The sequence below is a fragment of the Dasypus novemcinctus genome, chromosome 6 (genome assembly GCF_030445035.2).
Source record: "Dasypus novemcinctus isolate mDasNov1 chromosome 6, mDasNov1.1.hap2, whole genome shotgun sequence".
NCBI lineage: Eukaryota > Metazoa > Chordata > Mammalia > Cingulata > Dasypodidae > Dasypus > Dasypus novemcinctus.
Window position 1 is genome coordinate 94,819,704 of NC_080678.1, and position 144,179 is coordinate 94,963,882.

The following is a 144,179-nucleotide window of genomic DNA, read 5'->3' on the forward strand; positions in this document are numbered from 1 at the left end:
TTTTGGTAACATATTCTTAAGTTTTTGTTTGTACGTGAAGACTTGAACTCACCCTCATTTTTGAAGGATAGCTTTGCCAGATACAGAATTATTGCCTGGCAGTTTTTCTCTTTCAGTCCCTTATTTACATCATACCACTTTCTTCTCACCTCGATGGTTTCTGATCAGAGGTTGCCACTTAGTAATATCAAGTTTCCCTTGTATGCGATGCTTTACTTTTCTCTTGATGCTTTCAGAATTCTCTCTTTATCTTTGATTCTTGTCATTCTAAATAGTAGGTGTCCCAGAGTTGATCTATTCAGATTTATTCTGTTTGGGGTATAATGTACTTCTTGGGTATTGATATCTATGTCCTTCATAAGAGTTGGGAAGTTCTCAGTCATTATTTCCTCAAATATTCTTTCTGTCACTTTTCCATTCTCTTCTCCTTTTGAGACACTAACAATGTGAATATTTGTGTGTTTTGCATTGTTATCCAATTCCCTGAGACTCTGTTTCATTTTTTCCATTCTCTTATCTTTCTATTCTCCTGTCTTTCCCAGTTCAGTAGCTTTGTCTTCAAAATCACTAATTTTGTCTTCAAGCATTTCAAATCAGCTGTTATGTGCCTCTAATATATTTTTCTTATTTTTAATAGATTAAAAAAATTTTAAAGATACATATATCATACAAAATGTTACCTTAAAAAATATAAGAGGATCCCATATACCCCCACTCCCCATACTCCCACTCCTTCCACATCACCAAGTTCTTTCAGCAGCATGGTATATTTGCATTTGATGAATACATTTTGGAGCACTGCTACACAGCATGGATCATAGTTTACCTTGTAGTTTACACTCTCTCCCATTCCATTCAGTGGGTTATGGCAGGATAGATGATACCCTGCATCTTTCCCTGCAATATCATTCAGGACAATTCCAAGTCCTGAAAATGTCCCCATATCACACCTCTTCTTCCCTTTCCCTGCCCTCAGCAACTCCTGTGGCCGCTGTCTCCACATCAGTGATTCAGTTTCTTCTATTGCTAAAGTCACAATAATTCTATAGTAGAATAATAGTAAGTCCACTCTAATGGGCTTACTGTAGATGCTCACTCCACCTCTAACTTGGGAGGGGATTAGATATCACATGGCTGATGGATGGAATTCTCCTGCTTGCAATTGTAGACTCTCTTGGTTCCCTGGTGTGGTGGTTGACCAACCCCACCTCCCTGTTATCCAACATAGGTAAGTCCAACAAAATGGAGAGTAGGTGCTGCAACTCTGCTGAGGCTCGGGGTCTAGCTGGCACACAGTCAGTTCAGAGATTCAACTCTCCCAAGCATACGCCAACCCCAGTGCCAACCACAGGTTCAATAAAAGTGACAGAAGAGGCATGTGTAGAGAGGTCACATCTGAGTCCAACTCCATCACACTCAGGAGCCCAAATTCCAAAGTAGGGCCCACTGGCAAGGCATGAACTCCAGAATCATCTATCATGACCATAGGATCTGGGTGTCTCCATAGTCCTCAGGAGCACCACCACTACTTGGGCTTGTACCTACTTGGTTATCTCTGAGATCCTGCTGAGATGTGCATAAGCACAACCCCTCTGATGACCTCCTGACTCACTTCAAGATCTCCAGCCATATAAACTCATTTGTCTTTACTGTTTCCCCCTTTCATTCAATGTCTTTTTCTAGTTGTATCACCAGCTGGTTTGTGGTAGAAATCCCTGGGTGCCAGGGAGGCTAATCCCCAGGAGTCATGTCCCATGCTGGGGGGAAAGTAATTCATTTACATGCTAAGTAAATGGTTTAGAAAGTGGCCACATTTGAGCAATGTGGAGGATCTCTGGAGGTAACTCATAGGCACCCTGCAGTTGAAGGCCTTGTTGAAATTTCAGACACACAGGCTCTTAAGCATAGTCATCAGTATCATGGGCCCATCACTGGAACATCCTTCTTCACTGGTCTTTGCTTTCCACTTGGGCGATTGTTGCTGCTCCATTGGGAAGTGCAACAGAGTTTCCTGGAATGGGAACTCAGCACTCCCTCAGTTATCATGTGAAACTCTACCCATTATGACAATATCCAATGAACATCTGAACATATCTATATACCCTATATACATGCCCTGGAGAATTCTCTCCCACCCATGCTTCCCCCATCAATGACACCCCACACCAGTGCTCCTCCCCTGCCATAGTTGAACCCCTCTGTGATCTAAAACTTCTTACAAAATGGAGTATAATATATTGCCAAACTCAATTGATAGGAAAATGAAATAGTAATGATAGGTTTAAAGATTAGAAATACAATGCATACTAAATTAGAAAAACTAAAATAAAGTAAAAAATAAATTGAGGTACTAAAAATACCATAATAAATTTTTTGATGTTTTGCCTTTCATCACTGTAATATGTTGCCCTGTATGTATAGGCAAGACCATCAATTGGCAAGACAATCTCTTCCATTTCTTTCTCAGTGTCACATTTCTTTATGTCTTCAAAAAAGTTTTAGATCACAGTAAAGTCACATATAGAATATAGGGGACTCTCATATACCCAACATCAAACCCTTTTCCCACTTCCCCAGCAATGATTTTTTCACATGTGGATGTTACATTTGCTGCAACTGATGTACAGATATTGAAACATAGCTATCAAACATGGTTCCATTATGGTTTACATTATGGTTTACATTTTAGACTACACACTATTATAAATTTTTGGTGAAGTTTAACATGGCCCATATCCATCATTGCAGGATCATGTAGAACACCTCCAATGACCCCCAGTTACCCCCTCTTCAAACTATTCTATTCCTCTCACCCCCTCCCCTCAGGGCACACAGTGAGGGCCATGCTTCACTGCTTGAAGAACAAGATATGATGGTGATGAATGGCAGAATTAAAAAATTTAAAAATGCACTCTTGCCTCTAATATATATTTTAATCTCATCCATCATGTCGTTCATTTCCATAAGATCTGTTGCTTTTCTTTGCAGACTTTCAAATTGTTCTTTATGCTCTCCTAATGTTTTCTTCATATCCATTATTTCTTTAGTAAGATTTTCTTTAAATTATTTGAGGTGATTTAAGGGAGTTGTGTGATTATCACTGATTAATTCTATTAAATCCTGTATCTTTTTAGGATATTTGGCTTGTTCTTTTGTCTGGGCCATCTCCTCCTGTTTCCTAGTATCGCTTGTAATTTTTTGCTGATGTTTAGGCATCTGAATATGTTGGTGTATTTACTCTGATGGCTTATTTTTCTCTCTTGCTTGTTCCCCCCGCCCCCCCCCCCCCCCCCACGCACACGCAGCTATTCTTTGAAATTTGGTTCAACTTATTCTCAGTCTTTAAATATTGCCCCTCTTAAATTTTCAAAATTGAGCCAGGGACCCCCTAGTGGGGTTCAGATATTCTCCCAGGGGTTGAATAGAGAAAGCATGAGCAGTTTTTGTCCATGCAATTTCCAGACCAGCCAGGAGATTGTGCCAGTCAGCACCCCTTTCCACAGAGGTGCCTCCGTCTGGGCTTTCCTGTGTTCCTGTGGTGAATCTCCAGATTGGAGATTCATAGTGGGCTCTGTTGCCCAAATTCACTTAAGAAAGCATGCTGATCTCCCTCTCTTTTCCCTTGAAACAGCTGATAGGGTGGATGATGTCTGTTCCACTTTCAGTCAGCTACAGTGAGACAGGGATTTTACTCCAACCTAATATCTTGGAGGTGGGGTGGGTAGGGGAGCCCTTCCCAGCTGCCACGAGGGCTTGGTAACTCACATTTGTTTTTTCAGTTTCTTCATCTCTCTGTCCCTTGTCCTCCTGGGGGTTGTGTAGCACTGACCTTGGACAGGTTTTTACTTTTTCACCATTGTTTTTTCTGAGAGCATTCAGCTCTGCCTGTCAGTCCATCACCATCTTCCTACCATCACCCTGTATGCAGAATTTTTAATAAGGTTTATTGTAAATATGTGGAAATGAATACAGCTGATGGTAATACATTTTTGTAATTTATAAATGTGATTATAGCTGACAGGGGTATTCTGTGAATGTAATATTTTAATTGAAAGGAAGCTAGATAATAATGTAGGGACTGTAAAGCATAGTGATTTTTGAGATGAATGAAGACAGTGGTTAATAGTATAAGAATGTTCTTCCTGTACAAAGTGTTAGGTATGTGGTGATACATGGGGAAATTACAACTAATGTAATTTATGGATTATAGTTAACAGTAATATTGTAATATTTTTGCAGCAATGGCAAAGAAGATATTATGTTGATTCTAAGGAATAACAATAGGGGAGTATAAGAGGGTATGGGGTTTTACCTTTTGGAGTAATGAAAATGTTCTAAAATTGATTTAGGTGATGACAGCACAACTCTATGATGAATATGAGAACCACTGAGTATACACTTTGAATTGATTGTACAAAGCATGGGACATGAATCCTATATTGGAAGATGGACTGTGGTTAACAAAACAAATATAAGAACATTCCCTCATGAACTATAACAAGTATATAATACTAATACAGGGTGTCATTAACCAGTGGTTTGGGAGAAAATGCACCAAATGTTAAGATATGGGCTATAGTTAGTAGTAATGTTTTGACAATGCTTTTTCATAGTTGTAACAATTATTTCACAACAATGCAAGGTGTTGGTAGTGGGGTAATGTATATATGTATAAATATATGTATATATATATGTGTATATATGTATATAATGTATAAAGTATACTTATACTATACACTTATTGTTTATGGATGTTCATGTATGAATGATAGACTTCAATATTTTAAAAAGTTAAAAGAATGTGTAAAGAAATCCTTGAACTTGAAAATAAAATATATGTAACAAAACTTAAAAATAGGCAACAGACTAGAATAGACATTCCACCAAAGAAAATATACAAATGGCCAAAAAGCACATGAAAAGATCCTCAGCATCATTATCCATTAGGAAAATGCAAATCAAAATCACAATGAGATACCAGAATGACTATTCTTACAAAAAAAGAGCAGAAAATAGAAAATTACAAGTGTTGGAGAGAATGTGGGGGGAAAGGAAGACTCATTAATTGCCAGTGGGAATGTAAAATGTTGCAGCCTCTGTGGAAACCAGTTTAGTGGTTTCTCAATAAGTTAAATATAGAATTACTGTATGTCCTAGCAATCTCTCTAGTAGGTATAAACACAAAAGTATTGAAAGCAGGGACTCAGGTATTTTCCCACTAATGTTCATAGCAGCATTATTCATAATTACCAAAAGATGGAAGCAACTCAACAGATGAATGGATAAACAAAATGTGGAATGAAGTTTTTTTTTTTAAAAGGATCTAAAATTTTTATTCAAATTGTTATGATCATTGAGATTATTTATACTGTACATGACTATAAAACGACCTTTTAATGTGAGAAAGGCTTTTTTTTATTTTGGTTTTGGGGTTTTTTTCTTTGTTTTGTTTTGTTCTTTCTTGACCCCCTACCTCTCCCCTGCCCCAACCTGCTGTTTTTGCTGTCTGTGTCCATTCGCTGTGTGATCTTCTGTATCTAGCTCTCACTTCTTCTCTAGGACTCACCAGGATTTGATCCCGGGGACCTTATGTGGAAAGAGGTTCCCTGTCAATTGCGCCACCTCAGCTCCTGGTCTGCTAAGCTTCACCTGACTCTCCCCTTTCTCTTTTGTTGCATCATTATCATCTTGCCTTTGTGACTCACTTTCACAAGCACTGACTCACTATGTGGGCACTCGGCTTGCCACACAGGCACTGGCTCACCACGCAGGCACCTGGCTTGCCACATGGGCACTGGCTCACCATGCAGGCACTCGGCATGCCGCAACAAGCACTGGCTCACCACGCGAGCACTCGGCTTGCCGCACGGGCACTGGCTCACCACGCGGGCACTCGGCTTGCCGCACGGGCACTGGCTCACCACGCGGGCACTCGGCTTGCCGCACGGGCACTGGCTCACCACGCGGGCACTCGGCTTGCCGCACGGGCACTGGCTCACCACGCGGGCACTCGGCTTGCCGCACGGGCACTGGCTCACCACGCGGGCACTCGGCTTGCCGCACGGGCACTGGCTCACCACGCGGGCACTCGGCTTGCCGCACGGGCACTCACGTGGGCACTTGGTTCACCATGCAGGCACTCTCATGGGCACTTGGCTTGCCATGCAGCACTTGCATGGGTGCTAGGCTCACCACATGGGCACTTGGCTCACTATCCAGGCACCCACATGGGCACTCAGCTCGCCGCACAGGCACTCTTTCTTCTTCTTTTTCACCAGGGTGCTCCAGGGAGCGAACCTGGGACCTCCCATACGGTAGGTGGAGGCTTTATCACTTGAGCCACATCCGCTTCCCTTGAAATGATAGCCCCCATTTCAGTCTTTTAGGAAAACAGATGGCATTACTTATTTTTAAAAGGTGAAGGTTTTCATAGAAGACTTTTCCAGGTTAGAAGATACACTGCCCGGCGCTGCGCCGCCGCCGGCCCCGGGCTCCGCGCGCGCGCTCAGCAGCGCCCGCCGCCTCGGCCGCCGCGCTCCTGCGGCCCCATCCCCACCTCGCCCAGGCACCTCCCGCCTCCCCCGCGCGGCGCTACCGCCGCCGGCCGCCCACGACCGTGGCCCGCTCGGCCGCCGCACCGACCGCGGAATGAAGTTTTGATACATGAACCTTGCCCACATCATTTTGAGTAAATAAGGCAAACAAAAAATGACAAAAATTGTATGAACTCACTGATATTAAAGAATAAGCAAACTCACAGACTCTAGAGTATATTTGCCAGGTGACTGGGCAGGCATGGGATTTAAGGCTTTAAATACATAGAGTTCCTATTTGAAATGAAGCAAATGTTTTGGTAATGGGTGGTGGTGATGTTAGTACATTGTGAACATAATTAGCAGTGAAATCTGAATGTGGTTAAAGGGGGAAATGTTAGGTTGTATATAACGTATTAGAATAAAAGTTTTAAAGATATCCATGGAAATGCACATCAAAACAGTGAACGTAAGTTAAACTATAGTTAATAGTGCAGTTATAAAAAGTGTACTTTCACCTATTTTATCTAATAAATCACACAATTCTATGTGTTAATAGTATAATGGCATATGGGAATCCAGTATTTTATGCATGATTTTTTTGTAAATCCACAACTTCTTTAATTAAAATAAAGTTTTGGTAATGGATGGTGGTGTTGGTGACATAATAATGTGAATGTAATTAGTCAGCACTGAATTGTACACATGATTGTAGTTAAAATGGGAAAATTAGTGTTGTGTACATGTATGCTACCACAATAAAATTTATTTATTTTTCCTTTTTATTTTTTATTTATTTTTGTCTTTATTTTTTTAATATTACATTAAAAAAATATGAGGTCCCCATATATCCCCCACCCACTCACCTCACTCCTCCCCCCATAGCAACAATCCCCTCCATCATCATGAGACATTCATTGCATTTGGTGAATACATTTCTGAGCACTGCTGCACATCATCATCAATGATCCACATTATAGCCACACTCTCCCACGTTCCACCCAGTGGGCCTTGGGAGGACATACAATGTCTGGTAACTGTCCCTGTAGCATCACCCAGGACAACTCCAAGTCCTGAAAATGCCTCCACATCTCATCTCTTCCTCCCATTCCCCTCACCCAGCAGCCACCATGGCCACTTTCTCCACACCAATGCCACATTTTCTTCGATTACTAATCACAACAGTTCATGAATGGAATATCAGTAAGTCCACTCTAGTCCATATTCTATTCCTCCATCCTGTGGACCTTGGAATGGTTGTGTCCACTCCACATCTATATCAAGAGGGGGCTTAGGTTCCACATGGATGCTGGATACCATCTTCCTGCTTTCAGTTGTAGGCACTCTTGGCTCCATGGTGTGGTGGTTGACCTTCTTAAACTCCATGTTAGCTGAGTGGGGTAAGTCCAATAGACCAGAGTGTAGGAGGTGAAGTCTGTTGAGGCTCAGGGCCTGGCTATCATATGGTCAGTCCAGAGATTCAAATCCCCTGGGTATATATTAAACTCCAGCACCAACTACCTCAATAAAATTTAGATACCTCTCCCCCAAAAAGTATCAGTGGCAAAAAACTTGAATAGACATTTCTACAAAGCAGATATACAGATGCCCAATAAGCTCATGGCAAGATGCTCAACTTCTTCAGTCATTAAGGGAATGCAAAGGAAAACTAAAATAAGATACTAGTTCACATTCAGTAAGATGGATATTATCAAAGAAATGGAAATTAACATTAGTTGACAAGAATATATAAACTTTGGAACTCTTGTGGATTGCTATTGGCAATTGAAAATACTGCAGCCAATGTGGAAAACAGTAGTGGTTCTTCAAAAAGTTAAACAGAATTACCATATAATCCAGAAATTCCATTCGTAGATATGTACCTCAAAGAATTTAAAGCAGGGCTTCAGATAATTGTACACCAATGTTAATAGCAGCAGTGTTTACAAGAACCAAAAGGTACAAACAATCCATATGTCTATCAATAGATGGATAAACAAAATGTGGCCTATACATACAATGGAATATTATTCAGTTCTAAAAAGGAATGAACTTCTGATGCATAAGACATGGATGAATCTCGAAAACATTATGTTGATTAAATAAACCTGATTGAAAATGAAAAATAATGTATGATTCTGCTTAAATGAGGTATCTAAAAATGGGTAAGTTCATGGAGACAAAATAGAAAATGAAAAATAATGTATGATTCTGCTTAAATGAGGTATCCAAAAATAGTTAAGTTCATGGAAACCAGGGGGTAGGGAGAGGAGGAATGGGAATTGTTGCTTATAGGGTAGAGAATTTCTTGTTGGGATGATGAAAATATTCCATAAATAGTAGTTATTATGCATTATGAATATACTTAGCACCACTGAATTGTAAACTTAAAAATGGTCAAAATGTTAAATTTTATTTTAGATATATTTTCCCACAATTTTAAAACATTTCCAAAAAAGTTAATGGGTTAAAAAACAATGACTTCTTAATCCTCTTGGGATAGACTGGGTGGTTCTGCTCCACCTGGCACCAGCTGGAGTCTCTCTTTCAGCTAGGTGCATTTTGTGGGACTGAGTTAGAAGATCTAGAAATCGTTATGCATATGTATGACATCATGGGTTTCACCATAGACAGTTTTAATTTCTTCACAACATGGTGGTCTCTGAAAGTATAACTTTTTTCATGATGGTTAGCTTCAAGAGGGAAAGTGGAAACTGTCATATTCAGAAAGGCTAGGCCTGAAACTTTTGCCATATTCTGCTGGCCAAAGCAAGTCTCAAGGCCAGCCTGAATCCAAAATGATGGGGAAAAGAATATACCTCTTGATGAAAAAAGTGCCAGGAGGTAAGTAATTTGATAGTATCCATCTTTGGCTGTCACACTAACCAGACAAGGGCTATATTTATAATTCAGTCTATCAAAGAGATGATATGAGGTTTTGGGAACTGGGGAGTTCACAGATTGGAAAGCTTTTTTTTTCACATAACAAATTTTAATTAATTAATTTTATTTTTTCTTATTTTCATTTAAATGTTACATTAAAAAAGAGGCCTCCATCTAACCCTCAACCCACTCACCTCACCCCTTCCACATCAACAACCTCTTCCATGATCATGGCACATCCACTGCACCTGGCAAATACATTCTGGAGCACCGCGGCACCATATGGACAGTGATCAACATTGTAGTCCACACTCTCCCCCAGTTCACCCAGTGGGCCACAGCAGGACACACAACATTCAGCATCCATCCCTGCAGCACCACCTAGGACAACTCCAAATCCTGAAAATGCCCCCACACCATATCTCTTCTTCCCTCTCCCTACCATCAGCAGCCACCGTGGCCAACCTTATTGGGAGAGTTTTTTTTCTTTTTTTCTTTATTTTTTTAGTATTACACTTAAAAAAATGAGGTCCCCATATACCCCCCACCCCCTCACCTCACTCCTCCCCCCATAACAACAATCTCCTCCATCATTATGAGACATTCATTTCATTTGCTGAATACATCTCTGAGCACTGCTGCACCTCATGGTCAATGGTCCACATCATAGCCCACACTCTCCTACGTTCCACCCAGTGGGCCATGGGAAGACATACAATGTCCGGTAACTGTCCCTGCAGCATCACCAAGGACAACTCCAAGTCCCGAAAACACCTCCACTTCTCATCACTTCCATTCCCTACCCCAGCAGCCACCATATGATAGCCAGGCCCTGAGCCTCAACAGACTTCAGCTCATTGGGAGACTTTTAAAAGCAGGAGTGTTGAGGGATTTTAGTCATAAAAGTGTGGTCATTGGAGTGAGGTTGTAGCTGATCAGAAACTGTTGACTGTTTTTCAGAAATGTGGAGCCATCAGATTGGCTGATCTTCAAAAGCATGCATGTAATATGTTTCTGATTGCTTTTGATATCTCTGATCAATCATTTCTGATTGTTACTAATTCACAGCTTGAGACTATGGCCAAGAAAGTTTTGGGATTTCTTAAATTTGGACGGTAGGAACATTTCATTCTCATCAGCTAGAATATTATTTTTAAAAATATTTTCATTAGTTTAGGTTTGTTGTTGTTTTTTTTTAATTCCCCTCCCCTCCCCTGGTTGTCTGTTTTCTGTGTCTTTTTGCTGCGTCTTGTTTCTTTGTCTGCTTCTGTTGTCGTCAGTGGCACGGGAAGTGTGGGCAGCGCCATTCCTCGGCAGGCTGCTCCCTCCTTCGCGCTGGGCGGCTCTCCTTACAGGTGCATTCCTTGCGCGTGGGGCTCCCCTATGCGGGGGACACCCCTGTGTGGCGGGGCACTCCTTGCGCGCATCAGCACTGCGCATGGGCCAGCTCCACACGGGTCAAGGAGGCCCGGGGCTTGAACCGCGGACCTCCCATGTGGTAGACAGCAGCCCTAACCACTGGGCCAAAGTCCGTTTTCCCAGTTTAGGTTTTATTCTTAATAGATTTTCCACAGTTATTGGACTGTCTCCAATAAGTACTAATTAACTTGGATATTTTATTGAGACATCTCAGGCACTTAGAAAATGTCTTTGCTTTCACAGCAGATTTAAATAAAGAGCAACCTTAAAAGCATATCTATATATGGACATAATCTCTTAAACCTCTAACAAGATGGCATGCTTACATCAGGATCGAATAGAATGAAATATTGATAATAATATTTACCATGGTGAATTGAAAAGTTACAGCATATAAATGCAAAATGTATCTTATAAAGATATGAACCATCATGAAATATCATTTTAGGTGTCCATCAGTGTTAAACATCAGACAAATCAGAATGAAGCACACTTAAAAGGCTGAACATCATGAAAACTGTTATTTGTTAGGAGGGGGAAGTAAAGTGGCAGGATTCAGACTACAGCATTAGACAATTATATGAATAGCAGACAATATAATGACTTTGCAGGTTACTGGTAATGTAATGGAAAGAATTGGGTATTGTAAAATTTTTGTTACTGGATTATGTTAGTTTGGTGTGACATAAAGACAGTGTTTTATCATGGGATAGAAACAATTATAAAATAATACAGGGAAAATTGGCCATTGTTTTGATAGAAAATAAAATAATAATCAAGAAACACATCAATAAATTTAGACAATGTTTATTTCACACATTTACTGCTATATTCCATCAAGAATTTTGTTTTTGTTACAATTCAGCAAGTATAAAAACAAGTTTCTTTGAAAAAATAACTTTTATTTCTAGTGCCTAGGTTTTTAATATGTAAATATACTGCACAAAAACCACATTGCTGTATGCATTATTTCTGAAACACATAATACTTATAGAAGTATATCTCTAAATTGGTTGCAAAGTTTTCATTCCTAAATTAACAGAAAACTTCAACTTAACTAGCTTATACAATTCTAACATCACAAGAAGTTTCTAAATATTGTAGTTTAAGGTTGGGAAATTATGACATTATCTATGCTCTTTGCATTTTTCTGTTCTTCTACCCTTGCAGTTATAAGACACAATGAAATGCCATACCAAACAAGGCAGTAGTAGCCTATGTTTCCATCATCAATAAGGCAACATTTTCCCTAAGTTCTTCAGAATAATTCCCAAAGATATCATTGGCAGATTCAGATTACATGTCCACCATAAGCCAATAACTGGTAAGAACAGGATTGCCATGATTGCTTACACAAAGTATTTTCAAAATTATTTTGTAAAAGGTCAGAGAGTAAATATGTTGGGCTTTGTGGGCCAAATGGTCTCTCTCATAATTACTTAAGTCTGCTGTTGTGGCAGGATGGCAAAAATTGTTTTTGTATTAGTGTTCTAATAAAACTTTATTTATGGACAAAAATTTGAATTTGATATAAATTTCATGTCACAAAATATTGTTATTATTTACTTTTTTCCAACTATTTTAGAGAAATCATTCTTAGTTTGAAGGCTACAAAAATGGGCAATGGCCTAGATCTGATCTGTGGGTTGTTTGTCAACCCCTGATTTAACTAATTAGAATTTGTCTGTGTATCATTGTAGGGAGAAATGGACAACCAAACCAAATCAAGGCACTACCAGCATCAAAGTAGGGGATGAATGCTGGATAGCTAACCATTATTTTGCAGCATAATTTAGAAATAGTAGAAATTATGATGATCCTAATAGCTAACATTAAGTTCTTGTATCCTAGACACTGTTCTAAGTACCTTAAAAATATGAACTCATTTATGCCTCAAAACAATTCTAAGATTTTGTTACTATAACTACTCTTTCATAGAAAAGGAAACTGAGGTACAGAGATATTAAGTGCTTCAAAAGTATTAACTTATTTGTGCTTCAAAACAATCCTAAGATTTTGTTACTATTATTATTCTTTTATCGAAGAGGAAATTGGTGCAAGAGAAGTTAAGTGGTATGCTGAAATTTGAGCCAGGCAGCAGGAGTTGAGAGTTCACTCTTGACCACATGCCATGTTGCCTCTACAGGAAGAAAAAGGCAGTGAAGCTATTTTTTTACACAGCACTGTTTGTTTTTATTGTGTAGAGGGCACTAAATACTACTGTTTTAGCTGCTTTTGCTATAAATAAATGTGTTCCTAATGCAAAGTTTTGATGATCAGTTGAATATTTCACTAAAACACAGGGTTAGTCAGGAACAATGCCCATATAAATTTACAAGTGCCAATAAATAGTAGAAAAAAGAGGCATTCTAATTTTAAAAGAATATTGCATATAAAATGCATACTATTTTAATAGGAGTCACTGCTGGAGGTTTAACATGAAACAAATTCATATACATAATGATAGTTACTAAAGTAAGGTTACATATTTCCTATATATAGAACTATGGATGGGTTCCACATGCATATGAAATATACACAATTTATGTTTTATAGTACACTCACATACAAACATTGGTCCAACACAGTAAAGGATTCTTCACTTGTATTTAAAACTGTTGTCTAATTATTCCATTTATATGTGCTTTTAAAAAAGCTTCATATACCTAGACATTGTGAGGTTTCTCTAAAAACAAAATTGGAGTCAATCTTCTGGCATAACTGTTTCCCTCAGTATAAATGATCTTGAAATTTTTATTAGAAAGCATTCACAAACTTAAGATTTCTACAAATGTTTTAGCCCAGTATCAATGATCTTAAAGTCAATGAAACATCATTCCTTGATAAAGGTTTCTATATTTGTCACAATCTCTGTATTTATCTCCTTGTGTCCTCTAATATATGAGCCTGCCTTGTCTATTAAGATTTCTGAATATATAGGATACTGAGAGGAGTGACTTGACCATGTGAGCTCTTGGAGGTTTAGTAATGACTGGCCTCACATGAAATTTTCTACCATTGGTTTTACTCACAAGATCTCTCTCCTGTGTAATTTCTCTGTCATATAATAAGGCTTGATTTCTGAAAGGGTTTCTCTTATAGCTTTACATTTGTAGTGTTTTTGCCATATGTGTTATCTGATGCTTAGCAAAGTCTGACATATAGTAACATTTCTCCTTCTTTAGAAAGTCACAGGATTTCTTGTTTGTTGATATACTATGAGGAAATATGCCTGAAAATTCCCCCAGATTGACTACATTCATAAGATTTCTCTCATGTAAATTATTTGATTATTCTGAAGTATGACTTCAGACAGAAGAATTTCTCAAGTCATACTATTTATAAGCCTTTTTCCACTCTGTGTGTCTTTTGATGTGCAGTAAGTTTTGACTTCTGGATGAAGGTTTTTTCACACTCCTGACATTCATAAGGTTTCTCCCCTGTGTGTTTTCTCTGATGTATGACAAAATGTGACTTCTGAGAGAAGGATTTCCCACATTCATTACATTCATAAGGCTTCTCTCCTGTGTGAGTCCTCTGATGTAATCTGAGGACTGAATTCACAGAGAAAGATTTACCACATTCATGACACACATAAGGCTTTTCTCCTGTGTGTTTTCTCTCATGTTTGGTGAGGTCTGATTTATAGTAAAAGTGCTTTCCACATTTATTGCATTCAAAGGGTTTCTCCCCTGTGTGAGTTCTCTGATGTACTGTGAGGGCTGATTTCTGGTAGAAGGATTTCCTACATTCCTTACATTCATAGGGTTTCTCTCCTGTATGAGTTCTCTGATGGGTTTTGAGGTGTGAATTTCTAGAAAAGAATTTACCACATTCCTTACATTTGTAGGGTTTCTCCCCAGTGTGTGTTCTCTGATGTACTGTGAGGTGTGACTTCTGGGAAAAGAATTTCCCACATTCTTTGCATTCATGGGGTTTCTCTCCTGTGTGTGTTTTCTGATGTACCATGAGGTATGCTTTCACATAGAAAAACTTCCCACATTCATTACATTCAAATGGTTTCTCCCCTGTGTGTGTTTTTTGATGTTCTATGAGGTGTGGTTTCTGGTAGAAGGCTTTCTCACACTGATTACATTCATAGGGTTTCTCACCTATATGAGTTCTCAGATGTCTACTGAGAGATGAAAGGTGGTAGAAGATTTTCTTACATTCCTTACATTCATAGGTTTTCTCTCTGGTGTGAGTTTTCTGATGTATTGTTAGGTCTTCATTCCTAGAGAAAGATTTTTCACATTCACTACATTTGTACTGCTTGTCCTTTGAATGTATATGATGATGTATTATGAGGGCAGACTTCTGGCAGAAGGACTTTCCACACTCATTGCATTCATAGGTTTTTTCTTTGGTATGACTTTTCTGTTGTTTTGTAACTTCTCCATTCCTAGAAAAAAAAAATGCCCAAACTTATTACATTTATAAGGTTTTCTTTTTCAATCTGCTGTGCATATTTTCTGAATAACTCTGAGGACTGATTTCTAGAGATTTCCCCATATTCATTAGGTTCATAGTGTTCCTCCATTGTGTATGTTCTCTGAAGTACACTGTGGTTAAACATTTGGGAGAATGAATCCTTGCTACATTATATTCAGAGTCTCTCAAATGCTTGAACACTACTTTGTGTAATAAAACCCTCCTTAATGTAGAATTTAGAAGAGTCAAAAGAAGCTTCCAAATTTGAATCTCCTGATACTAGGTAAGATCTACATTATGAAAAAGGGCTTTCACACTTGGATTACATTCTTTGGAATTTCCTCCATTATGAGTTTTTTCATATTTAGCATTAACTAATGCTTTCTCAATTCTGGTACCCTCATCAGAACTATTTCTTGCAAAACTTTAATCTTGAAAATGAATTCTTGAACTTGCCTTGGCTTTGTGGCTTGGTTTTCCTTGTACTTTACTCCTGGGTCATCAATATTCCACAGATCTTCTACAAAGGAATATAACATTTAATAAGGTATAAATCTTAATACATTATTACAGTTATAGTAAAATATCCCCAAATAAAGGAAACCAAAAGTACAAATTTCTTGAATCCCATTGGTTTGGAAAATATATTAAAAACATTTTTAAAAATGCTGTAGGAGACAAGGGAAGAAACCTGTTTATAAGTCCAAGTACCTTTGACATTTTACAAATCTGATCTTCAAAACTTTGAGGGAAAAATTAAGATAAAATACAAAAACCAGGGAGCAGAGAACAAAGGATATTCAAAGACTTGATGACCAGGAATGTGAGACTCATAGTGAATGTTATGAGCCCACTAAGGACAATGACTAGTAAACAGGGTAAAAAGAAAAAATTACTAGAAAAATGTGTGGATAAGAAATAACAGGGAAAGATTAAATTGGATATAGGAGCTAAGGTGTAGGTCTTTATCCCCTCAATCCTACATTACTATGCAAGGATTCCTAATAGTTACTAGACTATAAAATTCAACTTTACCCATAAAAAATCAACCTAAATGTCAACATGAAAGTGACTTTCTCTGACATAAACTTTCTCACATTTAAAGTAATAATTCTATAGTTTAGTCTTTTACTCTATTAGCATACCTTTCATTGCTCCTTGGCCCTGTTTTCACTGGGAAATCTGACTTGGAAAGTCTTCTCTGGGGTGACCCTCTTCCTAAAATTTTCCCTCCAGACAAGATCAGCTAGAGATAATGGAAGTGTGGTAAAAAACTAAAGAGGCAAACAAAAACAGAACCAATCAAGATTCCAGAATAAGGAACAGAGGAAAGGAAGCTTTCTCCTGAAGGTGAAACAATTCCATGTAAAGTGACATCTTAAAAACTGTACTGGCTATCTAGGGCAAGAAATAGATGAATATGAGTTGAAACTATCTGATCAAAATAAGCACAGTGTATTCTAAAAGTCTAGAATAAGTTGAATCAAGCATCAAAGGAGAGTCTTAAGACAAAGCCAATAAAAAATAATATTCTAGGAATAACCAGCAAGATGGTGGTAAAGAGCTCCCAGAGTCAGTTCCACTACAGGGAAGTTAGTAAACACCCAGAGCTATCTGAAGCACCTGTATGGGGGCTGCAGGAAACTGGAAGAGAATCCTGCAACACCCTTGAAGGAATGGAAGGAGGAGAATGCCCATCTGCAGAGAAGATTCATAACTAGAGCACTCCACACCATGAAGGCCAGTGCCCATCCTCCACTGGAGGCACAGGCTACCTTGGGAGCTTTTCCCTGGCTGGAATTGGAAGCTCTACTTCCCAAAAATGGGGGAGGAAGAGATGGTTGGGCACTAACTTCAGCTACTGATTAGTACATTTGCTGGGCTAAAGTATAATCCTGGGAAGAACTAAAGTTTGAACCTGTCAAGGTCAGAAAGAGGCCAATAGCCATGATTTTAACTCCATGCCTGGCAGGAGGGGAAGTGGGGCAGACAAAATCACAGTGCTGGTAGGGACCAGCTTCTTTCTATCCAGGCATCAGCCCCAACCCCACCTCTGGCATGGAGGAAGCTGGGGGGACCTGTGACAGCCTGTCCGGGAAATTACAGGCCACACTGCGGAGGCCAGAGATCATCCTACTTTGGCAGCACAAGCTGCCCCAGGAGGTATTCTGTGGCTGGAATTGGAAGCTCCATTTCCCACAAACAGGAGAAAGAGACAGTTGGCCACGATTTCAGCTACTAATTAGTAAATGCAGCTGGCAAAAGTATAACCATAAGAATAGTTAAAGTTTGAAACTGTCCAAGTCAGAAAGAGGGTATCCACCATTTTAACTCTACCCCCAGCATGAAGGGAAACTGGGTTGACCAAAAATCACAATGATGGTAGGGACCAATTCTTTCACCTAGATTGGCCTGTAGCCCTAGCCTAGACTTCAGCCCCAGCTCTAGTAGGGAGGAAGCTGGCAAGCCCTACACCAACCTATCCAGGTAACTGCAGGTACATGTGGCTGGCACAGACTGAATAATAGGAAGTCTACCAGGGCAACTGCATTTATCTTAGACCTACACTGCATAGACTGCTGCCCATACCTGCAGCTCCATCCACGCCCCAGGCAGGGGAGAAAGCGGCTTGAAAATTCATCAGTCTCTCTAGGGAACTACAGTCTAGACCTGCACAACTTGGATTATTCCAAACAGCTGTGACTTTGTCCCTATCCCTGGAAAAGCAGAAAGTTGGAAGAAGATTCATTGGTCCCTGAGGCATTGAGGGCAGCTGGAGCCTCCACAGCTTAAAGCAACAACTATCCTTGGCTCCTACTGCACAACCTGCAAGGGAGAAAGGGCAGGAAGCCCTAAATTAAGAGAAAAATTGCACCCAGGATAAATACTCTAGTAAACCAGGTGTCAAGACACCAACAAAAAATTACAATCCACACCAAGAAACAGGAAGCTATGGCCCAGTTAAAGGAACAAGATAAACCTCCAGATGACAAAGGAATTGAGACAACTAATTAGAGATGTTCAAACAAATCCCCCTAATACATTCACTGAAATGGCTAAATACATTAAGGATATTAAGAAGACATTGGACGAGTACAAAGAAGAGTTTGAAAGCAGACCTAGAAAAATAGCAGATCTTATGGGAATGAAAGGTGCAATAAATGAAATTAAAAATACATTGGAATCATAAAATAGCAGATTTGAGGAGGCAGAACAAAGTACTGGAGAGCTTGAAGAAATGACCTCTGAAAGTTAACATACAAAAGAAGAGATGAAGAAAAGAATGGAAAAAATTGAACAAGTTCTCAGGGAACTAAAGGAGAGCAAGAGATGTACAAACATGTGTCATGGGTGTCCCAGAAGGAGAAGAGAAGCAAAAAGGGGCATAAGGAATATTTGAAGAAAATTTCACAACCCTATTGAAGATGTAGATATTCATGTCCAAGAAGCACAATGTATTCCCATCCAAAAAAATCAGAAAAGACCAACTCCAAGACACATGCTAATCAGAATGTCAAATGCCAAAAGACAAAGAGAGAATTCTGAGAACAGCAAGAGAAAAGCAATGCATAACATATAAGGGATACCCAATAAGATCAAGTGCTGATTTCTCACCAGAAACCCTGGAGGCAAGAAGACAGTGGTATGATATACTTAAGATACTATAAGAGAAAAACTTTCAGCCAAGAATCTTATATTCAGCAAGAATGTCTTTCCAAAATGAGGGCAAGTTTAGAATACTCACAGATAAACAGAAACTGAGAGAATTTCTAACCAAGAGACCAGATTTTCAGGAAATACTAAAGTGTATGCTGGGGCCTGTAAAGACAGGAAAGAGAGGACTCAAGAGTCTATAAATGAAAATTATATCAATAAAAGTAACAGAGTGTCAAAAGAGTAGTGAAAATAAAATATGAGTGATAAAACTCAAATATTTAGGAATAAATTTAACCAATGATGCAAAGCACTTGTATTTAGAAAACTATAATTTGATGTTAAAAGAAATAAAAGAAGGCCTAAATAATTGGAAGAACATTCAATGCTCATGGATTGGAAGACTGAATGTCATTAAGATGTCAATTTTCAAATTTATATAAATTCAATGCAATCCCAATAGAAATTCCACCAACATTTAAAAAATAAATTGGAAACATGATTATCAAATTTATTTGGAAGGGTAAGGGGTCCTGCTGTCTTCTTTAGGAGGTACTGGGAACTGAACCACTTATTAAACCACCATGTGGTAGGTGGGAGCTCAATTGCTTCAGCCACATCCACTTCACTGAATATTGTAGTTTTAACCACAGACCTACAAATCCCCAGAGTTCTCCAGCTTCTTCACCCAACCCTTCCCCCAGTTCCATGGATAGCCCAAGCCAGCCCTCACCCTATTCCCTCTCACAGACCAGCACCACTGAACCCAATCACATCACTGCACCATTGTCATACTTATCTACTGCACAACTACAGCCTTCCACCTTATCATAGATTTTGCCCATATGGGCATCAGTCTAACACCCTCTACTCCCTTTCTGTCTCCTGTAAACCTATCTTCCAGACTCTAGCTCTATGAGTCTGCTCAATTTGCTTAATTCATATCAGTGAGATCATGTAATATTTGTCCTTCAGTGCCTGGTTTACTTCACTCAGTATAAGATCTCCTAGGTTCATTCATGTTAACCCATGTGTTAATACTGCATTCCTTCTTACAGCTGAGTAATATTCTATTCTGTGTATATACCACAGTTTGCTTATCCATTCATCTGTTCATATTCATTTGGGTTGCTTCCAACTTTTTGTAATAGTGAATAACACTGCTATGAACATTGTTGCACATCATCTGTTTGTGTCCCTGCTTTCAACCCAGCAGTGGGATTGCTGGATCACATGGCAGTTCTACACTTAGCTTTCTGAGGAATTATAAACACACTAGAGGCATATAAGAGATTTGGACAGGCAGAAGAATCAGCAAACTAGAAGAGAAGACAATTGAAATCTTACAGAAAAAAGATCAGATAGAGAAAAGAATGAAAAAAATTGAGCAATATCTCAGGGATTTGAATAACAGCATGAAGCACACAAACATACACATCATGGGTGTCCCAGAAGGAAAAGAGAAGAGCAACAGAAAGAGTACTTGAGGAAATAATGGCTGAAAAATTCCCAACTCTTATGAATGAAATAAATATACATGTCTAAGATGTGCAGTGCACTCCAAACAGAATAAATCAAAATAGAACTACTCCAAGACTAATTAGAATGTCAAATGCCAAAGATAAAGACAATTCTGCCATAATGTATACTATATTGCCTGGTGGTGAATATTTCCTACTGGTGGCTATTTCCTTTTGGTGGATCTTCCTTACTTATTACTTAAATCAAATCATTAAAAATGCAGATCATCTTCTCCTATCATTGCATAAAATTGTTTTCCCTAATAAACCCTATCACAATATTTTTTTTTTAAAAAGACAATTCTGAAAGCACCAAGAATAAGTGATTCATCACATACAAGGGCACCAAAATAAAACTTAATGCTGATTTTTCATCAATAACTATGAAGGTGAGAAGGCTGGAGAGTTTAAAATATTCAGAGATAAATAGAAAATGAGAGAGCTCATGAACAAGATACCTGCCCTCTAAGAAATATTAAAGGTTGTTCTGCAAGCTGAAAGCAAAAGGTAGGTGAGAATCACTTGGAGGCATGTGGAGAAATGGAGAGTATCAGTAAGGGTAATTTAAAGGGAAAAATAAGATATGACATAAAAACTAAAGACTAAAATGGCAGAACTAAGAGCTACCTATAAAATAATAACACTGAATGTTAACAGATTAAACTCCAATCAAATGACACAGATAGGCAGAATGGATTAAAAAAGCACAATCCAATGTTTGCTGTATAGAAGACACTTACCCTAGATCCAAAGACACAAATAGTTTGAAAGTGAAGGGTTGGAAAAAGACATTCCATGCAAATAGTACCAAAAAATAAAAAAAAAAAAAAGAGCTGGGCTAGCTATAATATCAGACAAAATATACTATAAATGCAAACTATTATAAGAGATAAAGAAGGACACTATATATTATTAAAAGGGGAAATCCACCTAGGAGATTATTCATAAATATTTATTTACCTAGCCAAAAACATGAAGCAAACACTGGCAAAACTAAAGGGAGACTTAGGCATCTCTACAATAATAGTTGGAGACTTCAGTCCACCACTGTCACCAATAAGTAGAACATCTAGACAAAGGATCAATAAGGAAACAGAGAACTTGAATAAAATTATAAATGAACTAGACCTAACAGACATATACAGTACACTGAACCCCAATACAGCAGGATATTCATTCTTCTTATAAGTCCAAGGATCTCATGTTGTGTCTCAAAACAAGTCTCTATAAACTTAAAAAGATTGAAATTATACAAAGCATTTTCTTGGACCAAATGGAATTGTAGGAGTTTGATACGGTTATGAATTCCAAAAATAGATACTGGATTATGTTTGTAATCTGATCTGTACCTGGGCCTGATTGGGTTATGATTAGGGCTTTAATTGGGCCATGTCATTAGGGCATTGAGTCCCCACCCACCAAGGCGTGGGGACTCACACATAAAAGGCATGAAAAAGGACAGAGTTGGGGATTCTGATGTTGGAGTTTTCATGCTGGAGTTTGATGCTGAAGACTTAAGCTGGAGCCCTGGGAAGTAAGCTCACAGGGGAAAGAGAAGCCAGCCCCAGGAAGATAGGAATCTTGAACCCCAAAAGAAGGAAGACCCTGGAAGAGAGGAATCCAGGAAGCCTGAACCCTCACAGCCATTAGCAGCCATCTTGCTCCAGCAAGTGAAAATAGAATACTACATTAGTAGTATTCATTTCACCTGACTGGCAAAGGGGTTCATGTAAAAATAAGGTTAAAAACCTTTGATCTATTAATAGAAGGATGTATAAACTCTGAAATATAATTGATGAGAGGCATAATTATTTCTAAACTGATTTTAGAGTTAAAAAGAGGAAGTTAAAACTGATGCTGAAAATAAGTGTGAGGTGTTTCATCATTGATGAGAGAAATGACATTTGAATATTTTTATAAGCCAGATTTATAAACACTTTAATATTACAGATGTAAACTCCAATGGAAAGATGTGAGTAACTATGAATTCTAGAGGAAAAAAAAAAGTCTAAGAGAAGTTTAGGCAGTGATTAGATTTTATATAAAGGAAAGAGAAGTAAATCTATTTTTAAAAGTTAAGCAAAAAGGGAATTTAGGTGGAATGAAAATTGAAGGTGTGATTTATGTTTCTCACATAAGCAGATTAATTTTCCTCAGCCATTCTCAGACATAGGGTATTTAAAAAGCGATTCTTGAAAAATACTTCAAAATACAGAAAGCATCAACCACCTCCCTACATCCTAACCATGAGATATAATTCTTTCTAACTCACCAGGATAGCTCCAATGTGGGAATTCTACCTCTAATATCCATGGCTCTTTTCCTTGCTTCAATTTGAAGACTGCATTTGGCTTATTCACACGATAGCCTATTAATAGAAAAGATTTTAAAATGTTACAAATAGTTTGAAATTTAGGAACTCTGAAGGATAAGGAAGTATAAAAAGCAGAAAATGAAGGTTCCACTTGGATTTGGCATATTCAGTCTTCAGTGGGAAGTGAGGACACAATTTTTCTGGTACCCAAAATAGATTCATCAACTTTGACCCCTGAAACACAACACTAATATCATATAATCTGAAAGGGGCAATATATGTTCTAGCAAGTGGGAAATGAAATGCAAACTGCTGGGAAATACATATGAGGAAATTTTTCTCACCCACTGAGATTAGGTGACTATAGTTTTCCAGCATCACATCCCTGTATAGGGTCCTTTGAGCATGGTCCAGTAATTGCCACTCCTCCTTGGTGAATTCCACAATAACATCCTTGAATGTCACTGGTCCCTGTAACAAGATGCTTCAATTTAATATCAAGTTATCAGAATAATGTTCCATTGAAAAGACCCATGTGAACTAGTTATTAATATGTCGTGGTAGAATTTACTCTGAAAAAGCAAGAGGGGATGCTATTCCATAATCCCCTATATATACTTTTCAATATATATTTACTTAGTTCATTCTCTATGACTGGAATTATGCTGGAGATTATAAGAGCCTGGCATAGCAGGTGCTATAACAGAGATTTGTACAAGACACATCATGGTCACAAATGGGGATAAAGTTACTTGCATTTTCCATATCAAGTTAGATTTTATTAGGTGGCCAATGTGACTAATGTAAACTTTAGGATTAAAGAAAGAGAATTGACAAAGACAAATAGCAAGTTTAGGAAATTGCAAAAAACATAATGATATGAGAATAGGGCATAGGCCCAAGATTAGTTAGAAGATTATAGAGTGAAGTCAAGTGACAGAACATGGAGAAATTCTGAATTTGTCTTTTGGACCAGAAAAACATATTTTTCACATACAACTAATAGATGTCTGCTTATTTATATATTACATACATTTACTTATATTAATTTGTTAATTAAAAACTAATGGATTCCCCCCAGTGTGGAACATGACTCCTGGGGATGAGCCTCCCTGGCACCGAGGGATCACTACCAAGCATGAGTTGATGATGTAACTAGAAAAGGACCTTGAATAAAATGGTCAACTCAGACCAGCAGAATATCTCAGACTACATGTAATATCAGGTATTAAAAACTGCTTTATGACCTTGAATAAAAGGGGGAAATGGAAAGAACAAATGAGTTTATATGGCTATGAGTCTCCAAAAACGATTTGGGAGGTCATCAGAGGGGTAACACGTATGCCTCAGCAGGGTACCAGAGACAGCCAAAGTAGATAGAAACCCAGGTTCTGGTTCTCCTGAGGGCTACAGAGACCCACACGTTCTATGGTCATGGCAGATGGCTCTGGAGTTCAGTGCCATGTCAATTGGCCCTACTTTGGAGTTTGTGTTCCTGAGTGTGATGGAGTTGGAATCAGATATGACCTTTCTACACATGCCTCTCCTGTTACTTTTACTGGACCTATGGTTGGCGTTGGGGTTGGTGTATACTCAGGAGACCTGAATTTCTGGACTGTCCATATGACAGCCAGGCCCAGAGCCTCAGCAGACTTGCAACTCCTGCACTGTGGTTTATTGGACTTACCCTGGCCAGTTAACAGGGAGGTGAAGAGGGCAAACCACCACACCAGGGAGCCAAGAGTGCCTACAACTGCAAGCAGGAGAATTGCATCCATCATCCATGTGGAATCTAAGCCCCCTTTGATGTAGAGCAGGACTGGAAGTAAGCATCCCAAGGTCCACAGACTGGAGGAATAGAGTATGGATTAGAGTAGACTTACTGGTGTTCTGCTGTGGAACTATTGTGATTAGTAATGGAAGAAGTTGTAGCATTGATGTGGAGAAAGTAGCCATGGTAGCTGCTGGTGGTAGGGAGAGGGAAGAAGAGATATGACGTGGGGTCATTTTCAGGATTTGGAGTTGTCCCAGGTGGTGCTGCAGGGACAGATGCTGGACATTGTGTGTCCTGCCATAGTCCACTGGGTGGACTGGGGGAGAGTGTAGACTAAAATGTAGACTACTGTCCATGTGGTGCAGCAGTACTCCAAAATGTATTTACCAGGTGCAGTGAATGTGCCACGATGATGGAAAAGGTTGTTGATGTGGAAGGAGTGGGGTGATGGGGGTGGGGGGATATGGGGACCTTTTTTTTTTTAATGTAACATTTAAAAGAAAATAAAGAATAAAAAAAAGATCTTAGAAACAATGACAAAAAAATAATGGAAAGTGACATCTAGCAAAGTGGAAGGGCAGGATTTTCCAGGGGTTGGCCCCACCACTGAATCAACCATTGAGTTGGAAAGAGAGATCGGAATCAACCATTTTGCAGCTCTGGAAACTGATACATCACAGGGGAGTGCTTAAGGGAGAGGCTGCTGATTTTCCCTAAGTGTACAGGGTATGGGAAAGAGAAAACATCCTCTATTTCTCAGTCCACTGAGGTTATGGGGTGAATGACTCATAATCTGGGAACAGGTAGCTGGTGCCATGGTGGCAGTGGTGATTTTGCCTTTCCAAAATTTGAGGTAGTGTGTTTGGTTTGGTTTGGCAGTGCCCTGAGTAGTACAGACATTTGCCTCAGTTTTGACCCTGGGACTGAAGCAGCACATCCCTGTGGAACCCAATAGAATATTTAAAGAAACAGTACCCTTTTTTTCTCTTTTTGGAGCCATACTGATAAGGAAACCTTTGTCATGTCCCTGGCTGACTGCAAAGATAACCAAAGAGAAATTTCAATAACCACACAAAACAAGGAATATACACTTTGCAAAAATAGTTTGGAAAAGTCACAAATGGATGGATCTAAAGCTCAACAAGCAAAATCCAGCAATCCCTGAGGGGCAGGAAAATACTATTTGTAGAGTTATCAATTTATAATTCTCAGAATGTACAGTTATTAACAAAAAATTACAAAACATACAAAGAAACAGGAAGGTATAGCCCATTCACAAGAAGAAAAGACTTTGACAAAAACCATTTCTGAGGAAGTCCAGGCATTATAATTACTAGACAAAGACATTAAATCAACTGCCATAAATATGCCCCATGAGCTAAAAGAAATCAGGGCCAAAGAACTAAAGGAAAGCAGGAAAACAATGATCAACAAAATGAGAGTATAGGTAAAGAGGTAAAAATTATACAAGGAACCAAGGAGAAATTCTGGAGATGAAGAGTACAATAACTGCAAGAAAAATTCCCTACAGGAGAGGGATTCAACAGCACATTTGAACTGGCAGAAGAAAGAATTAGTAAAATTGAAGATAAAACAATTGAAATCATTCAGTCTATAGAGAAGAAAGAAAAAGACAATGAAGAAAAATGAATAGAGCTGAGGGACCTGTGGGAAACCATCAAGTGTACCAATATATGCATCACAGGCATCCAAGAAGAGGAGTGGGAATGGGGCAGAAAAAAATATTCTTGGAACTAATGGGAGAGATCCAAGATGCTGAAGTAGGGAATGGCAGACTATAATATTCCTCTAGAAACTTAGGGAAGGTAGGCAGCCATGCAAGGAATAAGGGAAGCCACATTGTTTTGGGGCAATAGGAGGGGGAAGTTGGTGGGGGTGGGAGGTGGCAGCTGGGCACCAGGGAAAAACAGCCTCACAGAAGTGAGGAATAGACCAGCCAGTCCCCAGGGAGAGGAAAACCACCTAGCAGGCTCTGGGGGAGGGGGAAGCTGGTGAGGAGTGATCCTACATGCAGGCATGTGCCTAGCCTGCTTAGGGTAGGGAGGAGTGGGGCTAAATGCCAAGAGAGTTGAGGGAGCTTAGCCAAATGTTTATTTTTCTTTTTTCCCTATCCCCCCTTTTTTCCCTCTTCATCTAGGTACTGACATAGAGGTCAACTGTAGTGATTGATTGGTGGGTACAAGCAGCTGGAGAGGAGTAGACCAGTGGGCTACTGACGGCCTGAGAGAAAGGCCTGTTTGGTTTTTTCCTCTTTTTCCCTCTTTGCTGGGATATCTGCAGAGAGGGGGGACTGGAGGGTGAGTGATGGGCCAAAACAGGCAGCCTGAGAGGAAAAGTCTAGCCAATCCTGGTGGCCTGAGAGGGAGGCCAAGATGTTTGTCTTATTTTGATTTTTCATCCCCTCCTTCTTTTTCTTCTTTTCTTTCTTCTCTAACCTTTTCTCTTGTCTTTTTTGGTTTTTCTCCCTTTTTATCTTTTATCTTTTATTTTTTTTACCCTCTTTTTTCTTATACCTCCTTTCTACTTTTTATTCTCTTTCTTTCCTTATTTTTTTTTGCTCTTCTTTTCTTCCTGCCTTTCTGCCTGTCCCTGTATTTTGTCTTTCTTTTCTTTTCTTTTATATGGTCTTTTATTTTAGTTTTCTTGTTTCTTTTTTACACCTTTTAAAATGTTATTTCTGTTTACTATTTTTCCCTCTTATTTGTTTTTTTGTCTTTTTCCTTCTTTTTTGTAACATTTTTTTCTCTTTCTTCCTTTTTTTTACTTTTTTATGGCTCTAATTTTTTTTCTGTTGAACACAGGCAACTACAAAAATATAGAATAAGTGGGACCAAGGGATAAATGCACTCTAAACACAAAACCAAACAAAAATAAAATCCTAGACTAGAAAGAGAAACTAACCAACTAAATAAGACCATCAAGATAAACAGATGCATAGTTATTAGCAAAAAATTTTAAGTCATACTAAGAAACTGGAAGTCATGGCCCAGTCTAATGAACAAAGTGAAAATAAGACAAAATATGAAACAATTAATCAAGGATGTCAAAACAAATATACTTATCAACTCAATGAAATGAAGGAAGAGATAAAGAATATCAAGAAAACAGCAGGAGAACATACAGAAGAAATTGTAAACATACATAAAAATGTAACAGATCTCACAGTGATGAAAGGCACACTGCAAGAAATTAAAAATAGACTAGAAGCAACTAACAGCAGATCTGAATAGGCAGAGGGAAGAATAGGTGATACTGAAGACAGGACATCTAAAATCACACAGATAGGAACACGGAAAGCAAAAAAGAAAAAATGGACAAACTTCAGCAGGGTATAGGGGATTGAATAACAACATGAAACACATAAGCACATGCATTATGGGCATCCCAGAGGGAGCAGAGAAGGGAAAGGGGGCAGAGGAGTGTTTGAGTAAATAATGGTTGAAATTTCCCAACTCTCACGAGGGACATTGATGTACATGTCCAGGAAGTGCAGCATATTCCAAGCACAATAAATCCTAGCAGATTTATGCCTAGATACTTAACAGATTGCAAAAGCTCAAGAAAAAGAATCCTGAAAGTAAAAATAGAAAAGACATCTATCACTTGTAACAATGCTTGATACAATTAAACACTGATTTCTCATTTGAAACCATGGAGAAAGAAGAGAAGGCAGTGGTACATGTACAGGCATGTATTCAAACTTATCTAATTCTATATCCAAGTTTACCTGGTTTCTGGAAAGCCAATTAAATGATATAGACTCTTTAGGCTTTGAATATTCAGAAAGAATGTAGCAATGTGTATTCAAGCTTACATCCAGACAGAATGTGGGTGGTATGTTAATTCAAGCTTACCTGGTTTCCAAACAAACCTCTAAAGCCTAAGAAACTAACAAAGAAAGTTCTTTCCATGCCAAAAGCATCACTTGACCCATGCTTCTAATTCCTCTGTATAAAAGGGACCTGGAAATCCTGTTCAGGGCTTGATTTTTTGGACAGAAGTCCACCAGGCCTGGCTGGCTGTTAATAAACATTCCTTCTCAGAAGAATCTTGCATCCTGGCCCTCAATACTGTGATCACTGACTTCTCTCTGCTGACACAACAGTATGACATAGTTAAGGTGCTGACAGAAAAAAACTTCCAGTCAAGAATTCTATATGCAGCAAAGCTGTCATTCAAAAGGGAGGGAGACTTCAAAATATTCACAGATAAACAGAAACTGTGAGACTTTGTCAACAAGAATCCTGACTATCAAAAAATACTAAAGGGAATTATCCTGGTTGAAAGGAAAGAACAGGAGAGAGGGTTGAAGGGAGTGTAGAAAGAAGATTATTGGTAAAACTAAGAAGTTAAAAATAAAAATAACATATGACATATATAAGCCTAAAGAAAAAAATGACTAAAGCACTGCCTTTACAGTAATAACATTGAATGTTAATGGATAAACTCTCCAATCAAAAGGCACAGATTGGCAGAATGGATAAGAAAGTATGACCTGTCTACACGCTGTCTAAAAGAAACTCACCTTAGATTCAAGGCGATAAACAGATGCATAGACAAACAGTTTGCAAGTGAAAGATTGGATAATGGACTTACATGCAAACAGTAACCAAAAAAGGGCAGGAGTAGCTATACTAATATCAGAGAAAATAGACTTTAAATGCAAAACTGTTGTAATTGAAAAGGAGACTATCTATTAATAAAAGGGGTCATCCACCAAGAAGAAATAACAATTATAAATACGTATGTATCTAGACAGGGGACCCAAAATACATGAGGCAAATTCTGGCAAAAGTAAGGAGGGAAATGGACCTCAATACACATCACCATTAGACAGAACTCAACAGAAGAAATGGAGACATTGAATAATACATTAGAGGACCTAGATTTAATGGACTTGTATAGAACATTTCACCCAATATTCTTCTCGAGTGCTCATAGTTCATTCACTAGGATAGCCCATGTGCTAGGTCATAGAACAAGTCCCAATGAATACAGAAAGATGGACATTATACAAAGTAATTTCTCTGGCCAAAAGGGAATGGAATAGGGAATCAGTAAAGGTGAGAGAACTGAAATAGGCTCAAATATATTGAAGTTAAATAACATATTCTTAAACAATCAGTGGGTCAACGATGAAATTGCCAGAGAAATCATTATCTACCTTGAAACAAATGTAAAGGAGAACACACCATATCAGAATGTATGGAATGCAGAAAAACCAGTTCTGAGAGGAAAATTTATAGCCCTAAATGCCTACATTATAAAGAGCTAAAATCAAAGCCTTAACAGCACACCTGGAGGAACTAGAAAAAGAACAAAGTAATTCCAAAGTAAGCAGAAGGAAGGAAATAAAAAAGATAAGAGCAAAGTTAAATGAAATTGAGAAAAAAATATTAGAAAGAATTAACAAAACCAAAAGGTGGTTCTTTCAGAAGGTTAATAAAATTGACAAACCCTTAGCTATACTAAAAAAGAAAAAATGTGAGAATATGCAAATACTTAAAATAAAAAATGAGAGAGAATTATATCCACTGATCCCACAGAAACAAAGAGTATCATAAGAGGTATATTAGTTTGCCAAAGGGGTGCTGATGCAAAGTACCAGAAATATGTTGGCTTTTAAAAAGGGTATTTATTTGTGGTAAAAGCTTACAATCTCAAGCCTGTGAAAAGTACAACTCAAGGTATCTCTAAGAGTTACTTTCTCACCACTGTCAGTTGTCACATGTTGAAGCAAGATGGCAGGTGATCTTTGCTGGGTTTCAGTCTTCCCCTCTGGGCTTCCTCTTCCTCTTGAGGTTCTGGAGGCCCAGTTTCTTCCCAATTTCAGCTGCAGTCTGGCAAAGGGCTTGTCTCTCATGGCTTCCTATATCAGTCTCAGCTCTCATCCCAAGGTCAGCTTGTAAGCTATCAGGCAAATAGTCTCTCTCTCCCTGGGGCCTTAGCTGTTTGAGCTTTCTCCTTTCTGTCACATGGCAGTATCAAAAATGAAAAATTTCTATATTCTGTGTGTCTTCTTGAGTGTCTGTCTATATTAGATCCAGCAAAGGGATAAGGACTCAACCTGAGTCAAGTCCTCCAAGAAAGTCAAGTCAAAAGTCTAATAACAGGTAATCAAATCAAGGACATCTCAGCTGAATTTAATGCAATCAAAGGGTATCACATCCAGAGCAATAGATTAGTTTAAAAATATAATCTTTGCCTTTTTGGGGATTCATAAATAATCTCAAACTGCTATACTCTGTTCACTGAATCCCCAAAAGATATTATAATAGTCCAAAAAAACCTTAAAGTGATTTCAGTAGCAGTGTTAAGTATGAAATCCCATCACAATCGGTTATAGAAATGCATTTTGTATTGGGGTAAAGTTCCTTCTGGCTGGAAAAAGAAATAAAAGGCATCCAAATTGGAAGGGAAGAAGTAAAACATTCATTATTTGCAGATGACATAATCATATATATAGAAAGTCTGCAAAAGTCTACAATAAAGATTCTAGAGATAAGTTCAGTAAAGTGGGAGGATAGCAACTAACAAAATCAAATATCTAGGAATAAACTTAATTAAGGATGTAAAGGACTTGTACATAAAAAACTACACAACATTGCTAAAGGAAATCAAAGAAGACCTAAAAAAGGAAAGAATATTCCAGGTTCATGTATCAGAAGACTAAACATCATTAAGACACCTATTCTACCCAAATTGATTTAGGGATTCAATGCAATCCCAATAAAACTTACAACAGCATTATTTACTGGCATGGAAAAACCAATTATCAAATTATTTATAAGGGTAAGGGGCTTTGGACATCCAAAAACAATTTAAAAAAGAAAAATGAAATTGGAGGAATCACATTACCTGACTTTAAAGCATACCACAAAGGTACAGTGGTAAAAACTGCATGATACTGGCACAAGGATAAACATACTGACCAATGGAACCAAACTGAGATTTCAGATATAGACCCACACATATCCAGTCAACTGATATTGACAAGACCACCAACCCCACTGATCTGGGACAGAATAGTCTCTCCAACAAATGGTGCTTTGAAACTAGTATCTCTAACCAACAGAATCAAAGTGGGTCACCATCTCATGTGCTATACAAAAATTAACTCAAGATGGATCAAAGACCTAAATATAAGAGCCAGTGTCATAAAACTCCTAGAAGATAAGGTAGGGAAGCATGTATGAGATCTTGAAGTAGGAAATAATTTCATAAACTTTACACCCTGTATTAGTCAGCCAAAGGGGTGCTGATGGAAAATACCAGAAATCAGTCAGTTTTCATAAAGGGTATTTATTTGGAGTAGAAGCTTGCAGTTACCAGGCCATAAAGTATGTTACTTCCTTCACCAAAGTCTTTTGCCATGTGTTGGGAGTAAGATGGCTGCCAAAATCTGCCAGGGTTCAGGCTTCCTGGGTTCCTCTCTTTCTGGGGTTCATTTATCTCTGGACTTAGCTCCTCTGTTTTCTCCACAAGGTCAGCCCTAGACTATGAGGTTCTCTAGGCTTTGCCTCTCTACACAAGACCAACTGCAGACTATTAGGTGAATGGCTTGTTTCTCTTCCAGGTCCTTCTCTCTTTCCTCATAACCAAGCTCCTCTGTGTGCTTACTTCCCAGGGATCCAGCTCAAGACTCCAGCATCAAAACCCCAACTCAGTCCTTTGCCATGTCTTTTATCTGAGTGCAAACCCACCAAGGGGTGGGGACTCAATACTCTACTGACATGGCCCAATCAAAGCCCTAATCATAATTTAATCATGTTCAGGTATAGACCAGTTTACAAACATAATCCAATATGTATTTTTGGAATTCACGAACCATATAGAACTGCTAAACACCCAAAATACAAGCAATGAAACAAAAAACAGATATATGGATCCTCTGCAAAAAAAAAAAAAAAAAAAAAATTGTGTCTCGAAAGAGTTTGTCAAGTAAGTGAAAAGACAGCTTACTGAATGGGAGAAAATGTTTGGTAACCATTTATCTGATAGGAACTTAATATCCAGCATATATAAAGAAATAAAGATAACCCATTTGAAAAAATGGGCAAGAGATTTGAATAGACACTACTTCAAAGAGGAAATAGAAATGGCTAAAAAGCACATGAAAAGATGCACAACATCAATAGGGAAATGCAAATCAAAACTATAATGAGATATCATCTTACATCTATTAGACTGTGAAAATATGATGCTACTAAAGAAAAAGAAAACTACATGAGTTGGAGAGGATGTGGAGGAATAGAAACACTCATCCACTGCTGGTAGGAATGTAGAATGGTACAGACACTGGAGGACAGTTTGGTGGTTCCTCAGGAAGCTGAGTATAGAACTGCCACATGATCTAGCAATTCTGAAGTAGGAATATACCCAGAAGAATTGATTTTTTTTCCCCCTTCCTCCTCCAGCTTTATTGGATAGTTTAAAATTACATTTCTATTTTCTAGGACTTCAGTTGCTTTTTCCATCTCACTTTTAAAAACTGATTACAGCAAATGAAACACAGTTGTCTAAGTGATATAGTATACAAAAATAACATCTTGATTTCTGTGAAAATACATTTCTCTGCAATTCCTGAATAGCTCCAAATTATACTAACTCTGAACATCGATGTTTCCTCTGGGTTTTAGATTTAGTCTTTGAAAATAATGTGTTCTAAACCTTTGCCATCACCATCTATACATCCAGCATCAACGCTGTGATTAAGGTGTTTCTGTTTAGGCTTTTATCTCGATTTCTCTCTTGCACAGCCATTAGCACGCATGTTTGTCTTATTTTGTTTCTCCCACTCAACTGTATGCTCTATGGAGGGCCTGATAAAGATGTTACTTGATGTTATTTAATAGCTACTGAGGTCAGACAATCCAAGGTCATCATTATGCTAAAATTAAAGTTATTTATGGAAGTTCATAGGCACTTCCAGAATTGGTTTTACCTCCTACATGGGAACATATTCAAGAAACCCAGAATGGGCTTACTGGTCTGACTCAACTCTTCCCATTCATTAATCCCTATTCACCAGTGGCGCAGAAAGGGGGTTCTTTAACAAAGCATTATACATAACACCTCTACCAAACTAAACATAAACTTTTTTTTTGTAGTTAAATGCAGGAAGTCGATTTTTTTCCACCCCTTTCCTCCTTTTACACGGCAAGTAAAGCTCACTGGCCTGGGAGTAGCCTCTATCTGCCAACCTCTGGCCAGTGAAGAGGATTCAGAGAAAATAATACAGCCATCAATCAGAAAAAGGAGGGGCGACAAAGGAAAATAATTAAGCTGTAGCTTCAATTGTGCATTCCCGTGCAAGGTGCCCTGACTCTCCACAGCGGTAACAGTTGACTTCACTTGTCTTGCTGCAGTTGATGGCTACATGACCAGTTTCACCACACCTATAGCGCTTCACTTTGGTGCAGTCTTTTTGAATGTGTCCAAATTCTCCACAAGAATAGCACTTCTGCTCATCCGCGTGGTCACAATCACGCGCCAGATGGCCTGGCTTGCCACAGTTGTAGCAGCACTGCTCTCACTCTCTCTTGGGCTCCTTGCAGTCCTTGGCAATGTGGCCACCTCTACCGCAGTTATAGCAGGCATCCTCCTGAAGATCACAATCCTTAGCAAGATGACGAGACTCACCACAGTGATAACAGATGTCTGGAAGAGATGAGGAAACAAACTGGAAACCTCTATCCGAGGTAAAACCACCTCTGCCACGGCTTCTCATTCCACGGCCATGGCCTCCTCCAGTAGGGCATTCCCAGGCCCAGTGGCCAGATCGTCCACACTTGAAACACTCATTGCTGCTCATGGCTGCAGTTAGATCTTCGGCGTCTGAGAGCACCCGCAGCGGCTGAGACTCGGACTCAGCCGGCAGGAATGCGACTGGCAAGGAAGCGGCTGTTTATTTTCAGGGTCCTTGCCTGCACCACACGCGGGTCTGCACATGGCCCCACACACGCCACTGACACGGCTCCCAGAAGAATTGATTTTTTAAAAATGTATTTCTCTCCCCTTCCCTCCCCCACTCCAGTTGTCTGTTCTCTGTGTCTATTTGCTGTGTCTTCTTCTTTGTCCACTTCTGTTGTTGTCAGCATCATAGGAATCTGTATTTCTTTTTGTTGTGTCATCTTGTTGTGTCAGCTCTCCGTGTGTGCAGCACCATTCCTGGGCAGGCTGCACTTTCTTTTGCACTGGGCGGCTCTCCTTATGGGGTGCACTCCTTGCCCATGGAGCTCCCCTACACTGGGGATACCCCTGCATGGCACAGCACTCCTTGTGTGCATCAGCACTGCGCATGGGCCAGCTCCACACGGGTCAAGGAGGCCCGAGGTTTGAACTGTGGACGTACCATGTGGTAAACGGACACCCTATCCACTCTGCTCCATACCCAGAAGAACTGAAAGGAGGGATGCAAACAGATATACACACACCAATATTCATCATGGCATTATTCAAAAGCTGGAAGCAACCCAAGTCTCCATCAATGAATGAATGTATAAACAAAATGCTCAGCTCTAAGAAGGAATGAAGTATTGACTTATGGGACAACATAGATCAATCTCAAAAAATGAGTGAAATATGGATAAGGATATTGAACAGACTCACAGAGGCAGAGTCTGGAAGATGGGTTGCCAGAAGATAAAAAGGACATAGAGAGTGGTGAGCCATTGCTACATCTGGGCAGAATCTATGATAAGGTGGATGGGGTAGTCTGGCAGTTGATGAGAGTGGTGGTAGTCCAGCAATGTGATTGCAGGTGACAATGGTGGAGTAGGAGTGGGAGTGTGAATGTGGTTAGGGGCATGGGATGGGCTATGCATAAAACTGGTGGTAGGGCTGGGCAAATGTTGGGAGCGGTCAATATGAGTATACACTGAGTTCAGCAATGCCAGCAACATGGCCACCAGAGCAGAGCCCACTTCCTTGTTCTTCTCCTTCCCTGCTCCTTTGTTCTCCGTTTCCTGCCACTGCCCAGACTGATAAGATAGTGCGCAGGTGCAAGACATGAAACTGAAGTCCGCCTTCTACCTCAGCAACAGAAATAGCCAATCCCTAGCTTCCACCTCCACCTACCACCCTTCCCCTTCCCAAGAATATATATGCTCAGTCCCCTCAATAAAATGTTGCAGCTTGATCAGAACACTGTCTTGCTGTCGTTCTTCGTGTCTATTGTCCCACCATTCTTTCTCGGCAGGTTTCAGGTCTCCGTTGCCGTCCCGCGGGCCGGGGCAGTCTGGCGCCCAGCGTGGGGCTCGACAATTCCCTGTAATCGAGAAAAGAACGCCACTCCACCCATGAAGGGAGTACTCCCAGCACATCAGCCGATGAAAGGAACCCAGCGGCGGAAAGGGAACAGCTCTGCACCAACCTGTAAATCCTTCAATCATTGGCAGTGACCAAGCGGGTAAGCGAAATACTCTATTTCGCTTCACTTCTTTGTAATCATGGGACAAGCAGAATCCTCACACTCATTATTTCTTTGCCAAGTAAAGGAGGCACTCAAGACATGAGGAGTTAAGGTTAAAAGGAAAAGTTTAACTGAGTTCTTTAAGTTTGTTATCAAAACCTGTCCATGGTTTCCCGAGGAGGGCACAATAGATGAAAAATGTTGGAACAGGCAATTGTTTAACTGATTATTACAAAACTTTTGGACCTCAAAGGGTCCCCGTCACCACCTTTAGCTACTGGCGGCTAGTACAAGATGTACTAGGAATCACCCCCCCAACTAAATATAAAGAATTTAGTTACAGAAGGGGAGACTGCTTTAAAATTAAGTTCTCAACCCCCTTCGGGTTGCAGTAAGAGGTCTGAACATCACTTGCAACCCCATCACTCACGCCCAGACTCACCCTTTAGCTTAATTTCCTTTGACGATAAACCCCCTGATATTAAAGATATTATTATGGAAGGAAAAACTGTCCTGGAAGGAAAAACTGTCCTTAAATCACAATCACCTTCCCACCCTGCCTCATGTTGCAGCAGCTGAGACAAGGAATATAGAAACCAGGGTGGGGAAAGTACAAAAGAGAATAACCCTGAGCATTCCGATTCACTCGTTAGCCTCATCTCTTTCAAAAACGAGTCACTAATCCCTACTCCTCCTCCCTCACTAATATTAAGCAGGGGCAAAAATAACCCTTTTCAAAGTTTGTAGGCAAATTGTGCATGGCTGCAGAAAAACTGTTTGGCAATACCAACACAGAAACAGACTTTGTTAAGCAAATTGCCTTTGTAAATGCAAATGCGGCTTATCAGGCCGCAGTTAGATCTTATAGAAAGTAGGAGAATTTGTCTGGTTACTTCAGGCTTTGTTCTGAAAAGTACAAAATTTTTATCAAGGTCTAAAAGGAATTTTCAGTTTTAAATCAATAATTATCTCCAGAACTTCAAGTCTCAGTATAGTCTTACAGTAATTATCCAAAAATGTGTGCTAATGGTCTGCCTAACTGCTGCTCAAGTTATTTTAACTGATTGCTGATAACTAATAAAAATGTTTCCAAGCACAAGCTTTCATATTACAGGCAACATGAATTCCAGAAGAAATCTTGAAAGGTACAATCTAAGATGTGCTATATAACAGAGGATTTAAAAGCAGCTATACCAAGAAAGTAAAGAATTATGAGTCGATTGTAAATAAATTATATGTTTCTGTTAATGTGTTGTAATTGTTCTGTGTTTGTCTGTCTGTTCATTCAATGTCAATGTATATTGTGATACCTCCGGATGGTAAATATAAATTACTAGAAATTTTTAAAAGAGCTCTATTCAAATGGCCAAAAATTAAATAAGTGCTTATATTAATACTTAAGTTTATTATATCAATACATAAGCTTAAATGTTAATAGGATATCTACAACAATAAAAATTGTAAGTCTTGATTAACAAAATTAACTGTACGTCTTCATAAAAAGTTGTTCTTGCCCAGATTAAAATGAATAACATATTTTTCTTCACAGGATAATATAAAGAATGTAAAGCTTAAATGAATATTAAAAAGGTTAAAAGTTTGTGAAAATGCTAACTGAAATGTAATAAGTTTTGCAAAAAGGCGTATTTTGTCCTAAAGTAGAATGGCTAATTTTTCATAAACTCTTGAAACTTAATTTGCTTGTGGCAAGCTGTGGAGGGTATTGTGATAACTTTAAGTAGGGGAGTGTGTTCTGTAAAGATAAAATTTGTCTTCAATAGTCTATATGGTTATAAATAAAAGGTTTAATAAAGCATTGTTTACATTAAGGTATTAAATGGCTAATTCCAAAAGGTCATTCTTAAATATATATAAAACTGAACTGATGATAATAATAATAAGAGGTGGTTTTGTGACAGGAAGGATTGGCAGCGGCCAGCCTACCCTGCCAACTTGCTTCTGGGAGGCTGTTTCTGGTATTGCATGCTGCTAAGTATTTAGAGAGGAGTTCATTGTTTTGACAAGCTTGTTTAGTGTTCACAGTATTATAAGAAATTTGCTTGATGGCTTTGTGTGTAGACTGTGTGGAGTTTATTTTTATTATTAAAGGAACAGAAAGTGATTTTGTCCTGAGATAAAATAATTAAGTATTACAAAGAGTGGAGTATGGAACGAAGCCTGAGTGAATGCTGAAACTGCAGAAGGTTAGTAGAAAAGGAATTTTTACAGTTAAAGTTAAATAAAATTTAATGAGTCTATCTGTAAAATTTTACAGGCTTTGGTGTTGAGTAGTATGCTGATGCAAAGTTAAAAATGTTTGTTCTTAAGGCCTCTCACCATTGATCTGTTTTGGTGGAAGTTCTTGTCCTCAGTCAGTATACAAAGAAAGTCTGTCTTGTGTTTCTTGTGCTTATCGTTTCCTAGGTGTTCCAAGAAGGAAAGCTTTATCTCTTAGAGGAGCATAGCGTTCAAGGCTGCTTTCTCAGGGCCTGGTCCTGGGCAGTAGCCTTTTATTCCAAACTAATTATAAGAGATTTGTTCTTTTACCTTGAAAGAAAAATTAAAGTAATAATTAAGTTCATTTGATATGTTATAAGTCAAATAGAGGGTGTTTTAAAGTGTTATAAAATTAACAAGTTTTTTTCTTTCCTTTAACCCTCTGTTAATTAAAGTTGTCTGAGTGAAAGTTTTCTATGGATGCTTGAGAGTGTGTAAAGTTACCAATATTTCAGCATAATATCACTAAAAAAAAAAGGGGGGGTACAATGTGGTTGATTGTGGTTTTGATTATTGTGGAAGAGTATGTGTCACGGAAACAACCTCTTATCATAGATTAAAGTAACAACACTGGTGTGCAGCAATCCCAAATACTGCTAGTTTGTTGCAAAAAGTTAAAGTCCAGCTGTATGGCTATCACTTTGTTTTGAAACTTGCTGGGACTTTCTTTAGTGTCATCTTAGACAAATCAAGCCGGCTGCATTCCTCTATCTGTAAAAAACCCAACAATGAATTTTTGCGGTGCTTTTCAGGGCTGTGTGCATAGCCCAACCATCCTGTACAGTATTTACTGATAGTAATAGTAATAGAAGGGCAGCATACGTTACTTTTCAAAAAGAACAGGTTTAGCCAACTCCTTATTCATCTGCTCAATGCACAGAGCTTTGAGCCATCATTAGTTTTACAAATGTTTTAAGAGCCCTTGAGTGTTGTCTCTGATTCTGAATATATATGCCTTACTGTCAAGCATATTGAAACAGCTCATATCTTTGCTACTGATGAGTTATCTCAACTTTGCGCTGACTTGCAACATCTCATTAGGTTAAAATCTATTTACATTATTCATATATCTCTCATGCCTCTTTGCCTAGTCCTATGACATCAAATAATGCTCGAGCTGATTTACTGGTAAGGTGTTTACAAAGTGCTCATAATTGCCATGCTTTAACTCATATTAATGCTAAAGGCCTGTAAAATAAATATCAAAAGTTAACAAGACTACAGGCACAAGGAATTATCTGTACCTGTCCCACCTGTGGACCCTTAACTACAGTGTCTTTTCAGGCTGGAACTAATCCCAGAAGCCTGACTCCTAATCAATTAAGGTAGATGGATGTTACTCACATACCATCCCTAACTACAATCTGTTCACGTTTATATTGACACTTATTCTCATTTTATGTGGGCTACTGCTCAAAGTGGGGAACAGTTTCATCATGTTCACTCACACCTCTGTTCTGCTTTTGCTATAATGGAATGCCCTCTGAAAATTAAAACTAATAATAAACCTTCTTACATTAGTAAATCCATCGAATCTTTCTGTTTAAAATATGGTATTGAACATGTTACCGGCATTCCTTATAATCCTACAAGTCAAGCCATAGTTAAATGCAGCCATCATACTCTAAAAACTATGATTTTAAAACAAAAAGGGGGAGATAATGGTATTATTTATCACCAAAAGATTAATTAGGAAAAGCTTTATTTACTTTACATTCTCTTAATTTTTATAATTCATTAACACCTGTGGAATGTCACTTAGAAAATGTCAAACATCTACAGTAGGCACAGGAAATGAAGATCAACCAATATTCTAGAAAGATATTTTAAGCAATGAATGGGAAAAAAAAGGCAGGATTAAAGTAAGGGGGTGAGGCTATGCTCTTATCATTTCAGAAAATGGAGAACAAATTTAGTTATCTGTGAAAAGGATTAAGCTCCAGAATGAAGAGATGGAGTCTTCTACAACTTCTGATGATGGTGATCGTAAGTAATAAGGAAGCTGCCAGTAATTACACTTATTAGGCCTATGTACCTAACCCCCCATTACTTAGAGTGTTAACCTGGAAAAGTCCATTCTTTCATATATATCTGAAGAAAACCCATATATTCCCTATACCAATTGATAATCAATTGCCAATTAAACCGTATTAAGAAAAAGAATCGATAATCTCATATTACCATTTGATTATCAACGCTTATGCATTGGTAATCATCCTTCCTGTATTTATGTTAAAAATCGGGCCATAGCTATCTTCAAAAATAATAATACTCAGTTTATTGTGACTTTATTTCCCTCTTACGATTTAATCATGACTAAAAATCCTACTTATGATTGTCCACAAAAAGACAGTAAGGATAAAAAAAAAAAAAGATGGCAAGAATGCCATATAGGAAGAAAATCTGTCATTTTTAATGATTCCTATGGAATAGTGTGGGAAAGTGCCCCTATGGGGAGTCCCATTGAATATAATGACAGATTTATTTGGCACGGTCTAAATAGTAAAGGACAAAAAATAATTTTTACTAAAAATAATAGTGTTTGGAAACAGAAGGGGAAATGAATCCCTTCTCCATGGTGTAATATCACATCTATACACAAGCAGAAGTATCTGTGGAAAGTTTTTCTAGGAATAGCTCCTACTATAGAATGGATTGGGAATAATAGTAAGAATAGTCAATATCTGCATTTAAATCAAATTCATCTTCAGGCATGTGTAAGAAATCATTATGTGTTTGTGGTTGGAAAATTACTATAACCCAAAAATGTACTATTCTATAAAAATGAGGCCTTGCATCCTAGTAGCCATTACCCCACAACTAACATACTATGGAGAAGGCAAACTAAAAAATTTTACTATCCCCATCTGTGTCAAAGAGAGCCGCCTTCCTCCCTATATTGGTAAAAAATTAGCCTCACAGGTTCAGTCACTGCAGCTGCCACAGCACGTGGTGCTCTTGGTCATGGCCTCATCAGCTTGCAATACTTTGAACAACAACAACAAATTAGCCTAGAATCCAGTGCGCAGTCTCTTAAACTCTATGCAGCAGCAACTAACATCCCTCGCCCAAGTAGCTTTACAAAACCGCAAGGCCCTTAACTTACAGCTGAAAAAGGGGGAACCTGCCTTTTCTCCAGGAAGAATGTTGCTACTATATAAATAAATCTGGTATTGTTGAGCAAAATGTTAAAATACGAGAATTGCGGGAAGGGATATTGCCCTCCCAGTCATCCTCCTCCCCGATGTTAGTGTTATTAATGGACCTGAACCTGTACCTATCCCCAGCATGGACTACATTGCTGGCCACTCTAGAAGAGCTGTGCAACTTATCCCACTTTTTGTTACCTTAGGCATTTCTGGAGCCCTAGCCACTGGTACTGCGGGGTTAGGACTCGCTCTTACCCAATATACAAAATTATCTAAGCAATTAATTGATGATGTCCAGGCTTTGTCGAGCACTATACAAGATATTCAAGATCAAATAGACTCTCTAGCTGAGGTAGTGTTACAGAAGAGGGTTAAAGCTGCTTACAGCAGAACGTGGAGGAATATGTCTAGCTCTGCAGCAACAGTGCTGCCTTTATGCCAACAAGTCTGGCATTGTTCGAAATAAAGTTAAAAGGCTTCAAGTGCAACATTCTTAATACCCCATAATAATACAAAATGACTGTGTTCCTCCACCGGCCTCACCCCATGTCTTAGCATCCAAGCCCTCAACACCACCCGTGAAACCTGCATGCTTGCTATTATACTCCCCTGCATTTATTTTCATAATGATAACCAATTCTTTGACTCCTGGCAGCACCACTTTCGACCGGCCTATGTACAAAAAAGAGAAATCATTACCGCCATCACAATTGCTTCACTTTTAGGTCTCGCTGGAGCTGGTACTGGAGTAGCAGCCCTAACTACACAACAAACTTCTTTCTCCTCTATCAGGCGAGCGGTTGATGAAGATATAGCCCACATCGAAACCTCCATTTCCCATCTAGAAAAGTCCTTAAATTCATTATCTGAGGTTGTCCTCCAAAACCGCAGAGGGCTCCTCTTCCTTAAGGAGGGAGGGATTTATGCGGCATTAGGAGAGGAATGCTGCTTTTATGCTAATCATTCCGGCCTTATTAGAAATAACATAGCTCAGCTCAGAAATGGACTAGCAAAGCGTAATAAAGAGAAGCCCAAGGAAACTTCTCCTGGGGATTCAATGGAATCCTTCCTTACATCCTCCCTATACTAGGCCCATTAATAACCATACTTCTCATACTGTCTCTCGAACCTTGAGTCATAAAAAGAATTATCCAGTTAGTCAAGGACCACATTGACTCTGCTCTTGGCAGGCCTATCCAGGTGCATTACCACCGGCTCCACCTCGCTGACCAGGGTGTGTCTATGGACCATCCAGACTGCCTCCCCTCCTGGATGAACTCCCCGCCAATAAGCTGCTGAGTGCAAGGCACAGCACTGCAGAAGACAGAGGTAAGCACAACCTAAATGATCTCTGAGAAGTATGCCTCATTGTTACAGGGGTGCGCTCTGTTTGCCAAGGCCACGAGGCAGGGTGCTTCAACCACATTTGGCCTGCATAGACAGGCGGGATGCGTTGATAGCATTCTGACTGCTCAGGGAACTGGGCTGGCTAGCCAATGACAGGCAACTGAACCGACCTAACAGTCAACCTAAGACAGGGACATGGCCTTTTGCTGCCATGCCTCCCCATGACGGGTAAGACTGGTCACATGTGTGAGTGAGCTGAAACGGCTCACCGGGTATGGTTCCGACCTAAATCAGGCACAGCCCCCCCTCATTTCATCGGCCTCCACTGCACAATCTATAATACCCCTTCCCAAAAAAATCAGAGCCGTCTACATCAGGGAAATGAGGCCTCTACTTCCCTCAGCTAACCGTACGAAAAATACTGTGCTAATAAAAGGGAGGAGATGTTGGGAGCGGTCAATACGAGTATACACTGAGTTCAACAATGCCGGCAACATGGCCACCAGAGCAGAGCCCACTTCCTTGTTCTTCTCCTTCCCTGCTCCTTTGTTCTCCGTTTCCCGCCACTGCCCAGACTGATAAGATAGTGTGCAGGCGCAAGACGTGAAACTGAAGTCCGCCTTCTACCTCAGCAACAGAAATAGCCAATCCCTAGCTTCCACCTCCACCTACCGGCCCTTCCCCTTCCCAAGAATATATATGCTCAGTCCCCACAATAAAATGTTGCAGCTTGATCAGAACACTGTCTTGCTGTCATTCTTCGTGTCTCTTGTCCCATCATTCTTTCTCGGCAGGTTTCGAGCCCTCGTTGCCGTCCCGCGGGCCGGGGCAGGCAAAAGAACAGGTGAACTCTGGGGAGGTTGAGGACTGTGAGAATGCAACTGTGGGAGTGTTTTGTTTTTGTTTTTTTGTCTTTATTTTTTTAATATTACATTAAAAAAATATGAGGTCCCCATATACCCCCACCCTCCTCACCCCACTCCTCCCCCCATAACAACAATCTCCTCCATCATCATGAGACATTCACTGCACTGCTGCACTTCATGGTCAATGGTCCACATCGTAGCCCACACTTCTGGGAGTACTCTTTTGGCAATTATGGAAAGGAAGGGTCACTGGTATAGGATGTCAGTGATGGGGGGATGTGTAAAGAAAGGGGCACCTGGCACATGCCTCTTTGGAATATGAATGTGTTCATGTTGTTATAGGTATTATCTTAGCAGGTGGAGATCCACACAATACCTGACAAAATATTAAATTCCCATCATGGTGCAACTTTCTACATTTCAAGAAGAGTGGCACGGGAGGTGGGGCAAGATGGTGGCAGAGTAATAAGTTCCAGGAGTCAGTTTATGGGAAAATAGCTTGAATTTGAATGTGGGAACCTGGTTTGAAGTTGAAACATTTCCATTACGCAGATAAGAAGTGTGGGCTTAGGAACACTGGCCTTGACTAGATGGAACACTGGTGAACATGAAAGTTATTTGCTTGAAGAGGCATTTCAACTTTGTATGGCCTGTTCCCTAGTATTGCAGGTGCTGCAGCTTTAATAACAAGCAGCCTTGAAAGTAAACATAGATAACTATTGCTTTGTAATTTCTAATAAAATACACTGTGGAAACTAGGGTCGAGGCTCTCAGTTTCAGAAGCTGTTGAGTCCCCTGGTCCCATCTTTATTTCTTTCCTGTGTCTTTCGGTCCTTTTACTTCTTAAGTTCTGTGTTGCCTTCCCTTCATGCAAACCTATTGCTGAGCTGGTCTCAGCATCAGTTCATCCTACAGGACAGTAAAAAATCACCCAGAGTTACCTAAGTACCTGTCTGGGGGCCCCAGGAGATCAAAAGAACATCATGCAATATCCTTGAAAGTATGGAAGGAAGAGTCTGTCCATCTATAGAGAAGATTCTTGTGGAGAGCACTCCACAATGTGGAGGCCAGTGCTGGTTGGAGCTATTCTGTGGCTGGAGCAGGAAGTTCCATTTCCCAAAAATGGGGGAGGAAGGGACAGTTGGGCACCAACTTCATCTATTGATCAGTAAATTCAGCTGGCTAAAGTATAATCCTAAGAATAGCTAAAGTTTAATCCTGTCCAATCAGAAAGAAGCCATTACCTGCCATTTGAACTCTGCCCCCACCATGAGGGGAAGAGGTGCTGATTGAAAATCACGGTGAAATTAGGAATTACCTTCTTTCCACCAAGATCCAATTGTAGCCCTAGCCTAGTGTGGTGCCTAGATAAAGAATTTATAATTGCTACTAACATCAGTGAGCTGAAGACAGCCATGTATCCTTTTGTTTGTTATCACTTGTGCAAAAGTCCTTGAGCTGAAAACAACTCCATCCACTTTACCCCTTCCCTTAATCATAAATACCAGAAGTAAAAACAACAGAGAAGTGAGGATTTGTGTATCTTCTTTGTTTGGGCATCAACATTCAGCACTAACAGCTTATGCTGTCCTGCTCCCCTGCCTCTGGACATTGCCTCTAGACATTGTAATTAGAAATACAAAGTTTTAAAGTCTAGCCCAAAAAGTATATATGTTACTACCTCCCTCCACCCCTCCTCTCCGCTGTTGTTATCTTCCCCTTCCAGCCCTTGCTGTCTTCCCCGCCAGTCCCGACCACATTGCCCACACATAATCTGCCTCCTTCCTTAGCTACCGCTTACCTCATAACTACCCACCCACTTCCCCCTATCCACTACCGCCCCGTAGCTAACCCGCCCTAGCTCCTACCCCTCCCTTTACCCAACCCTATATAACCAAGTGTACTTCCGCAATAAAGCAGACCTGTTCTTGCGCTCAAGCGGTCTCCGTGGTTTTTCCCCAACCGCGCGTCCCCCACGCCTGGAGAACCGGTGCTCCCTCTTGGGGCACCCCCCGCCGGCTGATCGGCAGGAGCAAGCCCCCCCGACTCTTGGGCCTGAGCGAGGACGAAACCCCCATGCTCAGCTACAACTGGCGCCCAACGTGGCAGCTCCTCCCCCGGCCCCTCTCTGCTGCTGCTGCTGCTGTGATCGTCCTCCTCTCCAGGTAGGGACCCCTCACCCGGACGAGCCCCAAGGGACCCCTCGCCGTCATCCCGTCCCTATCCCATCATGGGTGCCTCTTTGTCATTGCGTCAGGCACCACAAGTCAGGGCCCTCGCTGCCCTGCTCGATGCCAATGGAGTCCGCGTCTCCTTGCGGCAGCTCCAAAAGTACTGGGATCTCTTGCTCCCCTTTAATCCGTGGCTCGCCACCTGCCAACTCTGGAGCCTGGACACATACTCACGACTCATTGATCAAGTCACCTCTGCCATGGAGCACGAGAAACACACCGCCCAACAGGCCTCTTACCCGTTCTCGTTGCCATTCGCGCTTGCCTCCTTGGCGCTCCTACCGAGGCCATTTATGAAGCTTCTTCCAAACGGCCTCTAGACTGTGATCCCGATGAGCCCGCCGACACTGACTCTCTGTCTAACCAACTTGCTGCCGCTCTCAAGCGCGAACCTCCCCGCCCGAGCTCCCCGCAGCAGACAGAAACCACTCCTGCCGCTCCCCAATATGGCGGACTTCCGCCTTCTTCCCCCACTTCTGCCCAAGATGGCGCGCATCCGGCTTCTTCTTCGCTGGTGTCCTCCTCCCACCTCTACCCGCCTCTTCCTGCCCAGTCAGCATCCGGTTCGGGCCCGGAAACTGCATGGTCACCATCTTCCGCTAAACCGGAAACGCCCCTCACGCCATTTTGTCCGCTGCCGGATGTGGCTGCTCCGCCATCTTGGCCGACGCCCGGAAGAGTCCCGCCACCATCTTGTTGTCGCCCGGAAGCCGCTAAGCCGCCATTTTCTTACCCATGTTCCGCTTATCCCTTGCCGCCATCGTACGGCAATAGCCCTTCACCTGCCTTGGCTGCTCCATCAGTCCCCGGTGCCACGTCTTCTCAAACCCCCCAGCTGTATCCGCTAAATCCACAGCCCACGCCGCAGTGACCCCAAACTTGGCTACCCTTTACAGCGGAAGAGGTCAGGACCCTCCGCAAAGCTGTGAAGGAAGACGGAATTGGCAGCCCTTATGCACAGCAACTACTTGAGGAGTTGGGGACCCAACTCGTTCTCCCATATGACTGGATTGCACTAGCCCATGCCATCCTGACGCCGGGTCAATTTATTGAATGGCGCGCCCATTACCAAGTGGCTGTTGACTGGCAAATCATGGAAAATGCCCAGGCCGGCGTCCTCGATCCCTCCGATGCATACACGGGCACCAACAATTATGCAGACCCTCGTTCTTACCTCCAAATTGACCCAGGGTTTTGGCACCAGGTAAAGGTCCTCATCCAGTGGTCTTTCTCTCTAGTCTCCACCAAGGAGCCCACCAAGCTCGCGCAACTGCTTCAAGACTCTAATGAGACTTTCTCCGCATTTGTCGCCCGCATCCTGGAAGCTTGCCAGCGAAAAATTTCTAGCGAGGACGCCCAGTTTGCGCTGGCCAAAGAACTTATCATAGACAGGTGCCTTGCGCCTTTCCGGGCCGTGGTCCTTCCCATACATGACAAAGCTCTGCACGAATGGGTCCTTGCTTGCCGTGACGTCGACCCACAAGTCAAAACACTCACCGCTGCCTTTGCCTCTGCCATGGCTGTTTCATCCGCCCCCACTTCTGTCTGCTTTCGGTGTGGCCAGCCCAGCCACTTCATCCGCGAGTGCTCCCAGCCAGGCCCAGCGCCTTGCTCAGACCCGCCAATGGGATGGCCAAGGGGCCCTTCTACGCCATGTCCGCGTTGTGGGAAAGGATATCACTGGGCCTGCGACTGCCGTTCCACCCAAGGTTCCCAGCAGCCTTTAAACTCCCAGCGGGGCAGGCCTCAGCCCCACCCCCAAGAGGCCCTCAGAAGAATTCCCAAGCCATAATGTGGACAATGCCCATCATGTGCCGCCAGAGACCCTCATTAGAGCTCAAAATCGATGGGCAATGGCTCGATGGGCTCCTGGATTCCGGCGCTGAAGTCTCCTGTGTTCCCTTCGAAGTCGCTGCGTTCAATCACTGGCCCCTGGAAACTGGCCCTCAAGTCATCAGCGCCACTGGGGCTGCCACCTCCTGGAAAACATCCCAGCCTCTGCATTGGAGTGACCGAGAAGGCCACGAAGGCCAAATTCGCCCACTCGTCCTTTCATCTGTCCAAACCATCTTATGGGGGAGAGATGTCCTCAGCCAGCTAAAAGCCCGAATCACCACAGAAGCCTTCTCAGCTGCGCTGCCCCCCCCCTTATAGGGGCCACTGCTCCCATCATAAAACCTGACCCCATCCCTCTGGAATGGGACACAGAGGAGCCCATCTGGGTCGAGCAGTGGCCCTTGCCAGCTCAAAAGCTACAAGCTCTCTCTGCCCTCGTCGAAGAGCAATTACAAGCAGGGCATATTGAGCCATCCACCAGTCCCTACAATTCGCCAATCTTTGTCATTAACAAGAGAAACACAGGCAAGTTCCGCCTTCTCCACGACTTCCGAGAAATCAACAAGCATATTAAGCCAATGGGATCACCTCAGCCAGGATGCCCGCATCCCACCGCAGTCCCCCAACATTTTCATGCAGCAACCATCGACATCAAAGACTGCTTTTTCTCTATCCCCCTCCATCCCCGGGACTGTCCAAGGTTTGCGTTCACAGTTCCGCGCATCAACAACCAAGGTGCAGCGCAGCGATTTCAGTGGAAAGTGTTACCTCAAGGCATGCGCAACAGTCCTACTATATGCCAATTGTATGTCAACCATGCCGTAGAGCCACTGCGCTCCAAGTTCAACCCGGAGCACACATACATCCTCCACTACATGGACGACCTCCTTTTGGCAGCAAGCTCCCATGCGCTCCTCAATGATCTACTCTCAACAACCATAACAAGCCTCTCCAACCTCGGGCTTGCAGTGCAATCAGACAAAATCAATCTCCAGCCTCCCTTTCAGTTCTTGGGCTTTCATTTTCACCAGTTCATTCAACCTGCAAGTCCAAAAATTCACGTCTCTTACAAAATGACACTCACTGAGCTCCAGCGGCTTTGCGGGCAAATCAATTGGCTTCGATCTGCCCTCCCCATCACAACAGCGCAAATGCAGCCCCTCTTTGAGCTCTTGCAAACCAAGGATAGCCCACCCACTGCAGTCACTCGCAACATCACCATCACCCCCGCCGCTAGAGAGGCCGTCCAACAGGTCAGTGCCGCTCTCCAACAATGCCGCCTAGAGCATTTCTCCCCTGACCTTCCAATTTTAGCTTTAGTCCTGCCAACGCCAATCACTCCCACAGGCCGTTGACGAAGACATCACCTATCTTCGCGAAGCTATAAAATATCTAAAAGACTCTCTTAATTCTCTCTCCGAAGTAGTCTTGCAAAACCGCCGCGGCCTCGACCTCCTCCTTCTCAAAGAAGGAGGTCTTTGTGCCGCTCTTGGAGAAGAATGCTGTGTATACGCCAACTCCACTGGCCTGGTCGAGGACAATCTGAGAAAAGTCCAGGAAGGACTAGAAAAATGCCGCAAAGAACGAGAGAACGCAAACTATTCTTCCAATTTTTTTCATGCCCTCCTCCCTTACCTCCTCCCATTCCTGGGCCCACTCATTGTCGTCATCTTAATTCTCACTGTGGGCCCCTGGGGCATCAAGAGGGTAATCAGTCTTGCCAAAGATCAAGCCAAGGCTGTATCCCATGCTGTGTTCAGCTCCTTCGTGCAAGTCCATTACCAACGCCTCGCCACCGATGAGCACCCCCCCAACGTCCTCTTCGCCCTCTCCGCCTGCGAGACCTACTCTAGGCGCTCCCTGTCATTTCCTTCCCCTCTGATGGGGGTTCTAGGGCATCGCAAAGCTGCTTTGCTGGCAAGGCTCGATGTGCATCTAGCGCCGGCGCGCACCGACCCTAAGGGCCAATGCATGCATCCTGGCCAGATGCTATGTCATTCGCCCATAGCCAGCCAGGTTCGCCCCCTTTTACCCCTCGCCTTCCCCAGCCTATTCTCCTTTCCCCTCATTGTTTCCCTCTTAAAAACAAAAAGAGAGCAATTGTTACTACCTCCCTCCACCCCTCCTCTCCGCTGTTGTTATCTTCCCCTTCCAGCCCTTGCTGTCTTCCCCGCCAGTCCCGACCACATTGCCCACACATAATCTGCCTCCTTCCTTAGCTACCGCTTACCTCATAACCACCCGCCCACTTCCCCCTATCCACTACCGCCCCGTAGCTAACCCGCCCTAGCTCCTACCCCTCCCTTTACCCAACCCTATATAACCAAGTGTACTTCTGCAATAAAGCAGACCTGTTCTTGCGCTCAAGCGGTCTCCGTGGTTTTTCCCCAACCGCGCGTCCCCCACGCCTGGAGAACCGGTGCTCCCTCTTGGGGCACCCCCCGCTGGCTGATCGGCAGGAGCAAGCCCCCCCGACTCTTGGGCCTGAGCGAGGACGAAACCCCCACGCTCAGCTACATATATATACTAGTACATCTCTGAATAAAGGAGGATTAATTAATTTAAAAAGCTCTGCCACTTAACTATGTTTAAGTGTAGTTTTTTCACACCATCTCTTGCTTGCTGGACAAGTTAGTAATCCAACCACTACCACAAGTCGTGCCCTGTGTGAGGAATGTCTGAGGAACCAGATGATGTAATCAACACGTGAAGGAGATTCAGTTCTAACCACATATTCATCCCAAGAGCAGTATCCCCTGGAGGAAATAACTGCCCATGTGTTTAGTATCAACAGAGCAATATGGGAAATATTCTTCCCCCAAAATGAAATTCTCTTTCCCAAAAGCAATTGGTATATCTGTGTACTTTGCAATAACTTTTTAAAGCTGCAGATTAAGGAAAGTCAACTAGTACAATTATTACAAACCATTTCTGTGTTCTGTCCTTATTTCCCAGAAGAGGGTATCCTAGATTTAGAACTACAGGAGCAGATAGGATGTCAGCTGAAGAGGAAATATGAGCAGGAGGACAAAGTACCAAGGTCCTCCCTGCTGACTCGGAGTTTGGCTCATACAGCCATGGATCCCCTCCATATCCCCTCCATATCCCCTCCTGTGAGGTAGAGAGGCTAGGCCCACCAGGGTACCCTTCCACTTCTCTGTGGCAGAGTCCGGAGCCTGGTCTAAAATCATCAATGCCACCGGCACATCTGGCACCTCCCTCAGAGGATCTGGGGAATAATAACATTCTGGATGATTTACCTCCTCCAGTCCCACCTTCATTAGATGTTATCCCTTCAAATATTCCAACTGAATTTCCATTACCACCCCCAGATATTCTCACTCACTCCTGCATGGAAGAATGTCTTAAAGAAGCAGTAAATGAGGGAAATATTAGTGCTTTTCCAGCAGTAGTAGTTGCCAGACAACAACGTTTTGAACCCATGCCTTATGAAATATATCGGGAGCTCCGTCATAGTGTATGTAAGAATGGACCATATAGTAATTTCATCATTGGTATCTTGGGCAACATAACCACAGGGTATCAGATGTGCCCAGGGGATTGGAAAGAGCTTATAAAAGCTATTGTTACCCCCGCTCAGTAAGTGGTATGTATGACTGAATTTCAGGACAGAAGCATGCAACTGGCAATGCAAAACCTCCAACATCAAGTCCTATTGGGTTAAAACAGTTGACAGGGACTGGTGTTTATACCACCCTGCAAGCTCAAGTGGCAATTCAAGACTCTAAGGTATATGAGCAAGTGACAATAGCTACTCAAAATGCTTGGACAAAAATGCCAGACTCTCACAGAGCTCAGAGCTCTTTTGCCTCCATTCAAAAGGAGCCTAATGAGCCAATCATGCGTGTAAGAAAACTATCTGTTAAAGTGTTAACTAAGATAAAAAACATTCCTGCAACAACTCTGTAAATTCCCTGCTGCCTACCTGATAATGTGGCAGTGAGTTAGGGGGGAGCTGATAAAATTAAACCTCTGAGAAAGTAAGAAAACTTAACAACATTAGTGTTCTCTTTTATTTACCACTGATTCTGGTTGGGCCTATATGGCTAAATTGATTAAATTAGTGCAGAATTTTTATCAAGGTGTTAAAAAGAAACTTTCAGTTTTGAATTAAAAGCTTACTCCTAAACTTCAAGTCTAAGCATAGTCTTAAAGAGTAGTAATCCAAAAAATATGTGTTAAATGTCTGTTTAAACTGCTAAATAAGAGCTTCATGGCATTTATGCCGCTCAAGTAATCCTATCTGGTTGCTCATTACTAATAAAAGTGTTCCAAGAACAAGCATGCATGTTACAGGCAACACGAATTCCAGAAGAAATCTTAAGAGCAATAAAATCAAAGATGTGAAATGATGGAGGGCTTGAAAACAGCCATATTGAAAGAGTAAGAATTGTGGGTCAAATTGTAAACTTTATGTTTCTGTTGGTGTGTTGTAATTGTTTTTGTGTTTGTTTGTTCAATGTCAGTGTATATTTTGTACCTTTGGTAGTGATATAAATTGATAAGTAAAACTTTCTAAAAGAGCTCTATTCAAATGGCCAAAAATTAAAGAAGTGCTTATATTAATACATAAGTATAAATGCTAATAAGATCTCTGCAATGATAAAAATTATAAGTCTTGATTAATGAAATTACTATAAGTTTCTTCATAAAAAATAGTTCTTGCCTAAATTGAAATGAATAGTTTATTTTTCTTCACAGGATAAAATGAAGGATGTAAAACAAATGAATATTTTAAAAAGGTTAAAAGTTTGTAAGAGTGCTGACTGAAATTTGATGTTTGTTCAAAAAAGTATGTTTTGTCCTAAAATAAGATGGCTAGTTTTCATAAAATCAAAATGGAAATATGCAGGATAAAACTTGAATGCATATAGCAAGTTGTAGAAGGTATTGTGGTAACATTAAGTAAGGGAATGTGTTCTGTGAAGGTGAAATTTGTCTTAAGATAAAATAATTATAGTCTATATGGTTATGAATAATTATAGGAAGTTATGGAAGCATTGTTTGAATTAAAGTGTTTAAATGGCTAATTCCAAGAAGTCATTATTAAACAGAAACTGAATTGATAATAACAAAAAGCAACTTTATAACAGGAGAACTTGTTGGCAGCCAGGCTCCCCTACCAACTTGTTTCTAAAAGACTGTTTCTAATATTGCATGCTACTAGCTATTTGAAATAAAGAAAAGTTATATTTGCATATAACCAAACTGAATCATTATTTTGACAAGTTTGTTTAGTGTTGATGGTAATTATATGTTGTAAAGAGATTTGCTTGGAGATAGTTTCCAAAATCATTTTGGTAACTTATGTAGGTAAGGTATATAGAATGTGTTTTTATTATTAAGGAAACAAAGTAATTTTGTCCTAAGATAAAATGAGTGGTTATTAAGAGTAAAATTTGAGACAAAACCTGAATACAGAAAATACAGAAAGTGTGTGGAAAAGGAATTTTTGTGGTTAAAGTTGAGTAAGATTTGATGGGTTTATCTATTAAGATTTAAGTAGCAAATAGTATACTAATACAAAGCTAAATTTTGTTCTTTCTCAAAGTCTCTTAAGTCATTCATCTGTTTTAGCAAAAGTTTATAAAGGGTTTTTCTCATGAATAACCAGAGTACAAAGAAAGCCTGCTTTATCAAAATTCTTCTTGTACATTAACCTTATCTTCTTATACTTTAACCTTATCATTTAAAAAGAAGTAAGTCTTATCACTTTTAAAGGAGTATAATGTTCAAATCTGCTTTCTCAAAGTCAAATCTTGAGAAGTATCTTTTCTTTCAGGCTGTTGCAAAGGATTTGTTCTTTTACCTTGAAAGAAATGAAGTAATAAAATCGTTAAGTTCATTTAATATGTTATAAGTTAAATGAACAATATTTATAAGTGTTATAAAATTAAAAGGGAGTCTTTAACCCTCTATTAAAGTTGTATGAGTAAAAGGTTCATATGCATACCTAAAGAGTATATAATATTCCTGAAAATTTAGTAATGTTTCACCATAATAGTAAAAATATAATGCTGAAAGTCATAGTTTTAATTATTATTAAAAATAGTGTATATCATAAAAACAACCTCTCTGCTTAGAAATCAAAAAGCAAATGTTTTAATTCATTCTTGTCTGATTTACACTAAAAGCTGCCACAGGACAAATGCTTTAACTCATACTTGTCCAATTCACATTAAAAGCTGCCACAGGGTGACATACAACAGTAAGCTATCATAAATTAAAATAACACCACTACTGCCATATGCAGCAACCCAAAACACTTAGTTCATTACAAAAATTAATATCCAATTATGTCACTATCACTTTATTTTAAAACTTGCTAAAGCTTTCTCTAATATCTCCTTAAGCAAGTCAAAATAGCCTGCAATCACATGTAAACAAGCCAACAGCAAATTCTGCAGTGTGTTCCCAAGTCTGTGTAAATAAACCAATCATCTATACTAGCTTAGTAACAAAAATCTAACTGTATTAAAAAACCTGTAGTTTTAACCCTATTTCATTATATTAATAATATTATGTTAACCAATAATTATTTTTACAGAATAATCTCACTCTACCTTAAAATTCATGTTATAAAAAACGAAAAAGGGAGAATATGGGTATACTCCCACCCACTACTAGGCCGTGAGAAGTGATAGCGATTGCTCTATATACTTTAAATTTTTAAAATCGTGGTTCTGACTATTGTACAGCAGCAGCAGGACACTTCAAAACAGGAATGGATCTAAACAATGCTCACCCTAGAATTCTCTATAGAGACCTTCAGAATTCCAAAGGATAGGATAGACCTGTAGACTAACATAAGGACAAAGATATGCTTGTGTTTTCTTGCCTACAGGACCCAAATGGCTGCCTGCACACCTAATAAAACCTTAACATGAGCTCAAAAGAGGGCAAACCAAACATCCCTTAAGAAATCTTGTCTGTTTTCTTCTCCTATACCTTAACTAAAAAGAGCGATGCCTCCTCATTCATCTCTTCTATCATAAGAACTGAGATTAGTGATTTATATTTAACCCCATTATCTATTGCAGTCTCTCCCAAGAGCTAACCAATAGCACAAACTAACTCAAAGAAAAATACTGTTTCCCACCAATTTTGGGAAAATGCAGCATTTATAGTTCTACTTTTGTGGCCCAGTATCCTCCCAGTAGGACTATGTATTTTCAAAATTCTAATCAAATTTATTTCTTCCAGAAATCAACATCTTGTTAGCCATATGGGAATGCCATCCAGCTTTTGCCCAACATGCCAGATCCATCTTCCTCCAACCAAGATAGAATAGCAGGAGGGTTTTACACCTTGTCAGGTAGGGCCTATTGTCCCTAACCAGCAGGAAGTAGCTACAGAAGAAATATCATCTCCCTTCAGCACTCCTTTAAGAATAAAGGTATAAACTCTCTGAGAGAAGAATTAAACAAGCTAGTAATATAAGGAATCAATAAGCGGATCTGTAACCTAGCAAAAGTCCATATGGACCCAAAAATGGCTGCTGGAAAACCCTCCCCAAAATTCTGCCATTAAAAACAAGACTCTCTCCGGAAGTCAGAAGAAGTCCTGGACATTCCCCAAGGACTTTATCATTGGGCCATCACGGGGGGATTGAGGGTGGGATAATCAATCAAAATAGCTTCTGCCCCAAGGCTCAGGGGAAAGCAAACTTGAGACATTCCTGTCTCCTGCTCTACTGTATTTGTGATTCCATAGTGACCCTGCTTTCTCTTGTGGTTCCAAATGTGGACTAAATTGCTGCTTGGTGAAATTCTTGGCCCTTGGGGTTGACCATCCACTCTTCCAGTCCAGTGGCCACTACAGTCTTGCTATCTCCAAGAACTAGAAAATGCAGGAGGCCTCCTACCTTGACTGTTGGGGTTCCTAAAAGTACCACTTCCTAAAAAGTGGTAATTCATGAGAGGAACAAATTTCCTTGAAGCCTCAATAGCCTCAATAATTATGTGTAGAATTAGTCTTGTTCAACCAAGGTCTGCCAAAGTCAAAGTAAAAATTAAAGTTCTAAAAACAAAAAATTTGCATTAAAGCATTAAACATTTTGGTTATAAATCATTAATTAAAGAACAAATTTCTTGTACAAATCTGTATGGTCACAGTACAAATTAATTGAAGTAGACTTAGCTACAAAACAAAGGTTATTATGTGATTGACCACTTATCAGCATTTGTGTGATGTCATTCCCTTGGAAATGCATCCAATCTGACAAGGATTTTATAAAAAACCCACTTACAAAGTGCATTTTCATCACATTTGCAATCGGATATCTCCACTCTTCAGAAGCAATCAGAGTGGCAATTACTTAATCTAAAAAACCAAACACAATAATCTGTCCTTGATGCCCTGGCTAAAAGGCTCCAGTAGCTAAACTCCTCTCAAAGGTTTTCAGGCCTCAATTTACATGCATGGATTACTACAATTATTAGCTTAATCTTTCTTATTATTTCTATTTCAGTCATCTGATTCATCTGAAATTCCCTCAGCAGCCTATGCTGAGCCAGTCAACATTTGGTGGCAGCCACCGCCACTGCATGTCCCTGGCTGGGGTCCCTGGGTGCTCTGTGCACCATGGGGCAATGGCAGGGGAAGGGGCCACTCAGCTGTTGTGTCCCCCCACCCAGCTGCCTTCCACTTCCACGTTCCAATTTCCAGTCAAAACTAAGAAGGGGGAAATGTGGTTGCCTGGATAAAGAATTTATAATTGCTACTAACATCAGTGAGCTGAAGACAGCCACAAATCCTTTTGTTTATTATCACTTGTGCAAAAGTTCTTTAACTGAAAACAACTCCCTCCATTTTAACCCTTCCCTTAATCATAAACAGCAGAAGTGAAAACTAACAAGTAGCAAGGAATTGTGTATCTTCTTTGTTCAGGCATCAACATTCAGCAGAAACAGTTTATGCTGTCCTGCTCCCCTGCCTCCGAACATTGCCTCTGGACATTGCAATAAGAAATACGAAGTTTTAAAGTCTAACCCCAAAATTCTTGGACATAAGCCCAGCCCCAAAGAGTATATATACTAGTGTATCTCTGATTAAAGGAGGAATTAAAAAAAGCTCTACAACTTAACTGTGTTTAAACCTAGTTTTCTTGCACTGTCTCTAACTTGTTGGACAAGTTAGTAATTCAACCACTACCACAGCCTAGGTTACAGTCATAATACTGGCAGGGAAGAAGCTGGGGACCTGCACCAGCATTTATAGGTAACTGCAGATGCTTTCGGCCCACACAAACTGAATAGTATGACATCTGTAGCTCCATCCCCACCCCCAATTAGGATAGGAGGGGATTTGTGTTACCTCAACCTTTAATGGCAGAGACTTTCAGCCTGCACAGCCTGGACTTGTGGATCCAACCCCACCCCCCAATAGGAAAGGAAGGGGGCTGGTGTTTCCACAGCCTTTCTAGGCAACAGCAGGCACTTTTGGCCTGCAGAATGGATTGTTGGGCATCTATGTATCCATTCCCAACCCAGAACAGGATAGGAGGGGGCTGGTGTTTCTTTTGCCTCTCCAGGAAATGGCAGGTACTCTCAGCTACAGGGTCTGAACTGTTGGGTGCTTGTGGATCCACCCCCACCACCCAATAGGATAGAAGGGGGCTGGTGTTTCCTCAGCCTCTTCAGGCAACAGCAGGGACTTTTGGCCTATGTGGACTGAACTGTTGGGTGTCAATGGTTTTCGTTCCTAAAGGGCAGAAGGGACAGTACTCTCTCGGCCTTGCAGGGCAACTGCAGGTATATTTGACTCACATGGATTAGATGTTGGACACTCCAGAGGGCCCACCCCCACCCCCACCAGGAGATGCTACCTCAGTCTTCCTGGGCAACTGTGGTCATTTTGGACATGCATGGCATAGACTGCTGCCCACACCTGTAGCTCCATCCCCACCCCAGGCAGGGGAGAAGGGGCATGAAGCTTCAATGGTCTCTCTGGGCAACTACAGACTGTCTTGGCCTGCAAAGCTTAGATTATTACACTTGACTGCAGCTCTGTCCCTACCCCTGGCAGAATAGAAAGGTGCAAGAAGCTTCATCAGTTCCTGTGTCAAAGCAGGCAGCTTCAGCCTCCACAGTATACAGCACCAACTACGTCCTTGGCTCCAACACAAAACAAGCAAGGAAAAGGTAAGAAAGCCCTAACTAAAGAGAGAAACTGCACCCAGCATAAATACATCTAGTAAACCAGATGCCAAGACATCAACAAAAAATTACAATCCACACCAAGAAACAGGAAGATATGGCCTACTTGAAAGAACAGATAAGCTTCCAGAAGACAAAGGAGTTGAGACAACTAATCATAGATGTTCCAACAAATCTCCTTAATAAATTCAGTGAGATGGCTAAAGAGATTAAGGATATTAAGAAGACACTGGGTGAGCACAAAGAAGAATTTGAAAGCATACAATGAAAAATTGCAGATCTTATGGGAATGAAAGGAACAAAAAATGAAATAAAAAATACACTGGAGGCATGTAACAGCAGATTTGAAGAGCCAGAAGAAGGGATCAGTGAGTCTCATGACAGCCTCCAAAAGTGAACATACTAAATAACAGATAAAGAATGGAAAAAAATTAACAGGGCCTCAAGGAACCAAATGATGGCAAAAGATGTGCAAACATGTACTATGGGTGTCCCAGAAGGAGAAGAGAAGCCAAAAGGGGCAGAAGGAATATTTGAAGAAATAATGGTAAAAAGTTCCCAACCCTATTGAAGGACATAGCTATCTGTGTCCAAGAAGCATGATGTACTCCCATCTGAATAAATTTGAATAGACCAATGCTGAGACATATATTAATCAGAATGTCAAATGCCAAAAACAAAGAGAAAATTCTGAGAGAAGCAAGAGAAAAGTGATGCATAATATATAAGGGATACCCAAAGATTAAGTGCCAATTTCTCACCAGACCATGGAGGGAGGAAGGCAGTGGTATGAAATATTTAGGATATTGCATGAGAAAAATTGCCAGCCAAGAATCTTATATCCAGCAAGATTGTCTTTCAAAAATGAGGGTTAGTTTAGAACATTCACAAATAAACAGAAATACTAAAGAGAGTTCTACAGTCAGAAAAGAGAGAAAAACTTGGAAGAGAGTCTAGAAATGAAGATTATATCTGTAAAAGAAACTCAAAGTGTTGAAAGAGTGGTGAAAATAGAAAGTGACAGATGAAATCCAAAGGTCAAAATATGTGAAATAAGAACTGCCTTTACAGTAAGAATATTGAATGTTAACGGATTAAACTCCCCAATCAAAAGACACAGACTGGTGGAATGGATAAGAAAATATGAACCATCTGTATGCTATCTGCAAAAAACTCACCCTAGACCTAAGGACACCAAAAGATTGAAAATGAAAGGTTGCAAAAAAGATATTCCATGCATGCAGTAAAACAAACAAAAAATGCTGGAGTACCTATTCTTATATTGGATGAAAAAGACTTTAAAAGCAAAACTGTTATTAGAGACAAGGAAAGACATTACATATTACTAAAAGGAGCAATTCAACAGGAAGAAATAAGAATCATAAACATATTCACCTAACAAGGATGCCCAAGACACATGAGGTAAAGACTGGCAAAACTGAAGGGAGAATTAAATATCTTTATAATAATAATTGTAGACTTCAGTACACCACTTGCAGCATTGCATAGAACATCTGGGCAGATGATCAATATAGAAACAGCTTGAATAGTATGATAAATGGACTAAACCTAATAGACATATACAGAACATTATACCCTAAAACAACAGGACTTACATTCTTTCCAAGTGCTCCTGGATCTTTCTCCAGTATGATCATATGTTAGGTCACAAAGCAGATCTCAAAAATTCAACAAGACAGAAATTATATAAAACACTTTCTCTGATCATAATGGAATAAAGTAGGAAGTCAAGAAGAGGTGGAAAAAGGAAAATTTCACAAACATATGGAGTTTAAATAACACACTCAAATAATTAGTGGGTCAAAGAAAAAATTGCAGGAGAAATCAATAAATGAGACAAATGAAAAAATGAAAATGAGAACACAACATAGCAGAACCTAGGGGATGCAGTGAAGGCAGTGCTGAGAAGGAAATTTGTAGCCCTCAATGCTTACGTTAAAAAAGAACAAAGAGCTAAAATCAATGACCTAATTACATAGCTTGAGGAACTAGGAAAGAACAAAAAACTAATCCCAAAGCAAGTAGAAAGAATAAAATAACAAAGACCAGAGAAGAAATAAATGAAATTGAGAACTAAAAAAAAAAAATAGAATTAACAAAACCAAAAGTTGGTTATTTGAGAAGATTAACAAAATCAACAAACTCTTAGAGCTAGACTGACAATGAAAAAAAGAGAGACGATGCAAACAAATGAAATAAAAAATGAAAATTTACTACTGATTCCACAGAAATAAAAGAGATCAAAAGAGGATACTATGAATAACTATATGCAAAAAAACTAGATAATGTAGACAAAATGGAAAAATGACTAGGGACATAGAACAACCTACACTGATTATAGAAGAAATAGAAGAATCAACAAACCAATAACAAGAAAATAGATTGAAACAGTCATCAAACAGCTCCCAAATGGAAAGTCGAGGAGCAGATGGTTTCAGAGTTTAGTTCTACCAAGAATTCAAGGAAAATTTAATACCAATCTTACTCAAGTTCTTCAAAAAAAATTGAAAAAGAAGGAATGGTATCCAACTCATTCTATATAGCCAATATCACCTTAATACTAAAGTCAGACAAAGATATCATGAAAAAAGAAAATTATAGACCCATTTCTCTAATAAATATGGTTGCAAAAATTCTCAACAAAATACTTGCTAATCAAATCCAACAACTCATTAAAAGAATTATTCATCATGATCAAGTGAGTTTTATACCAGGAATGCAAGGATGGTTCAACATAAGAAAATCAATGAGCATAATACACATTAAGAAATCAAAGAAGAAAAATCACATGATGCTATTGATTGACACAGAAAAGGCATTTGACAAAATACAGCATTCTTCCTTGATAAAAATACTACAAAAGATAGGAATTGAAGGAAACTTTCTCAATATGACAAAGGGTATATATGAAAAAACCACAGCTAACATTGTACTCAGTGGTGAAAGACTGAAGGCTTTCCCATGCCTTCTGTCACCACTATTGTAGAGCTAGATGTTCTAGCTAAGGCAATCAGGCAGGAAAAAGAAATAAAAGGCATTCAAATCAGAAAGGAAGAAGCAAAACTTATGCTATTCACAGATGATATGATCCTATACCTAGAAAGTCCTGAAAAATCTACAACAAAGCTGCTAGAGTTAATAAATGATTTCAGTGGAGATTCAGGATACAAGATCAATATGCAAAAATCAGTGGTGTTTCTATACAATCTAATATGCAATCTGAGGAGAAAGTCAGGGAAAAATTCCATTTATGACAGCAACTAAAAGAATTGACATTTTGGGATAAACTTACCAAGGATGTAAAGCAACTGTATTAAGAAATCTACAATGCATTGCTAAAAGAAATTTTAAAAAGACTTAAATAATTGGAAGAACATTCCATGCTCATGGATTGGAAGACAAAATATCATTAAGATGTCAATTCTACCCAAATTGATATACAGATTCAATGCAATCCCGATAAAAATTCCACCAGCATTTTTTAAAGAAATGGAAAATACTATTATCAAATTTATTTGGAAGGCAAGGGGCCCAAAATAGCCAGAAACATCTTAAAAAGGGAAAATGAAGTTGGAGAACTCTCACTTTTGGACTTTAAATCCTATTACCTAGCTACAGTTGAAAAAACAGCATGGTATTGGCAAAAAGATAGACATATAGACCAATTCAAATGAATTGATGGTTCAGAAACAGACCCTCACATCCATGGTCAAATGATTTTTGACAAGCCTGTCAAACTCACCCAACTGGGGCAGAACAGTCTATTAAATACATGGTGCTGGGAGAACAGGATATCCATATCCAGAAGAAAGGAGGACTTCTATCCCACACCTTATACAAAAATTAACTCAAATTGGACGAAATACCTAAATAGAAAAACAAGAATCATAAATCTCCTAGAAGAAAATGTAGGAATGCATCTTCAAGACCTGGTGGTAGGTGGTGCATTCTTAAACCTTTCACCAAAAGCACAAGCAACAAAAGAAATCATGGATAAATGGGATCTCCTCAAACTTAAACAATGAAAAGAAGGCAAAAAGGCAGACCAGTTAATGGGAGAAAATGTTTGGAAAACACATATCTGATAAGTGTTTGATATCCATTCCATATAAAAAGATTATACAACTCAACAATAAAAGAGCAAACAATCTGATTTTAAAAATGGGCAAAACATTTAAATAGATGTTTCTCCAAAGAGGAAATATAAACAGCCAAAAAGCACAAGAAAAAATGTTCCATATCACTAGCCATTAGGGAAATGTAAATCAAAATGACAATGAAATATCATTTCGCACTGCATGGAATGTCATTATTAAAAAAACAGGAAACAATAAGTGCTGGAGAAGATATAGAGAAACAGAAACCCTCCTTCACTATTGGTGGGATTGTAAATTATGCAAGCTCCATGTAAGACAGTTTGGCAGTTCCTCAGGAAGCTAAATATAGGACTGCCATATGATACTGCGATTCCTCTACTAGGAATATATCCAGAAGAACTGAAAACTGTGACTTGAACAGACATCTGCACACTGATGTTCATAGTGGCATTATTCACAATTGCCAAATAACCCAAGTGTCCCTCCACAAATGAATGGATAAACAAAATGTGGTATATAATTATGATGGAATACTATGCCGCAGTAAGAAGAAATAAAATTGGAAGAAGAAATAAAAATAAAATGATTACATGGATGAATCTTGAAGACATTATGCTATAAGAAGTAAGCCTGAAACACATTGCATGGTCTCATTATTATGAACTAAATAAGAAGAATAAACACATGGAGTTAAAACCTGGAGTATAGGTTTTGCAAAACTGAACTTAGCCAAATAACATCTATTTCCTAAGAATTATCTCCTTAAAACCTCCTTGTTACTCAACCTAGGCCTCTCTCTAAGCCAAACTTAGCAAATAAACTCATTACCTTGCCCCTGGCATGGGACATGACTCTTGGGGATAAGCCACCCTAGCATTGAGCGATTAATACCAAGCACTAACCAGCAATGCATTTGGAAAAAGACCTTGACTAAAAAGGGTAAACATTAAATAAAAAAGAATTTTTACAGCCAAGAGATTTCAAAGTGAGTTGGAAGGTCATTCCAGAGGATATATTATACACATTTCAGGCAGAACTCATTAACTGCCACAGTAAACAAAGCCTCAAAAAGTATGTTCCCAAGGACTCTAGAGACATCCAAACACTATAGGCAAGGCACAAAACCTTGTATCAGCATTCCATCAGTGGGCCTTACCTTGGAATATATAATAACCCAAATCCCCAGTGTAACAGAGGTAGAAGCATTTATAATTTCCTTACACATGATTCTTCTACCCCTTTTATTTGAACCTATTATTAGCACTATTCTCATTAAATATATGTCCCAAAGACTTAAACCTTTGGTCTTCTCACATGCTGGTTGAGCCCTGAATCTCAGCAGATTTGCAGCCAACATCTACTCTCCAGTTAACTGAACTCACCCAGGACAAGTAACAAAATGACGATAATGGAAAACTCCCAGCCCACAAAGCAAAGAGTATGTACAGCTGCAAACAAAACAGTTCCTTCCCTATGCCCCATAAGATCTAAATAAACTCCCCTATCTGAAGCAGAGCAGGCATCACTATTCCAAAATCTTCAATAATGAGGAATGAACATACAGAAGGAAGGAATGCAACCAGGGACCAAAGTAGACATTATTATTGTAGTAACAGAAGAATTTGTAACATTGATAAAAAGATAGTGGTCACCAGTGAGGGAGGTGCAAGGAAGAGTAGATAGAACATAGGACATTATTTAGGGCACTGGAATTGTTCTGCATGATACTGCAATGATATATACAGGACATTATACGTTTTGTCAAAACATATAAAATTGTATGGTACAAAGTGTAAAGCATAATGTAAAGTATACACCTTGGTTAGTAGTAGCAATGTTTCAATATTTGTTCATCACTTGAAACAAATGTACCAAACTAATGTAAAATGTAATTTATTACTAGGGGAAATTGTGAGAATGGGAGGAAATGGGTATATAGGAACCCCCTATGCTTTTGATGTAACTTTTCTCCAATCTAAAGCTTTTTTAAAAATAAAGTTCATTATATGAAAAAAAGAAATAATGGCTGAAAACTTCCCAAATTTGGTGAGAGTGATTAATAAACTTATCCAAGATAATCCAAGCAGAATAAAGTCAGATTGAGATCAAGATATACTATAGTTAAATTATGAAAACCTAAAGACAGAGAAAATTTTGGAAGTCATGAGAGAAGAGATACATCATGTACATAGGATTCTCAATAAGAGCAATATCTGATTTCTCTTCAGAAACCAGGCAGGCAGTGTGATGAAATATATAAAGTGCTGGGGGAGAAATCTACCAACCAAGAATTCTATATGTAGCAAAATTTCCTTCAAAATTGAAGGGAAAAGTAAGATATTTCCATATGAACAAAAACTGAGCAAGTTAATTACCAGTAAACCTTCCCTAAAATAAATGCTAAAGGGATTTAAGCTGAAATGAAAGGTTAAATAGGCAGTAATTCAAAGCCATAAGAAGAAATTAAAAAAAAAATTTTTTAATATCCTAACAACTTTCTAAATAAATACACAAGCATTATTGTAATCTTGATATGCAACTCTTTTCTTTTTCTATATAATTTATAAGAAAAATGCATAGAACAATAACTAAAATTTGTTAATGGACACAAAATGTATAAAGATATAATGTGATAATAACATAAATGAGGATGATTGAGAGGTATAAGATGTAGATTATTAAAATTAAATTGGCAATATCCAAATAGGGTGCTTTAAGTTTAAGATGTTAATTATCACCACCAAGATAACCATTAAAATAACTTAAAAATATACAGAAGAATTGAAAAGAACAATATAAAATTCAAGGGAAAAAAAAGGCAGGAAAGGAATAATTGAGGGCTAAGAAACATGTAGACATGACAAAAACAAATAGCTAAATGGCAGAACAAAGTATTTTCTCGTAAGTAATAACTTTCAATGTAGAAAGAACAAATCTCTTCTATTAAAAGACTGGCAAATTGGATTTAAAAACATAATCCATCTATATTCTGTCTACAACAGGCTCACTTAAGATAGAAAAGAAACAAACACATTGAAAGAGAAAGGATGGAAAAAATATATTTCATGCAAAGAGCAATCACACAGAGCTGCGGTGGTCATAGTATTGTCAGACACACAAGTTGTAAGGCCATAGAGGTTACGGTACACAAAAAAGTTCACTGAATATTGATAAAAGGTTCAATCTAGTAAGATATAACAATTATAAACATGCATACACCTAACAACAGACTCCCAAACCATATAAAGCAAAAATGACAGAACAGAAGGGAGAAATAGACAATTCTAAAATCATATTTGGAGACATTGGCCCTCAAATTTCAGTAATGGGTGGAAGGGTCAGGCAGAAGATCAGTAATGAAATAGAACACTAGAACAATATAATAAACCAACTAGAACTAACATATATTTCTAGAAAATTCCAGGCAGCAACAGCACACATTATTGCCTACTACACATGGATTGTTATCTGGGAAGATCATAAGTTAGACCACAAAAAAAAGCCTCAATAAATTTGAAATAATGAAAACATATAAAGTATCATCTGTAATCTTAATAGAATAAAGCTATAAACCAGTATCAGATTGAAAAATGGAAAATTCAGAAATATATGGAAATTAAAAAAACACTTTTTTCTGATTGTCTTTATTTTTTATTTACTTTTTAATTTTTAAAGAAACTTTAAATTACACAAATGTTACATTAAAAGAATAGGGGATTCCCATAAACCCCACCCTTCTCTCTCCTCCACTTTCCACCATTAACATCTTTCATTAGTGTGGTACAGTTTTTACAATTGATGAACACATATTGAAGCATTGCTACTAACCATGGCCTAGAGTTTACATGACAGTTTACACTTGGCACCGTACAATTTTACAGGTTTTGACAAAATGTATAATGTCCTGTATCTCTCATTGCAATGTCATGCAGGACAATTCCAACATCTCAAAAACGCCCCATATTCTTCCCTCTCCCTCCCCTCAGAATTTCTGGTGGCCACTCCCTTTATGTCAATGATACAGGTTCTTCCCTTGCTAGAATAAGAATTTTACTTTAGTCCATAGTTGCATTCCCCCTTTATGTTTGTTCATTCCACAATACTGAGGATTTTGGAACAGTGATGTCCATTTTGTTTCATTGAGATGGGGCTTAGATCTCATGGAGCAGATGGATGGAAATGTCTTGCTTGCACTTATGGACACTCTCTGTTTCTTGGGATGGGAATTGTCCACCATCACGCTTTTGTTGGTTGTCCTGAGTGAGTCCAAAGAACAGGAGAGTAGGTGCTGCAACTCTGCTGGGATTCAGGGTTCAACCGGCATGTGAACAGACCAAAGATACAAGTCTCTGGGACATATATTTAATGAATATAGTGGTAATTATAGATTCAAATAAAAGTGGCAGAAGACCCATGTGTAGGAAAATTAAAAATTAGTCTAACTCTGTTACAGTAGGGAGCATATATTTCAAAGAAAGGCCTAATGACAGGGTGCTAAATTCCTGAGACTGTCTGCCCTGCTTATAGTGTCTAGATGTTCTAGAACCCTCAGGAGACCAACTTTTTGAGACACTGTTTACTGTGGCAGTTAATGACAGCCTGCTAGCCATGCATAGGCATAACCTCTGGAATGATGTCCTGACTCACTTTCAAATCTCTTAGCCAGAAAAGCTAATTTGTATTTACTATTTCCCCCTTTTAGTTAAGGTCTTTTTCCAGATGCATCGCTAGTCAGCACTTGGTAATAATCCTTTGCTGCCAGGGAGGCTTATTCCTTTATTCACCATTGAATATGATGTTAGCTGTGGGTTTTTCATATATACCCTTTATCATATTGAGGAATTTTCCTTCTATTCCTATCTTTTGAAGTGTTTTTATCAACGAGGCTGTATTTTGTCAAATTCTTTTTGTGCAACAAGATGATAATGTGATTTCTTTCTTTTGATCAGTTAATGTGGTGTATTTACATTGATTGATTTTATGTTGAACCATCCTTGCATACCAGGAATGAAATCCACTTGGTCATGGCACATAATTCGCTTGATGTGTTATTGAATATGATTATCAAGTATTTTGTTGACATTTTTAATATCCAGGTTCATTATAGAGACTGGTTTATAGTTTTCTTTTCTTGGGGCATCTCTATGTGGCTTTGGTATTAGGATGATGTTGGCATCATAGTATGATTTAGGCTGTGTTCCCTCCACTTCCATTTTTTGGAAGAGTTTAAGCAGGATTGGTGTTAGATCATTCTGGAATGATTGGTAGAATTCACCTAAAAGTCATCTGGCCCAGGGATTTTCTTAGTTGGGGGGTTTTTGATAATTAATTCTATCTTGTTACTTCTGATTGGTCTGTTGAGTTCTTATATTTCTTATTCCATCAATGTAGCCTATTTGTATGTTCCTAGAAATTAGTCCATTTCATGTAAGTTATCCATCTTGTTGGCATTAAATTATTCAAAGTATCCTCTTATGATACTCCTTATTTCTGTGAGATAAGTGGTGATACAACCCTCCCTCATTATTTATTTCATGTATTTGCATCTTTTCCCATTTTTTCATTGTTAGTCTAGCTAAGAGTTTGTTAATTTTATTAATCTTCACAAAGAATCAGTTTTGGTTTTATTTTTCATAGTGTTCTTTTTTATTCCAATTTCATTTAGCTCTGCTCTAATCTTTATTTCCTTCTTTCTGCTTGCTTTAGAATTAGTTTATTGTTCTTTTCCTAGTTCCTCCAGGTGTGCAGTTAGGTCTTTATTTCAGCTCTTTCTTCCTTTTTAATATAGACATTTATGGCTATAAATTTCTCTTTCAGCACCAGTTTTGCTGGATTCCATATGTTTTGATATGCTGTGTTCTCATTTGCATTCATTTCAAGGTAGTTACCAATTTCTTTTACAAGTTCCTCCTTCACCCACAGATTGTCTAAGAGTGTGTTGTTTAACTTCCATATCTTTGTGCCTAATCTGGTTCTCTTCCCTTTACTGATTTCCAGCTTTATTCCATTGTAGTCAGAGAAATTATTTTGTTTAGTTTCAATCTTTCTGAATTCATTGACAGTTGCTCAGTGACCTAGCACATGATCTAGCCTCCAGAATGATGCATGTGGGCTTGAGAAGATGTGTATCCTGCTCTATTTGTGTGTAATGTTCTGTATATATCTATTAGTTCTAGATGCTCTATCATATTATTCAAGCTCTTTGTTTCTTTATTGACACTCCTGTCTAGATGTTGTGTCTAATGGTGATAGTGGTGTATTAAAGTTCCCCACTATAATTGTAGAGCCATGTATTTCTCAACTTAGATTTCCAATGTTGTCTCATGTATTTTGGAGCACCCTGGTTAGGTGCATAAATGTTTATGATTATTCTTTCTTCTTGATAGATTACCCCTTTATTAATATATAGTGTCCTTCTTTGTCTCTTACAATAGTTTTGCATTTAAAGTCTATTTTGTAGATATTAGTATAGGTATTCCCACCTGTTTTTGATTATTGTTTGCAAGTAAAATCATTTTCCAACATTTCACTGGCAACCTCCTTGCATCCCTGTGTCTAAGGTGAGTTTCCTGTAACCAGCATTAGATGGGTAATATTTCCTTATCCTTTCTGCCAATCTGCATCTTCTGATTGGGGAGTTTAATACATTAACATTCAACGTTATTACTGTCAAATAGTACTTAGCCACATTTTCTTTAGGTTTATATATGTCATATTTTGTTTTTATTTCACTTTTTATCTTTTTAGTTATTCTTACTAATAATCTTCCTTTCTAGACTCTCCTTCAATCCTCTCTCTTATTTTTCTCCTTTCAACCTGCAGAACTCCCTTAATTTATGCTTACCTATAAATATTTTGAACTCTCCCTCATTTGTGAACGCCAATTTTGTGGATACAGAATTCTTGACTGAAAGTTTTTTTTCTTTTAGCTCCTTAACTATGTTATACCACTACCTTCTCACCTCCATGGTTTCAGATAAAAAATTAGTGCTTAATCTCATTGAGCTTCTCTTGATGAGATTAAGTTATATATAATGGCTCTTTTTTTTTTTCTTGCTGTTTTAAGCATTCTCTGTCTTGAGCATTTGACAATTTGATAATTATCTTTTTAGGGTTAGGTTTGTTATGATTTATATGGTTTGGAGCCTGTTAGGATTTAGATGGTTTGAAGCTTCCCAAAGGAGCTCCCTCAGATAGTTTTTTGCCCTTCCTCTAATGTTTTTGTGAGAGAACTGAGCCCTGACTACCTACTTTGATACCATCTTCCCAGAAGTATCCCAACACACTCAAACAACTTCTGGGTCAAAGAACAAATCACAAGGGAAATTAGAAAATACTTTTGAGACAAATGAAAAACAAAACACAACATACAAAAACTTATAGAATGCAGTGAATGCATAGTTTAGAGGGGCCACTGTAAAAATGTATAGCTGTAAAGACCTTCATTTAAAAGAAGTCTGAAATCAATAGCTTACACTTACACCTTAAGGAACTAGAAAAAGAAGTGTAAACAAAATGCACAGTGAGCAGAGAAATAAAATAAGGATTTGAGCAAAGATAAACAAAATAGAGGATAAAAAAACAATGGAGAGAAACAAGAGAACCAAAGTTGGTTATTTGAAAAGATCAACTAAATTCAAAAGCCTTAGCTAAATTAAGAAGAGAGAAGACAAAAATAAAGAAGAAATGAATTGGGGATATTAGTATCAACCTTATAAAAACAAAAAAATCATAAGGGAATACTATGAAAAACTGTACTCTAACAAGTTAGATAATCTAGATAATTGCTAGAAATTACAAATAACCCAAACTAACTCATGAAGAAATAAAAAATCTGAGCAGGCCTATGAGAGTAATGAGATGGAATCAGTAATCCAAAATTTCCCAATGAAGAAAAGCACAGGACCAGATGACTTCACTGATGAATTCTATGAGATTTAAAAAAAGAAAAAAAAAATTAGCACCGATTGTCCTCAAAGTCTTTAAAAGAAATAGCAGAGGAAGCCAGCATTAGCCTAATGCCAAAGACAAATATATCCCCAAAAAGAAAACTACAGACCAATATCCTTTATGAATATAGATGTAAAAATTTTCAACAAAACACTAGAAAACTGATTCCAGTAGCATATTAAAAAGATTATACACCATGACTAAGTGGGATTTGTCCCAGGAATGCAAGGGTGGTTCAACATACAAAAACCAATAATAAACCACACTAATAGGACAAAGAAACATGATTACATGATCACTTCAAATGACACATTAAAAGCAATTAAATTCCATTTGCTTGGACCGAGGCTGTGGGGGCAGCGAAGATACCACAGTCTGCATCTTGGAAGACAGCAATCCTGGACAGCCAGTGTTGGGGATTTTTCTGCTTTATCCTACCAAATCCCTGAGCATATTCATACTGGAAAAGGATGCCAAATGGTCTTTTTGTTGTATGGATTTGGATAAAGAAAACCAGAAATTGAAAATGGCACTTCACCTATGCTAGGTCTATAATGGGAGGTGTGACATTTCAATATTTTTGTTATGGATGCCTTTTTACATCTGTAACCTGAACAGCTTTGCTTTGTTTATTTCAACTTCAGTGAAGTGACTCAGCCACTTAAGAATGTGCCAATCAAGGGGTCTGAACCCCACAGGCCACTCCCCGCCAAATTCTATCCTCATTTCACTCAAGGTCCAATTCAAGTATTAGAGCCACAGTTCAAGGCAAACAAGATTGATGACATGATAGCTAATCAGATTAATGATCCAGGAAAATACAACATGAAATTCTCCCCTGAACTGGATATGACTTTTAGTGAACATGACCAGAAGTTGAGAGACTTGGGCTATCAAAAACATGCTTTTGATATGCTTATCAGTAACCGCTTGGGCTACCATAGAGGTGTGTCAGATAAAAGGAATGCAGTAAGTAAAGTTTTACCCAACGGATTTCCAGTTGCTAGCATTGTTATTTGTTTCTACAATGAAGCTTTTTCTTCCTTGCTTCAGACAGTGCAGTGTCAGAGATCGTACTCCAGTACATCTTCTTCATGAAATTACCCAAGTGGACGATGATAGTCATTTTGATGATCTGAAAGGAGAACTTGATGAATATATCAAAAAAATACCTCCCTGGAAAAACTAAAGTAATAAGAAATAAGTGTGAGAGATTGATTCAAAGAAGAATGATTGGAGCAGCACACGCTACAGGAGAAATTCTTGTATTCCTAGATAGCCACTGTGAAGTGAATGAGATGTGGCTACAGCCTTGCTGGCTGTGATCCAGGAAGACCATAAAACTGTGGTGTGCCCAGTGATTGATATCATCAGTACTGATACCCTCATTTTCAGCTCATCTCCTATTGTACAAAGAGGATTCAGTAGGAGACTACACTTTAAATGGGATCTTGTTCCTCTTTCTGAGGAACTGCACCAATAAAGTCACCTAGTTTACAATCCTGGAGGATTGTTTTGCGATGAATAGATACTATTTCAATGAACATGGACAGTATGACAGTGGCATGGATATCTGGGGAGGAGAAAATTTGGAATTTTCATTTCGGATATGAATGTGTGGAGGTAAGCTCTTCATCATTCCTTGCTCTAAAGTAGGCCACATTTTCCAGAAAAGGTGACCATATGGATCTCCTGAAGGCCAAGACACTAAGATATACAACTCTTTGGAGCTGGCACATGTATGGTTGGATGAATATAAGGAACAGTATTTTTCCTTAAGACCTGATCTGAAGACCAAAAGTTAAGGAAATATTAATGAGTGTGTCACACCTGAGAAAGAAGTAGGTGGGTTGCAAACCATTTAAATTGGATAATATCTATCCAGAGATGCAGATATCTGGGCCCAATGCCAAACCATGGCAACCCATTTATATTAATAGAGGGCCAAACTGCCCCAAAGTCCTTCAACATGGAAGGTTCTATCACCACCAGACCAACAAGTGTCTGGTGGCACAAGGTCACCCAAGTCAGAAGGGAGGCCTTGTAGTGCTTAAGGTGTGTGATCATAGTGACTCAAATCAGATCTGGGTTTATAATGAAGAGCATGAATTGGTTTTAAATAATCTCCTTTGCCTGGATACGTCAGAAATGCACACATCACACCCACCATGACTCATGAAGTGCCACAGGTCAGGAGGATCTCAATAATTGGCTTTTGGGAAAAATAATCGGCTCTACCAGGTATCAGTTGGACAATGCTTGAAAGCTGTTGATCCACTCACTCAGAAAGGCTATGTTGCTATGGCAATTTGTCATGGCTCCTCTTCACAACAGTGTTATAATGTGGAGATCTCAGACTGGAAAGGTGTTATTCAATAGGCTTTACCTCCCTTGTGAAATATGGTGTTTTACAAAGAATATTGATGATGCAAGAAAAACCCTGAACTGACTTCCTATTTTAATAGAACCATCTTTGAGAGGATGAGCATTTTCTTGTCCTATGGGGATGCTTAGGAATAAGAAAGCAAATTAGAGTATCATCAGTTAGATGACCATCAGTAGATGATGAAGTACATTTCACCAAGATATTAATGTTGTTTCTGAGCTGCTGTTAAGTAATTTCTTGCTTATAGCAGGAAATCAGAATGTAATTTCAAAACTGAAGACTCAGTTTTATACAAAGAACAAAGCATAGGCAATTGGTATTTCTGTTCAAATTCATTTGTTTCTTTTTAATTCCTTTTAATGATTGAATGGCATTAGAGGATCAGGAAAATTGTCATGATTTCCTTTTTTATAGGACTTCAGAGGAGACAAGTCTTTTTAACTTCTGTTATGGTTGGTTTAATATGTCCTTAAATAGGTCATTTTAAAAGACTTACTGAATTTATTATTTTTCATTTCTTTTTTTTTTTTAAAGATTTATTAATTTATATCTCTCCCCATCCCCTCCCCACCCCGGTTGTCTGTTCTCTGTGTCTATTTGCTACAGTCTTCTTTGTCCACTTCTGTTGTTGTCAGCGGCATGGGAATCTGTGTTTCTTTTGGTTGCGTCATGTTCTGTCAGCTCTCCGTGTGTGCAGCACCATTCCTAGGCAGGCTGAACTTTCTTTCGCGCTGGGCAGCTCTCCTTACAGGGCGCACTTCTTGCAAGTGGGGTTCCCCTACACGGGGGACACCCCTGAGTGGCAGGGCACTCCTTATGCTCATCAGCGCTGCAAATGGGCCAGCTCCACATGGGTCAAGGAGGCCTGGGGTTTGAACCGCAGACCTCCCATGTGGTAGATGGATGCCCTAACCACTGGGCCAAGTCTGCTGCCCTATTTTTCACTTCAGAAAGCATCATTTATAAGACAAGAAATATTTAAGAGGCAATTAACTAGTATAAATTATTTTGATGAATTATGATACTATTCACATTTAAAATAAAGGGTCCTTTTGATTTAAAAAAAATTAACAAAATTCAAAACTTTCATGATTAAAACACTTAGAAAACTAGAAGGGAACTTCTTCAACATCATAAAAAGGCATTTATGAAAAACCCAGAGCTAACATCATACTCAGTGGTAAAAGACTGAAAGTTAACCCCTTAACATCAGGGGCAAGACAAGGATGCCCATTTAAACCATTGCTATTCAACATTATAGTAGATGTTGTACACATAGCATTTAGGTAAGAAAAACACATCCAAATTGGAAAGGAAGAAGAAGTACCATTTCTATTTGCAGATGACATGACCTTATATATATATAAAATCCCAAATACCCAAAAAACTACTTAAGCTAATAAATGAATTCAGCAAGTTGAACTGTACAAAGCCAATACAAAAATATATTTTATTTCTACACATAAAAAATAAACAATCAAAAAAGGAATTAAGACAACAATCCATTCACAAGAGCATCAAAAAGAATAAAGAACTTACAAATAAATCTATCCTAGGAGATGAAAAACTTGTATACTGAAAACTACAAAATATTTCTCAAATAAATTAAACAGGACCTATATAAATTGAAAGGCATACAATGTTCATGGATCAGAAGACTTAATATTGTTAAAATGGCAATTGACCCCAACTGATCAATAGATTCTATGCAATCTGTATCAAAATGCCAGTTTTTTTTTCAACAAGTGACAAATTGATCCTCAAATTCATATGGAAACACATGGGACCCAAAATAGTCAATATAATCATGACAAAGAGAAAAATATTTGAGGACTCATACTTTCCAATTTCAAAACTTACTATAAAGGTACAGTAATGAAAACAATGTGGGACTGGCCTAAGGAATGGAAATATAGACCAATGGAATAAAACTGCTAGTCCAGAAAGAAAAACATAAAATCTATGGCCAATTGAATTTTGTCAAGGGTGCCAAGAGCATTCAATGGGTAAAAAATACACTATCCAACAACTGGCACTGGGCCAACTGAATATTCACATGTAAAAAGAATGAAGCTTGATCTTTATCTCACACCATATACACAAATTAACTCAAATTGGAGTAATGACTTAAATATGTGTCCAAACTGTAAAAATTTTAGAAGAAAGCACAGGAGTAAGTCTCACAGATATTAGATTTGACAATAAATTCTTAGCTATGTCAGCAAAAACACAAGCAATAAAATAAAAAGTTATATTGAACTTCATCAAAATTAAAACCTTTAAAGCATCAAAGGACAATATCAAAATGACAAAAACACTAAAAAATGGAAGAATTATTTGCAAATCATATATCTGATAAAAGTATATATCCATTCTTACAAACAACCCAATTAAAGAGTGGACAGAGGAATTGAGCAGACATTTCTCCAAAGAAGATATACAAATGGCCTAAAGCACATGAAAAGATGTCAACATTATTCATTATTAGGGAAATATAAATCAAAACCATAACACTGTCAATACACTAAAAGCCATGAAGTTGTACACTTTAAATTGATTAATATTTTCAGCTTGGTAAAAATATTTTTTAAACCATCTTACAAAGAAAAGCTCAGTACATATTTGGTAAACTCAGTGGAAATATTTAAGGCAGAAACATTACCAAAGATACGTTATTTCTTCCCTAAAATAAAGAAGGAATCATTCCCAATCCATTAATATATGAAGCCAGCATTATCCTGACACTCAACTTGACAAAAAACATTAATACATAAGATAACTACAGCAGTGTACCAGTTCATACAAGCTCATGAGCACTGATTATTAAATTTTTAGGAACTCATAGCTGATTGGCATCATGTGTAGCATGAAATTTGCCAAAGAAATTGGTAAACACACAAACCAGGTTTCTCTTCCAACCTTCACAACCTGATCACTGAACTATGAGCATACTTACTACAGATTAATGCCCTTCAGAACATAGATGCAAATATCCCCAAGAAATTATAAGTAAATCTAATTAAGCAATATATAAAAAGATAATACATTATTACCAATTGAAGTTCATCCATGCAATGCATAGCAGGTTCAACATTCAAAAATCGATCACTGTACATGACTATGTTAATAGACTACAAAAGAAAAACCATATCATCTCAAAACATGAAGGAAAAACATTTGGAAAAATTTAATATCCAGATCACACCCTGATCAAGGTGGCAGAGAAAGAAGCTTCAGGGCTCTGTCTTCCCATAGAAGATATGCACAGCAAGCAAGAACATGCAGAAATATCTTTCTGAAAGTCCCAGAAAAGTTAAAAAGATTGTGGTAAAAGGATGAGTGCCAAATCAAGAAAAAGGCAACTTAAAAGCGGTTAGATCTCAGGGCTCCCTGGCTAGCCCTTCCCCCATTCTCTTCCCTCCCCTCCATCCCTGTTCCTGGTTCCATGGGAGCAGAGTAACCCTCCTGCATATACTGTGAACATGTATGCCTGTGCCAAACTTCTGGTGGCAGCCTGAGGGACTGAACCAAGGCACTCATCACAGGCTCACAAGCCCAGAAATTGCCCTGCATATAGAAGGTAATTATCAGAAATCTTGTACAGAATGCTGTGGGACAGCAGTCAGGTTATGTCTGCTATGGCAAAGGATTGCTGGCTGTAGGACATACAGTGAAGTGCCTGGAACCATAAGGATTGAGTTTCTGTTATGGATTTAGGATGTTAAATTTAAGCCCTGTTTCTAGGGAAGAGAGGATATTCATATCTGTGTAAACAGGAGAATTCCTAGGGCCACAAGCATATGTACAAGACAAGATGAATGTGCAGATAGGATCAGGGAGGCCCCTAAGCTTTTTTGAGCTATTCCCTAAACTCATTTTATGAATAAGTCCTGACAGAGAGCATGCGCACAGGTCAATCTGCAAAGACTGGGAAAGATTTTGCCTTTTTTCCTTCTTTTTATTTATTTATTTTGTTAGTTCCTGGCTTTCAAGGAAAGCTCTGTCATAACACTAGCTGGATAAAAGTTTAAGGCTCAGATGCCTCAGAATGTAAATTCCAGCGATAAAATATGAAAATATTAAAATGTCCAGGTTCAACAAAAGCTTACAAAACATACAAAGAAACAGGAAACAATGACGTAGGCAAAGGAGGAGGTAAGGAGGACTAAACCTGGGATACACTGGACAAAGACTTCAAGGAAATGGTTCTAAATATGTTCAAAGAGCTAAAAGAAAATATGGACAAAGAACAAAGGAAATCAGGAAAACAACAGATTAAAATAAAAAGAATATCAACAGATGAAAATTATGAAAAGGAACCAAACAGAGCTGAAGACCTCTATAATAGAAATGTAGATATTAAAAATTTCTTAGAAGGGTTCCAGAACAGATTGGAGCTGGCAAAATCAGTTAACTTGAAGATAAGACAATTGAACTCATCCAGTCTGAGAAGCAAAAAGAAGAAAGAAGGAAGAAAAGTGAACACAGACTGAGGAAACTGTGGGACACCATCAAGTGATCCAGTATATACATTGTGGAAGTCCCAGGAGAAAAAGAGGAAGGTGAAGTGACTGTTCAAAGAAATAAAGGCCGAAAACTTCCCAAATTTAATGAAATATATGAATATACACATCCAAGATGCTCAAACAAATCTGAACTGGACAAAGCTAAATATTTTGCAACATGTTATAATCAAACTGCCAAATTAAAAGATAAAGAGAATTCTGAAAACAGCAAAAGAGAAGCAATGTATCATGTACAAGGGACCCTGAATAAAATTAAATGCCAATTTTTCATTTGAAACCATGAAGGCAAGAAGACAATGGGATGGCATATTTAAGATTTTGAAAACAAAAAAAATTGCCAATCAAGAATCTGGAAAAACTGTATTTCAAAAACAAGGAAGAGATTAAGACATTCCTAAATAAACAAAATCTGGAGTTCATCACCACTAGATGGCCCGACAAGAAATGTTACAGAAAGTCCTATAGGTTTTGGAAGGCAAGCACACTAGACAATATAGATTGAAGCTGCATGAAGAAATAAAACTCTCCAATAAGGTTAACAACTTGGGTAAATATAAATGCTGGTATCTTGTATTTTTTGCTTATAACCACTTTTTTACTTCCTATAGGATCTAAAAGGCAAATGTGAATGAAACATCAGTGTTTTGGACTCTTAATGTAAAACATGTAATTTGTGACAAGAATTACAGATATATATGACAAGAACATATACTTTTGCAGTTAAATTGGGATCAAAGCAAAACAAGGCTGTTACAGATTTAGGATGTTAAATTTAAGCCCACATGGTAACTACTAAGAAAATATCAGAGCATATGCAAGGTCAGAGAGTCAGCAATTAGAACACAAGTTTCCAGGGCAGGGAGAATGGGGAGTTAATGCTCAATGGATATAGAGTTTCTGTTTCAGGAGATGGAAAAATTTTAGTAAGGGAAGGTGGTAAGGGTACTGCAACATTGTGAATGTGATCAATCCCACTGAATGATATATTTGGGTGCGGTGAGATGGAAAGCTAATTTTGTATATATGTTCCCACAATTAAAAATAAAAGGAACTAAAGAGACAATGATAGTTAAATGGAATATATTATCTTGGATATGATTTAACTACAGAGGAAAATAGGCTCAAAAGGACATTATTGGGACATATGAAAAAATTTTGAAATAGACTGTTTTATATCAATATTAAATTTCTTGAACTTGCTAACTACACTTAAGTGGTTATATAAGTGAATATCCTTGTTCTTGAAAAATGCACACGTTGGGAAACGGACTTGGCCCAGTGGTTAGGGCATCCATCTACCACATGGGAGGTCCGCGGTTCAAACCCCGGGCCTCCTTGACCCATGTGGAGCTGGCCCATGTGCGGTGCTGATGCGCGCTCGCGCGCGCACGCGCAAGGAGTGCCCTGCCACACAGGGGTGTCCCCGGCGTAGGGAAGCCCCACGCGCAAGGAGTGCACCCGTAAGGAGAGCGGCCCAGCGCGAAAGAAAGTGCAGCCTGCCCCGAATCGTGCCGCCCACAAATCCTGTGCCACTGACAACAGAAGCGGACAAAGAAACAAGATGCAGCAAATAGACACAGAGAACAGACAACCGGGGGAGGGGGGAATTAAATAAATAAATAAATCTTTAAAAAAAAAAAAAAGAAAAACTCACATGTTGAGAGAATAGACTGATAGAAATGGATAGATAGCTAATTAGCTAGATAGAATGATACATAAATGTGGAAAAATTTTAAAATTAGGGTATCTAGGGATCTGGTGAGATGGGAGTTAGTTAAAGTTCTGTGTATGGAGTTTTTATAACTGCTCTGCAAATTTAAAAGTATTTCAAAGTAAAAGTTTTTTAAAAATTCAATATCAATACATAATAAAAACTCAACAATATCAGTAATGGGAGGGAAGGAGGGAACTTCTTTAACCTGAGAAAAGGTATTTACAAAAAATTCTAGAGCTAACAACATATATAATGCTGAGTGATTGACTTTTTACTCTTAAGATAAGGAGAAAAACAAAGATGTCCACTCTCAGCACTCCTATTCAAGATCATACGAGAAATTCTACCTAGGGAAATAAATAAAGAGAACAAAAGGCAAAAGTAAAACCGTGTGTTTGTAGATTATGCATATTGATGTAGAAAATCCCAAAGAATCTTCTAAAGAACTCATGGAACTAATAAGTGAATTCAACAAAGTCACAAAATATAAAGTTAGTCTTACAGGAACAGATGCAGGACATTATATATCCTGCCATAAGCCACTGAATGGAACTGGGAGAGAGTGTAAACTATAACATAAACTATAATCCATGCTGTGTAGCAGTGCTCCAAAACATATTAATCAAATGCAATGAATGTACCACACTAATGAAAGAAGTTGTTGATGTGGAAGGAGAAGGGTGGGGGAGTAGGGAGTGGGGTATATGGGAAGCTCTTGTATTTTTTAATGTAACATTTTATGTGATTTAAGTATCTCTTAAAAAAAGATAATAATAAAAAAGAATATAAAAATTGCATTTCTATATACTAACAAAGAACAAGCAGAAATCCAAAATTTTAAAAAAAAATTTACAATAACAGCAAGAGAAATCAAATACTGTAGTATTAATAACTAAATATGCGCACGGTCTGTATGCAGAAGACTATAAAACAATTCAAACATCAAAAAAGACCTAAATAAATAGATATACTGTGTTCATAGTTTAGAAGATTCCAAACCATATCAATTTTTCTTAAACTGATCTGCAGATTCCAAGCAATTCCAATCAAAATCCCAGACAGCTATTTTGTAGATGCTGATAGCAGATTCTAAAATCTATGTGTAAGGGCAAAGGAACCAAACTAGCCAAAACAATCTGAAAAAGAATGAAGTAGGTGGATTCCCATTACCTAAAGCTACACTAATCAAGACCATATGTTATTAGTGAAAGATAAACATACCAAGAAATAGAGAAATCAGTATACAGAAATAGAATCACACATATAATTTTGATAAAGGTACAAAAATAATACAGTGGTTAAAGGATGCTCTTTTCAACAAATAGTGCTGAAACAAATGCAAAAAAACAAGTCTCAACCCATATCTCATTTTTTATACAAAAATTAACATAAAATGGAACAGAGACCTAAATATAAAATGGAAACCTATGAAAAAAATTTCATTTCTTGAAAATGGTTTAATAACTTAAACCAAATAGAAATTTATTTCATCTAAGTAGAAGGCCATTCATTGAAGTAGTGTGGACTGGAGCAAACAGGCTAATAAACTTTTGTTATTTAAAATAAGCTTTTCAGGGAAACGGACTTGGCCAGTGGTTAGGGCATCCGTCTACTACATGGGAGGTCCGCGGTTCAAACCCCGGGCCTCCTTGACCCGTGTGGAGCTGGCCCATGCGCAGTGCTGATGCGCGCAAGGAGTGCTGTGCCACGCAGGGGTGTCCCCCACGTAGGGGAGCCCCACACGCAAGGAGTGCGCCCCATAAGGAGAGCTGCCCAGGAATGGCGCCGCCCACACTTCCCGTGCCACTGACGACAACAGAAGCAGACAAAGAAGGAGATTCAGCAAATAGACACAGAGAACAGACAAACGGGGGGGATTAAATAAATAAATAAATCTTAAAAAAAAAATAAGCTTTTCATTTTGGAATAATTCCATATTTACAGAAGAGCCGCAGAGACAGTATGAAATAGAAAGTTTCACTTTCTATTTCCACTCAGTTTCTGTTTCTCATAACGTTACCATCTTACATTATTGCTGTATATTTGTCAAAACTAAGAACCAACACTAGTACATTAACTAAATGCAAGACTTTGATAGAATTTCACCAGCTTTTCCTTTAATATGTTTTTTCTCTTTTGTGAACTAATGCAGGACACTATTCTGAATTTACTTGTTATTTCTCCTTAATCTCCTCTGGTCTGGGACAATGTAGCAGTTTGGTATTATTTATGAATTCCAAAAACAGATATTGGATTATGTTTGTAAACTGGTATTGCTGACTAATACAGATAGTTTTTCATTCTTTCCTTGTTTCTTATGACTTTGACAGTTTTGAAGAGTACTGGTCAGACATTTTGTAGACTGTCACTCAATTTCAGTTTGTCCGATGATTCTCTTATGATTACACTGAAATTATGGGTTTGGGGTAAGAAAACCAAAGAACTCTAGTCATTATACAATATATCAGGGGTGACATGATAGTCAAATGACATCATTGGTAATGTTAATCTACATCAGTTGGCTAAGGTAAAGTTTGCCAGGTGTATTAGTCAGGCAAACAGGTGCTGACACAAAATACCAGAAATAGGGCAGCGGACTTGGCCCAGTGGTTAGGGTGTCCGTCTACCACATGGGAGGTCCGCGGTTCAAACCCCAGGCCTCCTTGACCCATGTGGAGCTGGCTCACGTACAGTGCTGATGCACACAAGGAGTGCCGTGCCACGCAGGGGTGTCCCTGCGTAGAGGAGCCCCACGCTCAAGGGGTGCGCCCCATAAGGAGAGACGCCCAGCATGAAAGAAAGTTCAGCCTGCCCAGGAATGGCGCCGCACATACGGAGAGCTGACACAACAAGATGATGCAACAAAAAAAACCAGATTCCTGTGCTGCTGACAACAACAGAAGTGGACAAAGAAGAACGCGCAGCAAATAGACACAGAGAACAGACAACTGGGGAAGGGGGGAAAGGGGAGAGGAAAAAAAAAATACCAGAAATTGGTTGGTTTTTATAAAGGGTATTTATTTGGGGTAGAAGCTTACAGATACCAGGCCATAAAGCATAATTTACTTCCCTCACCAAAGTCTATTTTCACTTGTTGGAGCAAGATGGCTGCCAACAGCTGTGAAGGTTCAGGCTCCCTGGGTTCCTCTCTTCTAGGGTCTTGCTTCTCTCCGGGTTCAAGATTCATTTCTTCCCAGAGCTTGCTCCTTCCTGGGCTCAGGGTTCCTCTCTTTCTGGAGCTGACTTCTCTTTCCTCTGTGAGCTTACTTTCTCAGACTCCAGCTTAAGACTTCAGCATCAAACTCCAACATCAAAAGCCCTCAACTCTGTCCTTTGCCACACCTTTTATTTGTGAATCCCCATCCACCAAGGGGTGGGGACTCAACACCCTACTGACATGGCCCAATCAAAGACCTAATCATAATTTAATCATGCCCTTACAGACCAATTTACAAACATAACTATATTATGGAATTCATAACTATATTAAACTGCTACACCAGGTTACACCACTGTTTTCATTTCATATTTTATTCTTTGAAAGCAAATGACTAAATCCAACCCATACTCAAGGGGGAAGGGAATAAGCTCCACCTCTTAGAGAGTATAGTATCTACATATATCATTTGGAATTCCACATAAAGAAGAGTTGTCTTTTCTCATTTATTTGTTATTCAATAATCATTCATATTAACATGTCCTCATATATTTATTTTTATGTTTTAGATTAGAATCCAATATTATGTTATTTATTTTGTTGTTCAACTGTTACAGGTTTGGTCATTAGGAGCTCTTTCAGGTTGGTTCCTGTGTCCCTTTGATATGCCACATCCTTTTGTTTTTTGAGCACTTTCTTAATTTAATTTCTTTTTTTAACTTTTAAAAAAATTTTACACTCTATTTTCTTAATTTCTAATATTACAAGATGTTCCTGACTTATTCTGTATTTCTCCTGTCCCAGCCACAGAACCATTTTCTGAAAAGCTGGATCTAGAAATCAATATCAGGTGCTGACTGTACTCATTACTATTGGGATATCACTGCTTCTAGGTCTCTCAGTGGACAGAGTGAAGAAACACATGAGTGTATACTAACCCAAGTATACACATATCTATAATTCTTTTCTGTATCTATCTGTACATGTGTTAAGCTAATACATAAAGATTACATATAGCTTATATATATATATGCAAACATTTACTTTTCAATAAATGGTAGTGGAACAAATAGGCATTCATATGCAAAAAATGAACCACAACCCATACCTCATATTTTATAAAAAAACAACTCAAAATGGATCATAGACTTACATATAAAATGTAAAACTATATAATTTTAGAAGAAAAATAGGAAAAAGTCTTTGTATTCTTGGGTTAGGTAAAGTTTATTTAGATACATCAAAATAGCACAACCCAAAAAAGAAAAAAATTTGGAATTCATCAAAACTAAAAACTTCTGCTCTGTGAAAAACACTGTTGAATGAAATGAGAAGGTACAAATAGCAAGGAAATATTTGTGTTACTGGGAGACAAAGGCCATTGAAAATTCCATCTCACCTTGCTCTTTTAGCAATGCTGCCTTTCAGAACCCAAATGCAAGCTATTTTAGCAATATTTGCTTTCAGAAGCAGAACCTGAGTGCAAGCTGATGGTAACCACAAGAGTTACTTAACCTACATAGATAAGACCTCTAACCTAGTTTGCCTGCAGCTTTTAACACCTTTTTGAGCTGTGCCTTCTTCTAGGCACTAAATGCCTGATGTCTAAACCACAGAAGTAACCTAAACCCAATGCAACACTGAAGGCTCTGGGTGCACTGCATGCCAAGATACCCCTCCCTGCTTATCCCAAGCCCCCAATAAAAGAACCCTATATTACTCCTTTCAGGGAAAAGGTATCTTTGGGACATGAATCCACCCTTCTCCATTCTCTGATTAGAGAATAAAGTTTCTGTTTTGCTTCACTAAATCTGGTTTCACCCAACTGGCACAGTGACATAAGACAGGAGACCTGTTTCAAGGGTCTGATCCAAAAGGAGTCGGTAACATTTGCAAATCACAAATGTGACAAATCACAAATCTTCTGAACATATAAAGAACTCTCAAAACTCAATAATAAGAAAACAAGCCATTTAAAAACAGACAAAATATTTGAACACTTACAGAAGAAGCTATATGTATAGCAAATAAACACACAAAAAGATGTTCAATATCACGAGACATTAGGAAAATACAAATTAAAACCACAATGAGATACCTCTATACACCTATCAGATGCTGTAAGAAAAGAACACCTGATAATACCAAGTGCTAACAAGAATGCAGAGCAAGTGGAACACTAATACACTGATGTTTAAATGCAAAATAGTACAGCTACTCTAGAAACAGTTTGGCAATGTCTTATAAAGTTAAAATAATATTTGCCATATGACCCAGCAAGCCCACGCCTCAGTATTTACCCAAAAGAAATGAAAATCAAAGTACACACAAAAATCTGTACATAATCACTAAAAAACAGAAACAACCCAAATGTCTCTCAACTAATGAATGGATAAATAAATGTAGTATATCCATACAACTGAATACTACTTAGCAATAAAAAAGAATGAACTGGATACATGAACAGACTGCTATATAAGTGCAGGTAGAATGTAAAATAGGGGATGGTAAGATGTTGGGAAGAGGACTGTTGCTCTTTAAATTAAATTCTTTCTGTGCTAAATGATTTAAAAACTTATCCATATACTATTTTGCTTAAAATGTTAAAAGCAAACAACAAAAAAGAATGTATTGACACAAGCAACAACATGAATGAATCTCAAATGCACTATGTTAAATGAAAGAAGGCAATCTAAAAAAATACATACTTTATGACTGAATTTATATGACATTCTGGAAAAGGCAAAATTATATGGAAGAAGAATAATTCATTGATTGTCAGGAATTAGTGGTGGGATTGGCTACAAAGAGGAAGCAAAGGGAGGTAACAGAACTGTTCTATATCTTGATTGTGGTCATGATTATATGCCTTTATGCATGTGTCAAAATTAAATGCATACTGGGAAGTGGATGTGACTCAAGCATTTGGGTGCCCACATGCACGGTCCCAAGTTTGGTTCCCAGTGCCTCCTAGATGAGTAAGACAGAGAGCTGACCTGGCACAGTGACCTGATGCAACAAGATGACACAACAAGGAAACACAATGAGAGACATACCACAGCAGTGAGCAAGCATAGGTTCAGTTCTCAGTGCCTGCTAAAGAAAAGACAAGCAGATACAGAGAGTGCTGAATGAATGGACACAGAGAGCAAGCACAAACAATGGGGGATGGGGGAAGAGGAATAAATAAATCTAAGAAAAAAAAATTTTAATGCATACCCCCAAAGAGTGAACTTTCTTGAGTGTAGGTTAAAAAACAAAACTTGAAACGTAAAACAAAACCTAAAAACTCAAAGAAACAAGAAATAAAACACATTAAACATAATTGTACAAAATATCAAAGCAACATAGGCAGCAGGATTTGAGAGGTTGAAATCCTGGAAAAAGTACTACAAAAAAAGGGAACATAAATATTTGCGGTTAAAAATATATGTAGAAGTGAAATATAAGGCAAAAAGAAAGGGTGGGAAGGGAGTACATGAAATGATATAGTTGAAAGTTTGTCACATTGTTCATTAAAACATATAGTATTATTTGATGATGGACTGTGAGAAAATAGCCTGTGATAAATTAATGATGCATAGTGTAATCTGCAGAGTAAATAATAAACAAAATAACACAAAAAATAGAAATTTAAAATCGATAAAGGAGATAAAATGTAACACTCAAATATTCAACCCAAAGGAAGTATAATAAGTCTTAATAGGATCAAGAGAAATCCACAAATAAATACACTAAAATAAAGGGGATCTTAAAAGCAAAGCAGCTAGCCCAAAACAGACAAATGTGCTTCAAAGACCTGACAAGTTAACAGGTGAATTTTGAAAAGCATCAGTAGTAGAAGACAGTGAAAGTCTTCCAATGTTTCAAATAAGAACTGCCAACCAAGAATTATATATAGTGAAAAAGTTCTTTGTGAATACTTCGGATAAACAAAACAGAGTTTGTCACTTGCAGAGCAAAACAAGCAAGCAAAATAACAAAACAGTAGCTATAAAGAATTTTTCTAACAGAAGGAATTTATACCAATAAAAGTTGTATGATGCAAGAAGGAATAAAACACAAAGAAAGAGATCTTAAACTGGCCAAAATGGTCATGAACAAACAAAATTTTCAGTATTTATATAAAATAAAAATGTCTAGGAGTATGTAGTGACAGCTAGTTCAAAATTATTTCAAAAACCATATGGCTCACCAGCTGTTTCTGCTACCCAGATTGACCATTCAACAATTAGTTACAGAGCACAAGGTAGGAAAAACATTATATGCCACCATCAGAATGAATTTTGGATGAGAGTGTATTAATAAGGGTTTTCTAGAAAACAGAGTCAAGATTGTGTATGTGTGTGCGTATATGTATATGTATCTATATATATACATACACATACAAACTTTTTTTTTTCAAGAGATTTATTTTAAGGAATTGGCTCACGTGATTGTGCAGGCTGGCAAGTCTGAATACTGTAGGGTAGGCCGGGAGGTCTGAAATTGCAGTAAGAATGTATGTGTGTATATTGCCTGTTGGTTGTTTCTCTGGAGAACGCTTAGTAATGCAGATTTTAGATTAAGAGGTTATCAAGCTTGAAGTAAGGGATTGAAGTTTCCCAAAATTCTTTCACTTAAAAGCTAAAATTTTAACATTGGTAAAAAACATTGACAGTTGTTTTCCTTGAAATGACAGGCTCACTCCATTCATTTTTGAGAAAATGCCTGTTAAATACCAAAGTCTGAAAATCCATAGTTTTGTATGCCAGTTGTTCTTTCAAGTAAAAATGATATTCCATTTAAAAAAGTGGCTAGGTCAGCTCACAAATAAATCACACAAGTGCTTTTACTTGAGATAACCAAGTATATTTTAGTATGCGGCAGAAGGTCTTTATGTGAACTTTCAATTTCATCAAACTGAATATTAAAAAGACATATTCAAGAGTCAAGATTTAATAAAGTTAATTTTGTCAGCTTCATCAATGATATCTTGAAATTGAATAAGCAATTTTTACTGTGAATACATTGCAGAGGAATACGATAACTATAAGTACAGACTGGTGTCACTGTCTTGCATCATGCCCAACAGGCACAAATCTATTCAATATTGCCTTTGTACCATCAACACAAGTATCAAGAGTTAGCATGTTAGTATTCCAAAAGCCACTGTGACCTCACATATCTCTAGAAATGGTCCTTGGGACTCCTAAGGATCTACAGATCAACATTTTGAGAATTACTGGTTATTGTGACAATATTTTCCTTGAAGGTGATTTTTAACTATTTCCATTTTTCTAATTTAATATAAGGACTCTCTTTCATAAAACTTGTAAAACACATACACACACACACTATCAGACAAAGTGAGGACTAAACAACTCACCTGGAATTTATTCATTTTGTGCTGCTCTTGGGAAAAGGTAGAAGCTGAAGCCAGAGCAGGGAAAGTTGGGAAACAGAAGTCATAGGAAACCTTATCTTGCAGTTTCAGGAATCATCTGTGAGAAATTTCCATACAACATTTTAGCAAACAATAAACCTCTGAAAAACATACCTTTGACATGTCAGGAGCAATAAGAAGGGCCATGATGGGTGCCCACTTGTCCATGGGTGACTCAAATATAATATTGATGAACCTGGGACATTTTTATTGAGTGAATCTAAACATTTCTTCCTATTGGTTGCTTTGAAAATTATGGATCTGTTTATAGTGAATAACTCAAAAGAATTGACAACTTAAACATTAAATAATAGCAGATTAGTTAAGCAAGGTGTATAATATATCCAAAGGATGGAACCTTATGCTGGTATTATAAATGATGTTGACAAGAAATGTTTATTGATATTGAACGATTTTTATGCTACATGTCACAACAATTTTTCCTATTAATATAATAAATTGTACAAGGTTAGAAAGTCTTTTAAAAGCTCTCAAAAATGAGATGTTTCTTTTCCCTAAATTGCAGTTTCTCAAAATCATTCTGAAACCACGGTCAAGATAGCTGGGAATCATGACTAAAAGTCAAGATTCAGACCAGACCCTACTTATCAAGATTTATTCCTCTCCCAAAGTTCTTTCTGAGCTTATTTTATAGGTGGCCAAACTCGGCCATAACAGGAGACTGGAGCATGGGTAGAAACCCTTGTCCCCTGAATGTCCCCAAGATACTAGGAATAAAAATCATCTTCCTCAAAACTAAGATTACCAGAATGAAGAGTCATTGGAAGAAAATAAAATGCAAAGAGTCCCTCAAAAAGAAGAGAAGATGCAGCCTGCTGGCATATTTCAACCATATATAGAAAGTGCTATAAACAACAAATCAGAATAGGCCAACCTGAATCCCTGTCACTGTTCCCATCTCCCTTTGTTTCCATTCTATAAATTCTCCTCAGTTTTTAGATTGGGGAGAGATTTGAGCTTGCCTCTTGTCTCCTTGCTGATCAACCTTGCAATAAAACTCTTTCTTTTCTCAAAATACTAATGTCACATCATTGGCTTCTGTGCACATCGTTTGGTGACAATTTCTCCAAGAAGCTTGTTTTGATTTCAGTATAGTACATAGAGTGGACCTGGAGACTTCAGTTCTACCCTAGGTGCTACTACTCATGAACCTAGTCACTTAGTTTCAATTTTATTATCTTTAAAATGAGGAAAAATTACATAACTTTAAACAACTTTTCATGTACCAATCTGATTCTATGTCTTCATAAATCCAAACAAAACCAATAGTGTCCTGGAATTCGCTGTCCACTTAAATCTTGAGCTGAGCCCAATGGGAAATTTAGTTAGGCCTTAATGAACTCTGACATGACCACCTAATCTGCTGACAGTGGCACAAACCTAACTTTTACTAAAAAATCATTTGGGCACCATAATCCCAAATCAGCTACTTCTTGTATGTAGCAAAAATAACTAGATGCAATAATCCTAAAGTGATTTTATGAAGGAGAAACCACTTCCAGCCCGTATGGTACTTTACACACTGGTGAATCAGGAAGCCCAGATACCAGCAGCTAATCAGAGGTATTATACCACTTTCATACATGGAGCATGGATGAATTCCAGTTTTCATCTTTAAGAAAAATTCAGTCCCATTACCCCTCTCTAAAAACCTCTGGTGTGAATAGGATTCTCTAGGAAAACAACAATCAGTGCTCAACTTGTGGTTTCAAGAGGACTCTTCAACAGTCCTCTGAGAGACAGGCTGAAAGCTGGAGGAAAGGTGTTAACCTTTTGCCCCAAGGTTCTGTGGAGGTGCCAAGAATTTTTGGAAATAGAATGGCTACATGGCAAGGTTAGGTCCACTACACTCCACAATTCTGTCCTGGTGGTAATCAGGGACAAAGACTGTAGGTTTTAGGGTGGAAAAGGGAATGGACTATAGAGTATAACAAATGAGAATTTAAATCCCTACTCATTTATTTGCATACTCGGTAACACTGGGCAAATCACTATTTGTTAAAATGGAGATGGTAACACGAATCCAAAGGGTGGTTGTGATAGTTAAATGAATCAACAGTGAGAAAAATGGTATGCCCTGTAATAATAAACGCAGTTCTCCTTCGAGACTTCCTCATAGTTTATATTCTATCCTGTTTAATAAAGAACACAACTCTCAAGGTTATATGTCGACGCCATGTGGGTTAATAACAGCCTCATTTAACTGATGAGTATCTGAGTCATCCAGAGATTAAGCTGCCCACTTACTGGCAGACGCTGGCTTTGGGCCCAGGTTTCTCGGGCTCTAAAACGGGACCTTTAAGCAACCACCACCGCAGACCCTGACGTGGCTGGCGGGTGGAGGGCCCACGTCCCGCGCGTCCCCGCTGAGCTCGCGGTCGCCTCAGGCCTTGGTCGGGCCGTCAGGCAGGCTGCGCGAGACTACTCCAGAAGAGGAAAGGGATGCAGGCCGCGCCTGCCCCACTTCATCCCCAGCCCTCCTCCCCAGTTCCCTCCCAAGCCGTCCGAGGCCCCCTTCCCAGACCCTTTCCTGACCCCCCGCCGCGGCCGTTCCCCAGGCCGCGCCCTGACCCCTTCCCCGACCTATCCTCGGACCCCGCAGGCAGCGGAGGCTCCCAGGGTCTCTGTCTCGCCCAGTCGCCGAGACCCCGCAGCGTCCGCCCCGGGCCGGCGCCCGCGGAATGGTCTCGGACACACCTGCAGGGGCTCGGCCTCCGTCCCCAGCCCGCGCCGACTCCCGCCCCGCCCTCTGCGCCACCTCAGAACCCGGGAGGCGCCGAAGCCCTCTCCTGCCTGGGGCGCGAGACAGAAAATGGTGACAGCTGTAGCGCACCAAGTTGCACATGCGCAGAGCGCTAGGGAGCGTGCTGGGGCTGCGCTCCATTTGGATGACGTTAAAGGTTTCTGGCCTCGCCTGAGGCTCGGGGCTGGAAAGAGGCTTGGGTGTATGCGTTGGGGAAGTTGCAGCTCCGGATTCCGAAAGGCCAGGTCCTTTCAATCCCGAAAGAGATGCCAGTCACAACGGATGGCACCCGCAACTTGGGGCCTTGAAGACCCAAGGCTACTATGAAGTGGTGAGATGAATACTAATGAGAAGTACACTCAGAAGATATTATCTTTGAACAGATTATTTTAGGAATACTAGGTTTCCAACTTGTGCAAACGATAGTTATGTAGTAAATTAGAAAATACATATAAACCAGAGCAAGAAAACGAGTGCCATATAACCCATTTCCGAAAAGAAAATGAAAAAATCTTAATGTTAGGTGTACCCCCTTCTAAAATTTTTGCACGAACTATCGTAATGGCATAAAACCTTGTGACTGCCATTTCACTACAGAATATATACTGATTGTCTTTCCTGATCAATAACTTTATTGATGAATTTACTCTTGTGACAAAAATAGAAGTTAGTTTTCATGCAAAATCGTTTAAAATATTAAATTTTTAAAAATAAAATTAATTTTAAAATATGCAAAATCCAGATAGGGATGTACATATACGTATATGTAAACACACATGCACCAGTGAGAAGTTGGGGAAATAGTCTCTTGCCAACCCAGAAAATCCTCTTTACAAACATGGAAAAAGATTAGGAGGTTTTATTGAGTAAGGATTAAACCAGACTGCTATGCACATTTTAGGCAATCTGCTGAGTTTGCAGACAGATATATCTCTCTTTCATACAGTCAGACAGATTCACAAAATAAAAGACAACTTTTACTGAAATAAGAGAACTTGATAGCTACATTTGCTACATATAGCTCATCCTAAATGCACCTGATTGGAGTATTGTGCTGTGTTAGTTGCCCTTATCCAAATTAAAAATAAAACTTCTTCTGTCTCTAAGACAAGCAGGTAGTTAAAACTTGTAGCCAGGCACCAAGGCTAACCTCATAGAGACAGGAAGATGGGGCTGCTCTAGCTTCCTTGATGTTCACATTTCAAAGACTTGGTGCCCAGGCCTTTAAAGAAGATATTCCTGGATTGCAAAACTAGTAAAAGCCTTATTTAACTTTACAAAAGATTTACATACATCTCAAAGGGACAGGGAATGGATATGCAAATACAAGTTTTCTCAAAGAAATGCTTTAAGAAAAGGGAAGGGAGGAAGGTCTCTTTCCCTTTTAGCACCAAAGAAAATTTCTTTTCAAATTTGCATTTACCCTTACCGATGACTTTATACAATCATTTTGATTGAAAAATACAATTTCAATCAAAACATTAACAAAATATATTATTTGATGGAGAGCTTGGTTTGGGTTTGGGTTTTGTTGTTGTTATTTTACTTGACAGAACAATTTTTAAACTTTCTCAGAAAATATAGATGAACCAGGATTTTTAAAAATATATAAATTATTTATAAACACAGAAAGTTTGGTGCTGACTTCAGAAAAAAATAAAAACATCCACATATACATATACATAAAAATCGAGCATATGTTAAATTTTCATTTCAAGCAGTAGAGATAGTATGGAGTCTTTGTAAATGTTGTTGCAAAAAAAGATTTGACATTTATCTCACATATTACAATAAATGTTACATGAATTCAATATTTTAAAAGTAGCCCATCAGTTAAAATATAAACAAAAGTTTAAAAAATACATAATTTGTGATAGGCTGAAACAAAAAGCAGAAACCATAAAGGATATAAAATAATAAACTTTATTATGAAATTTTTGAAAGTCCAATTTCAAAAGCATATATATGTACGCACATATACAAAGTTAAAGCAAATAAGCTGAGAAAATGTATTTAACAATTATGAGATTCAGAATAAACTGCTTAATAACTCTTTAACTGCTCTTACAAGTCAGTGGAAATATAAACATCCAATTTTCAATAAAATAGAATAAAAATGAAGCAGGTTAGCATAGGAAAAGAGGGAAGGCATCAGTCAAAACACAGCCATAACCATGGCAGTTGAAACTCAGCAAAGAACATGGTCGGGAGACCCCACCTGAAACCCCCCTGATGAAAGGCAGCTATTTGGAAACAAAGCCTTAACCTTAACAGCGGAATGATGAGATCCTGGTCAAGAAGTCCCATTTGACACTCCCAGGCTCAAAAGGAGCCCTGTCTAACTCCAAACACAAAAGCCTCCCCATTGGTTCCCTGAAAGCCAACAAGTGCAACCTGAGTTGTCCATCATATAAACCAATAGGAAGGCAGAAGGGCAACCAATCAAACAGCAATAACTGGAATCCCTCCACAATGTGGGGAAGGGGAAGGAGGAAAGAATGGCCTTTTAAAAAAAAAGGCTACCCTAGGGCCCCAGTGTACATCTCTTGCCTGGAGTAGGTACACCCCTATACCTTGGGTGTATACTCTCCCTTTCTCTCATTTTTCAATGAGTCATTTTACTTGCCTCATTAACCTGTCACATCTTTGAATTCTGTCTTGCAACATGCCAAGAACCTAGAACCCAGTCACTGGCAACATCTTTGGCAAGCCAACCTGGAGTCAAGGAGACAAGTAACACTCCCCGGCACACTACAAAGATGGATGAGTCTAGAGTTTTAAACAGGGTCTGTCTGTGCCCTCTTTTGTCTTATTAGTAAGGCTCCCAATACTTCTACCCTTGGCCACATCCAGTGGTTTGCTCCTTCCCCAGTCTCTTGAAGGTGGTTTATCCCTTCTTCAGTCCCACACTCCTTGGAGGGCTGTTAATATATTACCTCTGGCACCTCCTAGGCTGTTTGCCTGCAAGCTGCAGAACAGTCTGGCCTTTTAATGTCTGGTTTAACTGCAAACCTCAGTCCCTGGTAGCAGCCATAAAGTGAGTTACCTCTCAGGGCCACTTCCTAAGACCTCTGCAACAGTGGCATAAAAGAAGTATACTTAGCCAGCCCCATTCCTGGGGAGGAAGTCTGGCTTGGTAGCTTTAGTCTGGGAACCAGACCCAGACATTTCCCAAGACCTCTAAGGCCCTAGGGATGCCCAGTGAACGGGGGTCCTGATGCCAAAATATCAGGACAGTGGGCAAGGTTCCTGACCCCTGGGACATTGGGGAAGCAGTCAGGTCTAGGAGACACCACTAAGACTGACAAACACATTTATCCTCCTTTAGGATATTGGGTGGCTCTTCAGAGTTCCCGCACAGTCCCTACTGGGGTGCCTTTTCAGAAACTGGGACATTCTGCCTATCTATGGTCTAAAAAAGAAGCTAATCTTTTTCTGCCACCCCACATGACCACAATACAAATTAGAGGACAGCCAAGAATGGCCTCTGGGAGGGACTCTGCTTTTCAGTTAAACCTCCTATGTAGGAGGGAAGTAGGGGACGGGCAGATCTGAGGGCCAGAGACCACATGGTCACATGTCTCCTCAAAGGGATGAGGAAGTGCACTCCCAAACTGATCAGTTATAATAAGATCAGGAAAATTACTCAGAGGCAAGAAGAAAATCCAGTCTTATTTCAAGGAAGGCTGGTAGAGGCAATAAAACAGAATACCTCTGGTAGATCCTGACTCTAGAGAAGCACAGATCCTCCCAGGAACTCACCTCATTAACCAGTCTGCCTTGAAAATCGGCAGGGAGCTGCAAAAACTTTCCCTGTGTCATCAAACTTACATGAATTCCTTTTCAGAAACAGCCTTCACAGTTCTCAACAATCAAGACTGCACCACTGAGGAGGAACAGGTAAGGAGGGGTTGGCAAAGGGCCGGGGAATGGACTCGCCTTTTAGTCACTACCATTAAAGTCACCTGTCACCTTGGGGACACCTGAACCTAGGCTCCATGTCAGCAAGAACCTGTTTCAAGTGTGGAGTGGTGAGCCTCTGGCCCCAAGCTGCCTCACTGCCAGGACCTGCCAGGGCCTTGCCCCAAGGGAGGACAGATGGTGCCCAAGACCAGGCATAGCTCCCGGGATGATGGGCGACCCTCGAAATGGCAGGTAAAGTTGTTAATTTCTTAAATTACACAGGAACCACTTACCTGGTCCTAACCTGCCACCCTGGACCTCTTTCACCGCAGTCTTACCTAATGAGGGGAGTAGATGGGAAATCAATTTTTAGGCCATTTACTAAACCTCTACCCTGTAGAATAGGAAACCATAAGCCATCAATTAAGCAGTATATCCTCAAGGAGGAAGCTATTAAAGGCCTCGGACCCAAGATTAAAAAGTTCCTGGAGAATAGCTTCCTACTTCCCTGCCAATCCCTTGCAACATTCCAGTCCTTCCAGCCAAAAAAACCCATGGAACTTTACCCCTTGCAAGAGGTTGCTAATGGGGTGCAGCCCCGGAGCAGCCCTGATTCATATGTGGGCTGCAGGACTTCCTTAGATCCCTCAGCTACGTGCCTAGCAGCTGCCCAGGGATGTCCCTGGAGGGAAGGAGGCTGGAGGTCTGGGCAAAATTTCTGCCATAGGCGGAACCTGGGTGCTTTGTGTGAAGGTAATTCTAAATTCAGGTCTTTTCCCATGCTAATTAAGTGTGTAAATTCTTTTCTCTGTTCTAATCTGTGCTTTCTTTAATTTTGTCAGTCTGCTCAGGCCTAGGAGCTCCTGAATCAGATTTGGGTTTTGCCTGTTAATTTTATATTTTAATATGGGAAACTCTAAACTAAAGATGAGTCTTTACATTTTGACACTATCTTGCAGTTGGATTTGATCTGCAAAAGAAATCACAAATGGAATTTGCTCAGCTGCTGGAAAAATGGGAAAACATAGCAGCATTAATGTTACTAATAAAATAGTTTTAGTTGCTGAGTTAAACAAAAGTGCTCCATTTGTTTTGAAATGAAAATTTACTAGAAACTGCAACAAAGAGTTTAAAACAAAACCATTATATAGATGCCTTTATATTATAAAATAGCAGAAGGGTCATATCTGAAATTGCTGAAACTGGCAGGATTAGCCTATACTTACAATTGTAATGGTAATTCTAAACTGAATTTACATTTTGCTCTTGGTTATTTTAAGACTAGCCTTGCTCTTACACTTACTATTGTGATGGTTATGTGATGGTTACTACTCTATTCTCCCTGTTTGAATCCATGGAAACTTCTGCTCCCCAGGGCTTGGGGAAAGGCAAATTTGAGACACCCCTGTTTCCTGTCCTTCCAATGGCATTAATAACCCTGCTTTCTCTCATGACTATCCAGGTGTGGACTCCAATTTACTTACTCTGGACAAGAACCCAGAGGCTCTCCATGAACTTTGATGAGATAGCTGCCTCCAGGTTAAATGTCCACTCTTCCAAACCAGTGGCCACCAGAGTCCTGTTATCTCTGAGGACTGGTGATTGGGCAACCTCCTACTCAAAGCATCAAGGATCTTAAAGCAGCAGGTCATTAGAGAAACCAGTTTTCCCTGAGACGTCAATGACCTCGCTTTGCAGATACTGGAATTGGTGTTGCTTGCCCCAGGTCTGTCAACGTGGAAATGGGAAATAAGCGAAGCTCTGAAGTAAATGAAAATGTTGTAGATTGTATTTTAAAGCATTGGGAACAATTTGGTTACAAGCCAATAACTAAAAAGAATGAAATTTTTGTGCAAAACTGTGTAGTCACAGTGTAGGTTAAAATAACCAGAAAAATCCTTCTAAGAGATCTTTTGAATAAATGTTATTTTAAAGTTAAACTTATTTTGTTAGAGAATGAAAATTATAAGAGAATTATAAGAACATTAGTGAGTTGTGTGTTTTTGTTTGTGTGTCTAATTCTCTATTTGTGCCTGTCTTTTGTTCAGTGTATATTTTCATACCTCAGGATGGTAATATCAAATTAACACATGAGAGTTCTTAAAAAGGTTCTCTTCAAATGATTAATATAGAAACTATTGGGACAAGAAAAATGTTTTTCCTAAGCTCCTTGACCTACCCTGCCCCTGCCCCTGCCCCACCAAGGGCCTTCACTTTGAGAAAGCTATGGGATAAGGGCTAGGTTTAACAAGATAGGGAAATGTAAGTGTAGCTTAAAACTCTGTCTACTAGACCTGGGAATTAAGAATCATGGTTTGTCCTATAATTCCCCAATTTAAATCTTTAAACAGCCTTAAAATGAGAGTAATTAAGAACCCAATTGTCAAAGTTCAGTATGTAAAGAAAAAGTCCTTGAAAGCCAGGAAAGTTTTTTCTAAATTACAATTAAAACAAATTAAACTTTGGGACTTGGAGTTGTTCTAAATGATATTGCAGGGATAGTGCTGGACATTATATATCCTGTCATAATACACTGAATGTACTGGGGGAGAGTATAAACTATAACATGAACTATAATCCATGCAGTGCAGCAGTGCTCCAAGATGTATTCACCAAATGCTATGGATGTGCCACAATGATGAAGTGCTGTGGCCTGTGTGGGTGAGATGAGAACCTGAGGGGAGGTGACGGGAGCTGAAGAAAGACACATAGAGACAAAGACAAGATTAGAGGGGGCCAGGTGGGCCAGAGCTAGCTGATGGCAAAGCCAAGTCCCAGAGCTGGCGCCACAAGCTTTATTTAAAGCAGTTAACTAGGTCATTGTTCTCAGAGCAGGGGCCATCAGGCATAAAGTTCTTTGAGGAGGGTGTTCTTAAAGTTCCTTCATTTCAGAACATCAGTTTCTTTCTGCTTACTTGCAGGTACAGACATGTTTGACCACACCCCCACCTCTCTGCACACATCGATCCTCCCTAGCAACGTGGCTTGAGCCCCGCACATTACTTCAGGGACCCCTACAATGAAGGAGGTTGTTGATGTGGGAGGAGTGAGGGGGGATAGGGTGTGGGGTATGTAGGAACCTCTTATATTTTTTAATGTAACATTTTTTGTGATATATGTAGCTTCAAACAAATAAAAACAACAACAACAAAAAAAAACAGAAACAAATTAAACAATTCTAATATATTCCAGAACCTGGCAGTCAGTACAAATTTGCAGTTATTCACAATTTTAGAATATTATTTTTAAAAAGAAGAGAATTTAGCCTCCTGTGGAGGAAGGAAAAAATTTCTTGCATAAACTATAATTGTTCCAATTTTATTTGATGTGGGTGTAATCTCCCTAATTTACAGGATATTAATGGAATAAATTAGCATTATATGTATTAAATCTTTAAGATGATAAAAATTATAGGTTTGTTTTTAATGAAATTAAGATCTGTCCTAAAGTGAAATGATTAGTTTTCATAGAACAGAATAAAGAATGTCAGGCAAAACTTAAATGGACAAAAGTAAATTTCATTGGTTGCTAACTGCACTTTAATATCCTTATTTAAAGGTAAAGTAACCAATCTATGTGGTTATGGTTGGTTATAAGAAGTTTGTAAAAACATCATCTAAACTGAAGTATTTCAATTGCTAATTCCAGGAGGTCATTATTAAATAGAAACATAAATTGATATTAATAACAAAAAGTAACTTCATAACAGAGAAACCTGTCAGAGGCCACCTCAATCTGCATATTAAGGTGGTGGTAGGGGGAAGATAATCTTGATTCCATTGGGAAACTTAGGTTTTCATTAAACAATAGAGAAAGTAGTTTGTTTTTTTTCCCCTGTACTGCTGAAGTAAAATACCTGTTAACATAATTATTGTAAAGATGTAAAAGTTGAAAAAGTCATTATGACCCCTAAAACAATACAAGTATCTATCACATCTCTGGTCATGCTCCTGAAGTAGATGTTGTTTTGAACGCCTATGGCAGCTGGCGATGGTTCAGTATCACTAGATTTACAATAGATGTTGCCTCCAAACTGGCTCTATTTCATAGTGCCAAAGAGATACTGGAGCTTCTTTCCAGGACTACAATGCTGCAGCATGCCTGCTATGTGAAGGATATACCAAGTGGCGCAATAATTACCAGAGTAATGTAAGTAGAACTTAAACAAGAACAATCAGCATTATTGTCTGCTCCCATGGAGAGACAACACTTATGGTATTGTAAACCTGGAGCTTAGATATATTAACTGCAGCTCAAAGAGCAACTTGTGCATTAATTAATATTAAGTACTAACACTCAGAGCTATTAAACATGTTAGAAGTCCTAGGACAGTTCCTCTCCTTACCCCTCTCCTAGCTATTCTAGGCATAATGACTGGGGTCAGTGCTTTATTAAAAAAACTCATCAAGCCTACCACAATCTTTCCTTAGAGTTAACCAACAGCATAGAAGTCATTAGCCATGCCTTAGAAGCCCTTAGACAACAAATAGACTCCTTTGTCACCTACAAAATCACAGAGCCCTAGATGTGCTAACAATGGCACAGGGAGAAACCTACCTGTTCCTCAAAGAGGAATGTGTTCCCATGGTCCAGTATGTCATGGCTGGTCCCCTTAGTAGGACAATGTATCTTCAAAATTCTACCTAAGTTTATTTCTTCCAGAATCAAAGCCTTTCAGAACAAGGTATTAGTTATGTGGGGATTTCATCCAGTTCCAACCATGGTGCCAGACCCACCTTCACTCAACTTTAGTATAATAGCCAGAGAGTTTCATACCCCATAAGACAGGGACTACTGCCTCTAACCAGCAGAAAGCAGCTACAGAAGAATTTGGGCAAGCAAATAAAGTCTTTTTCTCTTTGAAACCCTGGTGTTTCAGGAATTGGCTAATGATGTGCACTGGGCAGAGGAACCCACATTTTGCTCAGTATCACTATTTATGTGGCCATTTCATTGTCAGGGATTTTTATATCTGTTCAGAGTATCTGAGTCTGATGAATTTCTCCAGCGTGTAGATCCTACTACGCTATTCATTCTTCCTGCTAAGCAGAACTGGTTCAATTTTACAGAAGATCCTGTCTCCAAGAGGTGCAGCAATTTGGAGCCATTGGTGAAAGCTTCAGATTAAAGTGGAACTTTACCTTGGGTTAGGCATAAGCTCCATACAAAGGAAAAACTGCTCTTTTTGGAGTAAGCAGAAGGGCCATCTAGGAGACTATCACCTGATCTGAGGCATTTTACCAGAGAGTCAGTGAAGATGTCCCAGACAAAAAGAGATCTTAGAATTATTGTATCTGAATTTACTTTTTCCTCCTTTTTAAAAACTGTATTGAAGAAGTTTTAAAAAATTATAAAAATGCTTTCATGATTGTACAGATAAGTGAATTACAAAAAGTTATAACCATTGTGAAATTAGAGTAATAAATAATTTTATTAACCCTCTTGGTTTGCTTGAGCTTCTATTTATAATAATATAATAGCAGTAAGTGTTAGAGTAATGTGGCTAAAACCTAAAGAAAACACAATTAACATTATGATCTGCCCCTATAGAGGGTTAACATGTGTAGTATTGTGAGCCTGGATCTTGCCCACTCTAAACAAATGTCCTGGGGCCTATGGGAAAACGTTCCAAAGTTATTTAACTCAGTAGAAAAAACTTTCCCCTCTGAGCACTTACTAAACATTTGTGCTTGTGTCCTTAGTCAGGAGTCACATGGCTTCATTTTGTTGCAGCAGAAAGAAGTCAGGTGATCTCAGTATTGAAGGCCAGGACAAAAGAAATCTCTGAGAAGGAAGATTTATTATGATTGGCCAGGCGTGGTGTACTCCTGTCCAAAAAGCCAAACCTGGATTAGGATTTCCGGGTCCTTTTTATACAGAGGATGTAGGAGCAGGGAGTCAAATGGTGCTTTTATGCAAAAGGACTTTCTTTGTTAGTTTCTTAGAGTTTTAAGTGTTTGAGTACCAGACAGGTTTTGAATTAACATACCCCCACATTCCAAGTAAGATTGAATAAGCATATCGCCCACATTCCATCTGGATGTAAATTTGAGTATACATTCAGTTTGCACCCTCCCTGAATATCTAAAGCCTATAGAGCCGGTATTACTTAATTGGCTTTCTGGGAACTAGACATACTTGGATATAGAATAAGATAAGTTTGAATTCATGCACAGGCCATATTAATCTAATATCTTCTTTGACTGGATTGCCACTGTAATAATAACCCATTATTAATCAGACTATGAAAAGTGCAGATACATGCCAGTACCCAGTATCTCTAGCCTCCCTAGGAATATCATTCCCTTATCTTTAAGATACAATCTGTCCTACTAGTTGGAAACTCCTGGAGTCCACAGACTCCTGTAACTGCTTGTCTTGTTGTTTATATAGTAGCTGTTGCCTTATATCATAGAACCATCATTTATAAACCCCCTGTTCCATGCTCTTTACCTTTTGTGGAAAAGGTGACAGAAAATTGTAAAAGTTGTAGGATGGGGTGAATTGTAACATATATAAATTTGCATTTTCTCCCCCAGCACTTCCAGTTCTTTCCTCCCCAAATTGCAACCCGCATTCCTGAGTAGTTAAAAAGACAAGACTTAGGAACAGGTTGTAAACTAGTGATTAATCAACAGATCTTGTCCTAATCACCCCTATATCAGTAAACTTTTCCTGCCTTAACAAAAACATCTGTTCCTTTAAAATCTGTTTCCTGTCCTTTTAGTTCATGAGCAATTCACTACATTCCTTGAAAAACAGCTCCCTTCCCCCTGCTGCATGTAGATATGCCCCATAAAAGACCACCCTCCTGTGGTGGTGAGGGCAGGTGTCAAGCCTGGGAAGTGCCATCTCTCCTTCCACTGCTGATGAGGAGAACTAGGCCATGGCTAAACTTAGAATCATCTCATTCTCCCACCACTGAGATTGAGAACTCCACTGACAGGTTTCTCAAAACAACTAGATAAGAAAAAGGTGTCTGTAGTGTTGCCAACACAACCTGTTGTACTTAAATCAATACCACCAGACAAGTTGATACCAGCATCCAGGAAATCTTCAAACAAGCTAAATGGCTTCACAGCACAAACCAGCAGTAGTCTTCATCCTATTCCTTGCATTATCACCAGTTTCATAGTACAATGCCTCAAAGCCACCGAACTTTCTCCTGTCCCTTGTAGCTTTAAAGAATCAACCTACAGAGTACCAAACTAACCATACTTAATCTTCAAGGAATGAAAGGATTCCCTCAGCCAAAAGGAGGGACTGTGAAATTAAAATAATAAATAACTTTACTAACCATTTTGATTGCTTAAGCTTCTATTTTATCCAGGGGATTACAAAGAAGAAACAGAGGTAACTGAACCAGGCTGACATAACAATGGTTCTTTATGGTGCTGATAGAAATGCCTGCCCCTACCTGAAAAGAAGATCCATCACAAAGAAATCTGGCTGACACCAGCAAAGTCTGGTGATCTTTGCTAGATGGCCACAATCTTCCACCAACGTCCTGATTGCTATTGAACATACTGGGCCTTAAAGATTCCCTGCCTGGACAATTCATATCTTCCTGTAGTTCATGTAGCTCATGTACCCATCATAACTCAAGTCTATCTCAGTCCTCCCCATTCCCCCACACCTCTTTGTCACAAGCAGTCATATAAGCTGCTCCCCCAGCTCAATCTTTCAAGCAGAAACCTCTTCTGGTACTCTGCTCCTGCGTTAATGCAACTTTAGCTCAGTAAATTTTCGCTACACCCCTTTTTAAGTTCGTTCATTTTATTTTCAGCACAAAACAATGTACTCACCAAGAGTTCAAACAAAATACTATCAATACCTGGGCCCCCATTCTCTATTATTACTCCCCTTCCCAAAAGTAGCCTTATACTGACTTCTAACACCAGAGACTAATTTTGTCATTTATCAATGAATTTGTTTTACCCATTTATTTTGAAATAATTTGTAACTTATGAAAAGTTGCAAAAATAGGACAGAAAACTCTCATATGTCCTTTATCCAGAATCTTCAGTCTTAATTTTTGACATATTTGTTCCATTAATCTATTATGTGTGTATGTATATAAATATATATTTTTATATTTCTGAATCATTTAAGAATAAACTGTAGGTATCATTCCCTTGTACTCCTAAATACTTGAGTGTTTATTTCCCATGAGCAAAGGTAAATTCCCTACATAATCACAATATAATTCTGAGAAGCAGAAAATTTTTACATTATTGAGTACTTTTACATAATCTACAGTCCATGTTCAAATTTGACCAGTTGTCTCAATTAAAACATTTATCTATTTTTTCTGATTCAAGACCCAATCAAGGGACTTTCATTTTTTACCATGGTGGAGTGGCAGGGACAGAATTTCCCCTCTTACCTGAAATAACCAAATAAATTAAAAAATGAGACAATGGTGTCAAGACATGCTATCAGGCAATGGAGCACAGTGATCCTCAAGAAACAGAAAACAAATAAGTTTAGCCTATATTTGTCCCAACTTTACTGCCTTGAAATATTTCCAGGCTAAGGCAAAGAGAGGGAGAATCCAAACTGAGCCCAGTGGACACCTTGAATTGAGGATATGCAACTGAAAGTCTGGAGACAAAGGCAGCTAGAGTTCACAAGACAAATTACTAAAGAGGAGAGATGTATAGAAAGAAAGCTGAAGATCTTCAGAGGGTCCCACCTTGAGAAATCAGTAGATTGAAGCATATGTTAGGAAATAAACTGAAAACAGGAAAGAACCTCTGAAAAGATAAAAGGGAATAATCACACAGGGCTGGGAATAGAACCTCTTCTCACCAACCAGGGTAAAAAAAAACAACCTCATGATTCATGGTCCTTGGGTAGAGTATTCAGAAGGGTCTTGCCTCAGTAATGGGTGAATAATTAGCCATAGAATAAACACTACAAATGTTAAAAGCAAGCCCCAGTAGGATAAAACTTTTATCAAGTAATTGAATTGCATACCAGAAAAAACCTCAAGAATATTCATAGAATACAAAACCATTCAGCATCCAATAGAATAAAATTCACAATGTCTAGTATTTATTCATAGATTTGTATCACTTTGCAAAGGAGCCAGAAAATATGACTCATAATGAGGAGAAAAGCAAAACTGACCCAGAACTAACACAAATGTCAGAATTAAGCAGATAAAGATATTAAAACTGTTATCATTGCTGTATTCCAAATGTTCAAAGAGATAAATAGAAACATGGAAGATATTAAAAGATTCATATTGTTGGAGACAATGTGGTGCTTACTGGGACATGGAGACTGATTGACCATAAGGAAAGAATTTATTGAGAAGCTCTCGCAATGGAGGGAGTCTGAAGAACAGACTTCAGTCCACTCTTGGAAAAGGAGAATTTGAATTTATACTGTACATTCTTAGGTGGGGGAATGATAGTTAGTGGGAGGAGGTTGAGGGTCTGAGTGAGGTGCAGGGACCAATAGGAAGATTTAGAGGTGAGAAAATTTTCCTGATAATGAATAGGGAGTTTATGGTTTCTTGAAATACTGCAGGAGCAAATGTTTCTTTTGATCTGTAGGGTTTTAATGAGTTTCTTTATTTCCTCTGATATGTAAATATGAAGGTTTCAGTCTCCCTCTGAAATGCAGGCAGAGGTAGTAAAGATCTACATCTCCCTCTGATATGCAGCTAGCGAAGATCTCTATCTCTCTTTACTCCTGTCTCTATGGGGTTCCCTTGTTTAACCTGTGGAAAGTGCCATGCCCTCAGACATTGGGGATATCCCCAATGATATCAGGGGAAACTGAGGTACAGCTTGTTAATTATTGCAAACCTCTAACACTTATCAAACATCTAAAGATGGAAACTATAATTCAGAAATGGAAACTATGCTGTTTAGGGTTATTAGCAGATTAGAAATTGCAGGAGAAAGAATTGGTGAACTTGAAGGTATAGCAATAGAAATTATCCAAAATGAAATATTCAGAAAAAAACAAGATAAGAAAGAAACATTGGTGAGCTGTAAGACAACTTCAAGCTGCCTAATATAAATGTATTTAAAGTCCATGAGGAGAGGAGATAGAATAAGAAGCATTTTCCTAATTTGATGAAAACCATAAGTTCACAGAACCAAGGAGTATAAACAACTCAATATAAGAAACATAAAAAACTGCACCAAAGAACTATAATGAAATTACTGAAAACAAGTAATAAAGAGAGAATCTTAAGAACAGCCAGAGATATATTGGGGTCCTGATTGCTTATGCCACAGTATGCTTGTAGGGTGGAGATTTTATGCAAGAGTGAGAGTCAAAGAGGGCCAAAGACTACAGCTCCCAACTAGTGCCCTGCCTGTAAAGCAGTGGTGTTCCTCTGATAAAAGTAAGCCGCTATACCAGCTCCTAGCTCCATATTAGTGGTACAGAAGTTTTGCTTAGAGGTGGAGACAGGCTATTGTCTTTGTTTGGATCAGAGTGTAGGGACGTTCAAGCCTAAGAGAACTGTCAAAAACAATGGAGATTTTGGTGACTGGTAATGAAGAAAAAGCATCTAGCTCCATGAAAGCAACACACAAATTATAGACCAAAATTTATCTGAGAAAACCAAGCAAGAAAAAAAAAACTAAGAAAAATTCTCCTGGGTTCTGAATGAACCTCAAAGCCTGGTCTCAAAAATGCCCAAACTTAATCAGAGCACAGCAGATCAACTTATGCTCCAGAGCACTGGGGAAAACAGTAGCTCTATCAGTGGTGTTGGGAATTGAATCATGTCCCCAACAAAAGGCATGTTTGAGTTCCAACCCATGGCCCTGCAGGTATGAACCCATTTGTACATAGAACTTTTGAAGATATTGTTAAAGTTTGCCCAAACTGAATGAGGATGGGCTTTAGTGCCATATAGTTTAAGTTCTTACAGGAAAAAGAAATTGGTCAAAGAGAGAGGAAGCCAGAAACTGGGATCAGCTAGAAGCTAGAAGTCAACAGAACCTGGAAAAGAAAGGAGAAGACACCACTGTATATATGTCATATTGATGTGGGCTATGGGTGGCAGGCTCTTTGTCTCTTCAGAGGTAACCTAAACTATCTGTGACTTGTGGGTGTGGGATGATGAAAGGTTGCAGTCCTGCCCTTGGTGAGCAGGAGACAGTTTAACAATGCAAGGTCTATAAACTTTAAGTATTCAGGGGAAATGCAAAGCAAATATGCTAAAAGCTTATCGAATGCCTGAGGTCCATGCTAAAAGCTTACTAAGATGTGGAAATATATGCTAATTCAAGCCTTTTGAGAACTGAGACAAAAGGACCATTTGGCCTTTCCTCTCTGTATAAAAGGGACTAAAAAATCTTGTTCGGGGCTCGGGATTCAAACAGAAAGTTCCCGAGTCCAGCCAGCCGTCAATAAACCATTTTTCCTTCTCAAAATCATTCCTGAGTCCTGGCCTCTCTATACTCAAGTAATTGAACTTTTCTCAAATTCTACAACAATATGATGGGAAAACTAAGGCACCTCAAAGATGGCTGGCCAACCAGAAGACACAGACCCCTGGTGGAGCAAGCCTCTACCCTCCAAAACCTTGAGCCTATAAATTCCTGTTGTTAATCTAACCAGCAAACTAGGCTAGCTAGATTTTTTTCTTCTACAGTTTTGTTTTGAAATGGCATTGGATAAAATAAAGAAATAAATAGAGAATATGTAAGAGGCAGAATCTATCCCCATATCACACTGTCAAAGGGAATTCTAGTAAAGTGTCATCAGGGGGTCAGTTCTCTCTCTACTGTGAAATCTTCATTTGACAGCCCTCTTTATTATGTACACAGAAAAGGAATTTTGAATAGCACCAAGAGGGATAAATTCATAATTTTCAGGATCCTCATGTTTACAATCTTCATGCAAAAGTGCTTCTAGAGTGGGTGTTTTCTCTCTCTGGTTTTCTCTATCTCTGATTTATGAGGGTAACTGCCTGTGAGGCTGAAGACCACCAGTGAGATAACAAAGCAAGAGAAGACTTTCAGTCTCCTCCTTGGAGAAAGTGAGTCTTCTTCTGTATCAGACTCTCCTTTCACCTTCAAGACTGACTTCTTCCCCACCCAATAATAGACCAGGTACCCACTGTTCAAGTAGGATGAGTGGTTCACCATTGTGGCAGTCTGAGTTCTCAGCAGAACATAGGAGAGAGGAAATCTGAAAGCAGTTAGTCTTGAATGAGAATGAGGGCTGTGATGTTTAGGTGCAGACCTTTGGGGACAAATAAAGCAACACAAAATATATTTATTGCCTTTTCAAGTCTCAGAATGGATGTCTATGGAAAGCTGAAGTTGCCCTTGCTGAGAAGGCCAAAACCCAGGCTAGTTCACTCCCTCCACTAGAAAAGTGAATGAATTGGAAAGAGATTGGAATTAACTGGGAGGTAACTCTGGAAGCAGATTAGACACTTTGAACAACCACAGAACAGTAGGAGAAAGGGAGAGGCAGCAGAGCTTTCAAGATTTTCTAAGTAAGGGTGTGCATCCCCCATCTCTCTGTCTGATAGCAGTGGTGTGGAAGTGGCTGCCCAGATTCTGGGAACAACCAGGTGGGGGCCAGGGCAGGCAGAAGAAATAGCCTTCAAAAAAACTGGGTGCCCAAATTGAAGTTGGTCTGGTGGATTCCTAAAGAAATAGTGCTGGATCTAGCCTGAGTATATAATGTTATATATCCATTATTTCAGTATCATACAGAATAGTTTCACTGCCCTAAAAATGCCCTGTGTTCCACTTATTCCTCCCTCCTCTCCCCTCTGAAACCCTGACAACCACTATCTTTATATCAATGTTACAAGTTCTTCTGTTAACATGAGATAATAGCTGCAGTAACAATAAATCTACTTTGGCCTGTGGTTACAATCCCCCCTTATCCCTGTCCATTCATCAACCTTGAGGCATTTGGTATGGTATCCATTCTGACTGCTTCAAGCTGAGAGGGGAATTAGATATTATGGAGCAGATGGAAGGAAATATTTTGCTTTCAGTCGTTGATACTCTTTGTTTTTTGTTTGTTGTTGTTGTTGTTGTTGTTGTTGTTGTTTTGGAAGGGACTTGTCCATCACCTTCATTTTGTTGGTTGTCCAGGGAAAACCTGAAGAACTGGAGAGTAGGAGTTGGTCACAATTCTGCTAGGATTCATCAGCTGAATTCTGAAATATGAGAACAGCATATAAGCAATTCAAAGATTTAAGTCTCTGAGAGACATATTTAATGGGTATATTGAAAATTATAGGTTGAAAGGAATAGAAGAATTATGAGTAGGGAAATTTTAAATGAGTATGACTATGTTATATTAGGGAAATAGATTATCTTATATTCCAAATAGAGCCCACCGAGGGATATATGGCAGTTTGATACTATTTATGAATTAAAAAAAGAACTATTGATTGTTTTTAAACTGGTCTGTTCCTCTGGGCATGATACCCCTTTGATTGTATTAGATTCAGCTGAAATGTCTTTGATTAAATTATTGTAAGATTAGGGCTTTGGTTCAACCAAATTATTAGGGCATGCAGGGTTGAGTTCCAACCCCTTGGAGGGCTGATAAAACAGACTCTCACACAGAAGTGGATACACAGAGAGGGTACTCAGGAGAACAGAGAGAAAGGCAGCAGAGGAGAGAACTTAGTTTTGATGCTGGAGCCCTGGGAAGAGATGAGTCTGAGAGTTTGCAGCTGAAGAGAACAGAGCAGCTGAGAAGCCCTGTAAGATGAGTCTTATGTCAGCCTACAGCTGATATCAGAAGAAGCTGGGCCCAAGGAGCCTTAAGAGGAAGAGGAAGAGGAAGGCTGTATCCTCACAGACATCTCTTGCCATCTTACTTCAACATGTGGGAACAGAATTTGGGTGAGGAAGTATCTCTTACACGTTCCTTGAATTGGACTCTTTAGGGCCTTGTGACTGTAAACTTCTATCCCAAATAAATATCCTTTATAAAAGCCAACATATTTCTGGTATGTTGCATCAGCACCCCTTTGACTGATTAATACAGGGTACATCATCAAATGTGAGAGTAGCCAGAAGAAAGAAGTGGTGAAGGTGAATATAAGACAACTGAAATTATCTGAGAAGAATGAAGAAAAATAAAGATAAATGAACATAGTCTAAGGAAACTATGGGGTACCATCAAGCACACCAAGATTCACATTATAGCAGTCCCAGAAGAGAAAAGAGAAAGAATATTTCAAGAAATAATGCTCAAAAAGCTTCCAAATTTGATGAAAGGCATGACTCTATACATTCAAGAAGTTCCACTCCAATAGAATAAATTCAAAGAGATCCAAACTGAGACATTATAACCAACATGAAAACACAAAGAGAGAATAATGAAAGCATCATATACAAGGGACCCTCCATGGGATTTACAGCTCATTTCTAATTATAAACTATGCAAACAAGAAGGCAGGGAGAGGAAATATTTAGAGTGTTGAACTACAACAGAAAAGTGTCAATGAAAATTTCTGTATCTTGCAAAGTATCCTTCAAAATGAAGACAAAATTAAGACATTTCCAGATTTAAAAAGCTAAAGGACACCATTGCTAGGAGACATGGCCTACAATAAATACTATAGGGAGTCTTTCAGGCTGAAGTGAAAGGACACTAGACAATAACTCAAAGCCATATGAATAATTAGGAACTCTGGTAAAGTTAAATACATAGATAAGTATAAAGTATAAACAAAGTAGTACTATGTTTTTGATTTGTAGCTCCTCTTTTTGTTTTTTGTTTCCTACAGGAATTAAATGAAAAATTCATTAAATATTGTGAATTTTAATTGGGACACAATGTATAAACATGTACTTTGTGACAATAGCAACACAAAAGGGGAAAAGAGTTGTTTTTATGACCAGAAAGTTGTCCCTTTTTATTGATGTGACATTTACATAATGTATTAGTCAGCCAAAAGGGGTACTGATGCAAAATACCAGAAACTGGTTGGTTTTTATAAAGGACATTTATTTGGGGTAGGAGTTTACAGTTACAGCCCATAAAGCATAAGTTATTTCCCTCACCAAAGACTGTTCTCACATGTTGGAGAAAGATGGCTGCTGATGTCTGTGAGGGTTCAGGCTTCCTGGATTCCTCCCTTCCAGGGTCTTACTTCTCTCTGGGTTCAAGGTTCCTTTCTTCCCAGGACTTGCCTCTTCCTGGGTTCAGGTTTCCTCTCTTCCTGTGGCTGACTTCTCTTTCCTCTGTGACCTTACTTCTCAGGGCTCCAGCCTAAGACTTCAGCATTAAACTTCAACATCAAAAACCCTCACATCAAAAAGTTCCAACTCTGTCCTTTGCCATATCTTTTATCTGTGAGTCCCCACCACCAATGGATGGGGACTCAAAGCCCTAAAGATGTGGCCCAATCAAAGCCCTAATCATAATTCAGTCATGACCAGTAATAGACCCTTCCAGGGTCTTGCTTCTCTTTGGGTTCAGGTTTCCTCTCTTCCTGGGGTTCCAGCATAAGTCTTCAGCATCAAACTCTAACAGAGTTCTTTGCCATACCTTTTATCTGTGAGTCCCCACCCACCAAGAGGTGGGGACGCAATGCCCTAATCATAATTCAATCATAACCAGGTACAGATCAGACTACAAATATAACCCAATTTCTATTTTTGGAATTCATAACCATATCAAACTGCTGCAGGCCACCTTCTGAATTCCAAAAAGGACATTACAATATTCTAAAAAAACTTTAATCAATAACAATGTGGCAAGATGTTGTCTGAGTGAGTGCACCTTATAGTCTCTCCTGCAAAGAAGTGTCTGGGCAGGGTTGGAAATTCTTCAGGACCAGGCTGTTTCGGGGTTTTGCAGGGCAGAAGGTGTCTGGACATTGATTTGGTGGGACGGTGACAGAGAAGATTCATGTAAAAGGTAGAATTGAGGCTCTCTTTCACGGAGATAGGGGCTGCATGCAGGATCTCCTCCCTGGGGTGGGCGGCACAGCACCAGCGATTCCTGGAGACTTTGCTGTGCTGGGGAATTCATAAGCCCTGAGCAGGCTATTCGGGGACTTGCAGTGCAGGAGGTCTTTGGAAACCAATTTGGTGAGACAAAGACGGAGGAGTTTTTTGCGAGAGGTGGAATTATGGGTTTCTGACGAGATCAGCGCTTCCAGCTAGAGCTCCACCCCCTAGGGCTGGCTGCTGATCTGAGGTGGTTCTTAAGTTGATTGCAATAAAGAGGCATCACCAGCAGGCTGTTTCGGGGGCTTGCAGGGTGGGAGGTGTCTGGAAGCCGATTAGGTGAAACAGAGACAGAGGAGTCTTTTGCCAGGCATGGAATTTTGGGTTTCTGACACCGAGATCAGCACTTCCGGCTAGAGCCCTGCTCCCTAGGGCTGGCTGCAGATCTGTGGAGTCCTTAAATTGGTTGCAATATAGAGGCACCCCCAGCAGGCTGGTTCGGGGGCTTGCAAGGTGGGAGGTGTCCTGAAGCCAACTTGGTGAGACAGACACAGAAGAGACTTGTGAGAGGGGGAATTTTGGGTTTCTGACACAGAGGTCAGAGTTTGCAGAAGTGACCCCCCCCCCATGGGGCTGGCACCCAGCTGCGGGGATCCCTAAGGGCTGTGTTGTACTGTGGTGCTCCCAGGCTCCCTGTTAACCGGATTTGAGGTTGCCAGGTCTGTGTCCCCTAAACCCTGGTGGCCCACACCACAGAGACTCACACCTCTTGAGTCTGCAATATCACAGACTTCCCATCCCTGAATCCACCATGCCCTGAGGTCCATCTGAGGTCCTTGATTGTCCTAGCCCTTGATGTTTGCAGGGTTTTTTTTTTTTTCTTTTTTCTCTTTCTTTTTCTCTTTTTTCTTTTTTTTATTGTCTTGGTTGCTAATATTGCATTATCTCCTAGTCTTTTCTCCCATTGTATCCCCCAAGGTCTTTTTTCATTTATTTCGGGGTTGTTGTGTTTTTTTCCTCTTTCTTTCTTCTTTTCTTTTTCTTGCTTGTTTCCCTCCCTTTTCTTTGCCCACCTCCCTTTTTTTTCTTTTCTTCTCTTTTTTTTCTTATTTTATTTTATCTTAATTATACAATACATGCTTCAGGGAACACCTCATATTTGCTGGGTTTCCTCATTCTCAATTTCCTCGTTTCTGTGTGAACTGATTTTCGCCACCTACACTATCCCCTTTCCCCCACATCTTGATATCCTCCATCATCTACTTTCTCTCCTATACTCCACCACCCTTTCTTTGGTCCCCAAATTGTCTAACTTTTAAATTCTAATACCTTTGTTTTGTTTTCTGTTTTTTATCCATTCTTGATACTATTGTCTTTCTTTTCTCTTTCCCTCTCTCATGAAAACACTGGCTTTTAAATTCATACCATATTCCTCCCATATTCAGTCGACTACCTCATTATAGGTACTGTACTTACTTCTATACAACTTTCATGAATCTAATATCCATCCTCCCAGATCTCATATTGTTGCTCTGTTAACATTTATCCCCAATACTACCTTACACTTTTTCCTTGCTTACACAGTTGCCTTTCCCTGGCCCTAATACTTTCCTTCAAAGTGAACTCAGTCAGCAATAAGAAATTAGAATAAGAAGAACAAAGTGACAAAGAGAAGATATAACACTTATGCAAAAACAACAGCTAATTAATCTGCAAGACTAGACAAAGAAGCTAAGGAACTGATTAAACCCATCAAGATAAAATGATGACCAGACAGCAACAAAAATCTACAAACCAAACCAGTAATCAGGAAAACATGGCTGAATCCAATGAACAAACTGAAAACCAGGAAGGGGAGCAGAACTTCAGACAAGTAATGAAAGATCTCAGAACATATATCAGAGACAAACTTAATGAAGTAAAGGAAGAGTTTAACAATATGAAGAAAACACTTGGAGAGGAAATTGCAGACATACATAAAAAGATAACAGATATGATGGAAATGAACACCACAGTTCAAGAAATCAAAAATACACTCGCAGCAAATAGCAGCAGATTAGAAGAGGTAGAGGAGAGAATTAGCGATGTGGAAGACAGTACATTGGAAATAAAACAGATAGTAGAATTTATTGATAAAAAGAGAGAAAAAACCCAGCTAGGGCTTAGGGACCTGAATGACAATGCAAAATGCACAAACATATGTATTATAGACATCCCGGAAGGAGAAGAGAAGGGAAAGGGGTCAGAAGGCGTGTTGGAAGAAATAATGGCTGAAAACTTCCCAAATCTACTGAAAGAGACAGATGTACATATCCACAAAGCACAGCACACTCCAATAGTCATAAACCCCAACAGGTCCACCCCAAGATGTATACTTGTCAAATTATCCAACACTCAAGACAAAGAAAATACTAAAAGCAGCAAGAGAAAAGGAAACCATCACACACAAGGGTGGCTCCATAAGATTAAGTGCTGATTTCTCATCTGAAACCATGGAGGCAAGAAGGCAGTGGTATGATATAGTCAAGGTACTAAAAGAAAAAAATTTCCAACCAAGAATACTCTACCCAGCCTAACTAGCATTCAAAAATGATGGAGAGTTCAAAATATTCACAGATAAACAGAAACTGAAAGAGTATGCCAACAAGAAACCTCCCCTTCAAGAAATACTAAAGGCAGTTCTGCAGGAAGAAAGGAAAAAACAGGACAGGTAGAGTTGGAGGAGAGTGTAACAGCAACAAAAAAGACAAAAAGAGAAGGAAAAATAAACAAAATATGGCAAACACAAGTCCAATCAAAATATAGCTAACATAAATAATTCCTTGAAAGTAATATAACACTGAATGTCAAGGGATTAAACTCTACTATCAAAAGATTCATACTGGGACATTGGATAAGGAAATATGACCCATCTATATGCTGTCTATAAGAAACACATCTTAGACCCTGAGATTCAAGGAGGCTGAAAATGAATGGTTGGAAAACAATCTTACAAGCAAACAATAACCAAAAAAAGGCAGGAGTAGCTATATTAATATCAGACAAAATAGACTTTAAATGCAAAACAATTGTGAGAGATAAAGAAGGATACTACATATTAGTGAAAGGGACAATCTCTCAAGAAGAATGAACAATCATAAATGTTTATGCTCCTAACAAGGGCACCTCTAAATATGTGAGGCAAACACTGGAAAAACTAAGTGAAAGAATAGATACATTTACAATTATAGTGGGAGATTTTAATACACAACTATCAGCTCTGGACAGAACATCTCAAAAGAGAATCACTTAAGAAACAAAATATTTGAACAGTATATTAGAGGAGCTGGATCTAATAGACATATACAGATCATTATACCCAAATATAGCAGGTTATACATTTTTCTCAAGCACACATGGACCATTCTCCAAGATAGACCATATGCTAGGCCACAAAGAAAGGCTTAATGATTTTGGAAAGATCAAAATCATACAAAATAATATCTCTGACCACAGTGGAGTGAGGCTGGAAATCTGCAAGGGCCAGAGATCCAGATTTCACACCAAGATATGGAAATTAAACAGCAGACTCTTAGAAAAACAGTGGATCAAAGAGGAAATCTCAAAAGAAATCAATAACTACCTTGAAACAAATGATAATGATAACACAACATACCAGAACTTATGGGATGCAGCAAAAGCAGTACTGAAAGGGAAATTTATAGCCATAAATTCATACATTGAAAATGAAGAAAGAGCAAAAATTGAAGAACTAACTGCACATTTGGAGGAATTAGTAAAAAACAACAAAGTAATCCCACAGGAAGAAAAAGAAAGAAAGAACAAAGATAAGAGCAGAACTAAATGAAATAGAAAATAAGAAAGCACTTGAAAAGATAAACAAAACAAGAGCTGGTTTTTTGAGAAGGTCAATAAAATTGACAAACCTTTTGTGAGACTAACAAAGAAAAAAAGAGAGAAGACGCAAATACACAAAATAAGAAAGGAGAAAGGAGATATCACCACTGAGCCCACAGAAATAAAGACTATCATAAGAGGATACTTTGAAAAACTATATTCCAAAAAAAAAAAACAATTCAGAGGAAATGGACAAATTCCTAGAAACACATAAGCAGCCTGTATTGACAAAAGAAATTGATGATCTCAACAAACCAATCACAAGTAAAGAGATAAAATCAGTCATTAAAAACCTCCCAACTAAGAAGAGCCCAGGGCCAGACGGCTTCACAGGTGAATTCTACAAAACATTCCAGAAAGAACGAAAACCAATCCTGCTGAAACTCTTCCAAAAAAATTGAAACAGAAGAAACATTGCCTAACTCCTTCTATGATGCCATCATTACCCTAGTACCAAAGCCAAACAAACACACCACAAGAAAGGAAAATTACAGACCAATTTCTCTAATGAACCTAGACACAAACATACTTAACAAAATAATTGCTAATCATATTCAACAACACATTAAATGAATTATACACCACGACAAAGTGGGATTCATTCCAGGTATGCAAGGATGGTTCAACATAAGAAAATCAATAAATGTAATATACCATATAAACAGATAGAAGGAAAAAAATCATATGATTATATCTATAGATGCAGAAAAAGCAATTGACAAAATACAGCACCCTTTCTTGATAAAAACACTCCAAAAGTTTGGAATACAAGGAAATTTTTTGAACATGATCAAGAGTATATATGAAAAACCCACAGAAAACATTGTTTACAATGGAGAAATCCTAAAATCCTTCCCTCTAAATCCAGGAACAAGGCAAGGATGCCCACTCTCTCCCCTTCTATTTAACATTGTCTTAGAAGTACTTGCTCAAGCACTGAGGCAAGAACCAGATAAAAAAGGCATTCAAATTGGAAAGGAATAAGTCAAAATTTCACTATTTGCAGATGACATGATCCTATGCATAGAAAACCCTGAGAGGTCAACAACAAAGCTTCTAGAACTCATAAATGAGTTTAGTAAAGTCACAGGTTATAAGATCAAAAATCAGTAGCATTTCTGTACACCAATAATGAGCAAGATCAGGAGGAAATCAGGAAACAAATACCATTCACAATAGTAAATAAAAAAATCAAATATTTAGGAATAAATTTAACTAAAGATGTAAAAAACTTATACACTGAGAACTACACAAGACTGTTCAAGGAAATCAAAGAAGACCTAAATAAATGGAAGAATATTCCCTGTTCATGGATAGGAAGACTAAATATTATTAAGATGTCTATCTTACCAAAACTGATCTACACATTCAATGCAATCCCAATAAAAATCAACACAGCCTTCTTTAAGGAACTAGAAAAACTAACTATGAAATTTATCTGCAAAGGAAAGAGGCCTTGAATAGCCAAAGACATATTGAAAAAGAAAAACGAAATTGGAGGAATCACACTACCTGACTTCAAAACATACTACAAAGCTACAGTAGTGAAAACAGCATGGTATTGGCATAAGGAGAGACACACAGACCAATGGAATCGAATTGAAAGTTCTGATATAGAACCTCATATATATAGCCATATAATATTCAATAAAGTCACCAAACCCTCTCAACTGGGAAAGAATGGCCCAACAAATGGTGCCTGGAGAACTGGATAGCCATATGTAGAAGAATGAAAGAGGATTACCATCTCACACCTTATACAAAGATCAACTCAAGATGGATCAAAGACCTAAATATAAGAGCCAAGACCATAAAGACCTTGGAAAGCAGTGTAGGGAAACATGTACAGGACCTTGTAATAGGAAATGGCTTCATGAATATCACACCAAAAGCACGAGCAGCAAAAGAACAAATAGATAAATGGGACTTCCTCAAAATTAAAGCCTTCTGCACCTCACAGGAGTTTGTCAAGAAAGTAAAAAGGGTGCCCACACAGTGGGAGAAAATATTTGGCAACCATATATCTGATAAGAAACTTATAACTTGCATATATAAAGAACTCCTATATCTTGAAAATAAAAAGATAAACAACCCATTTAAAAAATGGGAAAAAGATTTAAACAGACACTTCTCCAAAGAAGAAATACAAATGGCTAAAAAGCACATGAAAAAATGCTCCAAATCTCTAGCTATCAGGGAAATGCAAATCAAAACTACAATCAGATACCATCTTACTCCCATAAGATTGGCAGCTATGAAAAAAACAGAAGAATACAAATGCTGGAGAGGATGTGAACAAATGGGAACATTCATCCACTGCTAGTGGGAATGCAGAAGGATCCAACCATTCTGGAGAACAGTTTGGCGGTTTCTCAAAAAACTAACCACAGATTTGCCATATGATCTAGCAATACCACTGCTGGGTATATACCCATCAGAACTGAAAACAAGGACACAAACCGATATATGTACAGCAATGTTCATAGCAGCATTGTTCACTATCGCCAAAAGTTGGAATCAACCCAAATGCCCATCAACAGATGAGTGGATCAATAAAATGTGGTATATACACACAATGGAATACTACTCTGCTTTGAGAACAAATAAACTACAAATACACGTGATAACATGGATGGATCTTGAGAACCTTATGTTGAGTGAAGCGATCCAGGCACTGAAGGACAAATACTACATGACCTCAATGATATGAAATAAGTAAACCAAGCTGCCTCAGAGAGCTAGAGACTGGATGATAGGCTTACAGGAAATCGGAGGGTAGAGGAAGGATATAAGGTGACATCTACATGGGTGAAATCTATGATAAGCTGGAGGTAAGTATGGGTACAGGGAAGGGATAAAATGGGGGCATAGGGTTACCTTTGGGTGGGGCTTTGCAGGCTTGAGGGGGGCTAGGGATGGGAGGATGGGTAATATTGCCCAAGAAATTGGGGGGAGGGTGGGGCAACATGTGAACATAGGAGATTGTCAGGTGTGGTTGAGAGTATAATGTTGAGAAAACCTTTTCAAAATATAATTTGGAAAGTTACCTATTTAAGATACTTAAAGGGGATAATCTGATGTAAGACAGATTCCTAGGGAATATGTGAATGCTCATTTTGCCAGAGTGGGTTATATCATTGAGTTAGACCCATATAATGAGAATGAAGGTAGACCCACATCCTGGGGAGGACTAATACCATCAAATAGAGGGAACAGTATCTCTCAAGAGAAATGGTGGCTCCCAGGGCATTAGGGCAGTTGAACATGTCAAGCCCTCAACACTGTTGCAAGTATCTCTGAACATGGTTCCTCAATAAATGAAGATTGACTGTCACTGTGGGCCCCAAGGGGAGGGAGAAATAGATATTGAATAGATGGAACCAACGTAACTGTGAGGGCAATAGAAGTGTTTCCCAAGAGTACGCAAGGATAGATATAAAACGTAATATTACACCAAAAACATATAGGGGCCAACAGACTAATAATGTAAATCATAATGTAAAACATAGGATAACTAAAATTTTAGAAAATTGTATAGCCTAAAGTATAAACCACAATGTAAACACAAATGTTACCCTGTTTGAAAGCTATTGTCTCAATATCTGTACATCAGTTTCAGTAAATATGGTATGATTATGTTAAAAGATTATTGCTGTGGAAGGGAAAAGGTTTTATATTGGATGTGTGGGAGTACTGTATATTGTATATATGAATTACTGTGATCTATAGCTCTTGTGAAGAGAAGCTTAATAATTAGGAGAAAAGAAAAGAAAAAGATAGGATGTAGAATTTTTCCAAATCAATATGTATTCTGTATCTAACCTTTAAACTCATTGCTATATTCCATTTTACTATTAAGGGTACCTGGCATTATATTGGGCTTCACTTTTCAGGAAGTTTTAGATCACAGAGTAGTTCAACAATGTCAGTGGAGGAATACTGGTATAGGATGGTTATTGACAGGGGACATATGATTGACAGGGAATTATACAGGGCATGTGTCCAGGGTGCATGGAAATGTTTGGATATACTCTTAGTGGAAACAATTAAAAACAACAGCTGGGGGCGGGGTGCTGGTTTCCTGGCCAGGGAGGCTCTGTCGTGGTCCCTAGGGGAGCAGTGGCAGGCCCCCAGGTTCAACAGCAAGGACCAGGAAGGAATGAGGGTCCAACAGTGAGCCCCTGATACTAATGACTATGCTTGTGAGTCTGTACACCTGAAATAAGAACAAGGCCTAGAGCAGCACAGTGCCTAAGAGTTCCCTCCTGAGAGCATCTGTGTTACTCAAATGTGGCCAGTCTCGAAACCAAACTCAGCATGTAAATGCACTGCCTTCCCCCGAGTGTGGGACTTGACACCAGGGGATGAGCCTTTCTGGTGCCGAGGGATCACTACCAAGTACCAGCTGATGACATAAATAGAAAATGACCTTGAATAAAAGGTTCAACTCTGACCAGCAGAATATCCCTGTCTACATATAATAACAGGAGTTAAAAATGCCTTTCGACCTAAATCAAGGGGGAAATGGAAAGGGCAAATGAGTTTATATGGCTATGAGTCTCTAAAAAAGAGTCTGGAGGTTATCAGAAGGATTGCCCTTATGCACACCTGAGCAAAGTCTCAGAGACAGGTAAAGCAGATACAACCCCAGGTATTGGTTCTTCTGAGGGCTACAGAGACCCACAGGTTTTATGGTCATGGCAGATGGAGTTCACTGCCATGTCAGTTGGCCCTTCTTTGCAGTTGGTGTTTCTGCATGATGGAGCTGGACTCAGATGTGATCTCTTTTCATAAGACTTTCCTGTTACTTTACTGGAATTGTAGTTGGTGCTGGGGTTTAAGATATATCTAGGGGATCTGGACTGACAATATGATAGCTAGGCCCTGAGCCTCAACAGACTTCAGCTCCTACACTCTGGTTTATTGGACTTACCCAACTCAGCTAACATGGAGTTGAAGAATGTTAACTACCAAACCACGAGTGCCTACAACTGAAAGCAGGAGGATTGCATTCAGTATCCATGTGGAATCTAAGCCCTCTCTTAACATAGATGTGGAATGGACACAACCAATCCAAGGTCCACAGGATGGAGGAATACAGTAAGGATTAGAGTGAACTTCCTGATATTCTATTCATGAACTATTGTGGCTAGTAATTGAGAAAATGTGCCATTGGTGTGGAAAATTGGCCATGGTGGCTGCTGGGTGAGGGGAATGGGAGGAAGAGATGAGATGTGGAGGCATTTTTGGGACTTGGAGTTGTCCTGGGTGGTGCTGCAGGGACAATTACCGGACATTGTAGATCCTCCATGGCCCACTGGATGGAATGTGGGAGAGTATGGGCTATGATGTGGACCACTGACCATGAGGTGCAGCGATGCCCAGAGATGTACTCACCAAATGCAATGGATGTGTCATGATGATGGGGGAGAGTGCTGCTGTGGGGGGAGTGGTGGGGTGGGGGTGGTGGGGGCGAATGGGGACCTCATATTTTTTGAATGTAATATTTTTAAAAAATGAATTAAAAAAATAAAAAAATAACAATGCAAGTACTAAATCATATCACAATCATTAAAAAAAAAATACGGTTTGTCTTGGGGCAAAATCCTGTCTGCTATAGACCTCTGAAACTTGTGAAACAATTTATCTGTTTCCAATACACAAATGGACAGACAAAGGATAAATATTTTCATTAAAATAAGGAGAAACTGGGAGGGAAACATGAGTCACGGGTCCTCTATAGTTCAGTAAACCTGCAGAGCATCCTCCATTCGATTTCAGTCTGAGAATCATTCCTCAGATGATCTTTTCTTCTCCTTGGGGCCCTATGGGAACCCACACTTTCCACGTGCTTGCCCAATGGCCATTTTCTTGGCTCCACCCTCATCAAGCATCTGGGTGTTGACCAAGCTCAAGATCTCTCCCTCCAAGAGTGTTGGGGTGATTGCCACACCTCACCCAATCTTTGGGTTAAGGTCTTAACCCCCCTAGTACGGTGATGTGAAGACAACATTCCCCCTAACATTTGGCAAACAAGCTCAACCCACTCAGAGCAATGAGTTGATCACCTCGCCTTCTCTAACTTTGGCATGCAGGCTCAACCCTCTCAGAGCAACAAGTTGACCACCTGGCCTTCCCTAATTCATCAGTGAAAGGTCCACCCCTCTCAGACTTGTGGGATGCTGACCTTAACTGCCATAATCCTTGGGGAATGTGCTTCACCCTCTCTGCACCCTGGGGTGGCAAAACTCTCCTAGAACATTGGACAGGAACATCCATCCTCTTCAAACCCTGGGGCAAACTCATCCTCTCTGTACACACGAGTAGGTTTCCTCTCTTGGTCCAAGGTGATGTCCTAATTCCAGGTCTCAGCTTCCATGGTTTCCCTCTTGAAGTACTTTCCCCTTCAATCTCTCCTTTCCATGTCCCTTTTATTGCAGGCTGACAGCGGTTTTGTTCATACAGATCTCTCAAGTCTATTTGTTTAGCATGCAGGAAGCAGGGGTCCAAGCCATCAGACAGTAAGACTTTCCACAAGTCTTTCCAACATAACTACATCTTCAATCCCGATTTACAAGTTCCAAGTTTAGTTATGTCCTCCAGTGGGGCACTTTTATCTGGGAGCTTGATTTCCAGAGGCTTAGAATTTCCAAAATTAGTTTCCTGTTTTCTTTGTGCCTGACAATTCAGTCCTCAGTAGATCTCTTCATCTAGCATTTTGCTATAAGCTTAAGCAGAAGCCAAGTTGCATTCTCCAGGTTTCCTTTGGAAATTTGTTCAGCTAAATGCCCAGTCTTGCCATTTTCAAATTCTACCTTCCATAAAACACCAGGAGTTAATCTTGATAAGTTCTCTGCAACTTTAAAACATGGATCACCTTTCCTCCAGTTTCCAATAATAGTTTCATCATTTACTTCTGAGGCATAATAAAAACTCTTTTTGGCATCCATATTACTATCATCAGTCTCTTCAAAGCACTGTATGTCTTTTCTTCCAAGCATCTCATAATTCCTCCAAAAAATACCCCTTACCCATTTATAAAATCATTCCAGCATTTTGGTAATTGCAAAAGCACTTCCTCACTCCTCAGTACCAAATTCTGTAGTAGTCAGCCAAAGGTGTGCTGATGCAAATACCAGAAAATGGTTGGTTTTTATAAAGGGTATTTATTTGGGGTAGGAGTTTACAGATACCAGCCCATAAAGCATAAGTTATTTCCCTCACCAAAGTCTGTTTTCATGTGTTGAAGCAAGATGGCTGCTGATGTCTGTGAGGGTTCAGGCTTTCTGGGTTCCTCTCTTCCAGGGTCTTGCTTCTCTCTGGGTTCAGGGTTCCTCTCTTCCCAGAGTTCCAGCATAAGACTTCAGCATCAAACTCCAACATCAAAACCTCTCAACTCTGTTCTTTGCCATATCTTTTATCTGTGAGTCCCCACTGACCAAGGGGTGGGGACTCAATGCCCTAATCATAACTCAATCATGTCCAGGTACAGATCAGATTACAAACATAATCCAATATCTATTTTTGGAATTCATAACCAAATCAAACTGCTACACATAATATAAAATTAGTCAAATAAAATGAACAATTCAGTGATATTTGTTACATTTGTAATTCACAATGTTGAGCAAAATACCATCTCTTGAGTAGGATTATTAGTTCTTTGTGGAATTCCTGGTAGAATTCACCTGTGAAGCAATCTAGTTCTGGGATTTTCTTTGTTTGGAGGATTTTTTTTCTTTTCTACTTTTTTTATTTTTTAAAAGATACTTTAATTTTATAAATGTTACAGAGAATATATAGGAAATTCCCATATGCCCTGCTCCCCATACCTCCCACATTTTCCCACATGAGCAATATCTTTCATCACTGTGGTACATTCATTGCAATTGATAAAGATGTTTTGGGGCATTGGCACTAAGCATGGATTATAGTTTACACTGTAGTTTACCCTGTCTCTCATTTGACTCTGTAGATTGTGGCTGGATATATAATGCCTGTATCTGTCAATGTAATGCCATTTAGATGATTCCCAAGCCCCCAAAATGCTCTCTCATTAAACCTGCTTTTCCCTCTCCCTAACCCCAGAACATCCATGGGTCATTGCCTCCAGAACAATAGTACTTCTTCCATTGCTAGATTCATAAGTAGTCTGCAGTAGAACACTAGTAAGTTTATTTTAGTCCCTAGGTTGTTTCCCAATCCTGAGGACACTGGGATTGTGATGCCCTCTTCACCATTAATTGAGGGGGCTTTGATTCCATACCTCTATTAGATGGGACTCTCTTGCTTGTAGTTGTAGGCACTCTCAATTCCTTGATATATTGTTTGTCCATCATCTCCTTCCTGTTAGTTGTCCTGAGTGAGTCTATTGACCTGGAGAGTAGATGTTACAAGTCTGTTGAGATTCAGGGCTCAGCTGGCACATGGACAGCCCAAAGGTTAAGTTACTTGGATGTACACCTACCAACTCTATTACTAATTATAGATTTGAAAAGAAAGACTGGTGAGTCATGCATAGGGAAACCACAGCTGAGTTTAACTCAGTCACACTGGGGAGCATAAATAGCATATTAGGGCCCATAGGCAAGGGGCCAAATTCCTGAGCTGTCTACCCTGATGATAGTGTCTGGATGTGTCCATATTCCAGAGGATGTTCACTATTTGGGGACAGATTTACTTTGGTCATCAATGAGATCCTGTCCAAGATGTGCATAAATGTTACCTCTGGGATGGCCAACCTACTCACTTTGAATTCTGTTAGTGATACAAACTCATTTGTTTTTATCTTTTCCCCCTTTTCATCAAGGTGTTTTTTTTCCAGATGCATTGCTTGTTGGTAGCAATCACTCAGTTCCAGGAGGCTCATCCCTGGGAGACATGTCCCACACTGGGGGAAGTTATTGTTTTCATATGCTGAGTTTGTCTTAGGGAGAGGCCACATTTGAGCAACAAAGAGGCTCTTTTGGGAGGATTTTGATGACTAATTCAATCTCACTACTTGTGATTTTTCTCTTGCACACTTGTATTTCTTTTGTTTTTTAAGATTTATTTATTTATTTCTCTCCCCTTCTCCCCCCACCCCAGTTGCCTGTTCTCTGTCTATTTGCTGCATCTTCTTTGTCTGCTTCTGTTGTTGTCAGCAGCACAGGAATCTGTGTTTCTTTTTTGGTTGCATCATCTTGTTGTCAGCTCTCCGTGTGTGCAGTACCATTCCTGGGCAGGCTGCACTTTCTTTCGTGCTGGGTGGCTCTCCTTGTGGGGTGCACTCCTTGCACATGGGGCTCCCCAGCATGGGGACACCCCTGTGTGGCATGGCACTCCTTGCGTGCATCAGCACTGCACATGGGCCAGCTGCACACAGGTCAACGAGGCCCAGGGTTTGAACCGTTGTCCTCCCATGTGTTAGACGGATGCCCTAACCACTGGGCCAAGTCCGCCGCCCTTATATTTCTTCTTTTGTCAATGTAGGTTGTTCATGTGTTACTAGAAATTTGTCCATTTCATAAAAAATTATCCATCTTTATGGCATGCAATTTTTCAAAGTATCCTCTTATAATATCTTTATTTCTGTGGGGTCAGTGGTGATATAGCCTCTGTCGTTTATGATATTCCTGATGTGCATCTTCTCTCTTTTTATCTCCATTAGTCTAGCTAAAGATTTGTCTATTTTATTAATCTTCTGAAAACCAGATATTGATACAGTAGGAGGCAGGGCAAGATCGCATTTGAATGAGTGCAACCTTGTCATCTCTCCTGTGAAAAACTGGCTGAGTGGGGACAGAATCTTGCCTGGGTGAGTAGTTTTGGGAACCCATAAAGCAGGAAGTTTCTGGACATAAATCTGGAGAGAGTGTAAAAAAATGATTGCTTGTTCAAGGTAAAACAGTAGGTTTCTGGCACTTGAGCCTGAAGCTGTGGAAAGGCTCCCCATAGGGCTGCTAGCCACAGAATTCCCTGAACACTGCAGATCACACAGTGGTTTTCCTGAGTCCCTTGTTCCCCAAACCCATGATCCCTGAACCAGCATTCCCCAAACCCCACATTCCTTGAGCCCTGCATTCCTTGTAACCCATGTTCCCCTAGCCCAAAGTTCCCTGAAACCAGTGCTCCCCAGACCACAGCATTCCCCTAGGCTGCTGATCTCAGACAAACTCTGAGAGTGGGAGAGTTCTGGTAAAAGGTACAGAGGGGCCCAAGGATTGCAGGTTCAATTGTCTGCCCCCGCCCCCTCCCCACTTTTGAGGTTGGAGGAGCATGCCAGCTGGCTTGAGGAGAGGCTAGGAAGAGAGGAGAGGCGGATCTGCTGAGACAGTCCAATTTACATAAATGCCCTACAATAGAGAAAATTGGTCTGGGAGAAGGTGTAGTCAGGCAATTAACTAGCCCTATGCAACACACCTAAGGGAGGGGGACAGTAGGACATGCTTGGTAGGCTTCCAATAGCATATTTAGGGTTCCCAGCAAGGCGTGGGTTCTCTCTCTCAGAGACTGAGAGTCATATTTTCTGTGGTGAGTTGGTTCACCAGAGTCCCATCTGAATCTCAGAAGGGAGCTCTCACATGGGTTTCTGCTGCCCTGGGAGAGAGAGAAGTGAGGAAGGGAGAAAAGGGAAGAACAGGTTCCTAATCATTTTATTCAATTGCGAAGAGGACCCGTAGCTTGAGGTTTTGTTTGTTTTCTTGTCTTTCCTTCCTCTTTATCCCCCCACCACCTTTTTTTTTCTTTTTTCTTTTTTTCTATTAGGTGCTGCAGGCAGTGTTTCTTCTTTGATGTGCTTCCTCATTCTAGATTTTCCCTTTTCTGTGTGTACTGATTTTGATAACCAATGCTACCACCATTCTTTTTACATCTTACTATCTTCCAATTTCTATTGTTGTTCTTACATTCTACCTCTCTTGGTTTGGCCTGAATTTTTCTGATGTTTTATTTATAACACCTCTATTCTGTTTTCTGACTTTTATTCACTCTTTATGTTATTGTCCTTTTTTTCTATCCCTCTCTCCTGATAACATTGGCCTTTTAATTCATACTATATTGTCCTCCATATTCAGTTTCCCATCTCATTGTAGATACTCCATTTTTTTACTGTTGTAACTTTACACAGCTTACGTTAGTTTAATATTCATTCTCCTAGGTATCACATGGCTCTTCTTCTAACATTTACCATGAATACTACTATTATACTTTTTCTTTATTTTTTTTTAACTCTTTTGCTTTCCCTGGCCCAAATATTTTCCTTCAAGGGAACTTAGACAACAAAAAGAAAATAGAATAAGAACAAAGTGTCATGGAGAAGACTTAACACACACACACAAACAGCACTTAAATAAAGCCTGAGACTAAAGGGAGATGCTAATCAACTGAAAAAATCCATCAAGATAAAATGATGACCAGACAGCAACAAAAAATTACAAACCATACCAATAAGCAGGAAGAAGTGGATCAGACCAATGAACACACTAAACACCAAGAACAGGTGGTGGACTTGGCCCAGTGGTTAGGGTGTCCATCTACCACATGGGAGGTCTGCAGTTCAAACCCTGGGCCTCCTTGACCCGTGTGGAGCTAGCCCATGTGCAGTGCTGATGCACGCAAGGAGTGCCATGCCACACAGGGGTGTCCCTTGGATAGGGGAGCCCCATGCGCAAGGAGTGCGCCCTGTAAGGAGAGCCACCCAGTGTGAAAGAAAGTGCAGCCTGCCCAGGAATGGTGCCACACACACGGAGAGCTGACACAACAAGATGATGCAACAAAAAGAGACACAGAGTCCCATGCCGCTGACAACAACAGAAGCAGACAAAGAAGACACAGCAAATAGACACAGAGAACAGACAACTGTGGTGGGGGGGGAAGGGGAGAGAAATAAATAAATAAATAAATAAATAAATCTTTAAAAAAATTAAAAGCCTTTGAAAAAAAAAAACCAGGAACAGGAGCAGAACATTGAGCAAATAATCAAAGCTCTCCAAACAAATATCATGGACTAACTTATTTAAGTGAAGGAAGAGATTAAGGATATTAAGAAAACAATTGGAGAACATACAGAAGAAATTGTAAAAATACTCAAAAAGATAATGGATATGATGGTGAGGAATGACACAATCCAAGAAACAAAAAATACACTCTCAGCAAATAACAGCAGATTTGAAGAGGCAGAGGAAAGAATTAGTGATGTGGAAGACAGTACATATTAAATAAAAAAAGATAGCAGAATTAACTGATAAGAAGATAGAAAAAATCCAGTAGGGACTTAAGGACTTGAATGAATACAAAAAACACACAAACATAAGCATTACAGGCACCCCAGAAGGAGAAGACAAGGGAAAGGGGACGGAAGGTGTGTTGGAGGAAATAATGGCTAAAAACTTCCCAAACCTATTGAGGGAGATGGATCTACAAGTGTAGGAAGCACAACACACCCCAAACAGCATAAATCCCAACCGGCTTGACTCAAGACATATACATGTCAAATTATTCAATGCTCAAGACAAAGGAAAAATACTGAAGGCACAAAGAGAAAAGAGAACCATCACATAAAAGGGAAGATCAATGAAATTAAGTGCTGATTTGTCATCTGAAACCATGGAGGCAAGAAGGCAGTGGTATGACATAGTCAAGGTATTAAATGAAAAAAATTTCCAGTCAAGAATACTCTATCCAGCAAAGCTGGAATTCAAAAATGATGGAGAGTTCAACATATTCAGAGATAAACAGAAACTAAGAAAGTATGCTAACAAGAAATCTGCCATTCAAGAAATACTAAAGGGAGTTCTGCAGGAGGAAAGAAAAAAACAGGAGAGACAGAGTTGGAGGAGAGTCTAAGAACAACTGAAAAAACAAAAAAAGAAAAAAACAACATATGACAAACACAATTCCAAAGAAAATATGGCTAATGTAAGCAATTCCTTGAGAGTAATACCACTGAATGTCAATGGATTAAACTCACCTGTGAAGAGACAGATTGGCAGAATGGAAATAAGACCCATCTATATGCTGTCTACACAAAATCCACCTTAGACCTAGGATTCAAGGAGGTTGAAAGTGAATGTCTGGAAAACACCTTACAAAAAAACAATAATCAAAAAGGGGCAGGAGTAGATATATTAATATTGGATAAAATAGACTTTAAATACAAAAGTATTGTGAAAGACAAAAATTGACACTACATATTAGTAAAAAGGGTAATTTTTCAAGAAGAAAGAACAATCATAAACATTTATGCTCCTAACCAGGGTGCATTCAAGTATGTGAGGCAAACACTGGAAAAACTAATGAAGGGATAGATGTCTCTACAATTATAGTGGGGACTTTAATACACAACTATCACCATTGGACAGAACATCTCAACAGAGAATCAATAAAGAAACAAAGACTGAACATTATATTAGAGGAGTTAGACTTAATAGATGTAATCAGAACATTACACCCAAATACAGCAGGATATACACTCTTCTCAAACACACATAGTTCATTCTCCAAGTTAGACCACATGCTAGGCTTCAAAGTCTTAATGAATTCAGAAAGATTGAAATCATACAAAATAATTTCTCTGACCACAGTGGAATGAAACTGGAAATCTGAAAGGGCCAGAGAACCAAATTAGGCATGAAGACATGGAAATTAAGCAACACACTCTTAGACAAACAGTGGGTCAAGGAGTAACCCTCAAAAGATTTATTTGAAACTAATGAAAATGACAACAAAACATATCAAAATTTATGGGATGCAGCAAAAGCTATACTGAAAGGGAAATTCATAGCCATAAATTCATACATCAAAAAAGAAGAGCTAAAATTAAAGACCTAATTGTGCATTTGTAGGAATGAGTAAAAAAACAAAACAAAACAACTAACTCCAAAGGAAGAAGAAAAAAAGAAATAACAAAGATCAGAGCAGAACTAAATGAAATAGAAACTAAGAAAGCATTAGAAAAAATAAAGACAACAAAGACCTGGTTCTTTGAGAAGATCTATAAAATTGCAGACCTTTAGCTAGACTAATAAAGAAAAAAAGAGAGAAGACGCAAACATGCAAAATACGAAAAGATAAAGGGGCTATCACCTTTGACCACACAGAAATAAAGACTATCATAAGAGGATACTTCATAAAACTATATACCAACCAGAAGGAAAAGTTAGAAGAAATGGATAAATTCCTAGAAACACATAAGCAGCCTACATTGACAAAAGAAAAGTTGATGATCTCAACAAAGCAATCTCAAGTAAAGAGATAGAATCAGTCATTTAAAACCTCCCAATTAAGAAGAGCCCTGGGCCAGATGGATTTGCAGGTGAATTCTATTAAAAATTCCAGAAAGAGCTAGCACCAATCTTGCTTAAACTCTATCAAAAAATCACAATAAAAGCAACATTGCCTAACTTATTCTATGATGCCAACATTACCTTAACAGAAAATCAAACAAAGACACCACAAGCAAGGAAAATTACAGACCAATCTCTTTAATAAACCTACATGCTAAAACCTTCAACAAAATACTTGCTAACTGTATTGAGCAACATATCAAATGAATTATACACCATGAAGAAGTGGGTTTCATCTCTGGTATGGAAGGATGGATCACCATAAGAAAATCAATCAATGTAATAGACCACATAAATGGATTGAAGGAAAAATATCACATGATCATATCTATAGATTCAGAAAAAGCATTTGACCAAATACAGCACCTTTTTCCTGATAAAAACACTGCAAGAGATAGGAATAGAAGTAAACTTTCTGATAATGATAAAGGGTAAATATGAAAAACCCACAGCTAACATCATTTACAATGGTGAAATCCTAAAATCTTTCCCTCTAAGATCAGGAAAAAGACAAGGATGCTCACTATAACCTGTACTATTTAACATTGTGATAGAAGTACTTGCTTGAGCATTGAGACAAGAATCAGATATAAAAGGCATCCAAATTGGAAAGGAAGAAATCAAAATTTCACTATTTGCAGATGACATGATCCTATACATAGAGAGCCCTGAGAAATCTTTAAAGTTTCTAGAACTTATAAATGAGTTCAGTAAAATAGCAGGTTATAGGATCAATGGGAAAAATCAGTAGCATTTCTGTACACCAATAATGAGGAATTGGAAGAGGAAATCAAAGAAACAAATACCATTTAATATAGTTAATAAAAAATCAAATCTCTAGGAATAAATTTAACTTAAGATGTAAAGACTTATACACAGAAAACTACACAACACTGTTCAAGGAAATCAAAGATGACTTAAATAAATGGAAGAAAATTCCCTTTTCATGAATAGGAAGACTAAATATCCTTAAGATGCCTATCCTGCCCAAACTGATCTACAGATTTAATGCAATCCCAATAAAAAGCAAAGCAGCATTATTCTTTTTTTTTAACTGTCACTGTACATACAGGAAAACTTTTTTTGCCATGTAAACATAAAACAATAAACATAAACATAAAACATAAACAAACATAAAACATAAACATAACATAAAACATAACATAAATATAAAACATAAAACAATGCCATGTAAACATAAAACAATAGATTTATTTTATTTTATTTTTTACACTTTTTATTAAAGTTAGATCACAAAAAACATTACATAAAAAAAGAGGTTCCCATATACCCCACTCCCCACCCCCACCCCATCATTTTTGTAAATTGTATTTCTTGAAGATAAATCACAAAAAAGTTACATTAAAAATATGAGGCTCCCATATACCCCCTCACTCCCCCACCCCACTCCTCTCACACCAACAACCTCCTCCATTATTGTGACACACTCATCATACTTGGTGAACACATTTTGGAGGACTGCTGCACGACATAGATATCAGTTTACTCTGCAGTTCACAATCCCCACCAGTACATTCAGTGGGTTATGGCAGGATATATAAAGTCTGGCATCTGACCCTGCAATATCATTTTGGGCAATTCAGGGTCACAAAAATGCCCCCATGTCACATCTCTTCTTCCCTCCCTGTGCCCTCAGCAACGACTGTGGCAGGTTTCTCCACCTAAATGCTACAATTTCTTTTATTACTAGTCACAATAGTTTTATAGTAGAATATAAGTAAGTACTCTCTAATCCATATTTTATTCCTCCATTTTGACCCTTGGATTGTGATGTCCACTCCACCTCTATATTGAGTGGGGGCTTAGATCTCACATGGTTGAAGGATGTTATTCTCCTGCTTGGAGTTGTAGGCACTCTCAGTTCCCTGGTGTGGTGGTTGACCATCTTCACCTCCCTGTTAGCTGACCTGGGTAAGTTCAATGAACCAGAGAGTAGAAGTCACAACTCTGCTGAGGCTCAAGGCCCAGCTGGCAAATGGGCAGTCCAGAGATTCAAGTCCCCTGAATATGCACCATCCCCAGCACCAACCACAGGTTCAGTAAAAGTGACAGAAGAGACATGTGCAGAAAGGACACATCTAAGTCCAGTTCCATCACACTCAGGAAAACAATTTCCAAAGTAGGACCCTCTGATATGGCACAGAACTCCAAATCCATCTGCCATGACCATATACCCTGTGGCTCTCCATAGCCTTTAAGAGAACCAGCACCTAGGGTTGTAGTTACTTTGGCTCTCTCTGGAGTCCTGCTGAGGTGTGCATAAGAGTGACCCCTCTGATGACCTCCTGACTCTTTTTGGAAGACCCTTAGCCAGATAAAATCATTTGTCTTTACCATGTCCTCCTATTCAAGGTCAAAAATCAGTTTTTAACATTTGATCCAATGTGTAGGCTGAGATATTCTACTGGTCTGAGTTGACCCTTGTATTCAAGGTCTCTTTCCAGTTGCCTTACCAGTTCGTGATTGGTAGTAACATCTTGGTGCCAGGGAGGCTCATCCCCAGGAGTCATGTCCCAAGCTGGGGGGAAGGTAGTGCATTTACATACTGAGTTTGGCTTAGAGAGTGGCCACGTTTGAGCAATATGATGACTCTCAGGAGGTAACTCTTAGGCACCCTGCAGCTCAGCTCTAGGCCTAGTTCATATTTCAGGCACACAGCCTCAAAAGCATAGTCATCAGTACCAAGGACTCATTATTGGATCATCTTTCCTTGTTGGTTTTGCCATTGCACTTGGGGGATTATTGTTGTTCAGTTGGGGAATGTGACAGAGCTTCCCTGGGTAGGATCTCAGCACTCCCTGAGTTGACATTTGTAACTGTAACTACTATGAAAATACCCAACATATATCAGAACATTTTGATGTCCCCTATGTACATGAACTGGAGAACTCTACCCCACTAATGTGTCCCCCATCAATAACCACCCCCACATCAGTGTTCATCCCCTGCCATAGTTGAACCTATCTATGGTCCAAAACTTCTTCAACAATGAAGTCAAATATATTGCCAAATTCAATTAATAGGAAATTGAAATATAGTGATGGTTTTAAAGTTTAGAAATAGAATACATAATAACTTAGGAATACTAAAATAAAGTAAAAATAAATCGGTGTATTAATAAAATGAAAAACATTATAAAGCTTTGTTTCAAACATTTTGCCTTTCATTACTGTAATAGGTGTTGCCCTGTATGTACAGTGGCAAGGCACTTTCTTCCATTTCTTCCTCAGTGTCTACATTCTTTCTTTTTTTGTTTCTAATTTTTAATTTTGTCTTTAAAAGGTTTTAGATCACAGTAATTCACATACACAATATAGCAGACTCCCATATATTCAACATCAACCCTTTTCCCCTTTTCCCAGCAATGATCATTTACATATTCATGTTATATTTGCTGCAGCTGATGTACAGATTTTAAAACGTAGCTATCAAACATGGTTCCGTTTTGGTTAACATTATGATTTACATTTTAGACTGTACAAATTTCTAAATTTTTAGCTTCCTTATGTTTTACGCTATGATTTACATTTTAGCTTGTAGACTTTTATACACTTTTGGTGTACATTAACATGTCCTATATCCATAATTGCATGATCTTGTGGAGCACTTCCATTGTGCTTCCATCTATTCTATACCTCTCTCTCCCTCCCCTCAGGGCCCACAGTGACAATCAATCCTCTCTACTTGAGGGACCAGATTTACAGATACTGCAAAAATGCTGAGAGCTTGACATACTGGGCCCTAACTAACTGGGAGCCAATGATTCTCTCGGGAGAAATAATTCCCTCTATTTGGGAACATCAGGTCTCCCCAGGATGTAGGTACACATTCACACTCATTGTATGGGTCTCCACCAGTAATATAACACACTGTGACAAAATGAGCACTCACACACTCCCAAGAAGATTGTCCCTATACCAGATGCTCCCCTTAAGAACCTTAAGCATATAATCCTTCCCTATTATTTTCTAAAGAGTTTTCTAAACATTATAGCTTCAGATATATACCTGACATTCTCCCATATTCAACTGTTTCCCCCAGCCCTCCTCCCAATTCCTTGGGCCATCTGACCCATCCACCCAACCCCAGCCCCCCTCAAGCCCACAAAGCCCCACCCAAAGGTATCCTTATGCCCTCATCTTATCCCTTCCCTGTACAAATACTTACCTCCAGTTTATAACAGACTTCACCCATGTAGGCATCAGCTCACAACCTTCCTCTCCCCACAAATTCCTTTAAGCCTATCTTCTAGTCTCTAGCTCTCTGAGCCAGCTCAGTTTGTTTCATTTCAGAGAGGTCATGTAGTATTTGTCCTCCAATGCCAGGTTTGCTTCACTCAACACATGGTCCTCAAGATTCATCCATGTTATCACATATGTTTGTACTCTATTCATTTGTATAGCTAGGTAGTATTCCATTATATGTATATACCACATTTTATTTATCCATTCATCTGTTGATGGGCATTTGGGTTGATTCCAACTTTTGGCAATAGTGAGTAGTGCTGCTATGAACATTGGTGTGCATATATCGGTTTGTGTCCTTGTTTTCAGTTCTACTGGTTATATACCCAGCAGTGAAATTGCTGGATCATATGGCAAATCTATATCTAGTTTTTTGACGAACTACAAAACTCTCCTCCAGAATGACTGGATCTTCTGCATTCCCACCAGCAGTGGATGAGGGTTTCCATTCCTTCACATTCTCTCCAACACTTGTAGTCTTCTATTTTCTAATAGCCACCAATTAAATAGGAGTAAGATGTTATATCATCGTAGTTTTGATTTGCATTCCCCTAATAGTTCGGCTTCAAGACTGGCCACATTTGAGCAACATGGAGGCTCTCAGGAGGTAACTCTTAGGCACCCTGCAGCTCTAGGCCTTGTTCTTATTTCAGGTGCACAGACTCACAAGCATAGTCATTAGTGTCAAGGGCTCATTGTTGGACCTTCATTCTTTTCTGGTCTTTGCCAATGCACTTGGGGGATTTTTGCTGTTCCTTTAGGGACTGTGATAGAGCTCCCCTGGTTAGGAACTCAGGACTCCCTCAGTTGTTGTTTTTAATTGTATCCACTGTGAAAATATCCAAACATTTTTATGTACCCTGGATATATGCCCTGTAGAACTCCCTGCCAACCATGTGTCCCCTGTCAATAACATTCCACACTAGTATTCCTCTCCTGCCATTGCTGAACCTCTCTGTGATCCAAAACTTCCTGAAAAGTGAAGCCCAATATATTGCCAGGTTCCCTTAATAGTAAAATGGAATATAGCATTGAGTTTAAAGGTTAGATATAGAATACATATTAATTTGGAAAAATTACAGTAAAAATAAACTAGGGTATTAAAAAATTTAAAAATGCAAAAGCTTTGTTTTTGATGTTTTGCCTTCCATCACTGCAATAAGTGTTTCCCTGTATGCAAATTGTTTCCCTGTATGCAAATTGGCAAGGCAACTACTTCCGTCTTTTCCTCAGTGTCTATGTCCTATCTTTTCTTTTTTCTAATTATTAAGCATATCTTCACAAGAGTTTTAGATCACAGTAATTAATATATACAATATACAGTACTCCCACATATCCAACATAAAACCTTTTCCCTTTTACAGCAATAATCTTTTTACATATTCATACTATATTTACTGAAACTGGTGTACAGATATTGAGAAAATAGCTTTCAAACAAGGTAACATTTGTGTTTACATTGTGGTTTATATTTTAGACTATACAATTTTCTAAATTTTTAGTTATCTTATGTTTTACATTATGATTTACATTTTAGCCTATCAGCCCCTATATGTTTTTGTGTAATTTTACATGTCTTATATCCATCCTTGCATACTCTTTTGAAAGACTTCTATTGCCCACACAGTTACATTGGTTCCATCTATTCAATACCTCTTTCCCCCTCCCCTTAGGGTCTACAGTGACAGTCAAACTTCATTGCTTGAAGGGCCATGTTCAGAAATACTTGCAACATGAGGGCTTGACATGCTCACTGCCCTAATGCATTAGGAGTCACCATTTCTTTTGAAAGATACAATTCCCTCCATTTGAGATCATCAGTCCTCCCCAGAATGTGGGTAGTATACCTTCACTCTCATTATATGGGTCTCTGTCCAATGATATAACCCACTATGGCAAAATGAGTACTCACACACTCTCTAGAAGCCTGTCCTGCATCAGATTCTCCCCTTTAAGCATCTTAAACAGGTAACCTTCCTTATTATACTTTTGAAAAAGTTTTCTCAGCATTATACTCTCAAACAAATACCTGACAATCTTCTAGGTTTGTATGTTCCACCACCCTCCCGCCAATTTCTTGGGCAATATTACCCATCCTCCCATCCCTAGCCCCCTCAAGCCCACAAAGCCCCACCCAAAGGTAACCCTATGCCCCATTTTATCCCTTCCTTGTACAAATACTTAACTCCAGCTTATCATAGATTTCACCCATGTAGGTGTCCGCTTACATCCTTCCTCTACCCCCCAATTTCCTTTAAGTCTATCATTCAGTCTCTAGCTCTCTGAGGCAACTTGGTTTACTTATTTCATGTCATTGAGGTCATACATTATTGGTCCTTCAATGCCTGGCTTGCTTCACTCAGCATAAGGTTCTCAAAATTCATCCACGTTATCACATGTGTTTGTACTGTGTTCATTCTCATGGCTGAGTAGTATTCCATTGTATGTATATACCACATTTTATTATCCATCCATCTGTTGATGGGCATTAGGGTTGATTCCAAATTTTGGCAAGAGTGAACAATGCTGGTATGAACATTGGTGTGCATATATTGGTTTGTGTCCTTGTTTTCCATTCTACTGTGTATATACCCAGCAGTGGAATTGCTGGGTAATAAGGCAAATCTATAGCTAGTTTTCTGAAAAACTGCCAAACTGTCCTCTAGAATGACTGGATCCAGAATGGTTGGATCCTTCTGCATTCCCACCAGCAGTGGATGAGTGTTCCCATTCCTCCACATCCTCTCCAGCATTTGTAGTCTTCTGTCTTTTTCATAGCTGCCAATCTTACAGGAGTAAGATGGTATCTCATTGTAGTTTTGATTTGCATTTCCCTAATAGCTAGATATTTCCAGCATTTTTTCTTGTGCTTTTTAGCCATTTGTATTTCTTCTTTGGAGAAGTGTATGTTTAAATCTTTTTCCCATTTTTTAAATGGGTTGTTGTCTTTTTATTTTCGATATATAGGAGTTCTTCATATATGCAAGTTATAAGTCTCCTATGAGATATATGGTTACCAAATATTTTCTCCCATTGTGTAGGCTCTCTTTTCACTTTCTTGACAAACTCCTTTGAGGTGCAGAAGGCTTTAATTTTGAGGAACTCCCATTTATCTATTTGTTCTTTTGCTGCTCATGCTTTGGGTGTGAAGTTCATGAAGCCATTTCCTATTACAAGGTCCTGTAGATGCTTCCCTACACTGCTTTCCAAAGTCTTTATGGTCTTGGCTCTTATATTTAGGTCTTTGATCCATCTTGAGTTGATTTTTGTCTAAGGTTGAGTTTGAAATTCTCTTTCATTCTATGTTTAGGATCATGTCATCTGCAAATAATGAAATTTTGACTTCTTCCTTTCCAATTTGAATGCCTTTTATATCTGGTTCTTGCCTTTGTGCTCAAGCAAGTACTTCTAAGACAATGTTAAATAGAAGAGGTGATAGTTGGCATCCTTGTCTTGTTCCTGATCTTAGAGGGAAAGATTTTAGGATTTCATCATTGTAAACAGTGTCGGCTGTGGGTTTTTCATATATACTCCTTATCATGTTCAGAAAATTTCCTTGTATTCCAATCTTTTGCAGTGTTTTTATCAAGAAAATGTGCTGTATTTTGTCAAATGCTTTTTCTGCATCTATAGATATAATCATGTGATTTTTTCCTTCAATCTGTTTATATGCTGTATTAAATTGATTGATTTTCTTATGTTGAACCATCCTTGCATACCCAGAATGAATCCCACTTGGTCATGGTGTATAATTCATTTAATGTGTTGTTGAATAGGGTTAGCAAGTATTTTGTTGAGGGTTTTTGCGTCTAGGTTCATTAGAGAAATTGGTCTGTAATTTTCCTTTCTTGTGTTGTCTTTGTTTGGCTTTTGTACTAGGGTAATGTTGGCATCATAGAATGAGTTAGGCCATGTTCCTTCTGTTTCGATTTTTTTGGAAGGGTTTTAGCAAGATTGGCGTTAGTTCTTTCCAGAATGTTTTGTAGAATTCACCTGTGAAGCCGTCCAGCCCAGGGCTATTCTTTGTTGGGAGGTTTAATGACTGACTCTATCTCTTTACTTGTGATTGGTTTGTTGAGATCATCAATTTCTTCTTTCATTATTATAGGCTGCTTATGTGTTTCTAGGAATTTGTCCATTTCCTCTAAATTTTCCTTCTTGTTGGAATATAGTTTTTCAAAGTATCCTCTTATGATAGTCTTTCTTTCTGTGGGGTCAGTTGTGATATCCCCTTTCTCATTTCTTATTTTGGGTATTAGCATCTTCTCTCTTTTTTCCTATGTTTTTTTTTTTTAATTTTTTAATTTTTTATTGACTTTGTAATAATATTACATTAAAAATATATATGTGAGGTCCCATTCAACCCATCCCCCCACCCCCCCTCTCCCCCCCCCAACAACACTCGTTCCCATCATCATGACACATCCATTGGATTTTGTAAGTACATCTTTGGGCACCTCTGCACCTCATATACATTGGTTCACATCATAGCCCATACTCTCCTCCATTCCATCCAGTGGGCCCTGTGAGGATTTACAATGTCCGGTGATTGCCTCTGAAGCACCATCCAGGGCAGCTCCATGTCCCAAAGACGCCTCCACCTCTCATCTCTTCCTGCCTTTCCCCATACCCTTCGTCCACTATGTCCACTTTTCCCATTCCAATGCCACCTCTTCTATGTGGACATTGGATTGGTTGTGTCCATTGCACCTCTATGTCAAGAGGAGGGTCAGATTCCACCTGGATGCTGGATGCAATCCTCCCATTTTCAGTTGTAATCACTCTAGGCTCCATGGTGTGGTGGTTGTCCTTCTTCACCTCCATCTTAGCTGAGTGTGGTAAGTCCAATAAATCAGATTGTAGGTGCTGGAGTCTGTTGAGGCTCAGGATCTGGCTATCACATTGTCAGTCCAGAGATTCAAATCCCCTAAATATATCTTAAACCCCAACATTAACTGCACCTCCAGCACATTGGCATGAAAGTCTTATGAAGGGAGATCCCATCTGAGTCCAGATTCATCACACATAAACACCATTTCCAAAGAGGGGCCATCTGCCCTGGTAGTTAACCCCATCGGCCATGACCATAACTCCCGTGGGTCTCTTTAGCCCTCAAAGGAACCAATATCTGGGGGTTGTATCTGCTTTATCTGTCTCTCTGACTCTGCTCAGTTGTGCATGAGGGCAATCCTTCTGCCAGCCTCCAGACTCTTTTTTAGAAACTCGTAGCCATATAAACTCATTTCTCCTTTCCATTTCCCCCTTACTTTAGGTCAAACAGCATTTTAAAGTCATGGTATTTTATGTAGACATGGATATTCTGCTGATCCGCATTGAACCTTCCATATAAGGTCATTTTCCAGTTGCATCATCAGTTGGTAGTTGATAGTGGTCCCTCGTTGCCAGGGAGGCTCATCCCCGGGTGTCATGTCCCACGCTGGGGGGAAGGCATTGCATTTACATGCTGAGTTTGGCTTCGAGACTGGCCACATTTGAGTAACATGAAGGCTGACAGGAGGAAATTCCCAGCACAAAGTTGTTCTAGGCCTTGTTTTTATTTTGGGTTTATCAGCTCACAAGCATAGTCATTAGCATCAGGGGCTCACTGTTGAACCCTCACTCCCTCCCGGTCCCCGCCACTGTACCTGGGAGACTGTCGCTGCTCCCCTAGGGACCACGACAGAGCACCACTGGCCAGGAACCCAGTACCCCCCCTACTGTGGTTTTTAATTGTTGCCACTATGAGTATATCCAAACATTACCATGCACCCTGGACATATGTTCTGTACAGCTCCCTGTCAGCCATATATCACCTGTCATTGGTACCCCATACCAGTATCCCTCCATTGCCATTGTTGAAACACTCTGTGATCCAGAACTCCCCTAAATTTGAAGCCCAATATAATTTCATGGTCCCTTACTAGGGAATGGCATATAGCGATGAGCTTAAAGGATAGATAAAGAACTTGGATAAAGTTAGATAAAGAACTTAGATAAAGAATGTTGACTTGAAAAAATTCCACATCCTATCTTTTTCTTTCCCCCCCCCCCCTAATTATTCAGCTTTTCTTCACAGGAGTCCTAGACCACAGCAATGTATATATATAATATACAGCACTCCCACACATCCACCAGAAAATCTTTTCCCTTCCACAGTGATACTCTTACGCCCTATTCATATCATATTTACTTAAAGTGATGTACAGAGTCTGAGACATTAGCTTTCTAACAAGGTGACATCTGTGCTTACATTGTGGTGCATACTTTAGGATACACAGTTCTTTACATTTTTAGTTATCCTATGTTTTACATTATGGTTTACATTATCAGTCTGTCATCTCCTATATGTTATAGTGTAATATTACATGTTTTATATCCATCCTTGTGTACTCTCAAGAAACTCCTCTCTTACCCCCCATTTACTTTGGTTCCACACATTTAACGTCCATTTTCCCTTCCACCTTGGTGTCCTCAGTGATAGCCAACCTCTGTTTCCTGAGGAGCCACTTCCAGAGATAGATGGAATAGTGTTCAGGTCCTAACTTACTCAACTGCCCCAATGCCCTGGGAGCCACTCTTTCTCTCGAGGGATACAGTTCCCTCTATTTGATGGCATTAGTCCTCCCCAGGATGTGGGTCCACCCCCACTCTCACTACTTGGGTTTCTACCCCATGGTGTCACCCACTCTGGCAGAATGAGCATTTAGACATTCCCCAGGAGCCCGTCCTGCATCAGACCCTCCCCTCCGAGCATTCTAAACAGGTAACCCTCTTTATTATATTTTGATATGATTTTCTCGGCATTTTACTCTCCACCAACACCTGACCCTCTCCTGGTTCGTATGCTACCCCTCCCTCCCCCCACTTTTGGGCAACGTTACCCATCCGTCCCTCCCCAGCCACCCTCAAACCCACAAAGCCCCAAGCAAAGGCAACCCCTTGCCCCCCTTTTATCTCTTCTTTGTGTTCATACTTACCACCATCTCGTCTTAAATTCGACCCCTGCAGACATCGGCTCATATCCTTCCTCCACCCTCCGATTTCCTGTAAGCCTTTCGTTCAGTCTCTTGCTATCTAGGGCAGCTTGTTTATTTCATATCATTGAGGTCATGTAGTATTTGTCCTTCAATGTCTGGGTTGCTTCACTCAACATATTTTTTCCTATGTTAACCTAGCTAAGGGCCTGTCAATTTTATTGATCTTCTCAAAGAACCAGCTCTTGGTTTTGTTTATCTTTTCAAGTGCTTTTTATTTTCTATTTCATTTAGTTGTGCTCTGATATTTCTTTCTTTCTTTCTTCTTCCTTTTGGGGTCACTTTGTTGTTTTTTTAACTAATTCCTCCATGTGTGCAGTTATTTCTTCAATTTTAGCATTTTCTTCTTTTTTGATGTAAGAATTTATGGCTATAAATTTCCTTCTTAGTACTGCTTTTGCTGCACCCCATAAGTTTTGATATGTTGTGTTATCATTTTCATTAATTTAAATTTCAAGGTAGTTATTGCTTTCTTTTGAGATTTCCTCCTTGACCCACTGTTTTTCTAAGAGTGTGTTGTTTAATTCCCATATCTTGGTGTGAAATCTGGGCTTCTGGCCCTTGCAGATTTCCAGCTTTATTCCACTGTGGTCAGAGAAATTATTTTGTATGATTTCTATCTCTCTGAACTAATTGAGACTTTTTCTGTGGCCTAGCATGTGGTCTATCTTGGAGAATGATCCATGTGCACTTGAGAAGAATGTATATCCTGCTGTATTTGGGTGTAATGTTCTTATATATCTACTAGGTCCAGCCCCTCTAATATACTGTTCAAAGTTTTTGTTTCTTTATTGATTCTCTTTTGAGATGTTTTGTCCAACCCCATTGATAGTGGTGTATTAAAGGCCCTCACTATAATTGTAGAGGCATGTATTCTGTCATTTAGTTTTTCCATTGTTTGCCTCACATATCTGGAGGTGCCCTTGTTAATGTTTATCATTGTTCGTTCTTCTTGACAGATTATCCCTTTCACTAGTATGTAGTGTCCGTCTTTGTGTCTCACAATAGTTTTGCATTTTAAGTCTATTTTGGCTGATATTAATATAACTACTCCTGACCTTTTTTGGTTATTGTTTGCTTGTAAGATTGTTTTCCAGACATTGACTTTCAATCTCCTTGAATCCCTGAGTCTAAGATGTGTTTCTTGTAGACAGCATATGGATTGGTCATACTTCCTTATCCAATCTTCCAGTTCTGAGTCTTTTGACAGGTGAGTTTAATCCATTGACATTCAGTGTTATTACATTAAAGGAATTATTTATATTAGCCATATTTTCTTTGGATTTGTGTTTGTCATATTTTGTTTGATTTTTTTCTCTTTTTGTCTTTTAAGCTGCTATTACACACTCCTCCAACTCTGCCTCTCATGTATTTTTCTTTCTTCCTGCAGAACTCCCTTTAGTATTTCTTGAAGGACAGGGTTCTTGTTGGCATATCCTCTTAGTTTCTGTTTATCTGTGAAAATTTTGAGCTCTCCATCATTTTTGAATGCTAACTTTACTGGATAGAGTATTCTTGGTTGGAAATGTTTTTCTTTTAGTATCTTGACTATGTCATGCCACTGCCTTCTTGCCTCCATGGTTTCAGATGAGAAATCAGCACTGCTTTGTATACGATGGTTCTCTTTTCTCTTCCTGCTTTTAGAATTTTCTCTTTGTCTTGAGCATTGGATAACCTGACAAGTGTGTGTCATGTCTAGGCCTGTTGGGAAATGCTGTTTGGGGTGTGTTGTGCTCCATGGACATGTACATTCATCTCTCTCCATAGATTTGGGGAGTTTTAAGCTATTATTTCTTCCAACACCCCTTCTGTCCCCTTTCCCTTCTCTTCTCCTTCTGGGATGCCTATAACTCATATGTTTGTGTGTTTTGCATTGTCCTTCAGGTCCCTAAATCCCTACTAGGTTTTTTCTGTCTTTTTATTGATCAGTTCTACTATCTGTTTGATTTTCAGATGTACTGTCTTCCACATCACTAATTCTCTGCTCTGCCTCTTCTAATCTGCTGCTATTTGCTATTTAGTGTATTTTTGATTTCTTGAACTGTGGTGTTCATCACCATCATATCTGTTATCTTTTTGCATATGTCTGCAATTTCCTCTCCAAGTGTTTTCTTCATATTTTTAATCTCTTTCTTTACTTCATTAAGTTGGTCTCTAATATATGTTTTGAGATCTTTAATTACTTGTCCAGTGTTTTGCTCCTCTTCCTGGTTTTTAGTTTGTTCATTGGAGTTGGCCATGTTTTCCTGATTATTGGTTTGGTTTGTAGTTTTTTGTTGCTGGTCTGGTCATCATTTTATCTTGATGTGTATAATCAGTTCCTTAGCTTCTTTGTCTAGTCTTGGGGATTAATTAGTTGTTGTTTGTGTGTAAGTGTTATGTCTTCTCTTTGTCACTTTGTTCTTGCTCTATTTTCTTGTTGCTGGCTAAGTTCACTTTGAAGGAAAATATTAGGGCCAGGGAAAGCAAAATGAGTAAGAAAAGAAAATGTGTAAAGTAGTATTGGTAATAAATGTTAACAGAGCAACAATGGGAGATCTAGAAGAATGGATATTAGATTCATGTAAGTTGTGTAGAGTTATAGCAGTAATTAGAGTACCTATAATGAGATAGTCAACTGAATATGGGGAAGAATATATTATGAATTAAAAGGCCAGTGTTTTCATGAGAGAGGGAAAGAGAAAAGAAAGACAATAATATCAAGAATGGATAAAAGACAGAAAACAGAACAAAAGTATTAGAAATAAAATGTCAGACAATTTGGGAGTCAAAGAAAGGGAGGTAGAATGTAAGAGAAACAGCAGATGATAGAGGATAGAAAGATGTGGGGGAAAGGGGATAGTGTAGGTAACAAAAATCAATACACACAGAAAAGAGGAAATGGAGGATGAGGAAACACAGCAAGTATGAAGCACTCCCTGCAGCACCTATTATATAAAGAAAATAAAAAAAGAAGGAAAAGAGAGAAAAGAAAAAAAAGAAGACAAAAAGTGAGGGGGAAAAGTGGGAGGGAAGCAAGCAAGAAAAAGAAAAAGAGAAAAAATACTAAATAAATGAAAAGGGACCTTGGGGGATGAAACAGGAAAAAAGACCAGGAGACAATGCAATATTAGCAACCGCAACAATAACAACAACAACAACAAAAAAGAACCAACTTTAAAGCTAGGAATCCTCTTTACAATTAAATAATATACTTAAGAATCTGACCTTCCCCCTTTCTCCTTTTCTCACTTCTCTCTCTCCCAGGGCAGCAGGAAAGCTGCCTGAGAGGTCTGGTAGGAGATTCAAGTAGGTACTTGTTTAACTAACTCAACACAGAAAACCATGACTCTTTATTTCCAGCGTGAGAGCATCTACACCTCACCAGAAACCCCAAATATGTTATTGGAAGCTTGGATAGCACCTCCTGAAGTCCCTCCCCCTTAGGTGTGCTAGGAGAGGTCTAATTGATTTTCTGACTCCACCTTCTCCCAGACCAAGTTTCCTATCCCAGGACGTTTAGGTAAATTGGGCTTTCTCAGCAGATTCACCTCTCCTTTTTTCCCAGACTCTCCCCAAGTCTGCTGGTACACTCTTTCAAGTTCAAGGAGAGAGAAAAAAAACCAAAGCACAAAATGCCGAGGGCTAGCATAATCAAAGTCCTCAGACGGACCTCAGGGTGCAGTGGATTTGGGGATGGGAAGTCCATGATATTGCAGACTCAGGGTGTGTGAGTCTCTGGAGCATGGTTCACCAGGGTTTAGGGGACACAGCCCTGGGAACTATGCATCTGGTTAACAAGGGGCCTGGGAACACCGCAGCACAACAAAGCCTTCAGTGTTTGCAGCAGCAGGGCAACCAGCCCTAGGAGGAGGGATCCTGCCCACAACTTCTGACCGCCATGTCAGAAACCCAAAATTCCTCCTCTCAGAAGGATCTCTTCTGTCACTGTCTCACCAAATCGACATCCAGACACCTCCTGCCCTGCAAGTCCCTGAAACAGCCCACTCAGGGTTTGGGAACACCCCAGCACAGCAAAGATCCCAGGGATCACTGTAGCTGGGCCATCAGCAGTTAGGGGGAGATGCTCCACCCACAACCTCTGATTTCCATGTCAGAAACCCAAAATTCCACCTCTCGCAAGAATCTCCTCCTTCACTGTCTCACCAAATCAACATCCAGACACCTCCTGCCCTGCAAACCACCAAAACACCCCACTCAGGGCTTGGGAAAACCCCAGCTCCCAGAATTTTTCAATAGATTACCCTACTTCTAAAGAATTTCATGGTTGAGTATCCACTTTTATTTTTTCATTTTTATGCAAACACATATACACAACAAAAAATTTCTGATTTTATCCACTTTCAAGTATACAATACAGTGGCTTTAATTGCATTCACACTCTGGTGCTACCATAAACAACCATTACCCATTATCAAAATTTACCCATCACTCTAAAAAGAAATTCTGTATCCATTAAGCATTAATTTCCCTATTCCTTGTCATTAATTATTTTTTAATAATTAATAATAAAATAATTTGTTTTCAAACCCAATGATTTCAGCTCTTCTTTTATTCTAAACTGGATTTCAAGAGTATCAAAATACTTATTTTTTAATTGTTGTATCCTTATAAGTAATAAGCATAGTAATACAGCACATTTTCTGACAACAACTTTAGATACTGAATTCATGGAAGAATTTCATAACCAGGATAACTAAACCATATTCTATCAAAAACAAATATGTTGCTAGTAGAGAATTCTAATTTTTTGAATGTTAATCTATTTGAGAGATTGTTTAAATTTTCCTTCCATTCATTTTTTTTAAAGCATAAAAATGCAGTTTTTTAAAACCATGGATTTACTAAAAGACATTTTGTCTTAGAATATTTAATGGGCCCAACCTGTTGTTCATCTTGGAGAAGGAACCATAAGCAAACAAACAAAAAAAGTAAAGAAAGTATATCCTGCTGTTTTCA

The 144,179-nt window shown here is 39.1% G+C and overlaps 1 protein-coding gene and 2 pseudogenes across 1 annotated transcript; 1 reads left to right on the plus strand and 2 right to left on the minus strand.

Annotated features, from left to right (window-relative positions):
* Positions 1-11,626: 11,626 nt before the first annotated feature.
* ZNF25 (zinc finger protein 25) lies at positions 11,627-89,990 on the minus strand. Its single transcript, XM_012524089.4, has 6 exons — positions 89,841-89,990; positions 87,066-87,180; positions 23,099-23,225; positions 22,713-22,808; positions 15,723-15,786; positions 11,627-15,237 (listed from the first exon to the last, which is right to left on the minus strand). Exons 2-6 carry the CDS (start codon positions 87,078-87,080, stop codon positions 14,175-14,177), a joined length of 1,365 nt encoding a protein of 454 aa, XP_012379543.1. The 5' UTR covers positions 87,081-87,180; positions 89,841-89,990; the 3' UTR covers positions 11,627-14,174.
* Positions 33,628-34,428, minus strand: LOC131278764 (CCHC-type zinc finger nucleic acid binding protein pseudogene; annotated as a pseudogene).
* Positions 70,469-72,293, plus strand: LOC139439179 (polypeptide N-acetylgalactosaminyltransferase 11 pseudogene; annotated as a pseudogene).
* Positions 89,991-144,179: the final 54,189 nt, after the last annotated feature.

Excerpts from the sequence above, each read along its gene's own strand:
- ZNF25 (XM_012524089.4), bottom strand. Across the intron at positions 22,809-23,098 it reads TAGTCACCTAATCTCAGTGG|GCTATCGTGTGAATAAGCCA; the intron begins GTGAGAAAAATT and ends TTCTATTAATAG. Across the intron at positions 15,238-15,722 it reads AACCAAGCCACAAAGCCAAG|GAATGGAGAAGTTACAAAAC; the intron begins GCAAGTTCAAGA and ends TTTTTTTTCTAG.